The 144,179-nt window shown below is 43.7% G+C and overlaps 2 protein-coding genes and 1 pseudogene across 3 annotated transcripts; all 3 read left to right on the top strand.

The window, feature by feature from the left end:
* Nucleotides 1-39,152: 39,152 nt before the first annotated feature.
* Nucleotides 39,153-116,887, top strand: LOC147423150 (putative protein phosphatase 2C 20; annotated as a pseudogene). The gene is made up of 4 exons (XR_015186692.1): nucleotides 39,153-39,382; nucleotides 101,099-101,329; nucleotides 101,497-101,784; nucleotides 115,485-116,887. The product of XR_015186692.1 is annotated as a putative protein phosphatase 2C 20 (transcript).
* A 741-nt stretch (nucleotides 116,888-117,628) lies between these two features.
* Nucleotides 117,629-117,958, top strand: LOC147423151 (uncharacterized). Its single transcript, XM_086501455.1, has one exon. It carries the CDS (start codon nucleotides 117,629-117,631, stop codon nucleotides 117,956-117,958), a length of 330 nt encoding a protein of 109 aa, XP_086357581.1.
* Nucleotides 117,959-134,087: 16,129 nt separating this feature from the next.
* On the top strand, nucleotides 134,088-135,843 carry LOC147423152 (putative protein phosphatase 2C 20). Its single transcript, XM_086502297.1, has 2 exons — nucleotides 134,088-134,242; nucleotides 134,479-135,843. Exons 1-2 carry the CDS (start codon nucleotides 134,147-134,149, stop codon nucleotides 134,611-134,613), a joined length of 231 nt encoding a protein of 76 aa, XP_086358423.1. The 5' UTR covers nucleotides 134,088-134,146; the 3' UTR covers nucleotides 134,614-135,843.
* The last annotated feature ends 8,336 nt before the right edge of the window (nucleotides 135,844-144,179 follow it).

Here is a 144,179-nt window from a genome sequence, read left to right on the forward strand (position 1 = left end):
ATCCCCACGTCCCATCATCTTGCCCATTCTTGATTACTACCACTCTTTTGATATGAGCATCTTTATTCTATTCTAGCCTTGTGCTCTTCTTAGCTCCTAAAGTTTTCCACCCATGTATAAACCTTTATGAATCACTAAGTCATTCCAAAAAGAAAATTAAGAAAATTTGTAATTGTCTGCTCATTGATTTACTACCATGAAAAGTGTCTCTTTTCTCACATTTAGTGATAAGAAGGGAGAAGACATCACCACTGATTTTCTGGATAACTTTGACATCACTTGTGTGGTTTCCAACAAGGATGATGAATCCTCACAGCTATGAATCCACTGATGAAAATAGAGACCAAGTCTTGGTACAGTGCTTTGCCCCAAGCTACCAAAGATGCATGGGACTTACTACGTGCTGCCTTTGTGAAGAGGTTTGGTGGAGGCACAACCTCAAAAAAGTTATGGCAACTGCTGATAGAGTTAAAGCAGGGAGGTTTGCTAGAGTATGCCACTTATGAATCCAAGTTTGTGAATTTGTGGGAGCGATGGGTTGCCTCACTGGAGGAAGGTGAAGGAGCGCCTAATTTATTAAAGAAGGATTGTTTCATTGCTGGCCTCTGGGTGCCACTTAAAGAGAAGGTGAGGGGGAGATTCCCTGCAACATATGAGTTGGCAGTGGAAGTAGCCCACCTTAAAGACAAGAAGTTGTGTATGCAAGCAAGATTCAATGAGTCAAAGGAATCAAGCTCAATCCGACTAACCCCAATGACTGCAACAGCCGCTCAGAGAACCCAACCACGAGAGGCATCAGAAGAGCAGTAAGACCTGTTGAGTCGCATCACTACTCAGCTTGAGAATCTATCTATGCATTTGGTGCAACAAGGGCATGCACACAACCGCAATCAAGAGGAAAAGAGAGGACAACAAAGGCAAAACCAAAAATACCACTACTACAATTGTGGGGAGGATGGCCATGGCATGTATTACTGCCCACACCCAAGGAGGGCAAGACCACCATCACCAAGGGCACCACAACAAGCACCACCATGCAAATCCTACCACCACTACAACTTCTCATTCCACCCTTACCCCCACCACCAGTTGGCAATCAGACAGTAAGTGTCATCAGTCTTGAAGGTAAGGGAAAGGACAAAGTGGAGAAGGATATCAAGGGAGTGGCGAAAGGTAAGACCAAGTTTAAAGGAGTAGATGCCATGGGGATAAAGCGTGCTAGGCATGGTAAATCTTTCCAAAAGTAAGAAAAGATGAAACACATAGGTATTCATGTTTAAAGTTTGAATGAAAGAGCTTCTAAAATTCATTCAAACTCAAATGAATGGCCAAGAAAGTAAAAGCACAAGATGAAAGTTTAACAAAAGGAATTGTCCCTAGCACTCCACTCCGGCGTGTGCTGCTTGAGACAACTTTATTTTGGTTGATTTTTCAAAACTTTGAATAGAAAGAGAGCGGTGAAAAATTTTCATTCTTCAATGAATTTATCTTGAGAGATGCTACACACTTATTCTTTCCAAAGAGACATATCAAACATTGAAAATATATACATATTACCTTCCAATGCATGTATTTTGTTGCATACATATTCTATACGATTACATTTTGTTGAATCCATATTTTATTCTCACAAGGCAATTGAAGTGAGGGGTCAATTGTTAACAATATGTGTGTGTAGGGTGGGGGGGTTTTGGTGTTGGATGATCTATTAGGAAAGGAAAGAACAAATACCAATGAGAGAGGGTGGGAAGGACCGTTTCAAGTGTTGAAGACTTGGTTTTCTAAACAATAGATACAAAAATTTATATAAAAAGAGAGTGGGGAAGCATTAAAAAATCACTACCTAAAATATAGTTCTTATAGATGTCCACAATAATATTGCCTCCTATGATCCATTCTTTCCTCTGTGTGTGTGTGTGCGTGTGCGTGTGTGTGTGTGTGTGTGTGTGTGAGAGAGAGAGAGAGAGAGAGAGAGAGAGATTTCCTATGATATTGTCAAAATAATTATGAGTCACAATAGCTTTACCTAAGTCGTGTAATTATGATGCTACAATATTATAGTTAGTGTTGCTCAAATTTTTGGTTCGTTCGAGAATTCTTACTCGGTGTTTGGAAATCCTCAACGCTTCTACCTTTCTTTGCTTTTGTGAAGGCTCCCTTTAGTGACCTCATGTGTCATGTTGGTGTGCGAATAGATGCAATGGAACCATTCACTTGATCTAATTCTTCTTTGGCTAGCATCCATGGTGCTTTAGGAAGCAAAATCTTTCCATTGGGGGATCGATGTGGAGTGGCGGAGGCGGGGAGACATTTCAAGGCCCTCAAATCTATTGGAATTAGGGTTGCAGAGAAATGCACACAGCTTGGAGAAGACGAAGGAAGCTCAAGGCACACAATAGAGAGTGTGTTACTTAGTGTACAATGGAAAGATAGATAGCCCTAGAGTGATGGGCGTATATATAACGCTCGGGAGAAAAAACCTCCTAAAGAGGGAAAAAATGCCCCGACGGTCTTAGTGTGTTCACACACATCACTACCACATGTATATGGTAACAAATCCCCCCTGGAGTAATGCGGTGAACGAGATCTGGCACATGAGTAAAGGGAAGTGCCATGCCCTAAGGACATTATCAGTCCACAAAGGGGTGTAAGCCCAAAGCTTTGCGGAAAGCTTCAAGCTTCTCACGAGACAATGCCTTTGTAAAAAGATCTGCAAGGTTGTCCTGTGTTGGCACATAAGCCGAGCTGATCTCTCCTGCTGAGAGCCTCTCCCTGACATAGTGGTAATGCACCTCAATGTGCTTTGTGCGAGCATGAAAAACTGGGTTCCTCGCAACTGCCAATGCGCTCTGACTATCAGTGTAGATAGTGTTGGCAGTGTCCTGTCCAACAACTAAATCAGCCATAAGGCGTCTGAGCCATACACACTCAACCGTAGCTGTGAAGACTGCCTTGTACTCAGCCTCACAACTCGAAGTGGCCACAGTAGGTTGCTTCTTGCTCAACCATGATATACATGAACTGCCAAGCATGAAACAAAAACCACTTGTGGACACTCTCGTGTCAAAACAACCAGCCCAATCTGAGTCCAAAAAAGCATGTAAGTCTGGCGGTAATAATCCCCCCTTGGGATAAAACAAGCCAAGATGTAAAGCGCCACTAAGGTAGCGGAAAATCCTCTTGACAGCCTGCCAATGCTTAGACCCTGGGCTATGCATAAATCTGCTGACCTGTGAGACTGCAAACTGAATATCCGGCCTCGTGTTGCATACATAAATGAGGCAGCCAACAACAGTTTGATAAAGAGTGAATTCAGCAGGATCGCCAGCATCATGTAGACTCAACTTCAAACCTGTTTCCCTGGGAGTGGCAATAGGTTTGCAATCCTCAAGTCCAAACTTACATAGCAATGTCTCTATGTAGCTTTTCTGACACAAGGCAATACCATCATCACACTGCTTAAATTGTATACCCAAGTAATGATGCAACAGCCCCAAATCTTTCATCTTGAAAGTAGCATTAAAATCAGCCTTAAATTCAGCAATATGTATTTCATTTGATCCAGTGATCAGCAAATCATCAACATAAAGAACCACAATGAGAAGTACATCACCCTCACGCTTTACATACAATGTGCTTTCTGTTGGACTGTTACGAAAGCCTTGTTTGACCAAACGAGTGTCAGCTTTCTCAGAGCAAGCACGAGGAGATTGCTTCAACCCATACAAAGCCTTGTTACATTTGCACACTTTGTCCTCTTGTCCTTTTATGACAAAACTGCGAGGCTGCGTTACATAAACTTCCTCAAATATGTCACCATTCAAGAAAGCAGTAACAATGTCTGATTGATGTACATCCCCAACCAAAATGAGCTGCCAATGCACATAGAAAATGCACAGTAGTCATACGACAAGTGGGAGAAAAAGTCTCTTCATAATCTATGCCTTTTTTTTGTGCATAACCCTTTGCAACAAGTCGAGCCTTATGGCGATCGATCTCACCATCCGGCTTGCGTTTCAACTTGTAAACCCACTTCGTACCAATGGCCTTTTTGCCAGGAGGCAAATCACATAAAGTCCATGTGTCATTTTCTATAAGTGCATCATATTTTGATTGCATGGCAGCCATCCAATTTTTTGAATTTTGTGCTTCATCAAACTACAGAGGCTCCTCAACATCATGTAAGCTAGACACAGCCAAAGCATAACAATCTGATGCATAAGATGCATGGTGAGAGCCTGAACGAGTACGACTAGACAAAGGTGCATCCAATTTACTGTCATGCAAAGTGTGCACCAGCCATTTTGGCATACCTCTAGCCTGCTCATTTTCAGCCCTTTCCTCATCAAGTACATCATGTACATTTGCATCAGTAATAGGCTGATCTAGAACATTTTTAGAAACCCGCATAGGCTATACATTTGCCTCATTGGAATTTACGTTCGTATTTCCACCACTTAAAAGAGGCAACAAAGTGTCAAAAATGTCCTGTGAGCTTACATTACTGTCTCTAGTACATGACAGCAAGGGCTGAATAGAATCTTCCACAAACACTACATCCCATGAAACCAGAATACGTTTTTTTTGCGGATGGTACAACCTGTAACCTTTGCTTTCAGCACTATAACCAACAAAAATACATTTGACAGCCTTATCATCCAATTTTCTACGCTGCACTTGTGGCACCAAAGCATATGCCAAACAGCCAAAAACATGCATGTGCGCAATAGAAGGCTTTCTATCATGCGATGCTTCATATGGAGTAATAGACTGCAAAGCTTTCGTAGGACACCTGTTAAGTACATAAGTGGCACACGTGATGGCCTCAAGCCAAAAAGGATGCGGCAAAGCTTGACTTTTGACCATACATCGTGCCATTTCTGTCAGTGACCTGTTTTTCCTCTCAGCAACACCATTTTGCTGAGGTGTATAAGGCACTGTACATTGGTGTTTTATCCCACGACTAGCCAGAAATGCATTAAATTCATGAGACATATACTCCCCCCCTCGATCGGAACGGAGGGTGCCCATAGTACATTTCGAGACATTTTCAGCCATAGCCAGAAATTGTTTGAAGCACATAAAAACTTTGGACTTCGCTTTAAGCGGAAATACCCATGCATGCTTGGAGTAATCATCAATGAAAGTCACGAAGTACAGGTAATTGCCCAAGGACGGAGTTTGCATGGGCCCACAAATATCACTATGCACAAGCTGCAACCTGCATGTGGCCCGAACTGAACCGTCCTTTGGAAACTTAGAATGCTGCATCTTACCCAAAATACAGCCTTCACAAACATGTTTAACAGGTGCTTCAAGAGGCGGCAAAGAAGCAACCATATCAAATTTCTGCAAACGCAGCAAACTGGCAAAATTCAAATGACCAAAACGTGCATGCCAAAGTTTTGCATCTGAAATAGCCCTTGAATCTGCAATAGCATTTGCAAAATTCTGTCCACACTTGTCATACAAAGTGATCTTATACAGCCCACGGCACAAAAGCCCAGATGCAACAATTTCATCACCAAAACTGAGACCATGAACTGTACATCTGTCATCCACAAATTTGACTACAAGTCCAAGTCTAGCAAGTGCGGATACAGACAAGAGATTCTTCTTGATCCCAGGTACATAAAGTGCATCAACAAGTGTGAAGGAACTGCCATTAGCAGCAGTGAGCATAATCTTTCCAACTCCCTGAACTGGATAAGAGGCGTTGTTGGCACAAGTGACTGAATTCCCATAAGGGAGAGACTCAAGAGAGGTAAACAATTCACGATGTGAGGTAATTTGCTTTGTAGCACCACTGTCAAAATACCACACATGTGAATCTGCAGCAATTGACAAGCATGCATCATGGACAACAGGATTGTAAGTGCACTCTGCGCTAAAAGCCCATTCTGCATCAACATCAGCAACACAGTCTCCTTTAACAGAAGACTCAACAATGGCTGCATTTCTAGTGGAACCAGCATTTGCAGTGGAACCACCCTCTTTCTTCTTAGCCTCTTTGGCCTTCAACTTAGGACACGACTTGATCAAGTGATCATTGGCTTTATAATAATGGCAACGCATCTTCTTTTTGCCCTTATCACCAGAATTTCCAGACGAATTGCTGCCAGCAGAAGCATTAGGAACATAATTTTTGCCACTCGCAGCAGAACCATAAGAAGTGGATGCATTACTGTTACCACCCTTTCTTTGAGAAGCAATAAAAGCATGTTCAACTGCACGCTGCCTAGTCCTGTTTTTTCTAGAAAGTGACTCTTGCAACCGTAATGTGCATAATGCATCAAACTTGACAACTTCGGGATTTCCTTGGGTCATCTGTCTCCAAGTACTAGCAAAAGTCTGGTAGGAATCTGGTAAGGCATCAAGAACAGTCTGCACAAGGGAACTGTATGAAATGACTTCACCTCCATAAATAAGCTGCTCATTGATATCCTTGACACTAGCAAGGAAAGTGTCCATATCATCTTCCTCATGCATAATCTTCGACTCCAGCTCTTTACGCAGCAAAGCAATTTTAGCCTCATTGCGGCTTGCATAAAGACATGCTAAAATATCCCAAGCCTGTTTTGCAAATTTTGCAGAACGGATGTGAGGAACAATGGTGCGCTTCACAGACAACGCAATCAATGCATGAGTCTGCGCATCCTTAACATCCCAACGAGCTTGTTCTCCCGTAGGCAAAACAACTCTAACAGCAGCAATCTTTGCAGCAAGACCTGCAACATCCTCAACATCGCCTACATCCTCAGAACCAGGACGTACATCAATGCCCTGCACAATGTTCCAGACACCCTTTGACACAAGAACATGTTGCATCATATAAGCCCACATAGGGTAGTTGTCCCCATCCAACCTGTCCTCAACAACAAACATCTTGAACACATCTGTGTTGTTGTTGTCAGCCATGGTAAATGCTGCACATGATGTGAAAACTGCCCAAAAATAGGAGAAACGGAGCGGGAACAGCTTGTGCTATATAGCACAAACCGTAGAAGACTATAAGGCAATTTATCAATGTCCTACGTCACTGCACTCAGTCATCAACCCATTTCACCACTCGAACGGAGTCCAAATACTACAAAACTTTAGGAGAAGGTCAAGGACACTTAGGGGCACTATTCTACCAAGTATGGTCGTATTTGGAGGAGCTGCCAAAATCACAATCCATCATAATTCAGGTCTCAAAAACTACAACAGAACACATCAGATAGGTCGCCCTATGTTTAGGGACACGCTCTTATAGTCAGATTGTGATGAAACACTCATTAATGCACTCAAATCAACATATTTAGCCTAATAATGCGCATCAAAAATCTTAGCATAATCGACAATGAGCAAACTTGAATGAAAGAGCATTGAACAAGGAACATGCCGCAAATTTTAGAATTGAAATGTCATTACCAAAACTCAAGATATGAGGATTACAAGTTGTAGGGGGAAGTCACTCTTACTTGTATGCTTCTAACTCTTCAAAACTTGTTGATAATAATCTTGTTTTTCTCCCACTTTACAACTTAATCTTTATACCTAGGGGTCTTTTGGCCAGTGGCCGACTTTACAAGACTCAGACTCATTACAGACTGTTATGATTCAATCTTCTCAGAGTTTGTTCATCTTTATTTAAGTTGATCAAAATAATGACAAGGCTTTCGAAAAAGATTAGAAATACATCAAAATTTTAGGCTCTTAGAAGAAAGGGGTCAACTTGAAGGGTGCCTGTCTGGCTTGACTGGTAACATTCCCCCCTTCCTAAGCTTTGCACGCCCTCGTGCAAACTGCATTTGTCTGCTTTGGCGTACTTGGCTTTGCTTGGTTAACTGCTGGAGTTCTTGATGTAGGTTCTTTAGTAGTCCAATGTTTGTTGTTTTTAGTGTCCGTGTGAGTTGCTTGAACTTTTCTGCCCTTGCTTCAATCTCTACCTTGGCTGCCAGCTCCTTGAATGGATTATTTCTTAGAGTGCTTTGGTAGACAATGTGCCAAGTTGGGAGATTTTTTTGTCATGGGGTTGGATATGGATGAGTCGAGTTCAAAACTCGGTCATGAATGCCTCTTCAAAAGTTTGCATATAGTGTGAAGGCAGAAACATGACCTGTGCATACAACCCCATGATGGCATTTCTATTGGAAATCTCTTTCTCTAAGTTCCAGCATAACCCTATGGCTCCTTCTAGGAATACCTGCCAAGGATGTTCTACAACCTCTATGTCTTCAAATGCTGTGATGCAGGTGATTATCATCTTTGAAAATTTTACCAGCATTTGGCAAGCCAGGTCTAAAACATCCTTCATCTGATTGATGGCTCCTTTTATATTGTTGACCATATAATTCTATGTTGGTGGAAAGTTTCCTATGGGCTTCGTGAGGACAGGGTAGTTTAGCACTACCAGTCTTTTACTTTGCCACTTGTAGAAATTATCCCAGGTTTTAAATGGATTTGATCTTTGGTAGAGTACTTGATAAATAGGTGTTTTCTTGAATACATGAGTACACAACACAAAAGGGCAATTGAAATTGAAGTGATAAATGAAATAATAATTGGAAAACAATTGTACAAAAAAGGGAAGGATCAATAGCTAAGATTGCATGCCAACAAAGATGAATATATTCCAATTCTAGAGCAAACACATGTGGGTCTGGAAGAGGGTCATTTTTCTCATGAAACCACGGTAAGAGCATTGTTTATGGTTAGCATTTGGTGGTTGCTCTTGATGTTGTAGAACATTATCTTTACCACCATTGAACATGGTATGACCTGCATTCCAGTTGGCTTGAGCTTCGTTCGCCATGAATTCGTGGGAATCTGCTCTCTCACATCCATGACCCTCCATAACTTCATTTATGCACTGCCAAAAAATAATTTGTGCTTCCATATCTTCCTCTTTTATCTTACAAGCTGCAACAGTGAGGAGATCTTGCATGCTACAACATAAGACATGCACATTAGTAAACATATTGTTGGTTGTTTCTTAAGATATACCAAACTTGAGAAATAAGTTCCTAAAACAAAAAACCTTGGATCATAAACGTGGCATGCCATGGTCACCTAATCCGCCACTCGGTGAGTGTGATCAAGCGTGCCAAAGATCTCTAGGTCCACTTTGTTGGATTCAATTAACAAAATTCAAACAGGACCAACTATAGACATCTTGAACACAAAGAATCGCTCCCTTTTTAGCCACAGCAAGGAGTCCATACCAAAGCTCTCCTTTGTTGGCCCATTTCTTGTTGCAACCACGGACCTTCGAAACATGTTTTTTAGAGTGAAGTTACTTTGAAATAATATGCACAAACAAAAGAAACAAGTAATCATCCTCACCAAGTGTTCTCCACTAAGGGACCCATTGGCTCAATAACATTTAAAAATTCTTGCTCACCAAGTACATGGCTAGAGTCCCCCTCTTGTATCAAAGTTGTTGTCACAATTTTCTTTGTCATACACATTTGTATCTTTCTTGTACTTGCATGTCTATCCACACTAAGAACTCGTGCAACCAAGTTTTTGGTTTTATTGGTGAACCCTTTTGACATACCATCCCTCATTCATGTTGGTGAGTTCCTTGATGTACCATCAATCTGCTCATGCTTCCATCCCTTGGCATGACATAATATACGAAATAATCGCATGTACGCAAACAAATGGGTGGTTGACTGCAATGGTGGCAAGTAAGCTTGCCACCAAGTACGTCGCAAAACTCGCCCATGCAAGGTAATTTTAACATACTACCATTGAAATGCATTGTGTTTGACTTCCCAAAATTAACCAATTTGGGACAACTTTCATCGAGACACTTTAGAGAACCTTCACACTGACTTTTGTGACACACCCTAGGAAATGTAATGTTTGAGGTTTGCGGTTTGGTCCAATGGTGTGAATCATACTTATGCTCCATAGCATCCATTGGATGAACCTTTCCTAAGGTCGGTGGAAACTCAAACACCATGTTCCCATTGTACATCTTTGGTATTTTTGACACTTGTTTGGTTTCCACTAAAGCTTTGAAAGAAACTTTGTCAAGGTGTTGGGCTTTGTCACTACGTTAAAAAATGACAAAACACTATTTGTTCTCCTTACCTAGGTAGAGTTTTTCAATGCTTGCTCTCCAAAGAGTTGTTCCTTGCTTGGACTAGTAAGGTCTATGAAGGGAACATCCACCAAGAGAGCAGCCACGCCACTTGAATTTGAGACTGTGTCCCTTGGACTAGCACCACGAACTTTGTAGAGGGAGATTCGTCCACACCATAAAACCCCTCTCCCAAGTGTTTCCTTGTTCTCTCCATTGGCATTGTCAACTCTTCACTCCCAACCATGACAATTGCATGCAGAGCAATAAATGTTTGTGGTGCAACATGCTCTTGTAGATATTTAAACCCAAAAATAAGCTTTTCCATTGTTGATAAAGCGAAAAGCCCTTTTGAAAGAAGGGAAGACTATAGTGCATGACATGATAGTGGAGTTGAAAAAATATGCACTAGTCCAACAAATTCTCGGTTTTGTGTGGAAACTCAATGAAAAGAAGCTTCCCTTTGGAAGCATGATGACTAGAGAAAAAAGCCTGAAGACCGTTGGGCGAACAAGACTGAGCTTTGCTGCCATTGAAGAGGGGGAAAGGGGAACACACCCAACACACAACACAATGCCTCGCTATAGCCTAGGGTATACACAGTGTCCAATCCACTGCAGTTCACCTTCAAAACTTGACACTATTCGCAAGCAAACCACCACCTACACACATGCTTTGCAATGCACCAAACAGATCCAATCATTCCACTCTGCTCAAATCATAGCCCTCCACATGCACACAACCTCTCTCTATCTCTCTTTGCACGACAAACCTCGGGGGGCACACACATCGATACACGCCCGAAAACACACGCACACAAGCAGAGAAGAGAAGGGGGAAGGGAAATTGACACCAAGAGACAGCAATGATGACTTCCTTGCATACACACACAACCGTTCACAATCAACTCCCTATCGACACAACCCTCGGCATCATATCTTGGCTCCAATCTGCAATCCAAAAAGACGGGCATGCTTTGTAACTCGAGCTCTATACACTAACATCCACTTGGGCAACCGGTCCCCAGCTGCCTTGCCCGGCAAGAATCTGTAATGCATTGAACCTTCAAACTCAAATATCTCAGGCTTCATAGCTCTGTTTGATGAGCCGTCTGGACCTGCTCCTTCAGCACCACAAGCTCTACTTCTATTGATTGGGCAATAAGTCAGATCAATCCGGAGATGTTGCGATGCATTCTATAGTAGGTTTCATTGATTGGTCTCTTCTCAAACCACTTCTTTCTCCACATGTGTTGGTTGTCGATTATTGCTTGGATTTGAGTTGCCGCTATAGACACATCTCTGTAATCCCCCTTGCTGTTAGGCTCAAAACTAGGCAACGTTTTCCTTTTCCATAAAAGAGCCTCTTGTCTCATTAATGGTAGTGCAATCATATTGTGCTCATGGTTCTTGACCACCTCGTCGGGTGTGATTATTAGAAGTGCAGCTGATTAAAGAACTTTGAGTTTGTATTGCATGTATGCTTTGTGATAAGGATCACACACTTCTAAGATCCACCTTTGAATTTCTTATCGGGCATTTGTATGCTCTTCTTTGTCTTCTTCATCATGTAACACTGCCTATGTAGATGTGCTTGGCAGCTCTACAGGGGGAAGATCCATACCTATTTTCTCTTGCCCTATTGTCTGATGACTTTCCACTATAGTTTTTTGAGTCCTTACAACACTTAATTCCAAATATTTTTGTTGCAAAGCGAGGACATGAGATGTGTTTTGAGCATCCAACTCTTCTTTTGCTTTGGCTAACTGTTTTTGTAGCTCTCCAATTTTATCCTCTCTTTGTTTTGGATGGCTTTATGTCCGACTGTCATCACTTGCAAGTCATACTGTTCTTGAGCTAGGGCTGCCTTGCGATCTTTCAACTCTTGGATGGTTGTGATTGGCATTGCTAAAGTAGAAGTAGGGTTTGGGGTGTCTTGCATTGCTATAAGGTGTGTAAGTGTTTTGTTGAACACCCCATAATATTCCCCTAGTCTTGTATTCTTTTGTTGTTCTTTTTCTAGCTCTTCTTCTAGGCGTTGTTGCTCGACTCGTAAATCTGTGTTAGCCTCATTAAAGGCTTGAACCTCTTTGTAGAAATGAGCAACATTTTTATGCTCCTTTTGGAGTTCAACTTGAAGCTTCTGTTGGTTACCTTGTAAATATTCTATCTTCTATTGTAGCTCTTGATTGACTTTAAGAGATTTAGCTACCTCTTGCTTGTTATCTTCTAGTTCTATTCATTTTAGGTTGTGGAGTGCTCTTTGACATTAATACTATAACTTTATTTGTTCCAGATGAGCGTCAATGTCAAAAGAGTCTATCAACTGCCTTCCTTCATCTATTATGGTATGTGAGCACGGCAACCTCGGTCTTGAATGTGTCATTTGAGGTTGACTAGAGGTGCCAACTTCTGTCGTGTTTTTTGTTTCCGTTGTTTTATCCTTATCATTTTGTCCTTCAGTGTAGTTGGAGTTTGTTTAATCTCTTGACCTTCAGCTTCATCCATCTTTTGAGGTTGTAGTTGTCGTTGGCAACACTTAGTTGGGTGCTTGATTTGGCAATTCTATTTTGTGCTCGACCTCTACTTTATCAACATTCTAGTCAGCTGATTCTTGAGTAGGAGGAGGGGTGGTTGGTTGATTTGATGTTGATGGTATATTTTCAGAGTGAATTTCCAAATGATCCACACCACCCTCCTCTTTTATCTCTTTCCCTGCATTATGAGTTTTGTCTAACTCCTTTGGTTTGGTAGATTTGACCAATGATTCCAGATCATCAACGCATTATTGCTTGGACTCTTGCCATTCCCTTTGCTCGGCTTTATGTTTGAGCTCTTCCCTAATCCTTTGCCGCATTTCTCTTGCAGATTCTAAATTTGATTTTGTTGCCCATCTTTTGTATTGTTTTATTTGCTCTAGTCTTTCTGCTTTCCTTTGTTCCATTTGCATATCTTGATCACTTTCTCCCTCATCGTCTGCATCAGATCCCAGCTCCCTCTTTTTTTTAGGTTCTCTTTTTGCGGAGCTCTTCTCTCAGTTGTTGGGCTTCTTCCAGTGATTTGCATGCTTGAGAGATAGGGATCTGGTCTCTATATTTAGATGACCGTTCCTTAAGCTGCCTCGGCGGAGTGTATATTCTTCTTCTTCTTCCTCATACTCTTCCTTCTCTTTCTCCTTTTCATCAGAGGATCTGTATTTAGACGGGGTATCGTCACTCATCTTTACATCCGACTCCATCTCCTCACTGTCAGACTTCTTTCTTCCACAAATCCAAACTCCAGCCGTGTCTCTACAAGTGGTAGCTCTTCTATCATTCCCAGTGCTCGGTAGGCTATCCTTGTCAAGACTGGTCTACCGTTCATGTATGTTTTGTTGCGGTCGCTGTGTTTCAAGTTTGCCTCCATCAGATTTTCCAATATAGTAGGTGCCTAGATCGCACTTTATGGTTCTTCTCTCTGATAACCCTATTGCCATCACCACTGCAATGTGAAGGTTTGGTTTCGTGTATCTTGGTGGCTTTTGAATCTTTAGGTGTTGGGAGATCAGTCGGAGGGGTAGTTCAGTCTCTGAGTATACTAGGTCTTTGTAGGTGAATTTGTGTCCTTGTTGGTTCACAAATGCTTCATTGTTATTAGCGGCCTTTGTCTTCATGAGCAAGTTATGTTTCCAAGTGACAAGTGCAATGCTTGATTGATCACATTCAAAGTGATTTTGACTTTGATCTTTCCTCCATTATTATCAGTCAAGATTGCTTCTCCATTGTATTTGATAGAGGGCATCAGCTCATGGGCCCGCTGAAAGTCCGTCCCCCATGGCTGTAATCTGAAGAATGTATCCATCTAAAGGCACCTTGATCTTGCAATCACTTCCTGCTACTATCGATGAAAATTCTAGAGTTCCTTTGGAAATATGGTGGTCTTTACCTTAGTGCCATCAGCCGTTTCAAATGTTCCAATGAAAATATTTATTGGGATTTGTGTCAGCTACTCATCGGACACATGTGCTCATTTGATGCTATCTCTATGACCTGGTAGGATGGGGCTTCCCACTCCTTCTTGGGTCATCTGCGAGGCATTTTGTGATCAAACATTTGAGAAATTAGTTCTCGAAGTTGGCCAATAAGTTGTTGAGAAAAGTCAAAAAATGCAAATTTTGACCATAAGATAAAAAATCATTATAACTTGATCAAAATAAGCCCAAAGTGATCTCCAAAATTCACCAGTGCATCTAGGGTAGCTATAAGCACTAGGACAAGCTACTACATGTCATATCTGGCTCAAGGGGTCATGGATCGTGATCCATGTTCAGCAACATTTTGGACTTCTGGTGATACCACCTAATTGAGCATGAGTAAGGGATGGTAGGGTTCACTTCTTTTTTGATTTAGATCATTGGTTGCGTTTTGATGCCAAATGAGAGGATAGAGAGAAAGGGAGAGGGATTGAGAGAGGAAGAGAAAGAGAGAGAGAGGGAGAGATCGAGAGAAAGATAGAGGGAGATATATAGAGAAAGGGAGAGGGATAGAGAGAGAGAGAGAGAGAGAGAGAGAGAGAGAGAGAGAGAGAGAGAGAGAGAGAGAGGTGGAGGGAGAGAATAGAGAGAGGGGAGGGAAAGAGAAAGGGCAAAAGAGGAAGATGGAGAGAGAGAGAGAGAGAGAGAGAGAGAGAGAGAGAGAGAGAGAGAGAGAGAGAGAGTAATGGAAATGGCCTATGAACTTTGAGAATAGCGGAATTAGGAGAATTAAAGAGAGCATTTTTGTGAGACTACTTTGAGAACATAAAGGGTGAACCTAATTGATGGTAGCAACATAATCATAGTACTTAATTAACTTGGCATGAACAATACTTTTGCAAGAGAGAGAGTTTAGAGAACTTGACAACAATTGAGTACCGGATTTATGTGGAGCCGGTCCCCCCTCCAATAGGCTTTTGTATAGATTCTCCCATCAAGAGAGACTTGGTACAATACAATTTTTGTGTTCTTTGTGACCTAGGTGATGCAATGAAGATGGAAAGCTTCATGCATCACGAGCATAACATAGACTTTGCAAAAAGAGTTAACTTTTCCAAGCCGCAGTCCCAAGGCCTCAAACACCTTCAAAGGTGGAGAGAGCTAGCAGAGAATGAGGATAGGGAACAGAAAGAAGAAACATTCATAGGAGAAAGAAATAGTTCCTCACTTATCATCACTCTTCTTGCTAGCATACATAATAGCATAGTAATGAAGATAGAGAAGATGACAAGCTTAAGTATTGAAGCATGGCTCTTGGTTGGATTTTCATTCTATAGCCAAGAGTGTTGGTGTAGGCTCTCAACATCTCTACTAGCTTGGAGAAGAAGATGGAGCTCTTGCACTTTGTACTTCACACAATGAGCGTGTGTGTGTGTGGGAGAGTATACCCCCCAAGCCACCCGCCTCCTTGCTTTGGTTGACCCCCTCTTCTAGCACTATCTTGCATATGATTGGGCCTCCTCAAGCTTAGCCAATCACAGGTTTAGTGCATATCAAGCAACAAGGGTAGCCTTGGGACAAGTGTCCCCCTTTCACCTTTGTGTGAGAGAGAGGACTTGATAAATGTAAAAACAATTAATTAAATCAACTAAATTATCATTGGACCCCAAGGGAGGCTAACCAATAGGCTTTAGTCTCACTATGAGGGCAACATGAGGAGGAGCTTGACAAGTGACCTATTTGTCTTCTTGGTACCAAGCTTGCCTTGTGTGAGGGTGTGTGTGTTCTCTCTCTAGTTGAGGTCTCGCCCCCCCTTGTGTAGGGAAATGCATTGACTTTGAACACCTTCCCCTCAAGCACCTTAGTCATGGAGCACATTAGCACCTTCGTCATTAAGCACCTCAAGCACCTCAAGCTTGGGCCGGGTTCCCACCTTAAGCACATCCCTAGCTTACCTAAGGTCAGAGGAATTTTAATACTAACCTTTGAAGGTCTTCAATGAAGCTAGCCCTAAGGTCTTTAAGCTCCATTGGCTAGCCTTGCCGTTTGACAGATCATCTCTCATTTGGACCCCTTTAACATTGGCCCCGTGTTGAGATAGACCCGTAAGCACATGTCTATATTCTAGCCCTTGTTCTCATCTATTCCCCACATTAAATGATCAGTTTATATGAGAAAATGATTTGGATTGGTTAGATATTAGATTTTATGACATTACCTCTCTCTTGAAATCATAGTCGTCCTCGACTATGAGGTAGAAGAGATAAAGCCTTAGTCATTAGTCAATGTTTCTTAGTGGGTAGAGGATCCCTTTTTACCCTACGACATCATTCCAATATGGATGACTAATCCATTTGGTGATTGGGAGACATAGCTGCCGCAAGCATGTCTGCTCTTTAGTCCATTTCATTCTCCCAAGTAGAGTGACAAATTCTACTTGGTGTTTGAGAGACGTAGTCATCACAAACATGATTCTAAGAATGCATACTACTTAAATTTGTGCACATTAAAAGAGTACTAGTATTATAAGACAAAAACATTGATCATTTAAAAGAAACATGTACCTTTGCTTACTCTAACGTAGCATTGTAAGCATTGACAAGGTTCATACTATCCTTAAGTTGTATTCCTTGCATCCATCTAGCATCTTCAAAAGGATAATTTTTTAACTCAATAAGATACTGTCGGATAATCTTACCATGTCATAGTACCTTGTCTTCATGCCGAAGGATAGCTTCGGGTTGTAGCACCTCTTCTCGGTCTTCGATTTCGGGGGGGTCTTCAATAATTGGTTCACTTGGTGGATCTCCTTTGTAGGGCTTAGGTAGGCTCACATGAAAAGCATTGTGTATGAGCCAATGGCTGGGCAAATTGAGTTGATAAGCCATCTCATTGATTGGCTTCAAAATTTAAAAAGGACCATAGTATCTATTTACTAGTTTAGCATAATACTTTTGATGGCCCGTAGGATTTTTGCCTGTCGTTTTTCTCAATTGAGCCTTTGGAAATTTAAGTAAGACCCAATCATTTTATTTACATGTTAAGGTCCTTCTGTGCTTGTCATCATCAACTTTTTGCCTTTGTTGAGAGATGGATATAGCCTCCTTAATCTTTTGAAAATATTATTGTAGGTCATGGCTATACTCATCGACAACAGCGAAGATCTTCGCATGTACTTTATGTAGCAAGAGACTTTCAGGTCTTCCCTCAATGATTTCAAAAGGTGCTTTTCCCGTAGAAGTATGGAAAATATTATTGTACACATACTCTACAAGAGGTAAGTACTTTTCCCATTGTGAGCGTTGATCTATTTCTGTAACATGAGTCTTTAGTAGGTTGAGTATCGTAAGATTGGCTATCTCACTTTGGCCATCCATTTGTGGGTGATAGGCCAAAGAGAAATTCAATCTTGTGCCTAGATTTTCAAAGAGACCTTTCCAAAAATTACTGGTCATTCTAGGATCTCTATCTGACACAATGGATGTCAGCAATCCATGGCATTTTAAAATCTGAGATATGAAGAGAGTTGCCATTTGGTGTGCCTTAATAGTCTTTTCGACAGAAATAAAGTGTGCTTGTTTGCTAAACCTATCGACTATTGTCCATATTCCTTTATTCCCATGGATAGACTTGTGTAATAAAAAGATAGAATCCATGGATATACTCTCCCATGGTGAATTTGGGATAGGCAATGGCTGGAGTAATCCAGGTTGCTTCCCTCTATCATACTTGGTCTTTTGGCATACCACACATTTTGAAACATACTCTTGTATGTCCACTTTCATGGTAGGCCGATGAAAATACATCTCTACTCCTCGAAGAGCAGGTTGAATGCCTCTATGCTCGCATAGGGAGGAGTATGGGATTCATACATGATTTTTTCACGAAGGGAATAGGTAACACATAGCCTATTGCCATGGAGAAGATAACCATGTTGCAAGGTGAATGGTTCCTCTTTCTTCCCCAAAGCAAGGGATGACATTATGTCTTTAACGTCAAGGTCAATAGCATACTCATCTATCATAGAGGATAGATAATTGTGCGTTGCTATAGACACTGCATTAACTTTTGGTCATCGTGAAAGTGCATCAGCCAGCAATGTGAGCAATATGAAAATAAAATAGCGAAAAAAAAATTCCACCTCATTTGTTTCTCAGAAAGCTTGGTTTGCGTCATGAAGTACTTGAGACTTTGGTGGTCTGTTTGTAAAATAAATGGAGTCCCCAATAGATAGTGTTTCCATGTGATAGGGCATGTAGAATAGCTAAAAGGTCTTTCTCATAAATGCCTAAGACCCGTTCATCCGTATTGAGTCTTCAACTTGCATATGCTATGGCATGCCCTTCTTGAAGCAAGACTGCTCCAAGGCAATCACTACAAGCATCACATTGGACCTCAAATGGCTTTGAGAGATCGGGAAGCATAAGGATTGGTTGGAAGATAAGATTCTTTTTTAGCTTGTCAAAAGAATTTTTCTCCTTAACAGTCCATAAGTACTCAATGTTCTTCTTTATTAAGTCATGTAATGGTTCTGCTATTTGAGAGAATTTTACTATGAAGCATCTATAGCTTTTATTACCTCCAACTTTGTTGGATCCATATGGATACCATCTTGAGAGATAATATGACCTAAGTATTAAATCTCTTGAAGGAAAGAATTACTTTTTTTATTATTGATAAAAAGCTTGTTCTCCCTCAATGCTTGAAAAATCACATGGAGATGTTGCTTGTGTTCCTCCAAGGACTTGGAGTAGAAACGTGGTTGGTGCATTAGTCAAGCCAAAAGGCATGACTAGATATTCATAAAGGCCAAACATTGTACGAAACGCGGTCTTTAGGATATCTTCATCCACTATCCTTATTTGATGATAGCCACTTTTAATATCAATCCTACTGAAGTAGGTAGAGCCTTGTAGCTTATCAAACAGATCTTCTATTCGAGGTACGGGAAATCTATTTTTGATAGTGATATGGTTTAGTACTCGATAGTCCACACACATACGGTATGTACCATCTTTCTTTTGCACTAAAAGGACTGGAGAACAAAAGGTAGAGGAGCAAAACCTCACCATCCCTTTGTCTACCAATTCTTATACTTGCCTCATGATCTCCTCTTGTTGAGCTTGGGAAACCTGATAAGGAGGCTTGTTAGGTGGTGAGCTTCATGGACGTAGGAGCTAAATTCGATGGTCATCATCCCCTCATTTTGGAGGTAAGTCCATAAGGATATCATCGATGGACACATCTTGGAATCCTTTTAGAAGATTAGACAAGTCCATCTCTTCTTGATTCCTACCATTTACATCTGATAAAACATTAGGACCTTTTAGGGACTCTTTCACAAAAATCATGTACCCAGAAACTGAGCTCTTCATAAAAAAGCATGAGGATTTACAAGTGGTATAGTACAACCAGACTCACTAGCATCTATATACATGCTCTTTTCCCTGTAGTAGGTGAAGTAGATTCTCCTTTCAGGGAATTTCATGTTGGCAGCCATGTGGTTGAACCATAGTGCCCCTAGGATAACATCCTCATGTTGGAGAGGAGAGATGAAAAAGTCTTCTTTGTCGACATAGCTTTGGACATGAAGCCTCAACTTTCCAATCAAGGAAGTAACAGAGGCTTGCTGTCCCTTGAACGCGGTGTCGGCCGTTACAGTATCTCCCATCTCAAAAGCTTGAATGCCCAACTTGATGGACAACTCCATTGATATGAAGTTGTGAGTAGAGCCAGGGTCAAACAAGATGACGACATCATGTTCCCTTACCTTTCCCCTAGCATAGGAGAGAGGTGATCCTTTGCCATGCATATCCTCTTTTGGAGATTCGATAGTGGAAACTCTAGGAGTCTCATTAAGGGCATTTCTATTGGGACAAGAACGATAGCCGTGTCCTTGCTCCCCACACTTAAAACATTTTAGGTCCTTACGAAAAGCTTCAAGCTGTTCAGGAGAGACTTTATTTTTACTCTATAAACTCGCTGCTCCTTGGACGGATTCTTGTTGTTGTTGTTGTTGTTGTTGTTGTTGGAATTGCCTTGGGAAGAAATTTGGGCATTGGTTCACCCCTTTGCATCACTTTTGTCTTTGCTTTCCATGGGCTTGACATTCTGTCTAGCCCTCATTGGAAATTGATGCGCGAAGCAACCATAGTGTGGTGGATTAATTCGGTGATAGAACCAGGCCGTTGATGTACTCGGCCATCTCTTCAGATAATCCCACATAGAATTGTTGCTTTTGCTTGGTGAAGTCTATCTTTTGAAAAATAGTAGCCTTGAGATGTAAATTCCAAAACTTGTCCTTGTATTTGTGGATAGACTCATGAGAGAGAAGCTTCAAACTTCTCCATTCAATAAGCACTTTGTCCTTTGCATCGCTTGCAAGGAGTTGCTTCATGATGGAAACTCATAGAGTTTTCCATATCTTTGGGGCTTCGCCATTTTCATGAAGGCTAGTCCACAATTGACGAGCCGATTTCTAGAAGTGCATAGCTACATGGTGTAGCTTGGAGGACTCCGTGAAGCCCTCGTCTCCAAAGGTCGCATCAAATTGTTGGATGAAGGCCAATACTTTGTCGGTAGCACCAAACATGCCATCATAGGTGAGAAAAGAGATACTCTTTTCCTCCCTCTTTGAACTTCTTGAGCTTTTGGGACCTTCGCCATGCAGGGTAAGATTTGCAATGTCCTCCCCTCTTGTATTCTCTAGGAGAATAACCACAGCTTTCGTCGGAAGGGGAGGAAGGTGAAGAAGGAGAAGAGGGCAACCTCTTTCTTTTCCTTTTCTTCCTTTGTTTTCTCTCTTCCCTTTTAGAGTGACAAGGAGAAGGGCTGTGGGTTGACCTTTTCCTCTTAGGAGGAGTTGGCGATCATCTAGATTGTCGTCTTCGTGGAGCCACATCTTCAGAGGAACTTAGAGATTCATTACTTTCTTGTTCTTTGGATTCCTCCTCTCATATGGGAAAGAGTCTTCTTTTGGGGGTCTCATCAAGAGGCCTCCTAAGCTCTCTCTCCTCTTGGAGAGAAAGGCAAATCCCATAAGCACGAAAGTTGTTGAGTAACTTCGGCTTGCAAAGCAGGGTTGCCCATAGCTTGCTGCAACCTAGTAACAAGGTAATTAACAAACATGGGGGCATCATCATTAGCACCTTCTTGTGCAAAATCAAAGTCATCAATGTTCATTCTACTCTCTTGGTTATTATCAGCCATGCTAATTAAACTTATGTATAGATTACTTTGTGCTTTGGTACCCTCAAAAACCTTAGTCGCTACTCTTCTTTACCTTTGAAAATCAGTTCTCAAGCAGCCACACCCATGGTTTAGACACTGTTGATTGCAAAGACTAGTGGAGAGGGTGTCTAACGTTGTTCAGTTGATTATTGTTCCTGTTGAGCTTGCTCGTAGCTCAATAATGGTAAAGCCAAAGGCAAGCCCCAAGAGGCTCCATTATTAATACTATAGTTCCCAATGGTGTACCTTGAACTAAGTCCTTCTCAACGTACCAAGATAATAGATCCCTATCCCACTTACTCTATTGCAATAAGCAAGCCCAACCTTTCATGGACAACTTAAGGATCTCTCTTCTTAAGCAAGAAAAGAGAAACCAATAGCTCTAATACCAATGTAATGGAAATGGACTATGCACTTTGAGAATAGCAGAATTATGAAAATTAAAGAGAGCATTTTTGTGAGACTACTTTGAGAATATAAAAGATGACATTAATTGATGGTAGCAACATAATCATAGTAATTAATTAACTTGGCATGAACAATACTTTTGCAAGAGAGAGAGTTTAGAGAACTTGACAAAAATTGAGGAACGGATTTATGTGGAGCCGGGTCCCCCCTCCAATAGGCTTTTGTATTATAGATTCTTCCATCAAGAGAGACTTGGTACAATACAATATTTGTGTTCCTTGTGACCGCAATGAAGAAGGAAATGCATCACTAGCATAACATAGACTTTGCAAAAAGAATTAATTATCCCAAGGCCTCAAACACCTTCAAAGGTGGAGAGAGCTAGCGGGGAATGAGGATAGGAAAGAGGAAGAAGAAACATTCATACGAGAAAGAAATAGTTCCTCACTTATCATCGCTCTTCTTTCTAGCATACATAATAGCATAGTAATGAAGATGGAGAAGTTGGCAAGCTTAAGCATTGAAGCATGGCTCTTGTTTGGATTTGCCTTCTATAGCCAAGAGTGTTGGTGTAGGCTCTCAACGTCTCTACTATCTTGGAGAAGGAGATGGAGCTCTTTCACATTGCACTTCACACAATGAGAGAGAGTGTGTGTGGGAGAGTATACCCCCCAAGAAATCCCTCTCCTTGATTTGGTCGACCCCCTCTTCTAGCGCTATCTTGCATATGATTGGACCTCCTCAAGCCTGGCAAATCACAGGCTTAGTGCATATCAAGGAACAAGGGTAGTCTTGGGACAAGACTACCCTCTTCTAGCACTATCTTGCATATGATTGGACCTCCTCAAGCTTGGCCAATCATAGGCTTAACTAAATTATCATTGGACCCCAAGGGAGGCTAACCAATAGGCTTTAGGCACACTATGAGGGAAACATGAGGAGGAGCTTGATAAGTGTCCTATTTGCCTTCTTGGTACCAAGATTGCCTTGTGTGAGGGTGTGTGTGTTCTCTCTCTAGTCCCTAGAATGAGGGCTCGCCCCCCCTTGTGTAGGGACATGCATTGACTCTAAACACCTACCCCTCAAGTACCTTAGTCATGGAGCACCTTAGCACCTTGGTCATTAAGCACCTCAAGAACCTTAGTCGGCAAGCATGACAAGCACCTCAAGTACCTTAGTCAATAAGCACGACAAGCACCTCAAGCTTGGGCCCGGTTCCCACCTCAAACAAAACCCTAGCTTATCTAAGATCAAAGGACTTTTAACACTTATCTTTGGAGGTCTTCAATGAAGCTAACCCTAAGGTCTTTAAGCTCCATTGACTAGCCTTGCTCTTTGACAAATCATCTCTCATTTGGACCCCTTTACCATTGGCCTCGTGTTGAGATAGACCTATAAGCACATGTCTATATTCTAGCCCTTGTTCTCGTCTATTCTCTCACATTAAGTAATCAGTTTAATATGAGAAAATCATTTGGGTTGGTTAGATATTATATTTTATGATAGGGAGGGAGATTGATTAGTCCAAGAGCCCATATAAATGTGTATATGCTCGTACGTATGTGTGTATATGTTGGTATCTACGTGTAGATAAGATGTCCTAATACTACCCTACCTTTAATGTAGATGTCGGACGAGAGACCATCTACTCAGGAGAAACCCATTCACTCTTTCTTTGGTTGGTTCATGTCCCAGATGGGGCCCCATCCAGGGTGGACGTTGCCCCCAGTGGACCCAACTCTTGAGCGACATGGCCCTCTTACACCTACGGAGGTGTTGGCCAATCTACCCTGGTTCCTCCGCCAGTGGTAGATCTAGACCTCCAGCGTGCATTATCTTTGCGGGACGAGTACCCCCATTTGAGGAGCGATTGTTTGACCACGACACTCCACAACAGCTTGTGGCATACGGTCTTTCTCAGCAGACCACGCCATGGGGGAGCCAAGGAGGGGTTCCCTACGTCCAGAGCCTCGCATTGACAACACCTCATTCTTCGGTCCCTTCTTACCGACTTACTCCCCTTCCATCGTAGTGTCCCACTCCCCTTCCATCACATGGCCCTACACCATTCCGTTCGACTCTTGCTTCACCTGAGCATCATTGATAGTACACAGCTACTCGACGCACTTCTTCTGACAACGTTCACCGACGTTCGTCTCAGGGCAATGAGCGATGTAAGAGGTGGAGTGGCGGGGGATACTGTGGCTTTGCTTGCTCTTGTAGTGGGGGGAACGGAGTCCCCTATTTCACGGCGTGTTCTCCTAGATGTAGAGCATGAGTATACTGACACACCCATGCCAGACACACATGGACACTACTACAGAGTAAAGTATGGCGGCAAAGTAGACTTTGGTACAACACAGGGTAGGGCGTTTCGACGCCATATTCAGATTCTTATACACTCGACGTATAAGAATTGTTTGGTAAAATTTAGAAACCAGTTGCTCGATCATGCATGCTACATCATGAAAGTGTTGCATGCTCAATTCCCAAATGTTCCCAATGAGCATTTTTCATCACAGTGGTAAGAGGGTTACATTATTTTCTTTAAAAAAAACAGGCAATCAAGTGTACGACGCGCAGCGGCCAACGAGGTCGCAAATCCGGGCAGGAGCTATCGCGGAGGCAACATGACAAATGTGGAGTGGGAGTGGACAATGCAGGAAAAGGGAGAACAAGTTACAACAGACTCATCCTATAGACAATACCGTGAAGATCGGGCCAAACAAACTCCCACACACTATGGTTCGAGAAGCAAAGCAGCTTGGAAGGACACATGTGTAAGTTTTCTTAAAGTGGAACGTAAACCGGTTCAAAAAATGTTTTAGTTTATGAATTGCTTTTGCTATTGCTAACTTAGGAAAACATCACTCTAAGTTGCCCGACCAGATAGATGGTCAAGTTTCAAGAGCAACACACATAATTCGATACTTGGCGATGGTTGTTAGAGAACCATCGCATCTCTTGCGAGCAATTCGACTCAGAGGTCGGATCTCCACAGGTGGTAAGTTTAAACAAATCATATTGTATTAATTGTTTTGAGTTGTTACTTTGTTTAATTTGATTTTGGTTAATGTAGAGTCAGGCTGATGAAATATATGAACCTATGGACGAGGAGGAGAAGGAGGACTTGGACAGTTAGAAAATTATTTGTAGTCCTCTTTTAAAGTCCCAATGTGTCACAAAAAGAACTCTATGAACATATGTATATACAACTCAACTAAAATTTTCATTTTAACTGATTTTTTAAAATTATTGCTCTTTTGTCCTTTAAATTGTTAAGCTAACATATATTCAAAGTCTGTTGTTTAATTTTTTTGTATACTTTTTCAAAATGTAATTGACGTTTCATATGCTTTCTGGTGGTTAAAAATAAAGGTTCTCATTTGAGCCACCCAAAATTGGGTGGCCCAAATAAGCACCTTCATTTTTGAATAGCGGTATAACGGTAATAGGTGCGACAATAGACGCAGTAACAGTCGTGGATATATATCTGCGATTAGCACCGCGTCTATAGCTGACAAACCATTGCCGTGCCTATTACTGCCCGTATTACAGCCAACATAAAAAATTTTCTGTAACATTTAACGGACTAGTAACTTGTGTGTAGCGGAAATTGATAACATAGTGAGCATTTCATTAAGAACAAGTTCCTAATGAGCATAGATAGAGAACTTAATTTGAGAAAGCAACATAGCAATTTATACCTAGCTAATTTGGCATTGACAATACTCGAAAAGAGAAAGAAATAGAACAATTGACAACAGTTGAGGACCGGATTTACATGGAGCCAATTCCCCCTCCATAAAGGCTTTGTATTATATCTTCTCCCATCAAAGGAGACTTTTGTACAATACAATCTTTGTGTCCCTTGATAAAACTAGTTGGTGTAATGAAGATGGAAGCTTCATACACCAAATTATGCTTGAAATACACACCTTTTGTCCCTAGCCTCAGTCCCAAGACCTCACACACCTTCAAAAATGGTGAGAGCTAGCAAGGAATGAGGATAGATTGAGAGGAAGAAGAGGTATCTTATGAGAAAGAAGTATTATCCTCACATAATCACTCTAACAGCATAGCTTAGCTTAGTAATTAGCATGGTAGACGAGATGAGCATGCCATTGAAGCTTGTCTCTTGGTTGGATTTGCATTCCATAGCCAAGAGTTGTTGGTATAGACCTCCACTTCTCAATGCATGGAGAAGGGGATGGAGTTCTTCTTGCACACATGAGTTGTGTGTGTGTGTGTGTGTGTAGCAATGAGTTAGAGTAATGTGAAGCCCTCTCTTGCTATTTTCTCATGTTGGCATCCCTCTTGCTATTTTCTCATCTTGGCCCACCCCTCTTGCTATTTTCTCATGTTGGCATCCCATTGGTCCCTATAAAGCTTAGCCAATCACAAATTAGAATCATAATTGCTAGCTTTGCGACATGTGTCCCCCTTTCCCCTTTTGTGAGAGCTTTAGGTAATCAAATAATTCAATTAAACTCTCATTGGACCTCTTAGTCTTCTGGCCAATAGAAATCAGGCAAGCCATTGGGCTGCTGAATGCTCATTGGAACCTTGGTAGACTGTCCAATAGTCTTCTAGGAGGCTTAATTTCTATTGGTTCTTTTATCAAGCATTTTTAAACTGATTAGATTAAATTTACTCTAGCCTAGTTCTCATTGGTCCACCTCTATGGCCATCCAATAGGATTTCAGGGAAGCTTGGGGGCAACCGGCCTAGGAGCCTGATATGTGTCCAATATTCCCTTTGTGTAAAGGGGAAGCTTTGGAGTGTGTGTGTGTGTGTGTGTGTTTCTCTCTCATCCCCTACTCTCATGGATCACCCCCTCCTTGATAGGGATGTGGGAAGAATTTTTAGTCTTCATGAACATCCAATTTCCCCTTACATTGGCCTTTGGACAATTGAATAAAAAATAAGGAACCTTAGCCTATGGAAGTCTTAATGGAGCTGAACCTTAGGTCTTTTAATCCCCATTGAAGCATGTTGCTCTTTTGCAGACTGTCCCCCTTTGGATCCCTATTTTCCCTCCTTTGGATCCTTGCAGCCGGTTTGGCAGCCTTACCAATATTCTAGCTTTTACTCCCCTAGTACATCCCCATATTAAATTATTTGTTTAACATGAGAAAATCATTTGGGAGTATTAGATATTAGTTTTTATGAAATGACCTCTCTCTTGAAATCATAGTCATCCTCGACTACGAGGTAGAGAAGATTAATCCTAGTCATTAGTCCATTTGCTAGCGGGTAGAGAATCCCTATTTCACCCTACAACACCGTTCCAGAATGGATGATTAGTCCATTTGGTGCTTGAGAGCCTTAGCTGTCGCAAGCATGTCTCCACATTAGTCCGTATCAATCTTCCATAGTAGAGTGACAAGCTCTACTTGGTGTTCAGGAGACGTCGTCTCCACAGACATGATCCTAAGCATGCATACTCATTAACATGTGCACACAATAAAGAAAAAGAGAGCCTTATAAGACAAAAAACTTTGTTCATTTATACATGTTTACATTTGCTTACTGTAGGGAGTCATTGTAAGCATTGACCTGGTTTAGATTATCCTTTAATTCTATGCCTTGCATCCATCTAGCATCTTCAAAAGGATAATTTTTAAACTTGGTAAAATATCGTTGGATAGTCTTACCGCCTCTTAATATCTTGTCTTCGTGTCGGAGAATGGACTCAAGTTGCAGCACCTCTTCTTGGTCCTCAATCTCCGGTGGATCTTCAATGATTGCTTCTTGAGGTGGCTCTCCTTTGTAAGGCTTTAATAGGCTCACATGGAGAGCATTGTGCATGAGCCAATGGTCGGGCAACTTGAGTTGATAAGTCATCTCCTTGATTGGCCTAAGTATCTGAAAGGGATTATAGTACCTTTTTGCTAACTTAGCATAGTACTTTTGGTGTCCTGTAGGATTCTTACCCGTTGTGTGCCTTAATCAAGCCTTGGGAAACTTGAGCAAGCCCAATCATTTTTTTAAAAGTCTAGGTCAGCAACAACCTTTTGCCTTTGTTGATGAGTGAAGGATATAGCAGGTCTCAGCTATATTCATCTGTAGCAAAGATCTTCCCATGTACCTTGAGTAGCAAGGGATTTTTTAATCTTGCCTCTATCACCTCAAAAGGTGCTTTTCCCGTGGAGGTATGTACAATGTTATTGTAAGCATACTCCACTAATGGTAAGTGCTTCTCCCATTGGGACTTTTGATCTACTTCTGTGACATAAGCTTTTAGTAGATCAAGAATTGTTAGGTTAGCTATTTCACTTTGGCCATCCGTTTGGGGATGATAGGCTGAAGAGAAGTTTAGCCTTGTACCTAAATTCTCAAAGGGACCCTTCCAAAAATTAATGGTCATTCTAGGATCTCTATCCGACACTATAGACATTGGCAAGCCATGGTATTTGAAGATTTGTGATATAAAGAGGGTTGCCATTTGATGGGCTTTAATAGTCTTTTTGACAGGTATGAAATGTGCTTGCTTGCTAAACCTGTCTACTATCGTCCATATTCTTGTATTCCCATGGATAGACTTGGGCAATCGAAAGATAAAATCCATGGATATGCTCTCCCATGGTGAATTAGGGATTGGCAAAGGTTGAAGCAATCCAGGTTGCTTCCCTCTATCAAACTTCGTCTTTTGGCATACCACACATTTTGAAACATACTCTTGTATGTTTGCTTTCGTGGCAGGCCAATAGAAATATGTTTCTATCCCTTTTAAGGTAGACTGAATCCCTCTATGCCCCGCATAAGGAGGAGCATGAGATTCATACATTACTTTCTCACATAGTAAGTTAGTAACGCATATTCTATTGCCATAGAGAAGAGAACCATCTTGTAGGGTAAATGGTTCTTCCTTCTTCCCTAGTGCAAGGGCTGAAATAACATCTCTGAAATCGAGATCGATAGCGTACTCATCTATCATAGAAGATAGATCATTGTGAGTTGCTATGGATTCCGCATTCACTCTTGGCCGTCTTGAGAGGCATTGGCTATCTGCTTATGCTTGCCAACAATGTGAGCAACATGAAAATGAAATTGCAAAAGGAGATTTGTCTACCTCATTTGTTTGTTGGAGATCTTGGTCTGCGTCATGAAGTACTTAAGGCTTTGGTGATCCGTTCGCAGAATGAAAGGAGTCCCCAGTAGATAGTGCTTCCACGAATCTAGAGCATGTAGAACTGCTAAGAGTTCCTTCTCATATATGACTAGAGCCTGCTCAATAGGGTCTAGCCTTCGACTTTCATAGGCTATGGCGTGCCCTTCTTGGAGCAAAACAGCTCCAAGAGCAATCACCACAAGCGTCGCATTCGACCTCAAATGGCTTTGAGTGATCCGATAGTGTAAGCACAGGTTGAGAGATAAGCTTCTCTTTAAGCTTTTCAAAAGCATTGTTCTCCTTGGTGGACCATATATACCTAACGTTTTTCTTTGTTAGGTCATGTAATGGTCTCGCAATTTGTGAGAACTTTTCCATGAAGCGTCTATAGTATGCACACATACCTATAAAGTTTCTTAGTTCATGCAGATTCCTTGGATCAGGCCATCCTTTTATTACCTCTAGCTTTGATGGATCCATTTGGATGCCATCTTGAGAGATAATGTGACCTAAATATATTGTAAGAAAAATTCACTTTTCTTTTGATTAATATAAAGTTTATTCTCTCATAAAAATTGAAATATTACCTGGAGGTGTTGCTTGTGTTCATCTAATGAATTACAGTTGATGATTATATCATCAAGAAACACTCCAGTAAAGGTTCGATGAGGCCTGAATAGCTTATCCATCAAGCGGTTAAATGTGGTTGGTGCATTGGTCAAGACAAAAGGCATGACAATGTACTCGTAAAGACCAAACGTAGTGCGAAATGCGGTCTTTAAAATGTCTTGATCAACTATCCTTATTTGATGGTAGCCACTTTTTAGGTCAATTCTACGGAAGTGAACCGACCCTTGTAGCTTGTCTTCTACCCATGGGACGGGAAACCTATTCTTGATAGTGATCCTATTTAGTGCTCTATAGTCGACACACATACGATAGGTGTCGTCTTTCTTTTGCACTAATAACACGGGTGAACAAAAAGGAGATGAGTTAGGCCTAACCATTCCTTTCTCAACTAACTCATGCACTTGCCGCATAATCTCCTCTTGTTGAGCTTGGGAAACTCTATAAGGAGGTTTATTAGGCGGTTGAACTTCCAAGAAGAAGTTCAATTGCATGGTCGTCATTACCTCGTTTGGGAGGTTGTTCACATCGTCAATAAAAACGTCTTGGAACCCCTTGAGAAATTTGGATAACTCTAATTACTTTTGATTGTTTATACTTTCTTTTGCTAAAGCATTAGGTTCATTTTGAGAATCTTTAACAAAAATCATGTACACAGAAGTAGGGCTCTTTATTGACTTATTGAAAGCTTGCTTATGTATAAGAGGCATGGTACTACCCAATTCCTTAGCATCTATGTACATATCTTTTTCCCTGAACCTAAAGTATATTTGCCTTTAAGGGAATTTAACATTGGCAGCCATGCGATCAAACCCATGGTGCCCCTAGGATTACATCCTCGTGCTTGAGAGGAGAGATAAAAAAATCCTCCTTGTCCACATAGCTTTGGACATGGAGCCTCAGTTTCCCAATTAAGGGAGTGACTGAGGCTTCTTGCCCCTTGACAACACCATCGGCAGGTAGGACATCTCCCATCTCATAGGCTTGGATGCCTAGCTTGGTGGCCAACTCTGTGAATGTGAAATTGTGAGTAGAACGAGGGTCAAAGAGAATAAAAGCATCATGTTCTCTTACCTTTCCCCAAACATGGCATAGAGGAGATCCTTTTGTGATGAGCATCCTCTTCCATGCGGCATAGGATTTCCTATGACCCCTTCTTTTAGGTGGTTCAAGAGCTGCACTGTCACTTTCTTCAGAAGAGTAAGAGTATGAGGAGGATGGAGAAGAGGGTGTCCTCTTTCTCGCCGTTTTCTTCCCTTGTTCCTCCTTTTCTACTGAAAGGGCGGTGGTAATGCGTGTTCTAGTCTCCACCCAATCGTGCTATCTCATAGCCTCCGCCTAGCGTACACACTGTTTGGCCGGGCCGGTGGCCTTGCCCATAGGACCCATGTCCTTACATTACTCCCCCCTTGGAGAATCGTTTTCGTCCTCGAAAACGAACGTAGGAAAACGTTTCTTAAGTGCGGAGACATTCTCCCATGTAGGACCTTCTTCAGGTCTATCTAGCCATTTTACCAACACTTGTTGTCTAACATGATCTCTGGTGCAAAGCTTATGAGAATCCAAAATCTTTTTGGGCTCATGAGGAATGCTTGGTTGTTCGATAAGGTCAATTAGCACTCCTGGTGTCAATGACATTATCATTCTGTCCTAGCTGTTTTTGTAAACGGCTAACATGAAAAACATAATGAACTTGTGAGTGCTCTGGAAGAGCTAACTTATAGGCCACTTGACCTATACGTTTGAGAATGGTAAACCGTCCACAATAGCGTGGTGAAAGTTTAACAACTTTCTTCATCTTTAGACTTTCTGAATGCTCCGAAACTTTGAGGAAAACCTTGTCTCCTTCTTTGAAAATAGCAAGACGATGATGCTCATCTGCGTACTTCTTATATCGAGCTTGAGCTTGCTTTAACATTTTGTCGAGCAACTCAAAGCATGTCAAAATGGTCTTGGAGAAAATCCTTCGCTTGTTGTATCTTCTCCTTAGCCAACCCCACCGTAACGGGTGATCTAAGTTGAAATCCATACAAAAGCATAAATGGATCAAACCCTGTAGTCACATGCTTTGAACTATTGTAAGAAAATTCCAATATAGGTAAGTAGTCTTCCCAATTGGTTTGCTTCTTGATAATGTACGCTCATAGCATATCCTCTAGCACTTGATTAACTCTTTCTATTTGACCATCCATTTCTGGATGATCAGCCGTACTTCGATTAAATTTAGTTTCCAACTTTTGGAACACAGCTCTCCAGAAGTGATTATCGAACTTTCAATCTCTATCACTAATGATACTAGCTGGAAGACCGTAAAGTTTATATATATGCTCTACAAATAGCCGTGCTAATTTCGGTGTCTTAACCGTAGTCTCAGTGGGAATGAATCGACCCATCTTTGTGAGACGGTCTACAATTACCCATATGGCATCAGGGCCACGATTTGTAGTAGGTAGCCCTACTACAAAATCCATAGAGATACTCTCCCACTTACCTCATGGAATCTCTAAAGGATGTAAAAGGCCACCTCCCTTGAGGCGCTCTGCCTTATTAACTTGGCACTGCTGGCAGTTTAGTACATACTCTTGAACATCATGATGTAAGCTCGGCCAATAAAATTGCTGTCGAACTAAGGCATGCGTCTTATGAATACCTGGATGACCAGCACTTGGACTATCGTGACACTCAAATAAGATTTGGTGCCCAGTCTCTGAGTCCTTTGGCACACATACTCTACCCTTGTGGAGTAAGTAGCCATCATCAATGGAAAAATTCTTCCATCGCTTAAGCTCTTCCTGAGTAGGGGTGGAGCTTTGTGTGTTGGAGTTTTTATCTACGCGTGCAGAGACATGTTGGTCTAGCTGTACAAAGACATGTGAGTGTGAGGGATCTTTTTTGAAAACTGCACTCCACACTTTAGCATATGATTGATCTTTTGCACACTTGCCACGTAATGACTCCAAAAATCCACTCTTTATTTCCGTGAAAGCAAGTGAATTAATATGAGGCATCCGACTTAGTGCATCTGCTACTACATTATATCGCCCCTTGTGATATCGTAGCTTACAATCATGATCTTGAAGGATTTCTGCCCATCTAGCTTTACGGCCCTTCAATTCCGTTTGAGTAGTAAACCATTTGATATTCTCATGGTCAAAAACTACTTCAAACTCGGCACCATATAAATAGCGTCGCCACTTTCGTAAAGCGTGAATTATGGCGTAGAGCTCTCTCTCATAGACAGAATAATTTTGTTGAGCTCTATCTAACTTTTTACTTTCAAAGGCTATAGGTCTTTCTCCTGGAGAAGTACCGCACCAAATGTGTTTCCTAAACCATGCAGCCACTCCCGTCCTAAAACTACATTAGCACGGTCCATGTTCATAACTTGAAAGTCAAGGGTCATCGTACGATCTTGAACAATAAGCTCAACCCCTTGAACTACCGTGTCCCATACTTCTTTATCATTGCCAGACATATGTTTGATCACATTCTTGTGAGAGCAGAGAGTCTATGTAAGCTTCAATTTCTTGACTAGCTTATAGTTCAGGAAGTTATGAGTTGCACCATCATCCACTAAAATACGAACACGCTGTCCGTTAATAGTGCCATGCATGCGAATCAAATCATGGGGGCCAAAGGTGGGCTGCCACATTGAAGCAGGCACACAACACTTGTGCTTTTCTTCCATATGAAGAACCTCTACATCACAATATTTAGGAGACGAATCTAATGTGAGGCATTGCACCATGTGTATGGCCTTTTCTTTGCCTTGCAAAAAGAGGACAATCTTTCTTGTTATGTTGGTCCGAAAGACATCTAAAACACAAAATGTCTTTCTTTGCACGATCAAAATCAGCAGTGCTGAGAGACCCACATGGAGTATCTTGTGCGTGCTTAGGCTTCTTAGCCTCCTGTGGGCGTGGAGAGGTAGATTGTCTCTTATTCCTCTTGGAACGTGTGGGAGATCTACCTCGCCATTGGCTCTTAGCCACATTGCTCTCAACAAAATTATTCTTAGAGTAGGGAACATTTCCTTTCCTCTCTTGATCATCATCATATCTTTGGGCATGACTGATGGCTTCTTCCAAAGTTTTTGGATGTTGGGTCTTGACATGAAGACGATAGTCTTTGTCAAGACCCCTATTAAAACCCCGTATCTTTTGGAATTCATCTAGGCCTTCTAGTTTTAATATGATTTCCCGATACTTCAAAAGGTACTTGTGAGAGAGAGGCCAAACATGCGGCATGCATCCCATGCTAACCAATTCTTATCTTCTTCATTGGAGTCGAAAAACTCTTTGGAGAAAGAAGCTTGAAACACAGCCCAAGACGGAGGACGAGCATCTATTGAAAATGTCATCCACCACTTATAGGCCTTGCTTTTAACACTAGAATGGTAACATGACACTTTTGTGTCCTGTTAAGTGACCATTTTGCTTGAATTATTTGAAGAGTATGAAAATTAATTTCTAGGTGCTATGTATCCACAAAGTTGCCTTATGAGCTGAAAAAAACTTAGAATTTTTTTTGGAGTATCAATCTCACCATTAACCTTACTCTTGCACAACATTTTTGAACCTAATTTGTGTGAAAAAACGGGTCCTTTTTTTGGTTTTTTTTCAATTTTTGGCAACTATACCACTCTAAACTTCATGTTTGTGAGGTTTAGATGGCTAGAGGTTAGGCCTTCATAGTTCTCAACATGTTTTGATGCTTGTAGGGAGAGCTAAGTGTTAAAATTGAAAGTTATGACCAATTTACAAGAATTGCATAATCCTGTTTTTTGGCCAAAATTAGCACTTTTATGATTTTTTTGGTGGCTTTCTTGAAATCCAAATTCAATTTTGATTGTGTAAGTGTAATGTATAACATAGAGCTAATCTTCCTTGAGTTTTGGGGGACCTAATATGCTATATAGCATAGTATATGATGATGGTTGAGTTTTTTGATTGCTGAAGAATACGATACATTTTAGAGTAGCAAGTGTAACTTTCTCCATATTGCTAGTTTCTTAGGCCAATTGTGTGTATTTTGTAGGTAGTAACCATATGTAACCATAGACTACAAACTTGGCTAGATATTGAGTAGTTTCTATGGGTTTCTAGAGGTCATAATGCTAAACCCAGTTTTTTCATGTTTGCTGTATTTAGCACTTTATCATTGCCCCCAAAGTTCCAATTGTAAGAGATCCATTATCCTTTTGACATGCTCCATGGCTCCTTTTGAATCCAAAGGCCCAAAGGGAACTAAGAAAACATGTATATAGTATCTGTATTGAGCGTGACTATAGAAACTTTGATGATAGGTTCGCAAAATGGCAAAAATGCAACTTTTTTGTACCTATTTTTTTTGCCCAAAAAAAAATAGTGAGGTAAAAGCAACCATATGTTTTGGTCACCAACCCACTGAAGTTAACGGAGCATTTTATCTCATGTCCTACAAAAATCCCCACTCTTATTTATATGCAATCAACCGTAAGAAATTGCTGTTTTGGGCAAAATGCACTGGTCCATCAACTTTCGAGGCTTGTAGTGACCAAGGGATGAGAAAAATTACAAGTTTCTCATTTTTTCCATATGTAGTAGTGTTTGAACTATAAGCTCATGAAAGGATTTTTCAAAATGAGTGGATCTACTATGGTTTTGGAAATTTTTTCCCAAAACCCTGAAAGGACACTTTTATGTCCCGTTAGGTTACCATTCTAGTGTTAAGAGATAGACTTATTTCCACAGCCGTCTTTATATCCAAGGTGTGTCTCAATCTATGAATATCACTCCATTTGTGTAAGAACGTATTGACCGCATCCTTGTTGCAATCACGCTCTTCCCCGTGAAACTCAGGGATGCTGATATTCTTAAGTAATGCATTGCTACCTTCTGCATCTTCTGAAACACTTGTCTCTTGGACTCCTTGAGTCGTGCGGGCTTGGTTCCCTTGAACCGTGCCACTTGTGGCTCCTTGAGCCGTCTGTGAATTTTGCATTGAGTGCAGAGAGGTTGCATTCAAATACGCTTTGGCGATTTTCCAAAATCTTGAAAGTAGCCATATCTACAAGGCCATGATCTCCTAGATCATCATCGTCATGCATATTAGTGTCACCAGCACTCGTGGTGTCCTGATTTTGATCTTCGTGCTCAAAATCAAACGTGTGTGTAGGTGGGATATCCTCACTGGCCATGGTAAACACACACTAATGTAAAGAGAGAAAAAAAAACGTCAACTTGTACCTTGTGAAATTGAAGTCTTTGTGTTTTGTATGCTCTGTGATTTGCGTTGCATGCGAACCTCGCCTTGCAGGAATTGTAGCGCTTAATGTGTCGTTCATCGTAAGAACACCTTTGTTGATTCTTCACAAAAACTCGTTGTTTTTGTGAAGGCTTTTATTCACTTTGAAGCTACCTCTTTGAGGAAAAAGAATTTTTGGAGGAAACTTGCCTTCCTCCAATAAGTGAAAAGGAAGGGTGAAACTACTTCTTTGAAGTTTGAAGCTTTCCCTTTCCTTCTAGTTTTCTTTTCAACACAAGTATGCTTTCCTTGTTATAAGTATGCTTTCCTTGTTATACACAATAAGGGTCAATAGCTTGATGGTAAAGTGTTAACCTCTTACCCTCATAGGGTGGGTTCAACCCTCCTTCATGCAAGGGTTAAGCGGGCCTTCCTACGTGCGTAGCCAACGGCACCAGCGGAAGCCCTTGGAGCCTCGGTGTCGTCAAATTTGCCTTGGTCGCCCGTCGTGGAGGACGTAGGTGGGGCGGTCACGGTGCACTGTCTGTCTACGCGCGTTGCACACACGAAATTGTGCATGCCTTCTTTTTGCTGCATAACAGAGACGTCACTATTTGAGGAACGTGGGAGAGAAGCAGCGCATCGTATGCACATGCAACCCGCGTTTCTCCTTTCCCAAAAATAGCACAGATACCGGTGAAAGGGCGATGGTAATGCGTGTGCTAGTCTCCACCCAACCGGCCGTGCCGATGGCCTTGCCCATAGGACCCATGTCCTTACATCTGCACCATCACTTTCTTCAGAAGAGGAAGAGAATGAAGAAGAGGGTGACCTCTTTCTCGCCTTTTTCTTCTCTTGTTTTCTCTCGTCCCTCTTTGAATTATGGTGTAGAGAAGTATGCGATGGTCTTCTCCGTTTAGGGGGTGTTGGAGAGCGTTTTGCCTGTCGTCTTCGTGGAGCCATCTCCGCCGAGGTGGCTGGAGATTCACTTCTTTCTTGTTCTTTCGGTGGGGGCTCTACCGTTGAAACTTGGGTTCTCCTTTGGGAAGGAGATGCGTCATCGAGTAGTAGATTTTTGAGCCCTTCGTACGGATCCTCTTCTTCTTCCCTTATCGGAGAGAGTCCTCTTTTGGAAGTCTCACTAGGAGGCTTCCTAGGTACTCTCTCTTCTTGGTGGAGAGTTTGGAGGATACCATGGGTGCACAATTGCTGTAGCACTTCACCTTGGAGGGATGGGTTTCCCAGGGCTTGTTGAAGCCTAGAAACAAGATAGTTTACAAGCATAGGGACATCATTAGTTGCTCTTTCATTAGAAAAATCAAAGCTATCAACATTCATTTCAATCTCTTTTCCTTTATCAGTCATACTAGTAAATTTTAGGTGTAAAATTTTACTTGTACTTTGGCACTTCAAGCCTAGTTGCTACTCCTCTTTACCTTCAAACATAAGCACTCAAGCATCTATACCCATGGCTCGAATATTATTAATTGCAAGGAATAGAAGAGAGGGGTTCAACAGAGCCAAGATAGCACCGGTTCCTGTCAAGCTTCTAATAGCTCAATAATGGTTAAGCCATAAGCAAGCCCCATAGGACTCCATTATTAAGACCATAGCTCTTGACGGTGTCCCCGTTAACTGCATGAAGCAGGCGTGCTTCAAGGATGAAAAATCCCTATTCTACTTACTCTTTTGCAATTAATAACACCAACAATTTGTAGCAAGTTTGAGGACCTCTCTTCTTAAGCAAGAAAAGAGAAACCAATAGCTTTGATACCAATGTAACATTTAATGGACTAGTAACTTGTGTGTAGCGGAAATTGATAACATAGTGAGCATTTCATTAAGAACAAGTTCCTAATGAGCATAGATAGAGTACTTAATTTGAGACAACAACATAGCAATTTACACCTAGCTAATTTGGCATTGTCAATACTTGAAAAGAGAGAGAAATAGAACAATTGACAACAGTTGAGGACCGGATTTACATGGAGCCAATTCCCCCTCCATAAAGGCTTTGTATTATAGCTTCTCCCATCAAAGGAGACTTTTGTACAATACAATCTTTGTGTCCCTTGATAAAACTAGTTGGTGTAATGAAGATGGAAGCTTCATACACCAAATTATGCTTGAAATACACACCTTTTGTCCCTAGCCTCAGTCCCAAGACCTCACACATACCTTCAAAAATGGTGAGAGCTAGCAAGGAATGAGGATAGATTGAGAGGAAGAAGAGGTATCTTATGAGAAAGAAGTATTATCCTCACATAATCACTCTAACAGCATAGCTTAGCTTAGTAATTAGCATGGTAGACGAGATGAGCATGCCATTGAAGCTTGTCTCTTGGTTGGATTTGCATTCCATAGCCAAGAGTTGTTGGTGTAGGCCTCCGCTTCTCAATGCATGGAGAAGGGGATGCAGTTCTTCTTGTACACATGAGTTTTGTGTGTGTGTAGCGATGAGTTAGAGTAAACTGCAACCCTCTCTCTCTTCTTGGTCGACCGCTCTTGCTATTTGCTCATGCTGACATCCCATTGGCCCCTGTAAAGCTTAGCCAATCACAAATTAGAAGCATAATTGCCTTGCGACATGTGTCCCCCTTTTCCCTTTTGTGAGAGCTTTATGTAATTAAATAATTCAATTAAACTCTCATCGAACCTCTTAGTCCTTTGGCCAATAGGAATCAGGCAAGTCATTGGGCTGCTGAATGCTCATTGGACCCCTTGGTAGACTGTCCAATAGTCTTCTAGGAGGCTTAATTTCTATTGGTTCTTTTATCAAGCATTTTTAAATTGATTAGACTAAATTTACTCTAGCCTAAGTCTCATTGGTCCACCTCTATGGCCATCCAATAGGATTTGAGGGAAGCTTGGGGGCAACTGGCTTAGGAGCCTGACATGTGTCCAGTATTTCCTTTGTGTAAAGGGAAAGCTTTGGAGTGTGTGTGTGTGTGTGTGTGTGTGTTTCTCTCTCATCCCCTACTCTCATGGATCGCCCCCTCCTTGATAGAGATACAAGGAGACTTTTTAGTCTTCCCATGACCATCCAATTTTCCCTTACATTGGTCTTTGGACAATTGAATAAAAAATTAGGAATCTTAACCTATGGAAGTCTTAATGGAACTGAACCTTAGGTCTTTTAAGCCCCATTGAAACACATTGCTCTTTTGCCGACTGTCCCCCTTTGGATCCCTATTTTCCCTCCTTTGAATCCTTGCAAAGACCGGTGTGACAGCCTTACCAATATTCTAGCTTTGACTCCCCTAGTACTTCCCCATATTGAATCCTTGCAAAGACCGGTGTGACAGCCTTACCAATATTCTAGCTTTTACTCCCCTAGTACTTCCCCATATTAAATGATCAGTTTAACATGAGAAAGTCATAGGGAGTATTAGATATTAGTTGTTATGACATTTTCTCTCCATTTTCATTTGTTAATCCACCATAATAGAGACGGCTCCCAATTTTTCCTTTTATAGTGTTATAGGCAAAATGTCATCGTAGCTTACCTCTTCTACGTGGTCTCTCTCACACCATCTAAAGTAATGTCCTTGCAAGCAAAACATAGTAACGACGTTGTCATGTAAAGCGTTTGACTATCCCAGATCTCTTCCAGTAGGATGCAGGCCTGAGACTAATTGCGTTGTAAGAACCTGCTGGAATATGGAGACTTCTTATACGACGGGCGTCTGGAAGACGACCGGCAGCCTGCTCAATCTCTCTTTCACATTCTGTAATCCTGGGTCAGCAACATGGAGGTCAGCAAAGAATCTAGTTGTGCGTGCGAGAGAGAGAGAGAGAGAGAGAGAGAGAGAGAGAGAGAGAGAGAGAGTGGTAGCCGGGTTCTAGGGTACGAACATGGAGTTGCATTTTCACTCTCCATGCTATTTGTTGCCCCCACTAGCTTGGAAGCCGGGGCTTCAGTAGCCCTGCAACACACAATTGATGAGTCTCAAAGTCCCTTTGCATGTGTGCATAAGGGGTTCTCAAGCATGTGTCGATAAGGTTTGAGCTCGGGCTGTTGGATTCAAAGGCGGGAGGCATCTACAGCTAGCTCAATCACACATCAGAGCAAAAGTGGAGTGCTCGTAAATGTACTGTTACATTCCGTTCATTAACGGTGAAAATTTCATACCATTCTTCCAAATGAAGAGCTTATGTAGATATGACAGTCATAGCAATAAGAAAGACACAAAATTTGGAGTGTATAAATTTTGCAATTTTGTTCTCATCGGTTTAGCATTACATTGTAGTGTATAAATTTTGCAATTTTGTTCTCATCAGTTTAGCATTACATTGTAGGTTGGTGTTGCTCCAGGCCTCTCCGCAGCTCCTGCCAGGAGCGGAGCAGACTCACAACAAAACGGTCCTCCAGTCTCTTGCTTAGGCAAACTCTGCGCATCTTTGTGAAAATTCATTTGGTCGAAGGTTTCCAAGGGCCTCTAGCCTGAGGCACTCTAGCTCTAAGCCGCTAAAGCAAAAACTCCTTCCAGGACTCCTCCCCTGGAAGTAGTCGTTTGACAACAAACTTCCCAAGAAGGGCCCTGCTCTGCTGTGCTGGGTCTATGATCCCCAACCCCCCCTAAGAACAAGGTAGAGTGATGACCTACCAAGCCACTTTGGCCAGGGCTATCTGAGTGTTGCGTCCTGACCAAAGGAAATTCCTTATCAGCCTCTTTGCCTGGCTTATACAGGAACTTGAAAAGATCCAACAAGATGTAATTTAGCACATAGTAGCCAACCACTACAACTCTGCCTGCGAGAGAAAGTCGTGTTGAGCTCCAATGTAACTGCTTCCTCCTGATGGACAAGACGAGAGGGGAGCAATTTGCTGCTCAGGAGACAAGTCCAAGCGAACCTGACAACCCAAGTATCGAATTGCAGTCCCTGGGGGGGATCCATCTGAAACCCTCACCTGACAGCCAATCAGGTGTAAAAGCACTGTCAACCGAGAAAGCCACTCTCTTTCTCTAGTTGATCAGTGCACCTGATGCACAACAAAAAGTCTGAAGAGCTTGCTCACACCTGTGTAGGTTGGCCTCCTGGCCCTTCAAGTACAAAGCTGAGTCGTCTGCAAACTCAACATCGAGTAGCTCGTCGCTCCAAATAGAGAGCGCTAAGCCATGTAAACCAACGTGCTGTGAAATCAAAAATCTGCTCATCGCCTCAGCATAGAACAGAAAGAGGAAGGGGGCAAGAGGGTAGCCATGTCTGACTGAACGTGTGAGCATGAAACGATCTCCTCTACCACCTGCCAAAAGCACCTGATTGTGTGCACGTCTGTAAAGAGCTGACACACCTCTGATCCAGACATCTGAGAAGCCAACCTTGCGTAGAGTGCCCTCCAAAAAGTCCGAGTCAACTCTATCGTAGGCCTTCCCAAAATCAAGAAGAAGTATCACCAGATTCTCACCACGGAGGCGCACGAGGGCAGATGCCTCCCAAAAAGTAAAGGTGTTGTAAGGTGCAGTGGAAGTGAATGTTGAACTTTGCTCAAGATGAGTGCTCGGGATTGTGCTCAAGGTTCCTTTTACTTAGGGAAGGGGGAGCCTTCCGTTCTTTAATGAGAGAGTGCAATGGACACAAACAAAGTGAATGGACATTGTGCGTGAAGGTGCATGAGACTGAGAGTTAGAGAGAGAAGAATACGACACGAGAATGTTGTCAAACCCTCCTCCGAAGGCCCCACTCTCTATGGCGAGAGCGGTCTACTTATGATTGCACAAATCTCTACAATGCTTTGGACTTGCCGAGGATGTTGACGATGATGAGAACGATGACGAGACGGACTGAAATCTGAAAATGCTAATGGCTGAAATCTGCAAATCTTTATCTGCTGAATTCTGACTCTATGTCGATGACGACGGTACGACGACGATGCGCTGAAAACGCAGATGCTGAAATCTGCGTTTTCTGGGCTGAATCTGCAAACTACGCTGGATCTGACCGTGCGGCGAGGATCTGCTGCAGGAAGGTGAGATCTCGAGGTTTGGGGGTTCAACTGCGGTTACTGAATGCTGAAAACTGAAAATGCTGATGTTCTTGATGTCCTTGTCGCGAAGGAACTGCAAAAACGTTGAGGCCCAGGCTGATCCAAAAACGGTAGGGGCTGAATTCTGTTGCTGGGGAAAATCCACTAACGCTAGGGCTGATCTGCTGTTGTGAAGGGGTTCTATTGTGTCTGCTAATGCCGAAGCTGCTCTGCAATGCAAAAACGCCAAGGCTTTGTGCTGTTGTTCTTCTACATCAAAAAACGCTAGGTCTTGCAATCTGCAAAACGCTAGGCCTTATGATGGGGTTCTGCTGAGAAGTTGCCTGTTGAGCAACGTGCTCCTACTGCCTCTTCTGCCAGAAAGTGCTAGCTTTGGTTTGCTTATATATCATCTTAGCGAAATTGCCCTACCTAGCTCCCAACAAAAGTCACTAATAAATAAGTGAAAAATGTCAAAAATAGGAAAAATAGGTTCAATGCACTGGAAAATGGATTCTGATGGATTCTAATGGGAATGCTGATGATCATGGTGTGTGCAACCGGAGGATATGCATCTACTCTAAGTGTCTGGGCATGCACGGTCTTCGAATAGACTCACAAAAGTGCCAGATCACTTCCTATTCTAGACTGACTTGACGGAACTGAACCCTGGTCATGCTGTAGCTTGTCCACGGACACATAGGGTTGGATATGTCACGTGACAGATGTTGTCAAGGATACTGCGCTCCTTGACAAAACCTGTCTGCGTCCCATGTATGATGCTCTCTAGAAGTGGCTGAATCCTTAAACTCAGAGCCTTGGCAAGAATTTTATAGGCTGAGTTGAGGATGGTGATGGGCCGTCATTGCCGAATCTCATCCAAGGAGTCTCCCTCCTTGGGAATGAGGTAAATTAGGGCCTCACTCATGCTGTCAGGCATCTCTCCTGTGTGTAGGATGTAGTGAAAAGCACTGTAGAGATCTGAGTCAAGCAAGTCCCAGTACTCTAAGAAAAACTTGGGAGTCAAACTATCCTCACCTAGACAGCTATCACGGGGAAGTGCTCTAAGGGCCGCGTGGAGCTCCTCTAGCTGAAGAGGCAACTCAAGCCTCTGGCGCATCTCCTCAGTCACAAGACAAGGCATCTGTGCCCAAACCTGCTCTCTGCATGCATCTTGACGCTCTGATTGAGGCTTTGCTGACAGCAGGTCACGGTAAAAGTCGGTAGAAGCTGCACGCATGTCCTCTGGCTCTGAAGTAACTGACCTATCAGGCCTCCTCAACTGGCTGACACTGCCTGCGCATGTGGGGGTCCCACCGTCTCAAAGAAATCCCCTGTCACTCTGTCACCCACCTGCGTCCACTGAGATGCTTGTCGATGGAAAGTAAACTCATGGCGTCTCTCCTCTGTACTGGCAAGCTCCTGGCGAGCCTGGTGCAACTGCTCCTCCAACCAGGGATTGTCTAGATACTGCACCTGCATCCTCTACAAGGAAGCAACGCCCCGTCGGAGACGCTGCTTCTCCTCTCTCGTTGCAGCGAGGCGGCGAGCCGTAGACTCCTGAAGAAAGAGCCGACTAAGCTGAGCAAGTCCAGAGGCCAATCTGTCTGTAGGAGAGTCCTGCATGTCTGGGCCCTTAGTCCAAAGAGTCACCACTCGCTCTCTGAGCGCAGAGTCTAGCAAGACCCTCTCAGGGATGGGTAGCATCGTGCTTCCCCTCCTTTGTCTATCTGTCACTGTGAGGATCACTGGTGCATGGTCCGAAAAAGAAGTCCCAGCCAAAATGCCAACTATCCCACCCAAGTCACAGAAGTGGTCACTAGTGTAGAAGCGATCTATCCTAGATAGATTCAATCCTCCCACTTTGCGGTCCGAACGAGAGGATAGGCTGTTTGGGGGACCTCACAAAGCTAGAGTGCTGTCACACATCTGAAACCCGCAGTCATACATAACCTCTCCCAAGCTGCCAACTCAACTCCATGCACAGTAGTATGGCTACCTTCAATCTTGTCAGAGGGGTCCTCCGACATGTTGAAATCAGCTCCAATGCATGCTATGCATGCGGCAGAGACTCTACAATGTGAGACCATAACTTTGCACGTGCAGTCGCCACATTGGGTACATAGATGTTCAGGAAGCCCAAGAGGCAACCCTGAACGTGCATAGTAATCCATTGAGCCCTGCCAGGCACAATAATACCTCTATCCACAATGGCTTGCTGCCAAGAGTCCGCAATAATCATACATACCCCTCCCTGGATGCCACCAAATCCAAATGCAGCTGACGAGAACGTCTCATACCGCCCACGCAAAAGCTGACCACGTCGTCTAATGCGGCTCTCACACATATGATGCTCTTGTAGCATAAGAAGGTCAATCTCCTCCCACAAGGCATCACTGAAGCTCCTGACGTAGTCGGCCCCTTTGGCGCTGAAACAGGGCCCACCTAATCCTTGCACGTTCCATGAGACGATCCTCATGGAGAGTGAGAGAGAACTGATGCTGTAGTAGTAGCTAACCGTGCTATCTTTGAAACTGGCTTGGATGGGGAATAACCTGCATCCGAGCGTCCCTGAGATAGGCGTGACTGAACAGCCCCACGTTTTGCGATGACAGTTGATGACATGGTGTTGCTGTACGGATAGCCCCTGAGGGCGCTAGCTTTTGGGGAACAGATGCTATTAGAAGTTACCGCTTTTCATGTAACTGCATTTGGATGGCCAGGGGCCTTTAAATATGTACCAAGGGCTCACTCTCTAGGATGCTACCCACGGGAGATGCTAACCGGCTATGCCACAAAGGTATATTTGGCTACTAGGTTATATTTACAACATTATTTTGGATTGTACACACATATAAAGGGTAAAGAGTACCACACTTGTGTCCTCTAGCCAAGACCAAAGATCCTCTTCGAATCTTCCAAGTGCTATTGCCGAAGCATGTATGATAGCCACAATCATCTTATGCCCAACGGAAATTAGACTCTTGGTGAGAGTGGGCACGTAGCTCACATCCTTGAGCACAGATGGAGAACCATTGGCAAGGTTCAAATTTATGTCTCTTGCACTAACAATATAACAAGCAAAGCTGTTGTCCAAATGTACGCGTCCACGTGCTCCATAAGTTGGAACAACTTATTAAATTAGTTTAGGCCGCTCTGCTAGGTTCCATAAGTTGGACAATTTTTTCTACTGCTTCTTTCGCTCGGGTTGGCCCTTTAATGTTCGGGCTCTGTCTTTTAGGCCATGCCACGTCATCACTTTGTGACGCGTACTTTGCTCCATGCTCTGCAGAGCTCGGTACTCTCATCCCCTAGTTTGAGGTCACTCCCACAAAATCCAGAACAGTTTCTACCTTTCTTGTCCCTTTCTTTGTCTGCTCCTCTACCGCTTGGAACTCTATGGTTTGTTCTTTGCCTTCTTCTTCGATTCCAACTTCTCCACAACCAAAGCACTTGTATGCTTGGAACTCTCTGGTTTGTGCTCTGCCTTCTTCTTGGATTCTTGCTTTGGACACTTAGCTAGAATGTGCCCAACTTATCCATAGCCAAATCATTTTCCCTCTTTGTAGTATACTTCACACTGCTCTACTGTCAATTTAGGCTTGGTGGATTTCTTCTTCTGCTTCTTGCCTTTCTTCTCCTTAGAAGACTTTCTCAGATGACTTGGACACTTGCTCGTTCTTCGCTGCTCAAGTCAAGGAGCCTAAGTGTATGGAAAAACTGTCCATAACATGTTCCATGAGCTATTGAATGCTCTTGGACTTTTGTTTCAAATAGTATCGCCAGATGTTCGGTGCAGCGGAATGATTGTTTGCGCTTTGCTCAAGATGAGTGCTCTGAACTGTGCTCAAGGTTCCTTTTAGTTCTTATGGAAGGGAGAGCCTTCCGTTCTTAATGGAAAGTGCTATGATCACGAACAAAGTGAATGGACAATGTGCGTGCAAGTGTATGAGACTAAGAGATAGAGAGAGAAGAGAGATATGACACCAGAGACGACGTAAAACCCTCCTCCGAAGCCCCCCCTCTCGTCGGCGAGAGTGGTCTACTTATTAATTGCACAAAGTGGTACAATGACGATGCAATGGACTGATGCAATCTGGGACTATGCCGATGACGACGACGGTGATGATGACGACGACTTTAGGGCTGAAATCTGTGGTCCTCTAACTGCTGAATTTCGGGGCTGTTTCGGTGGCTGAAAATGACTGTTTTGGCTGCGTTTTCGAGGGCTGAAAATGGCTATCTTCTGCGACCAACTAGGGCTGAATCTGTTGCTAATCCTAACTGCTGAAAATGCTGCTCCTCTGCTGCATCAATGGCTGAAAACCAACAACGCTGGCAGATCTGGGAACTTGCTGGCGATCATGGCTGAAAATAGAAAACGCTGAACTGATCTGCTATCGTTGGTGAAAACGCTGACTAGTCTGATGTACTAGCGATGAGAAACTGTAAACGCCAAGGCTTGGGGGATTGTTGGCGGCCAAACAATGTTGAAAACGCCAATGATCTGGTATTGCTGGCGATGCTACAAACTGGAAAACGCTGGGCTGAGTGTGGCGAGGATGGAGACCAAAAACGCCAAGGGTGCTGCGGTTCTTGCTGAGAAGGTGCATGTTGAGCGGGTAGCTCGTGCTGCCTCTTCTGCCAGAAAGTGCTAACTTGGGTTTGCTTATATATTAACTTAGCAAAATTGCCCTACCTACTTTTGTTGGAAAGTCACTTAAAAATAATAAGTGAAAAATACCAAAAATAGGGAAAATAGGCTAAATGCACTGGAAAATTCCCCCGACTGAATTTGATGGATTCTGAAGGGAATACTGATGATCATGTTGTGTGCAACCTGAGGATATGCATCTATGCTAGTGACTCGGCATGCACGGTCTACGAATAGACTCACAAAAGTGCTAGATCACTTCTAATCTAGATTGACTGGACTGACTGAACCCTGATCATGCTGTAGCTTGTCCATGGACACATAGGGTTGGATGTGTCACGTGACACCAGATCTCTTTGGGTAATTCGAAAGACGACTGCTCTATCTGCTCTTGAAAAGAGACCTTGTGAAAAGAAAGAACTGGCAAAAAGGTATCCCAAAAACATAAGGTATCATCTTCCTGCATCCTCAGATGGTTCCAAGGTGTGATCACATCAGCCTTGTAACGTTGTGTCAACCACACTGAAGAAAAAATTTATTGAATTTCACCCACTTCGTTGCTGCTTTGCTATAATGAAGAAGAGTAGACCACCACGTGAGAGTGTTCCCCTTAAGAAAAGATGTCACCTTTTGTACTATAGAGGCATCCGAGAAGTTGCCTCCAACGAAAGCGATGTCGAACTGCTGTATGAAAGAAAGGTTGAGAAGCATCTTTGTAGCCCGAAAAAGTATCAAACTTCACCGCTTGGCCACCATCTTTGAACTCACAAAAGTGCCAGATCACTTCTAATCTAGACTGACTAATCTAGACTGACTGGACCGACTGAACCCTGATCATGCTGTAGCTTGTCCACGGACACATAGGGTTGGATATGTCACGTGACATCCCCTCCTTTTCAAAGTGAGGTACTGGTACCGAACTGTATGGCGTCATGGGAGATCGCCAATAGCATCCGGAATCCTAGAAGGGACTCTTCGTCGGCCCACTCTGATGTGTGGGTCGTATGGTACTTGAACTTCATAAAGGTCTGCAACGCTTGCTTCTTTGGGCCGCGCCGAAAGTGACAAAAAGTCTTCTGTGGCTCCTTCAATGCTTCAACTCCGTCCAGAGTCTTGCTTCTTTCGTCTTCAAGAATCTCCATTGTTGAAAATTCTTGAAACCATTTCCAACACAAAAACCATGAACATACCCATTCCATGTAAAGTGAGTGGAAAAAATCTTGGCTTTCTTAAAGATTGTGCATGCAATGTGGATGAACAAATAGATGGAGTGCCAAACCGTTCACCACATACACGCAAACAATGAGATCGAATCTTTCTCGTATGATTAAAAGCAATCAACTGTGGAAATTCACAACGGAAATGCCCATGCCTGGTGCTCATACTTTCATGTGCTCGTTCTACGAATGTGTCAGGCCAAGGAAGAGACATGGAATGTGACTTCCTTGAATGCTTACTTTTCAGCTTTTCATGAAAGATCCGCATACATTCGTGCTTATCCATGAGAGAAACGTGCTCAACATACAATATGTCATGCCTAGTAAAAGGGATCACATAACGATGTTGACTAAAATACAGGAAACGATAACGAATGAAACATTCGAACAATGCGTGCGTATCAATCATGCGAACACATAATACTTCCTGTGAGGGTTCTTTGGACCTAAGCTCGAGAGCCAAGATCGACTCTTCGTGATTGGTCGAATCGTCCTGTGAGGGTTCTTTGGACCTCGACTCGAAAGTCAAGATCGGTTCTTCGTGATTGATCGAATCTACAACGAGATTAGTTTCGCTAGAAAAAGCATCCACTAATACATCATCCTTGTGAACAATCACATCTTCTTCATGCAACTCATCATGCTTGTGAGAAATCACATCTTGATCATGCAAATCATCGTGCTTGTCTTTATCATCTAAATTATCATGCTTATCATTGTCAATCAAATCATCATGCTTCTCATAATCATGCAAATCCTGTGTGTCATGCTTTGGAGAAGAAGAGACTGAGAGAGTCTCCGTCTCCTGAATCTCTTGCATCTGTGTCGGCACGGTATACAAGAGTCGCAAGAACTCTTGCATGTGTCGGTCGCGTTGTTCTTGTCTTGCCTTTCTTTCTGCTTTTCTTCTGCGTGTCTGCGTTTCATTTCTGCCATTCTTTCTGCATCTCTTGCTTCGCGTTCTAAATTCTGTTTCAGAAACAATTTCTCCAAAGCCTTCATAGGAGTTAGTGCAATCCTTGACGTAGACGGGGAAGGGTTAGAAAAACCTCTTGGTGGGGAAAATTCTTCCTCGCCTCTCTCATGCTCATCACCTCCAAGCGAAGTATCCATTTCGCTTCGAGTGATGACCATTCTGAAGTCGTGGGTTCTTAAGTCCACGAAGAACTTGGGTTCTTGAGGGTCTTGGGTTCTTAAGTTCACGAGAAACTTGGGTTCTTGAGGGTCTTGGTTCTTGGGTTCTTGGGTTCTTGAGGATCTTGAGGTTCTTGAGGTTTTCTTTCGCTTGCAAATTGTGTTTGAGAAGGATCTTCTCTTCACCCGAGTTCTACTCTTTTCCGTGGGCGCACCCCTTGGCGGCCTTGCGCTCACACCAAGGTTGCTTTTTCCCACCTCACGTCGATTGGCCGGCCGCTAAGTGCACGGTCCGTTCTCAATGAGTGAAAAGAGACACAAGGGGAGGTTGGACAAGCCCTTCTTTCTTGGGATTCCTGTCACTCTTCAACAAAACACGATTAGGAATCGACATGCCCAAGTGAACTTGGGTTCGTGCGACCGCAACAAGAAAAAAAAATTCTTGTGATTCTTGTGGTTCTTTCCTTGAGTGATACAGAACATTGCCAAAGCTTTGATACCAATGTTAGGTGCAACGGAATGATTGTTTGCGCTTTGCTCAAGATGAGTGCTCTGAACTGGGCTCAAGGTTCCTTTTAGTTCTTATGGAAGGGAGAGCCTTCTGTTCTTAATGGAAAGTGCTATGATCACGAACAAAGTGAATGGACAATGTGCGTGCAAGTGTATGAGACTGAGAGATAGAGAGAGAAGAGAGATACGACACCAGAGACGACGTAAAACCCTCCTCCGAAGGCCCCACTCTCGTCGGCGAGAGTGGTCTACTTATTAATTGCACAAAGTGGTACAATGACGATGCGATGGACTGATGCAATCTGGGACTATGCCGATGATGACGACGGTGATGATGACGACGACTTTAGGGCTGAAATCTGTGGTCTTCTAACTGCTGAATTTCGGGGCTGTTTCGGTGGCTGAAAATGACTGTTTTGGCTGCGGTTTTGAGGGCTGAAAATGGCTATCTTCTGCAACCAACTAGGGCTAATTCTGCTGCTAATCCTAACTGCTGAAAACGCTGCTTCTCTGCTGCATCGATGGCTGAAAACCAAAAACGCTGGCAGATCTGGGGACTTGCTTGCGATCATGGCTGAAAATAGAAAACGTTGAACTGATTTGCCATTGTTGGTGAAAACGCTGGCTAGTCTGATGTACTAGCGATGAGAAACTGCAAACGCCAGGGCTTGGGGGATTGTTGGCGGCCAAACAATGTTGAAAACGCCAATGATTTGGTACTGCTGGCGATGCTATAAACTGGAAAACATTGGGCTGAGTGTGGCGAGGATGGAGACCAAAAACGCCAAGGGTGCTGCGGTTCTTGCTGAGAAGGTGCCTGTTGAGCGGGGAGCTCCTGCTGCCTCTTCTGCCAGAAAGTGCTAACTTGGGTTTGCTTATATATTAACTTAGCAAAATTGCCCTACCTACTTTTGTTGGAAAGTCACTTAAAGATAATAAGTGAAAAATACCAAAAATAGGGAAAATAGGCTAAATGCATTGGAAAATTCCCCCGAATGAATCTGATGGATTCTGAAGGGAATACTGATGATCATGCTGTGTGCAACCAGAGGATATGCATCTATGCTAAGTGACTGGGCATGTACGGTCTACGAATAGTGTTGCTAATTGGACTATTTTCTTATTTTTAATGATTAATCCTTTTTTAGGATATTTTATTATGTGCACTAAGAACTGTTAAAAGATTGTAGCTACAAGAACTGCCATCAAGAACGGACAAACTCTGATGTGTCATTTGATGGGTGACGGTAAACATCGCGAAGGAGTTTCCGTAAGTTCGGTGGAAAGGGCCCGGTTACGAGTGCCCCTGATGCGTCACATGATGGGTGACGGGTGGATCAGTAAGGGGGCATCCTGTAGGCTAAGGAGGAAATCCGAACTAAGTAAGAAAATACGCGTAAGAACGCAAGCACAAGAATAAAGATGGGTTCAATGAAGCTTTTTACGAAAAGCAGGAACATTCGTGGGAGGGCAGATGTTTTCCCGCGAGGAGTCTGTGTCTGCATTGCATCTGTGCCGTGTCCTGCACCCGGGGATGCCTGGAATGTGTCCGTGTAGCATTGTTTTCATTAACTAAGTGAGTTTTTAAAGTTTGAACAGGTTCACACTTTATTTTATTAAAGTGGCCGGTCACTTTTAAGTGACCAGGCCGTTATTAATAAAATAAAGCAAGGCCCTAAAAAAAAAGGCAGCGCTAAAAAGCTACGCAAGGGGGGGGGGCTGAATTTGTGATCTTTCTCTCTCCTCTCTCTAGGAGCGCCAGGCTCTGCTTTTTGGGCCCCTATTCCCGCCGGGTGCCAGGGCCTATAAAAGGACAGCCAGTGTTCAGTTTCTGGACAAGCCGGGAGCAACAGAAAGTGCTAGCGCTGGGATTCTGGAGCAGAGATTGGCGACGGAAATTGCAAGTGTTCGCGTGATGACTGCGTACGGAGGTCGATTCTCCGAGCAAGGAGCGACAGGTATAAGGTGTTGATACGCATTGAGAATTGTTGCTTTGTGTGGTTTGTTTTGTAGGAATCTCCCGTCTTACGGGAAGGCCCTTCACGGGAAGTACAACTTCACGCCTAAGTCCCTTACGGGAAAGTACGGCTTCGCACCTAAGTCCCTTACGAGAAGGAACGGCCTTGTGCCCAAGCCCTTTTACGGGAAAGCACGACCTTCGGGTCTGAGATTAGAGAACGGAGGGGTTTCCTCGGGTTCTCGTGCTTGTATAAGAATTCTCCGTGAATAAAAGAATACTCTTAACAGGGGGGGGGGGGGACCAGCCCATCTTCTGGTCCCCAATACTGTGTCGATCTTCTCCCTTCTCTCCCTTTTGCAAAGTATTTTATTTTTCAGATTTCTAAGTGCTCGTGTACGCTCCCGTTTTGTGACAGTGGTATCAGAGCTCGGACTCCTCTCTTTCTCTGCAAAGAAGGACGATTCCGGGAAGAACGGGAAGAACCATGTCGAGCCAAGGGAGAAGCGTTGAAGAGGAGCTTCAACAAGTGCAAGCTCAGCTTGCGGAGTTGCAACAAATCTTACTGTTGCCAGACGTCCAAAAGCTCTTGGGCGGAATAAAGAAAACGAATGGAACTGATGCAGCCAAGCATCCAGACAACACTGTTGGCGTGAGACCACAGGAGGAAAGAGAAGAAGAACGTGCCGAGGTGCACAAAGGATCTTCTGATCGGAATGAACGGCCTACTTCACAGAAAGGCCAGGAAAAAGCGCTCTCTTTGCTAGACGAGAGCAAGGACATCTCTATCTCATCTCCATCTTATTCTCCTGATTATACTTCTACTTCTCGATCATCTCGTCAGAAGAAGGAAGCTGCTACTCCTACTACCCTACATCAACCCAAAGATAAGCCTCGATTCAAGAAGCATGGTCGCAAGTCTCAACATCGCATGAGAGTCTTCAAATCGGGCTACAAGGACATCAAGTTCGAAACCTACAACGGACGGAGAGACATCTCCAAAGCACTGTCCTTCATCAGACAGTTTGAAGTCGCCTTTACCAATGGGCACTTCACAGAAAGATCCAAATTACGCCATGTGGGGATGCACCTCAAGGAAACGGCAAGTAATTGGTGGTTAGCCAAGATTCTGGAAGGTTCTCAGGCCAGAACTTGGGAGAGCTTCAAATCTGAATTTTATGAACAATTTCTTCCACCTGACTTCGAGCAGGACATACGGAAGGAATGAGACTGGCTTGCCCAGAAGGAACATGAAAGAGTAACGACGTATGTGGATAAGTATTGGTCGGTTCTTCTGAAGGTCACTCCCTTCATGAAGATTGCCGACGAGGAAAAGAAATGAAAGTTCGAAGCAGGTCTCCAACCTCAGCTTCGAAAGAGTATGAAAGTGTATCCGCATGACACTCTTCAGAGGATGATGGAGTCAGCAATCATTGCTGAGGATTTGCACTCAACTGGGACGCCCAGAAAAATGGAGCATAGCACTTACCGTGTGAGACAAAGAGGGGTCTACGATGACCAAGGGGGCCAAGGAAGAAAACGTCCTCCATCTAGGGACTATGATCATTCTAAGAAGCCAGAGGGCAATGGCAAGCGAACTAAGTATCTTTCTCCTACTCAACTTCAAACCTTCAGAGAGGAAGGAAGATGCTTCTACTATGGCGAGAAAGGACATATGAAACCGGATTGCCCGCTAAAGCAGCAACGACAAGAACAAGCCTCTTCGAGGCAAGAGAAAGCAAGGAAGGAGCCCGCACCGCCAAGCTCGAACTCAATTCCAGATGTTCAAGGAAACACGGAAACGGAAAAAGGGAAGCGTCAACTTCTGAAGGGCTGGGGGTCTTTGAACAACCAACGAGTACTGATTCTTTATGATCCAGGATCCACGGATAACTTCATCTCCCTGGACTGCGGAACGTTTGTGCCTCACACCGGCTCAGCTTGGCACACCGGTTACATCCGGATCGGCATTCTAGGGGTTGACAACCAATGCAACTCCCGTGCAAGGACAGCTCAATCTTCGGATTGGCGAGTACAAGGACCGCGAATCATTTTTGATGGCGCCCATCGAGGGATGTGATATCATCTTGGGTATGCCATGGCACTTCCACATGACACCTATTCCCGATTATGTGGAAAAGACCCTCACTTTTGAACATGGGGGTAAGAAAATAAAGATTCATGCTGATGTAGGAGATTGGCAGTTCCCAATGGTAAGCCATATCTCCATTAAGAAAGAAATGAAGAAGTGTGTTTCTTCTTACTTGATTTTTGCACGTGAGAAGGATAAAACTAGTAGGGACTCTCTCTCTCTAGTCTGGAAATTAAGCGTCTTCAATTTATTGAAAAGTACAAAGATTGTTTCACGGAAACACTTCCTGATGAACTCCCTCCGCTACGCCCGGAAGATCACCGCATAGATCTCATACCGGGTAGCTCGCCTCCCAATCAACCCCCTTATCGGGTGAGTCTTGCTCAGCAAGAGGAAATTTTGAAGCAAGTTAATGAGCTTCTAGAGAAAGGGTTAGTACAGCCCAGTGCTTCACCCTACTGCTCTCCAGTTTTACTGGTGCAGAAGAAAGATGGCACGTTTCGAATGTGCATAGACTATAGGTCTTTTCCGATCCCTCGGATTGATGATATACTTGATAAGTTGCAGGGTGCAAATGTCTTTAGTCGCATAGACTTAAAGAGTGGGTATCATCAGATACGGATCGCCCCTGAGGATGTCCATAAGACTGCTTTCCGCACAACCTTTGGACTACATGAATTTTTGGTAATGCCTTTCGGCTTGACCAATGCTCCTGCGACATTCAATCGCATGATGGACCGCATTTTCAGCCCGTATCGAGCTTTTACGGGAGTATTCTTTGACGACATACTTATCTTCTCTAAGTCAGAAGAGGAACATCGGAAGCACTTGGACTTAGTGTTTCAAGAATTACGAAAGCATGAGTTGCATGTGAATGCAAAGAAGAGCGAGTTCTTTCTCTCAGAGATACACTATCTCGGCCATATAGTCTCTCACAATCAAGTGAGTATGAATCCTGCCAAGATCCGAGTGGTAGAAGATTGGCCTATTCCCACTACGGTACATGATGTACATAGCTTCCTGGGATTATGTTCATATTATCGAAGGTTTGTCCGAGGATTTGCTCATGTAGCAGGACCACTTCATGATTTGACAAAGAAGAAGATTCCTTTCAGATGGGGATCGAGACAACAAGGAGCTTTTGATCGGCTCAAGTACTTGCTAAGCCATGGACCTATTCTGATAGTCCCTGACTTAAGGAAACCATTTGAGGTTCACTGCGATGCTTCAGGCGATTGCATCGGAGCAGTGTTGAACCACGAAGGCCATGCAGTGGCCTACGAAAGTAGACGGCTTAAGGATGCAGAGTTGCATGCATCAATCTACGAAAAGGAACTCACGGTTGTGATTCACGCCTTATCCAACTGGAAGCACTATCTTCTAGGAGCAGATTTTGTGATCAAGACTGATCACCAGAGTTTGCGGTATTTTCTTACGCAAAGGAAACTATCTGAGAAGCAGATGAGATGGGCAAACTTTTTGTCTATGTTTCACTTCCAGATCCTTCACACGGTTGGGAGTAAGAATGTAGTCGCAGACGCATTGTCTAGGCGGCCAAGAGTGAACGCTATCACTTCGGTGTATCACCAAGAACTAGAAGCACTACCAAATTTGTATCCGAATGACCCAGACTTCTCCACCATTTGGGGAAAGCTACATCGTGGAGAGAATGAGTTTCCCTATTCCATCCGGGACGGTTATCTCTACCACCATCAGGCCATATGTGTGGCGGAACCATTAAGAAAGAAGATCATGGATGAAGCACACGCTTCGCCTTATGCGGGTCATCGGGGTATTCTCCCTACGACCTTAGCAATGGAAAGATATTTCTTTTGGCCTAGCCTTAAAGCAGACATTGATAAATATGTCAGGGAATGCTTGGTTTGCCAAAAAGTGAAGTATGATCGGCATAAGACGCCTGGGTTGCTACAACCATTGCCTGTGCCTAATGAACCTTGGGAAAGTATTGCCATGGACTTCATCATGGACCTCCCTAGAACTCAGACTGGAAATGACGCGATCTGGACCATTGTGGACAGGTTTAGCAAGCAAGCACACTTTATACCAGTCAAGAAAACGATAAAAGCAGATCATATGGCTAGGGTCTTTCTGGCACAGATCTTTAAGCATCATGGAATGCCTAAGTCTATTGTGAGTGATCGAGATCCTCGCATGACAGGAAATTTTTGGCCTGCCTTGATGGATAATCTTGGTACGAAGCTGAATTTTTCATTTGCCTACCATCCTCAAACGGACGGGCAAAGTGAGATAGCCAATTCCACAGTATTGGATATGTTAAAAGCTTATGTGTCAGACCGGCAATCTGACTGGGAGAAATATTTGCCTCTTGTCGAGTATGCGTATAACAATACCATACACTCATTGATGGGGAAAGCACCTTTTGAGATTCTCTATGGCAAGCCTTTGCTTCCAGCGATCCTTTTAACTAAGGATAAGATCTTTGCAGCAGATGAATTTGTCCGAGATTTGGACACAGCCTACGAGCAAGTTAGGAGAGCTATTCTACGCTCTCAGGAAAAGCATAAGAAAGCTGCAGACAAGCACAGGAGGAATCTAGACTTAACAGTCGGATAGTTAGTCTTACTCAAGTTTGAGAAGGCAAGACTTAAGAAACAAGCGTCTCATAAGGGGAAAGTGGTAAAACTTTCTACCCGTTATTATGGGCCGTTTAAGATCATTGAGCGAGTGAATGATGTCACTTTCCGATTAGAGCTACCGCCTAATTGGAGGATCCATAATGCTTTCCATGTCAGTTTACTCCGGCCGTATGTGGGACCGCCTCCGAGCCAGCCTAGTGCTGAGGAACCTCCTGAGGTTGAGGAAACAGAAGAAATACTCCAACCAGAGCAGATAGTAAGTCATAAGGAGCGGCCTCTCAAATCCGGAAAGATAACACGGAAGTATTTGGTTAAGTTTAAGAACTATTCGAATCTAGATGCTCAGTGGATGACGCAGGAGGAATTAGCAGCTTATCCCGAGATACTGGAGGTATATGTCCAAGCACTACAGTTGAGGTCAACTGTTTAGAAGCCAGAGGGATGTTGCTAATTGGACTATTTTCTTATTTTTAATGATTAATCTTTTTTTAGGATATTTTATTATGTGCACTAAGAACTGTTAAAAGATTGTAGCTACAAGAACTGCCATCAAGAACGGACAAACTCTGATGTGTCATTTGATCGGTGACGGTAAACATCGCGAAGGAGTTTCTGTAAGTTCGGTGGAAAGGGCCAGGTTACGAGTGCCCCTGATGTGTCACATGATGGGTGACGGGTGCATCAGTAAGGGGGCATCCCGTAGGCTAAGGAGGAAATCCGAACTGAGTAAGAAAATACGCGTAAGAACGCAAGCACAGAATAAAGATGGGTTCAATGAAGCTTTTTACGAAAAGCAGGAACATTTGCGGGAGGGCAGATGTTTTCCCGCGAGGAGTCTGTGTCTGCATTGCATCTGTGCCGTGTCCTGCACCCGGGGACGCCTGGAATGTGTCCGTGTAGCATTGTTTTCATTAACTAAGTGAGTTTTTAAAGTTTGAAGAGGTTCACACTTTATTTTATTAAAGTGGCCGGTCACTTTTAAGTGACCAGGCCGTTGTTAATAAAATAAAGCAAGGCCCTCAAAAAAAAGGCAGCGCTAAAAAGCTACACAAGGGGGGGGGGGGGGGGGGGGCGCTGAATTTGCGATCTCTCTCTCCTCTCTCTAGGAGCGCCAGGCTTTGCTTTTCGGGCCCCTATTTCCGCCGGGTGCCAGGGCCTATAAAAGGACAGCCAGCGTTCAGTTTCTGGACACAAGCCGGGAGTAGCAGAAAGTGCTAGCGCTGGGATTCTGGAGCAGAGACTGGCGACGGAAATTGCAAGTGTTCGCATGACGACTCCGTACGGAGGTCGATTCTCTGAGCAAGGAGCGACAGGTATAAGGTGTTGATACGCATTGAGAATTGTTGCTTTGTGTGGTTTGTTTTGCAGGAATCTCCCGTCTTACGGGAAGGCCCTTCACGGGAAGTACGGCTTCACGCCTAAGTCCCTTACGGGAAAGTACGGCTTCGTGCCTAAGTCCCTTAGGGGAAGGAACGGCCTTGTGCCCAAGCCCTTTTACGGGAAAGCACGACCTTCGGGTCTGAGATTAGAGAACGGAGGGGTTTCCTCGGGTTCTCGTGCTTGTATAAGAATTCTCCCTGAATAAAAGAATACTCTTAACGGGGGGGGGGGGACCAGCCCATCTTCTGGTCCCCAACAGTGTGTCGATCTTCTCCCTTCTCTCCCTTTTGCAAAGTATTTTATTTTTCAGATTTCTAAGTGCTCGTGTATGCTCCCGTTTTGTGACAAATAGACTCACAAAAGTGCCAGATCACTTCTAATCTAGATTGACTGGACTGACTGAACCTTGATCATGGTGTAGCTTGTCCACGGACACATAGGGTTGGATGTGTCACGTGACACCAGATCTCTTTGGGTAATTCGAAAGACGACTGCTCTATCTGCTCTTGAAAAGAGACCTTCTGAAAAGAAAGAACCGGCAAAAAGGTATCCCAAAAACATTTATTGTAGGTGGCCAAGGTATCATCTTCCTGCATCCTCAGATGGTTCCAAGGTGTGATCACATCAGCCTTGTAACGTTGTGTCAACCACATTGAAGAAAAAAATTTATTGAGTTTCACCCACTTCGTTGCTGCTTTGCTATAATGAAGAAGAGTAGACCACCACGTGAAAGTGTTCCCCTTAAGAAAAGATGTCACCTTTTGTACTATAGAGGCATCCGAGAAGTTGCCTCCAACGAAAGCGATGTCGAACTGCTGTATGAAAGAAAGGTTGAGAAGCATCTTTGTAGCCCGAAAAAGTATCAAACTTCACCGCTTGGCCACCATCTTTGAACTCCTTTGTCCTCTTCTTCTTCTTTTCCAAGTTGTCGTACTAGGTAGCTCGTACAAAGTGTGGGTATCACTGTCTGAATTGTCAAAGGTGGAAGAGGTTTCCTTCTTCGAACTGCCTTCTAGGCTTGTTTTTCTTTGATTTGCTTTTCTTGTACTTGCTTCGCTTCCACTATCTTTTCTCATCCTCGTTGAAACTGGAACTAGATTTGGAAGAAGATGAAGAAGAATTGGGATCATCCTCAAAGCAAACACGCTTCTTTGATCCCCTTGTCTCCTCGAAAGTAGATTTCTAATCCAAATAGCTGGTATACTCCTTTGACTTTCTGCCCTTCCAAGAGTGCTTTTTAAATTTCATCAACTTACTTTCATCTCAAAGGCTTCATCTTTAACCGGCCTATACAACGTAGAGGGCGGTACTATTTCAATTAGATGTCAACTTTACATAGAGCACTGAGAAGGGAAGAGAACACAGTTGTGTCAAGCGACTAGAATGTCACTGTGCACACGAGACCGACACCCTGTAGGCCCCAAAGACTGGCGCCCCTTTCGGTATTTCTTTATTCAAATTAAGGTAGATGATCCGACCACTTAGTACAAGCTTTCACAAAGCTGTCCAAACCTGGCGAGGGCTGAAAACGCATGTTTTCGACTTGATTTCAGCAGCATATCGGCGCAAAAACCCCTGTAGGTCAAAAGCACCTATCTAGGACGAATTCCCTCGCTATCTGGAAGCTTTCTGGGGAGCTGTCACAGAAATTCAGCGGGCTGTAATTCTCTGTTTTTCACTGCCGGGTGCCCAAAAGCCTGCACACGCATCCCAAGGCTCTCACGAGGCTCCCCCGGTGTTCCCTTGCAGTTTAGGTACGAAAGCCTAAACCTGCAGAAAAACACAGCAGGCTGTAATTCCCTGTTTTGGATCGTTTTTAGCGGAGCGAACACGCCTACACGTGTCCCAAGGGCTCTCGCACACAATGGGACAGTTCCCCTGTGAACTGGATGAGTTTTCACGCGAGAAAACTCTCCAAACTCGCAATCTTTCGCGATGGAACTGTGCATACCTGTGGGGGATTAGCAATTAGCTAATCCGGTTCCTGTTCAGAAGGCTCTTGCCTTGGCAAACGCGCATAAACCCCGAGAATCGTACATGTTCATCTGAGTAGTCCAATTAGTGGGGCATTACCATATGTGCCAAAGGGGAGAGAGAGATGCACGAGAGCAAATCATCGCGCTACATGAGACAGAGGAGAAGGCAAGCTTTCCATTAAAGCTGTAGACCTGCACCCACTACTCACACACACACACACACTGTAGGTCACTTGTGTGTAAAATCTAGTCCCTCTCTCAAATTGGGCGCCTCCTCTTGCTGAGGTGTCCTGCAGATTGACCTCCTCATGCCAAGTGTCCAATTTGCTCCTTTGAGTTAATTCCCTAGTTCCCACTCACTTATAAAGTTGTAAGTGACTTTCCGAGTGGGCCCAGATTTCGTTTGGCAGGCACAGGCTTCCATACTCATCAGAATTCAGTGCTAACTGGCTCGACCAGTCCCAGACCTACCGACCCAGACTCCCGATGTGAGAAACCTATTCGGTCGCGCCATTTCACACTTGCCATGCAATGTCCACTTGCACCTTTTCAAGGGTCCCGGGGAAACAAGTAAAAGAAAAAATAAATAAAAATATATAGTACTTATTTATTGAAGGCAACAGGAAAAATACACCTCCTGGTGACACACCCCACCCTTGAAATACTGCAAGCGACCTCGCTTGCATGCCAATAATACATGCGGTATCTCTTGATATCACACATACTCTATGATGGGAATCCAAGATATACATGCTTCCGGAAATGTAGCGTTGGACGATTAAACAATGCCACCAACCTGGCTACGACACATATATCAAGCATAGAAGTCTTCTAGTGTACTCTCAAGCACAAACTTCTCTAGCTAAATTCTGTACGGAAAGAGTAGATACCTTTGCTTAACTACTCTTTTGAGCATCATGAACCATGCCCTTGCCTTGCTCCAAGAAGCTACATCAAGTCACTGTGGGTTTCATATGAAAGGCTTCAAGATACAATTGCAATAGCTGAGGTGAATCAACCAATTCAGACTCTTCCATCCATTTGGCATCCAAGGATGGATAGTTCTTGAATTTCACCAAATAGCGTCTTGTAACTTTTCCTCTAACCTTTCTTTCCTTATGTGCCAATATCTGTTCAGGAACAAGGATCTCATCCAATTCTTCCACTTCGGGCTGTTCCTCATCAAGCATATTCTCTGGCACATTACCAACAAAGGGTCTTAGAAGGCTGACATGAAAAGCATTATGTATTTTCGAGCCTTCTGGTAGCTTTAACCTGTAAGCTACATCGTTGATCTTTTCTGAAATCTGAAAAGGACCATAATATCGCATATTGAGCTTAGGAAACAAACGTTCCTTGCCTTTCTTTTTTCTTAACCTGGCCTTTTCAAAGTGCAAAAGCACCCAATCACCAAGTGAAAATACAAGTTCACGACGGTGACGATCAACAGCTTTCTTTTGCTTAGCCTGAGTCTTCTCAAGAGCAATCTTTATCTTCCTGTATGTTTCATCCATATCTTGCACATACTTGTCTGCCTCAAATATCTTGTCCTTAGTCTGCAAAATGGGTGGGACTTTCTTCCCTCCTTCCACTATCTCAAATGGTGCTTTACCTGTTGACGTATGCACAGTGTTATTGTAAGCATATTCGACCAATGGAAGATGGTGTTCCCAAGTTGCCTTGTGCTCTGACACATAACATTTGAGCAGGTCCAAGACAGTAGAATTCGCCTCTTCTGACTGTCCATCAGTTTGCGGATGAAACGAAGAAGAGAACTTTAGCGTAGTGCCCATGTTCTCAAATAATGCCTTCCAGAAAAGACTCGTCATACGTGGATCCTTGTCACTGACAATTGACCGAGGCATCCCGTGATTTAAAGATATTGCTCATGAATATACTTGACCATGTGTTCTGGCTTTATCTTCTTTCTCACAGGAATGAAATGGGCCTGCTTACTGAACCTACAAATGATAGTCCAAATCCCATCATTGCCTGTTTGCGTCCTTGGAAGATCAAAGATAAAGTCCATTGCTATGCTTTCCCATGGCTTATCTGCGATCGGCAATGGGTGCAACAATCCCGGTTGCTTTTGCCTATCAAATTTGACTTTTTGGCAAACTAAGCATGATCTTACAAACGTATCAACATCTTGACGCAAAGCTGGCCAATAGAAGAATGCCTCAATCCCTTTCACTGTCGCATCAATTCCACTATGCCCAGCATAAGGTGGAGCATGACTTTCCATCAAAATCTTTGGCTGTAACTGTTTAGTAACGCATAACTTTCCATGCATCATGAGAAAGTCATTCTTAAGCATATAGTGCTCATGATGTTGCCCATTAACAAGTTGGTCATAGATCCTTGCAAAATCTGAATCTTCAGCATATTGTGTCTTCATTTTGTCTAGTTCACAATGGTACGAAATTGACACTGCTAAAATTTGGGGCTTTCGTGACAACGTATCAGCCACCACGTTCTTTTTCCCTTGCACATGCACAATCTGAAAATGGAACATTGACAAGATGTTTGCCCATCGCATGTGCTTCTCAAACAACTTCGTCTGTGTGAGAAAATATCGCAAGGTTTGATGATCTGTTTGGACAACAAAATCAGCCCCTAGCAGATAGTGTTTCCAACTAGTGAGAGCATGAATTACTGCCAACAATTCTTTCTCATAGACTTGCAAGTTCCTTTCAGTCTTCAAAAGAATTCTGCTCTCATATGCGACTACTCGGCCATTCTGCATTAGAACTGCACCGAGACTATGGCCACACGCATCACATTGAACCACAAAAGGTTTGGAAAGATCTAGCAAAATGATTACCGGTTTTGAAGTCAGCTTCTCTTTCAAGTGTTTGAACGCTAAAATTTCCTTGGCTGTCCACTTGAAAGTAACTCCTTTTCCTTGCAGTGCATGGAGTGGAGAAGCAATCTCAGCGAAATTTCGGATGAACCTCTTGTAGTAGGAACATAAGCCTAGAAAGCTTCGAATGTCATGTACGGACTTCAAGTCTGGCCATGACCTAATTGCTTCCACTTTAGCAGGATCCATGGGTACCCCATCCTTTGAAACAATGTGCCCAAGGAAGTGAATCTCTTGCAAAAAGAATTCACTCTTCTTCGCATTAATGAGTAGCCTATTGTTACGTAACTCATTGAAAACTGCAGTCAAGTGATCCCTATGCTCCTGTTCAGACTTTGAGTAGACAATCATGTCATCAAAGAAGGTACCCACGAAGTTTCTCTGTGGTCTAAAAATTCTGTCCATCATTCTATTAAACGTGGCAGTAGAATTTGTGAGACCATATGGCATAACAAGAAACTCATAGAGACCAAATGTTGTGCTGAACGCAGTCTTATGGACATCTTCTGGCCTAATGCGTATCTAATGGTACCCACTCTTTAGGTCTATTCTTGGCTCCCTCAAACCGATCAAGAATGTCATCTATCCTCGGTATGGGGAACCTGTTCTTGATGGTATTCTTATTCAAGGCGCGATAGTCAATGCACATGCGCCATGAACCATCCTTCTTCTGCACTAAGAGTACAGGCGAACAAAAAGGGGATGAACTGGGCTGAATCAGCCCCTTCTCTAAAAGCTCGTTGACTTGACTTATAATCTCTTTCTGCTGGGCTGCACTAACCTTGTATGGTGGTCTATTCGGTGGACTAGAACCTGGGCTAGAACCTGGCACAAGATCTATAGCATGATCCTCAGGTCTCTCAGGAGGTAACTCCCCTGGCAAAGAGTCCGAAAAACAATCACTGAAACCACTCAAAAAAGTTGACCTGTATTTATCTAAGGTAGACAAATTAGATACAACTTGAGGTACTTCTTTTGCAAAGATCAAGTACGCAGAAAGATGATTCTTTATTAGAGATGAAATAGCAGAAGCAGAAACAACTGGAACAGACTCGCCTTTAAGCTTTACATCAAGGACATGAGTCTTTCCTCTATGTACAAGGGTAATCTTTTTGTTGTAAGTATCCACCATAGCATGCAACCTGTAACACCATGGGATACCGAGTAACACATCAGAGCCCTCAAGTGGCATAATATGAAATTCTTCCGCATCCACATAGCTCTGAATGTGCAGACGAAGCTTTCCGAAAATGGGAGTAACAGGCGACCTGGGCATGCCAAACTTGCTTCCCCTGTCATACCCATCTCCTCTGCATGAATGCCCCACTTTGATGCCAATTCTGGTGACATGAAATTTGCATGGGCTCCTGGATCAAAGAAAACTAGCACTGTCTGGTCTCTAACTTTGCCCCAAGCTCTGCACAGCTCCGTGGCATCTGTGTTTGGCTGGTCTCCAACCAAATCTGGAACAAGTCTAGCACTCGGCTTTGGCATCTTCCCTTTGTGGTCTGACTTGTCATCCTTATCCTGTGACTTCTTCTGTGGGCATTCATTTGCAAAATGTCCTTCTTGTTCACAAATGTAGCATTTCTTAGCCTCCCTAAGAGCTTTCCTTTCTTCAAAAGTTTTGCTAGAAAAATGCCTTTTTTGTCCTTGTCCTCGTCTGGAAGAAGACTTAGACTGCTTCTTGGACGTATCACCTTCTTCAGTGGAGGGCTTCTTTGTGGGAGGCTCAAAAGGCTTTGCTGCAACATTACCCTTAGCTCAAAACTGTTTGCCCTGGGACCCTTTCTTGTGGCTATTAAATCCATTGGAATCTCCCTTCGACAGATTGCTGGCCACTCTTGCATTCTCAATCAACTGAACCATATTCATGACAATAGTCTTTGTGCAGTAGTCCCTGATTTTCTTGGGCAATCCGCAACAGTACTTCTCAATCTGTTCTGACAATGGCACAAACCTGTAAGAGGTAACTGGCAACAGTGCGGCTTAAAACTGTTATTGTACTCTTCCATATTCGCACACTGTTTAGCATTCAACTCGTGCCATTCTGTCATCACATCCACTTCAAAAGTGTTTGTCAGCCATGCAGGCGCAAGAAGCTGTTTGAATTGGACCCACATTGTTGGGGCTTGACCCTCGTTCAACAATGCGGTCCCCCATTGAAGCGCATTCTCTTTCAAGAAAGTGGCAGCCTTGCGTATCTTCGAAGACTCTGTGAATTTTCCTCCAGCATAAGTTGCATCGAACTGTTGTATGAAGGTCAAAGCCTTCAATTCGTCCTCAGTTCCTCTGAAAGTTTCAAACTTCACTTCTTGCCTACCTTCCATGTAATCCTTAGGTTGACTCAAAGGAGCCACATTATCATAAACAGGTGCCTGTAACAGTGGTGCTCCATGATTGTTCATTCCAACACTCGCATCAACTGTTTTCCCTGTCGTATCTGCATTTTGTACGTATGGCTGCGAAAAACCAGCCATACCAAATTGTGTTCCAGGCACTCGAAACTGGCCATAGGCACCCTGAAAACCTAGTTGGACACCCATGTTCGCGTACATAGGGTTACCCATGCCTGTTTGCATTGTCCCAAACACATTCCCTGGCATATAACCTGTGGAAGGTCCAGCCATAGCTTGAAACACTGAACCACCTCCAAAATAACCAGGATAAGTATTAGGTAATGGAAGGGTCTGACGCATAGTCTGTCCATTGCTCCCTTGACCATTCACAAACGGTTCCTGTCCGGCTAAAGCAAGTTGCTTTGGATCATTGGACACCGCTAGTTGCTCAACCACATGGGCTTTCCCTCGAGCATCATGAGTCCTTCGTGCATTGGAAATCTCCTTTTCTTGCAACGGCTCAGTCATGCCTTGTGTAGGAGGTTGAAAACCCTGTGTCGGAGCCTGTAAGAACTCCTCCATCCTTGGGTTGTTAGCCAACTGCCGAAACATGTCCATGCATCAATGCAGTTGAGTTCTAAACAACCTGTCCTCTTCTTGAAGAGTTGAAGGAACTTTCTCTGTGCCATGTGAGGAAGCTCCCTCTTCAGGTACTTGGTCTCTCTTCTCTGCCATAACGACAACTTTGTGTTGCTTTCATCCACAACAGTCCACGCTGCTTTTTTTGAAGAAAAAGTGACTATCCTGTCGATGGAACCATTTAACCGGCCTATACAACGTAGAGGGCGGTACTATTTCAATTACCTGTTAACTTTACACAGAGCACTGAGAAGGGAAGAGAACACAGTTGCATCTAGCGACTAGAATGTCACTGCGCACACGAGACCGACACCCTATAGGCCCCAAAGACTGGCGCCCCTTTCCGTATTTCTTTATTCAAATTAAGGTAGACGATCCGACCACTTAGTACAAGCTTTCACAAAGCTGTCCAAACCTGGAGAGGGCTGAAAACACAGTTTTTCGACTTGATTTCGGCAGCATATCGACGCAAAAACCCCTGTACGTCAAAAGCACCTGTCTAGGACGAATTCCCTCGCTATCTGGAAGCTTTCTGGTGAGCTGTTACAGAAATTCAGCGGGCTGAAATTCTCTGTTTTTCACTGCCGGGTGCTGTACACGCATCCCAAGGCTCTCACGAGGCTCTCCCCGGTGTTCCCTTGCAGTTTAGGTGCGAAATCCTAAACCTGCAGAAAAACACAGCAGGATCGTTTTTAGCGGAGTGAACACGCCTACGCGTGTCCCAAGGGCTCCCGCACACAATGGGACAGTTCCCCTGTGAATTGGACGAGTTTTCACGCGAGAAAACTCTCCAAACTCGCAATCTTTCGCGATGGAACTGTGCGTTCTTGTGGGGGATTAGCAATTAGCTAATCCGGTTCCTGTTTAGAAGGCTCTTGCCTTGGCAAACGTGCATAAACCCCCAGAACTGTACATGTTCATCTGAGTAGCCCAACTAGTGGGGCATTACCATATGTGCCAAAGGGGAGAGAGAGATGCACGGGAGCAAATCATCGCGCTACATGAGACAGAGGAGAAGGCAAGCTTTCCATTAAAGCTGTAGCCTTGCACCCACTACTCACACACACACTGTAGGTCACTTGTGTGTAAAACTAAGCCCCTCAAATTGGGCGCCTCCTCTTGCTGAGGTGTCCTGCAGATTGACCTCCTCCTACCAAGTGTCCAGTTTGCCCCTTTGAGTTAATTCCCTAGTTCCCACTCACTTATAAAGTTGTAAGTGACTTTCCGAGTGGCCCAGATTTCGTTTGGCGTGCACAGGCTTCCATACTCATTAGAATTCAGTGCTAACTAGCCCGACCAGTCCCAGACTGACCGACCCAGACTCCGGATGTGAGAAACCTATTCGGTCGCAACCGTTTCACACTGGCCATGCAATGTCCACTTGCACCTTTTCAAGGGTCCTGGGGAAACAAGTAAAAATAAAAATATATAAAAATATCTAGTACTTATTTATTGAAGGCAACAGGAAAAACTGGTGACATCATCAAACTCTTCTAGGGAATAAAGCTTATGCTTTTTTGCACTTGGCTTGGCGTTTGTCTTCATTATTTATCGGAGTGTTGATGTCCTTTAGCCATCTCTCGTACATATTAGGGACTTTCTGCCCTTCCAAGAGTGCTTTTTAAATTTCATCAACTTATTTTCATCTCAAAGGCTTCATCAAACTCTTCTGAGGAATAAAGCTTTTGCTTTTCTGCACTTGGCTTGGCCTTTTTCTTCATTATTGACTTGATCGGAGTGTTGATGGCCTTTAGCCATCTCTCTTAGATATTAGGGATCAATCAGATACTTCACATAGTTCGGGTCCTTGGAGTAATATGACAAGGCACCTTGCACAAGTGTCCACTTGAAGTTGTTGCTTGTATTTTGATCTGTCAAGATCCTCCGTTGAAGGCCTGCCATGGTCCTCTCCTGACTCATCAAAAGAATCTCTATTGGTTCTCTCTATATCTCTGCTGGGATACGAGTGCTCTTCATCCTCCCACAAAATTGTAGTAGGTGGGATGTGTTCCTCTCTGTCGAATTCATTGTTGGAACCCATGTGTGTTGCAAAAAATCGGAGCGGATCCTTTGTAGGAAAAGGATCATCTGAGCTCTGACACCTTTATAACAGGCTTGGATACCCAAGCAAGAAATCAATAGCAACACATGAACAAAAATTGCAACAAACTGGACGGAATAGAGAGTGAGAGATAGGAGAGTCGATACAAAGCGACGAAGTTCCGATTTTAGATGCACTGGCCTCAAAGTCTGGCGCCCCTTTTTTTCATCAATATTCACAGAGTACAATTGTCGGGAGGTGAGCTCTGCAATCTACAACCATGCATGATTTGCCAAAGACTCGCCCTCTGGGTCTTTTTTATAAGGGTACAAGGGGGCCCTAAACTGGGCGCCCCCAAAAGCAAGGAGCCTCTACAATCAGCCCATGCAAAAAGCTGCCTCAAACTCCCTTGCTAGCTACCTTACGGATGCCACATGGCACTCTCCCAAATCGCGGCACAAAATGTAGAGATCTGCTGCTTACCTAAAAACTCCTCCACTTTATTGTTTGGCCATTTTTCTGTCCGCCGGTCATTTAGGTTCTGTCCATTATGCCTAGCCATTTAGTTTATGCCACATCATCAAAGTTGTGACAAAATTTTGTTCAAAGTTTTGGTAGTAATTAGACATCTCAAATAAAAGCTGCTAGAGAAAACACATAAACCAATAGTCAAAACTATGGCAAGAATTCGTTGGAGTTCACCATTAAGCAGACAATGTGTAAGCTAAAAACTGTGATAGAGAGCCACATAAATGAAGTAGAGGACTATGGCAAAGATCTGACTATTTCCGGCAGAATTACGGCAGTTTTTCGGCATAAATGTTCATCCTCTAATCATGACAGCCACAAATAGTGAGTAGACAATGCATAAAAATCTGCATAAACAAAATCGGAACTAACTGAAAATGAACGTGAAGCCAACTCAGCTATCAGGCACCTAATGTCACCTATACATGTCCTATAACGTGGTTGCAATAGGGGGAGCTCTTGGAACCTAATCCACCTGACATTTGGTAGCCCAGCTCCCTATTGCTTGACTTCAGAAAACCTCACCATGACCCTCACAAAAGGCTATGCAGACATGACTCAAGACAACTGCCGTAAAATGCCAAAATTGGCACCGCACTTGCATACAAGGCAATATCCCCAAACTCCGTATATAAACGTGAGAATATGAATGGAAACATTGCTAACAGTGGCAGATGCACGCAAATAGGTGCAAAATAGAGCAAGCAACTCCCACTTGAATCGAAATCTACCTCAATCATGCATAAGAGGCATCATAAAAGCAAAACACTACCAAAAGAGCGTCAAATCTGCTGTAATATGGTATCAAAGAACCAAAAATTCAGCAAGAGCATCAGACCAAAGACAAAACACTACCAAAAGAGCGTCAAATCTGCTGTAATATGCTATCAAAGCACCAGAAAACTCAGCAAGAGCATCAGATCAAGACAAAATGGCGTCAATCAACATACATGAAAGCCAGGCGAATATCATAAACACGGCATAACAATCTTTAGGATCCCACATCAACCGATCGGCACCACATGCACCAATCACCTCAAAGATGTATAAGCGCCATCAATCTCACATGAGCAGCACCATGTAGATGGGAGTCAGTTTAGTGGCGCGTTGGGGAAGCTGGTTTGGTTAGAGAGATGTGAATCATGGTACCTTCCTGTGGATTTTGTGGTGGACAACAATGCCAAAGTCGACGATACAAAAGCGTAGAGAGAGAGAGAGAGAGAGAGAGAGAGAGAGAGAGAGAGAGAGAGAGAGTCTCCTGAACCAATCAACCTTGGCAATGAATAACTAAGTGTGTAACACAACGGAGTCAAGGGGTTGCACATATAGCAGCCTCAGTAAATTGCCCTACCCGGACTTTGACAAATAAGTAAAATACATACCTAAAAGCCTAAATAAATAATGGGACCACATTGGGCAATTCACTTGAGATGCCAAAAGTCTAACACCTTCTTTGCAGCTCATAGTGGACATCAATAGTGAGACTAAGTCGATGAAGAAGCTACCATGGACACCCCAGTAGAAGGCCTTGGACTATTGGATACACCTCGGTTTTGCTACCCTCAACTTTGTACCTTAGAAGAATGCCATCTTGAGCATCGGTTGCCTTTTTAGAAAATTTGAACTGTAGACCACACTACGTCCAAAAATCCCCATTCGTGAACTGTGCAGTGTGAACACATCACGTCCAAAAGTAATACTCTAAGATAATGAACTGTGGAACACATCTTGTCCATGAGCCGACCAACAACAATAGATTGGTGCACTCATCCACAGTGTTTTAGATATGTCTGATTGGTTCCCCGCTAGATGCATTTGCCTTGAACTTCGACCTATGGGTTCAAACACCGATAACTTGAACTCCAACACAAGGGTCGAAATGAATTATGCGGAGCACTGTTTGCCCTTCTCTGCCACCTCTCTCTGGTTGAAGCTGGTGGCGGCACCAATCTCCATGTGACTAGAAGGCGGGAGGCCGTGCCAGTGTAGTTACCACCTCACTAGCAGCCTCTTTGTTGTCCTGCCTTGAGTCACTACTGCTTTCCTCCTGATGCTTGCTTTTACCTTTGTCCTTAGTAGAATCTCTGGCTTTGCCTTTGGATCTACAATCCTTGGCCAAATGACCACACTTTCCACAATTGTAACAACGGTTCTTGGTCCTCTTTCTGGAATCCGAAGCAGCAAGTGCTTCCCCACGTGTCTCAGAAATCTGAATTTTGCCTTGAGTTATCAACACGGCTTCCTCCTCAATGAGAAAAGACCCAAGATCATCAAATTCCAGCTTTTCCTTCGTGACTTGTAGCCGAAGTGTTCTAGCCACCTTTTCATATGCTTCAGGCAACTTCGTGAGAACCAAAGCAGCTAACTGAGTACTCATCAGTGCACTTTTCATAGCCGATAGTTGATCATGAATAACTTTAGTCTTCATAAGAAATGATTGCATGGAACTTCCTCATGGAAACTGGATGGCAAATAATTGTCCAAGAAGGGTGACTACTTGCATCATAGAATCCTGACCAAACATTCCAACTAGCTTGAACCACATATCGTTGGCAGTCTTCAAAGTCTGAATGGCTGGAGAAAGGTCCTTTGTAAGAGATTCTGCAATGATCGACAGAGCCTTCGCATTAGCCGTATCCCAATTGGCCCACGATTTGAGATATTCGTCATCTTGAAGGCGGGTGTACCTGTTATTGGGATCCCTCGTGGGACGGGGCTCCGATCTGTTGACAATATCCCATAAGCCTTTCTTCGAGAACCAGAGTCGCATGATCAAATTCCAACGAGTGTAGGTATTGTCGTTCAATTTGTCACTGGCGCTCGAGCAAGGGGGGGCCATGTTGAAGTTGCAAGATCTGGAAATCTGGGAAGCCTTCTTGCACTCCAAGGGTGGCCGCACTAATCCCAAGCCGCAAAGTAAACCTCCAAGCCATTCAAGGCCAATCCACTTCTCGGCTGTTGCCAAGCGGCTCTGCAAAATCCGCTATCCCTCTCTTAAGCTCCAAACTCCGCCTCTTCGTCTCCCAAGCTGCTTCAAAGTACTTAAAATTGGCCGCACAGTTAGCACAAATCCGCTCCAATAAACTGATCCAAATTTGCTCAATTTTCCCTTTGCAGGCATCCTTCTCACTTCTCCAAGCCAAGTAATTTCCTCCAATGTCCCTATCTTGAGCTATAATCTCCAAAAGCAAGGCTACATAAGGCGTTTTAAACGTTGCTCAACAGATCGATGATGGAGTCGTCGAGGAGGAAGGGGAGAGTCATCGGCAAGGGAAGGGATAGGAAGGCACAACGTCTTGGGATGCTGCCTGCTGCAAGGAGAGAGAGCCTAGTTGCAGTGTCGTTAACCACTGTCGACGACAACTTTTTAAAACGTTTAGCAACAAAGCGCTAGGAGCAAGGTGGGGAAGTCCGGCGCTGTCTGTGTGAGCAAAAACGTTCTCCCAAAATGCTAGCAACAAAGCTTCAACACCGGCAGGTAGGGGACATGCTACAGCGCCGTAGCATTTTAAAACGATAGAGGCGGGTGGGGGGGGAGAGAGAGCCACGCGGCGCTGGGAGAGAGTAAAGGTTTAGCGTTTTAAAACGCTATCTATAGAGGTGTGGGAAAGTAGAACGCCGGCGACGACTTCTTCTCCGTGCTTCTCCACCAAAGCTCTTCAAGCACAGATCTCCACCAAGGGCTTTGATACAATTTTCAGAGTCGGTGATGCGGAAGCGGAGAGAGAGAGAGAGAGAGAGAGAGAGAGAGAGAGAGAGAGAGAGAGAGAGAGAGAGAGAGAGAGAGAGAGAGAGAGAGAGAGAGTCCTGAACTAATCAACCTTGGCAATGAATAACTGAGTGTGTAATACAGTGGAGACAAGGGGTTTTGCATATATAGCAGCCTCAATAAATTGCCCTACCCAGACTTTGACAAATAAGTAAAGTGAATACTTAAAAGCCAAAATAAATAATAGGACCACATTGGGCAGTTCACTTTAGATGCCAAAACTCTAACAGACAAATGGGTCCCTTTTGCAGATTGGGTTTTACAGTCCCTTTGCTTCTATGAAGCTAATACGAGACTGTGACAAACACTAACCTTATTTGTTGGTTTCCTTCCCTTGATTTTTATTTAATTTTTGGGAACCTCTTTTTGAAATCACAAGTGCCCGGACATTGCATGGCCAGTGTGAAATGACCGATGGCCGAGAGTTTCACCCGCAAAAGTGAAGGCCAGGCAGCCAAGAGATGGTTGGGCCGATCGGCACTGAAATCTAACTAGTAAAAGGGTGGCTAGTCTCATTTAAAGTCATTTAGGCTCCTCTGCGAGACTTCAAAGTTGGTGGGTACTAGGATTTAAACCAAATGGGCAAGGTTAGGGCACCGGCTTGGAGTGAAGTGCCAGATGTTTTTTGCCCATTTTGACGGCTTGGAATTGGAGACCGACACTTGGCAGTCTGTGAGCGATTTGCAAGACACCTCAGCAAGAGGGGGCGTCCAAAACTGATTTGGGAAAAAGAGGAGGTTGATTTGACTCATTAAGTGACTACTATGTGTGTGAGTAGTGGGTGTAGGTGATCACAGCTTTAATGGAAAGCTTGCCTTCTCCTTTGTCTCATGTAGCACGGTGATTCCTCTCTCATGCATCTCTCTCCCCTTTTGAATACATTTTGTGATGCGCAGCTCAAGGGCTTTTCATTGGTATGTACAGAACCCTATGTTCGATTGCCGAGGCAAGAGCCTCTTGCACAGGTACCAGATTAGCTAACTGCTAATCCAAAGCAGGTTCGGGTTGATTTAGAGAGATTTCTTAAAGAGAAATCTCGTTTAAATCAAGGGGCCAGTAGCCCTACAGGTGTAAGAACTCAAGGGCTACCTAGAGGTGCGTTCGGCTCGCAAAATGGAGCTCACAACAGAGAATCAGAGCTTGCTGTAATTTTTTGCAGGTTTAGGGTTTTGATCCCTTTATGATGCTTAAATGTCCTAGGAGCTTCGGGGAAGCTAGGGAACTATGAAACAGGGTGTTTTGGTGCATTTTAAAGGCTAAAAACAGAGAATTCAGCGTGCTGTATTTTTCTCGCTAGGTTTGTAAAAGTGCTCTAATGCACGTGGAAATTCATTTATTACATGGGGATCTTGTTTGTGAAGCCTTGTACTGTGGTTATGTTGCCAAAATTGGGCTAGAGTAGTGAATTTCAACCAAATAAAAGTGGGACAGCTCGTAGAAGAGTACAGGTTTTTCTCCAAGTTCAATTGGAGCAAAGAAATACCGAAAGGGTCACCAACCTTTGGGGCCAACAGGGTGTCATTGTCTACTTGGGAGCACTCTAGCCACCAAGTCCTAAACTGTCGAAGTGGTGAATTCTAGTTACAGGTTAATTCATGAAGTTACTTTGTGTCATAAAGTTCAGGTAAAGTCAAACAACATATAGATAAGGTGAAAGCCGAAGTTTACCGCCCTTTAGTAAGGCTACAAGTCGGTTTCATGGTTCCGTTGCCGAGACAACATCACTTTTTTCTCAAGAAGTGAGCCTTGGTTTGTTTTGGGTGAAGACATTGAGCACAGGAACTTGGAATTCCACTATGGCTAACAGGACAGATGACACCAGAGAAGAGGGTTCCTCTTCTCAGGACAAACACGCTATTCCTACAGTATATGAGGCTGGTGAAAGTCCACGGCAACCATTGTTTGTACCTTTTATTGATGTGAATGCGCCACAACCTCAAGGGATAATGACTGGGCAACTAGATGAGGATGCGTTCAGGACACAGTTGGTAGCTGCTGTGTGCCACGGGACGTGGCCGGTGTTAACTATGTCACGAGGACGTGGCAACTGCTAACTTTAGTTGTTGGTTTCTTTCCAATGGGTTTTGTTTTATTTCTGAAACCCTCTTCTTGAAGTAGCAAACGGTCGGACATTGTATGGCCAATGTGAACGGTAGTTTCACCCGCAGATGGGTAGTGGTCGGCGTATGGTAAGAGGATGTCTAGGCTCAGAGCAAGATCATATAGGTCCCCCCGTCGCACTTAGCAAGTTGGTGGATACTAGGAAGTGAACTCAATAAAGGCCTAAAGTCAAGGTGTGACTACCAACAGAAAGTATCCGACAGTTGGGCCATATTGCACTTTTGGATGCGGTCCCAATGAGGATAGATGGTAAGATGACCAGTGGGAGTCCAACGGAATCATTTCCTAAAATTTAGGGAACTGCTATTTTGGGCCGTGAAATGTGTTCGCGTCATTACCTCCGGTATGACTAGGGGAACATTTTACAACCTGCTGCGAAGTCAACTGAGCAACTAGTCGGGAGATTTTTAGGCAGCAAACCCGAAACGGGAAAATGCTTGTAAATGCGCCAAGTGGCACATTTCTGTGCACTTGCCTCATGCATCAAGAAGTGGCGCTGAATTTATAGCTGGGAGGCTCATTTTTGAGTTTCCTGCCACAGGTTAAGAGCTATGGAGTGCTTCCTTTCCCTCTATGTACAGTGTGGTGCCAGGAATGATGCCCTGCACGCTACACACTGCTCTCTCTCCCCCTTACGTGCAGTTATGTGATGCCCCACAAGAGGGCTTTTCATTTGACTAATGTACAGTTGTGTGGGTTCATGCGCGGTTGTCGAGGCAAGAGCCTTTTGCACATGTATTGGGTTAGCTAGTGGCTAATCCCCCGCAGGTACAGGTGAATTCGGGGAGGTTTCACGTGAGCAATCTCGTCTGATTCAAAGGGCAAGTAGCCCTACAAGTGCGGGAGCTCGAGGTCTTGCTACGGATGCGACCGGCATGCAAAACGGAGCCTAAAAGAGGGAATTACAGGCCTGCTGTGTATTTTTGCAGGTTTAGGGTTTCGGTCCTAAACGGTCCCTAATACCCCAAGGAGGCTCGGGGACGCTGTACAGGTGATCTGGCGCATTTTCGGGGCAGAAAACAGAGAATTCAGCGTGCTGCAGATTCTCGCCAGGTTTTGCAAAGTGTCCGTATGCGTCAGGAAAGTCATCTATTGCGTGGGGATACTGACTGTGAAGCGTCCTAGTACGGTTATGTTGCCGAAATCGGGCTAGAACAGGTGTTTCTTAGCTTGGATTGTGCAGGGCACTCGTAGGAGATCACAGGTTTTATTCCCTCTATTAAAGAATAAAGAAATACCGAAAGGGGCGCCAATTTTGGGGCCTAAAGATTGTCGGCGTCTGCTCGGGGCATTCTAGCTTCCGAGCCGTGTGTATTCATGTGTTAATTCCCGTCATAGGTTTCCTTCGCACGTTCTCAAAAGGCTGGCACTAGGTCACTTATGCCTGAACCACAGACACCTATTCTCTCATATGGCCCATTTGAAAAATGGGGTATCGATGCCATTGGGCCATTACCTAGGGACAACTCAGGAAAATTCTACATTATCATGGGGGTCGACTACATGACTAGATGGGCAGAGGCTACAGCCACCACTAGAATCACAGCGGTAGAGGTAGCTAAATTTATCTACGAGCACATATGCTGTAGGTTTGGCACACCTTTAGAGATCATATCTGATAGAGGGCCAGGTTTCAGAGCAGACTTGGTAGGAGAATTAATGCAGAAACTGGGCATTACAAGGAGGCACTCTTCACCATATTACCCTCAATGTAATGGCCTAGTTGAAAAGGTAAATGGAATGGTTTCTAAAATTATTACCAAGCAGGTAAACAATCATCCTGGAGACTGGGATAAGTATCTACTACCGTGTGTTTCGGGTGAAAGCCAACGCCTACCGCCCTACGGGCCGGTTTCATGGTTCCGTTGCCAGGACATCAATCACTTTTTCCTTAAAGAGTGAGCCTCGATTGTTTTGGGTAAAGACACAGAGTGCAGGAACACAGGATTACACGATGGCCGACAAGGGGAAGGGCATTATGGAAGAGGGTTCCTCTTCAAAGGACAGGCAGGAGATTACTATGGTTTTCGAGATTGGCAAGAGCTCACGGCCACGTCAGTCTGTACCTCCTGTCAGTGTGAATGTCCCTCCAGTAGTACAGGGCTTTATGACTGGGCAACTTGAGGATGATGCGTTTAGGACTCAGTTAGTTACCGCGGTGAATGTCTTTTCGCAACTGGTGTAGAACCCAAGGTTTATGGAGTTCTTGCAAGCGCCACCAGTGCAACAGCAAAATAGGAAACCTACGCCGCGTATGGAGCTTGTCGAGGCTCAAGCCCAAGTACTTAATGCGATTCAGCAGGAAAGGGAACACTCGCATGTTACGGAGTCAGGGGCTCCAAAACGGGTTCCTCCTATGCTTGAAGAGGTGGCTAGAGCGCCTATTCCACAGGTTATGCCAGTTCAGCCCGCCATCTTTCAGAGCCAGCATGCTGTCTTGAATGGACAGGGAACTGGATACCATGCTATGCACCCAGTTTTTCCACCACCCACGGTACATCCTGGGTATTTCGGGGGTGGATCAGCGTTCCAAAGTATGGCTGGTTATGCACCTGGAAGTCAGCCGTACATGCCAGGAACAGTGTTTGGGGGTATGCAAGGCATCATGCCAAACCCCATGTATGGAAGTATCGGCATGCAGCAAGGCTTTCGCTGCAACCAGGGCCAGTTTGGGGTGCCACAAGGTCATTTTAGCATGGCTGGTTTTTCTGGACAGCAGCTAGATATCGCATCTCTGACGCAAAATGTCAATGGCCAAGATGTGCCGATCATGCCTACTACAGTGCCCATGTTGCAGACCATTCCTTATGACAACTTGGGGGCACTAGAGAAGCCGAAGGCTTACAAAGAAGGTGGTGCAGCTGTAAAGTTCAATACCTTCAGTGGCTTCGAGGATAAGACAAAGGCCCTCACTTTCCTCCAGCAGTTTGATACAGCTTATGCGGGAAGGAATTTTACAGAGGCCTCGAAGTTCAGGAAAGCTGCCACTTTCTTAAAGGACAATGCGCTTACATGGTGGACGACATTGTTAATGCAAGGACAGGCACCCGCTACTTGGGTTTACTTCAAGCAAATGTTTGCATTTGCTTGGCTGTTAAATGAATTTGAAGCCGACGTCATGACAGATTGGCACCAACTGTAACAGACTTGGACACTCCAAGCCAAGAATCAACCGCGACAACACCAAATAACCACTTCAAAACAATTCACAGATCACAATAGATTTGCACTGGCCCGGCGGAGTTCCGTGCCTAGAGATATTGGCCCCAAAGACTGGCGCCCCTTTCGGTATTTCTTTTTATATTAATCAGATCAAAGTACAAGAGAGTGGGTAGGGTTTCACTCTCAGGCTCTGCGTCCAGATGCTCTGAGAAGTGAGGCCCTCACCACTAATTTAAAGATTACAAGGGATGCCCAAAAGCAGAGCCCCAAAAGCTTTTAAAATAAAAAGCATCAGTTCTCTCTCTCTCTTAGAGTCTTTTTCTCTTTTTTTTGTAAAAAAAAGCAAAATACGCGTCGCTCATCATTTTATTTTATTATTATTTTTTTAAAATTTATTTTTTAGAGCCTCCGCGATTTTCGGAAATTACGGTTTTTGGCAAAAATTAGGGTTTGCAAGAATTTTAGGGTTTTTGGCAGAAATTAGGGTTTCTGTTGTTCGTAGCCACGTCATCACTTTGCGACATACCCCCCTCTTGAAAGCATTGTAATCGACCGCGATTACGCCTGCAAAACCGACAAAAGCCATAAACCGTCTTAGCAGACACTGACTGTTAGTACCTACGTACTAGGAACACACATCTAGCACATGTACAAAATCGACAGTCACATCACACGACATCACAAGACATCACCAGACATCACATGACATTCAACATTCATTCGGATCTTAGACCATGATTTATCGGCAATGTAGCTAGCAATCACATCTAGGCCCAATAGGGACCTCATCGATGTCCGATTGACTAACCCCTATTGCAACCATGTCTATTCGAGATCAATCAGACCAAAATGCTGCAGTCATTTCGTCTATCAGTTCCTGCACTCACAAGAAGTCAAGAACAAATCATTATCATAATCAGGAATTCCATTTCATAAAGTCATCCAGCACAATACTGTCAGCTCTCAGTATCCCTGAAGCTCAAAGAGACATCGGGGACTTTAGTATCAAAATCAAGGCATCTGTTGACAAGGGAGCGGAGTGACTCCCCTCTTGTGCATCCCATTGCACGAGATCTCCAGCCAAGCTGAATTCTGGGTTCCGTTTGGAGTAGACTATGCTAAACCAAAACATCGAGGTAAAGTTTCACAATCCGAGGAGTATCTGCTAGGTCCTCCTCCTCCTCCATCCACTTCGCATCAAATGCAAGAAAGTTCTTGAACTTAACCAAGAACCGCCTTCGGACTTTACCTTTCTTCGTATCATTATGTGCCAAAATTTGTTCAGGAACAAGGATCTCCTCGTTTTCTTCCACTTCGGGTTGCTCATTAGGCTCCCCATCATCAAGCACATCACCCTTAACAGGGTTCAAGAGACTCACATGCAATGCATTATGAATCCTCCAAGTATCTGGCAGTTTCAATCGGAAGGAGACATCATTTATCTTGTCAGTGATCTGGAAAGGTCCGTAGTATCGCATACTAAGCTTTGGAAAAAGCCTCTCCTTTCCCTTTGTCTTTCGTAGGCGTGCCTTCTCAAAACGTAAGAGCACCCAATCATCCTCCTTCAATTTCAAGTTGCAACGATGGCGATCCTCTGTCTTTTTCTGTCGTTCTTGAGACTCCTGTAAGGTCTCGCGAACCTTGGCAAAAGCCGTATCCAAATCTCACGAATATTCATCCGCTTCAAATATCTAATCTTCGTGCTCAGGAAGGATGGAACCTTCGCAGCACTTTCAACAATCTCACATGGCGTCTTCCCCGTCGAAGAGTGTATCGTGTTATTGTAGGCAAATTCCACCAAAGGTAAGTTCTTTTCCCATTGAGTCTTCTGATCCGAGATACAAGACTTCAATAAATCTAAAACCACTGAATTGGCAATCTCAAATTGCCCGTCAGTCTGCAAGTGGAACGTTGACGAGAACTGCAACCGCGTACCAATGTTCTCCCAAATTTCCTTCCAAAACAAACTCATAAATTTGGGGTCTCTGTCTGAGACAATCGTCTCAGACGTGCCATGTAATCGGAAAATCATCGTGATCATTCTGTGTTCTCGGGAGATCAAAAATGAAATCCATTTCAATACTTTTCCAAGGGTGGGTGGGTATGGGTAAAGGCTTTAACAATCCCTGTGCCTTATGCCTGTCAAACTTGACCTTCTGGCATACTGCGCACAACTCTTCCACGTCCTTTTTGAGTCACGGCCAAAAGAAGTATCTCTCTACCCCTTTCATGGTGGTAGCAATGCTGCGGTGACCCGTAAAAGGTGGACAGTGGCAATCAGTCATAACCTTTTCCCTCAACGGCTGTGTAACGCACAACATAGTCTTTTTCATCAAGTAGCCTTCCCGAAGGGAGTATCCAGCTACTGTCTCCCCATCCCGTATCCGTGTGAAAATATCTGCAAAATCTGTATCTGTGGCACACTGATCGACCATATCCTCGAAGCTCCTATGATGTATCGCGGAAATAGCCAGAACCAACGGTTTCCGAGACAAAGCATCTGCCACCACATTCTTCTGTCCCTGCACATGGACAATCTAGAAGTGGAACTGTGACAAGAGTTCGCCCACCGCATCTGCTTTTCCGAAAGCTGCTTCTGTGACAAGAAGTAGCGCAAACTCTGATGGTCTGTAAAGACAGTAAAATCCGCTCCGAGTAGGTAATGCCGCCACTGAGTAAGAGCATGGATAACTGCCAAAAGCTCTTTCTGATAAATCTGTGCTGTCATCTCCAGCCTAGAGAACAAACGGCTCTCGTAAGCTATGACATGGCCTTCTTGCATCAAGACCGTACCCAGACTACAACCTTAAGCATCACAATATACTTCAAATGACTTCTGCAAGTCCGTCAAAGTCAAAATAGGTCCCGTAGTCAATTTCTCTTTCAATGTCCCAAAGGCAGTCACCTCTGTGGATCCCCACGAAAAAGGTACTCCTTTCTGTGTCAAGGTATGCAAAGGGGAAGCAACCTCTGCAAACTTTCGTATGAACCGCCTGTAGTACGAACACAGTCCCAAGAAACTTCTAACTTCATGGACATTCCTCAAATCGGGCCAATCACGGATAGTCTCTATCTTGGCCGGGTCCATTTGCACTCCTACTACTGACACAATGTGTCCCAAAAAGTGTATCTCTGGTAGGAAGAATTCACTTTTGTTTGCGTTAATCACTAAGTGTGATCTCGTAATGCCTGAAAGACGTGAAGCAGATGATCTCTTTGTTCTGCCTTAGAAAGTGCCAACAAATAGCCTGTACTCTCGAAAAATCCTGTCCATCATCCGGATAAATGTCGCAGGAGCATTGGTTAAGCCAAAAGGCATCACCAAAAACTCAAATAACCCAAAAGTCGTCCGAAAAGCTGTCTTGTAGACATCTTCCGGCGCGATTCGGATCTGATGATATCCACTCTTCAAGTCAATCCTGCTAAAGCACGAGGATCCCTGTAACATGTCGAGTATATCATCGATCCTAGGAATCGGAAATCTATTCTTGATGGTGATTTTGTTGAGAGCTCTATAATCAATGCACATTCTCCAAGATCCGTCTTTCTTCAAAACCAACAACATTGGAGAGCAATACAGTGAAGTACGAGACTGGACAAGACCCTTTTGCAAGAGGTCTTTCACTGGTTCATAATCTTTTCATTCTGTACTCGGCTCACATGGTAAGGTGGCCGATTCGGTGGCGTGCTTCCAGGTATTAGATCAATGGTTTGATCTTTAGGCCCTCTGAAAAGCAATGGGCATGAGTGTGGAGAAAAATCTTGGCGTTCTTTTGATAAGGTCAAAACATATTCAACCTTTATCCATCGTTCAGTTCTCTCCCAAAAGAATGAGTAAGAAATGAAGTTCATCAAGTACAATCTCTAAGCCCTTCATTGATCAAAGTCGCTTTCTCGGCCCGGTAGTCAACCACGGCGTAGTTCTTGTGGTACCAAGGGATCCTGAGTAGAACGTCACTCGCGTGCCCTGAACACCCTGTCATTGCAAACGAAGTTTGCCAATGCTCGGTGTAATGGCAACATCCCATCCGGGTGCCAGTCGAACTACCTCCGCCTGTGGCGTCAGTCTGTCCCGGGAGTAATTCCAAATCGAGCCGCCAATTCCAAGTGAAAAGAAGTTGGCCTTGGCTCCTTCAAAAGAGCTTCCTGATCCTTCACTTTGCCCCAAAAAGCGACAAAGTTTGTACTTTCATTCATTTGATTCGGTGCAAGTCCCACGCCATGTGGTACCAGTTCTGCTTTACTATCTGCCTTTTCTGCCACATTCCTCAGCTGCTCTCGAACTCTCACGCCTGTCGTCGTCTTTATCATTCTGTTCTTTCTGTGCCTTTTTAGGGCACTTCGCGGAGATATGTCCATGTTCCCCGCATCAAAAGCACTTCCCCTCCCTGATGAAGTGAGCTCTCTCCTCAGGAGTAAGCTTGGGTCGTGCATCCTTTCTCTCTGGGTTGCTCTTTCTCTTTCTACTTTCATTCCCAGAAGTCTGTCCGGTTCGTTGTGTCGTGACCTCATCTGTGGGGTAGGTCAGAATGCTAGAGTGAATTGCAAAGCCCCGCTTCGCATGACTCATCAACTCCTGAATAGAAGCTGACTTCTGTTCCAAGCAGTGATCTCGGATCTTTGTAGGTAGACCCAAGGTAAACCGCTCAATCTGTTCTCTGAATGAGATCTTCTTGAATGAAGAGGCGCGTAGAAAAGAGCTCCAAAATCTTTCACAATAAGCATTGATTGTATCTTTCTTGGTCATCCGAAGACGGTTCCAAGCAGCTCGTATATCTCGTTCATATTCTTGCATCAACCAAGAAGAAATAAAAAGCTTCTTAAATTTCAGCCATTTAACTGGCGCACTCTTGTTAAAAGAAGCGTGGACCACCAAGTACGAGCATTCCCCTTAAGGTAAGAGGTAGCTCTCCGAATCTTGGAGTGCTCTGAATAGCGTCCTCCCGCGAAAGCGATGTCAAACTGCTGTATAAAAGACAAAGCCTTCGAAGCGTCTGAGTATCCTGAAAAAGTATCAAACTTGATCGAGTGGCCACCTTCCTTGAACTCTCGGACTTTCTTGCTTTTATCTTCGAGAAAGTCATACTGGTTGGCTTTGTAAAAATTCTTCTTGTTCGCATAAAACTTTCCGTCATCGGAATCTGAGCTGTCTGTAGACGAGTCCTCAGTAGAACTGTCAGTCTCTAGGCGAGATGTAGCCTTCTTTGCCTTTTTTCTTGCCCTTTTCGAAGCTTTGTTTCTTGCTTCGCTTTTTACCTTTTCTGTTTTTTTCGCTCGAATCCGAGGAGCTAGAAGAGCTATCAGAAGAAGAAGAACTGGGTACTCCTTCAAATCGAAACGCTTCTTCTGTTTCTTTGCCTTGTCAAATGTCGACCGACGACCCAAATATCCCGGGAAGTTAGTGTCTTTCTTCTGCTTTTTGCCGTGCTCTTTGCCTTTCTTTTGCACGTCAAAAAGCGGAGCAATCCGTGCATCAACCACGTTCTCCAGTTCCTTCTCCGTATATTTTCTTGGAGGCAGAAGGTTTCTTGAGAGCGGGTTTTGGGAGTGGTGTTGTGGTTCTTTGCCACTCCATCTGTTCATATATTTTGCCATCTTCGGGTCCTTGGCAAAATTGAGCATGATCTTTGTTGCATCGCCAATCAATTGACGACGCTCCATCTCTCGCCACTCCACCTAAGTAGGCCAAGGCGGGCCATACTCTCTACCGGAATCTTCGTTGTGATCCCTGCTCGCATCTCCAGATGCAGAGGGAGTCGATTGATCATTGCCTGAAGCCATAGGTGCCGCGGAAAAAAATTTCGGGGATTGGATTTCCCGTAGAAGAGAAATCGGCCGTGCTCTGATACCACTGTAACAGACTTGGACACTCCAAGCCAAGAATCAACCGCGACAGCACCAAATAACCACTTCAAAACAATTCACAGATCACAATAGATTTGCACTGGCTCGGAGGAGTTCCATGCCTAGAGATATTGGCCCCAAAGACTGGCGCCTCTTTCGGTATTTCTTTTTATATTAATCAGATCAAAGTACAAGAGAGTGGTTAGGGTTTCACTCTGAGACTCTGCGTCCAGATGCTCTGAGAAGCGAGGCCCTCACCACTAATTTAAAGATTACAAGGGATGCCCAAAAGAAGAGCCCCAAAAGCTTTTAAAATAAAAAGCATCAGTTCTCTCTCTCTCTTAGAGTCTTTTCCTCTTTTTTTAATAAAAAAAAGCAAAATTCGCGCCACTCATCATTTTAAATTTTTTATTTTTATTTTTATAGAGCCTCCGCAATTCCCGGAAATTAGGGTTTTTGGCAAAATTAGGGTTTGCAGGAATTTTAGGGTTTCTTGCAGAAATTAGGGTTTTTGCTGTCCGTAGCCACGTCATCACTTTGTGACACCAACTTACTTCAGCTTCGTGCAAGAGCTTGCTGGTGTACAATAGGAGGTTTTGTAAAGCGTTACTCTCAGTGACCTCCTACAGATTTGTGCCATTGACAGCGCAGATAGAGAAGTACTGTTGTGGGTTGCCTAAAGGGCTTCGCGATTACTGTACCGAGAACAGAGTGGCTACCCTCACTCAGCTAATGGAAGTTGCGAACACTGGTATTGCCTTGTTGAAAGGAGAGGGCAGTGGATTTCCGAGCAACGACAAAGGAGGGCAGCAAAAGAAAAATTCAGCGAAGAAGCCCTTTGTGAAAACGGCTCCTGATGCGTCACAGGGGTCAGAAAAGGCACCAAAGACAAGGATTCAGCCGGGACTTCTGGAGCGCAGGCAAAGAAACAGAAAAGGAAGCCTTTTGTGCGCAAGTTGCTCAAGGAAAAGAAGGTCCTAATGGCTGAAAACAAATGCTTTATATGCCAGCAGCGTGGTCACTTTGCTATCAATTGTCCTCAAAGGAAAAGACCAGCTGACTCAGAGGATAAAGAAGACCAGAAAGGCAAGAAGCCTAAACCCACCGTAGGTTTAGTGCTAGACATGGTGGGTGACAGGCCCAGCACAAATGCCAGTGAGTTATGCAGGGCATGGGGTAAAGTTAGGGATCACACGGCACTCATCTTCTTTGATCCAGGTGCCAAAGCCAACTTTATCTCACCAGAGTTAGCTATGAAGCTGGGCATCAGAGTTGAAGAGATGGGGTACACAGTAGAGGCAAGGTTGGCATGTCTTGGCCACTCAGAGTGTGTTACTCCCATCATTGGAAAGCTGCGTCTGCATATCCAGTCATATGTGGACACAGAAGAGTTCTACATCATGCCGTTGGAAGGATGTGATGCCTTGTTGGGGATCCCGTGGATGTTCCGAGTGCATGGAGTCTTGGATGCCTACAACAAAAAGATCACTGTACAGCATAGGGGCAAAACTCACATCTTGGATGTAAAGCTTAAAGGAGAGTCAGTCCCTATTGTATCTGCTTCTGCTATCACTTTTGTAATAAAGAATCATCTTTCTGTGTACTTGATTTTTGCACGTGATGTCTCAGATAGTGATCAGTCAAATTATCTGTGTTAGATAATGAAAGGTCAGCATTTTTGCAAAAGTTTAGTGACCGTTTTTCTGATTCATTACCGTCGCAATTGCCGCCAGAGAGACTTGAGGACCATCGGATAGATTTGGTGCCAGGGTGCAGCCCACCAAATAGACCTCCCTACAGGGTTAGTGCAGCGCAGCAGAAAGAGATTATGGGCCAGGTTGAGGAGTTATTAGAGAAGGGGCTGATTCAGCCTAGTTCTTCACCCTTTTGCTCCCCAATGCTCCTAGTGTAGAAGAAGGATGGCTCATGGCGCACGTGTATTGATTACCGTGCGTTGAATAAGAATACCATCAAGAATAGGTTTCCTATTCCTATAATGGATGATATTCTCTATCGTTTAGAGGGTGCTGCAATTTTCAGCAAGATAGACCTTAAGAGTAGGTACCATCAGATTCGTATAAGGCCAGAGGATGTGCACAAGACTGCGTTTAGAACGACATTTGGTCTCTATGAATTTCTAGTGATGCCGTTTGGGCTAACAAATGCTCCTGCCACGTTCAACAGAATGATGGACCGGATTTTTCGCTCGCATCAACAGTTTGTTGGGATGTTCTTCGATGACATGATAGTGTATTCGAAGAATGAAGAGGAGCATAGGCGTCACTTGACCATTGTGTTTGAAGAACTGCGCAGTCACAGGTTACTTGTCAATCCTAGGAAAAGTGAATTCTTCCTCGAAGAGATCCACTTTCTTGGCCACATAGTCTCAAAGGATGGTGTTAGAATGGATCCTGCAAAGGTCGAAGCTATCAAGACATGGCCAAACTTGAAGGTTGTGCACGATGTCTGGGATTGTGTTCCTACTATAGAAGGTTTATCAGAAATTTTGTAGAGATAGCATTGCCTCTTCACGCTTTGCAAAAGAAAGAGGTCACTTTCAGAGATTTCAGCTTTTAGTCTCTTAAAGGAAAAGTTGACTTCAGATCCAGTAATTGTTTTACCAGATCTCAGGAAGTCCAGTGTGACGCGTGTGGCAGTAGCATCAGAGCAGTGCTAATGCAAGATGGACGGGTAGTAGCTTATGCAAGCTGAATTTTGCAAGGGCCAGAGAGGACTATGCAAGTCTATGGGAAAGAGCTCTTGGCCGTGATTCATGCGGTTTCTAGCTGGAAGCACTACCTCTTAGGTGCTGATTTTGTTGTCCAAACAGATCATCAGACCTTGCGATACTTCTTGACACAGTCAAAGTTATCCGAAAAGCATATGCAATGGGCAAACATTCTTTCCATGTTCCACTTCCAGATTATGCTATGTTCCACTTCTAGATTGTGCATGTGGAAGGCAAGAAGAATGTTGTGGCTGATGCGTTATCAAGAAAGCCACAAATTTCAACTGTGTCAATTCCTTATCATCACGAGTTAGATGACATGAAGGAACAGTATACTGCTGATGAAGATTTTGCAAGGATCTTTGAACAGTTACAAGAGGGGCAACAACACGAGCACTACCTCCTCAGGGATGGTTTTATGATGATGCATGGCAGACTTTGTGTCGCTAGGCCACTGCGACATAAGGTCATGGAAGAGAGTCACGTCCCACCGTATGCAGGGCATCGTGGCATTGATGCAACAGTTATAGCGGTAGAGACATTCTTCTATTGGCCTACCCTAAGGAGAGATGTGGATGCCTTTGTGCGAGCATGCATAGTTTGCCAAAAGGTCAAGTTTGACAGGCAAAAGGCACAGGGTTGTTACAACCACTGCCGATTTCGGATAAGCCATGGGAAAGCATTGCTATGGACTTTATCTTTGATCTTCCAAGAACACCAACAGGGAAAGATGGTATATAGACCATTATCTGCAGGTTTAGCAAGCAGGCCCATTTTATCCCTATCAGGAAGAAGATAAAACCTGATCAGATGGCACGCTTGTTCATGTACAATGTGTTTTAAGTACCATGGTATGCCACAATCGATTATCAGTGATCGTGATCCTCGCATGACCAGTTTGTTCTGGAGAGGATTGTTTGAGAACATGGGCACTACGCTCAAGTTCTCGTCTTCGTTTCATCCACAAACTGATGGACAGTCAGAAGAGGCTAATTCTATTGTCTTAGATTTGCTAAAATGCTATGTGTCAGATAATAAGGGCAAGTGGGAACAATATTTGCCTATGCTTGAGTATGCGTACAATAATACGGTGCATTCGTACCTTTTGAGATTGTTGAAGGCGGCAAAAAGGTTCCTCCCATTTTGCATACAAAGGACAAGATCTTTGAGGCAGATCGATATGTTGAGAACATGGATGAGATGTATAAGAAAATTAAAGTTGCCTTGGAGAAGACTCCGGCAAAATAGAAAAAGGCTGCTGATCGTCACCGTCGTGAATTGCTGTTATCACCTGGTGATTGGGTTTTGTTAAGGTTCGAAAAGGCAAGGTTAAAGAAGATGAAGGGCAAGGAACGGCTGTTCCCTAAGCTCAGCATGCGTTACTATGGGCCTTTTCAAGTGCTTGACAAGATCAACGATGTGGCTTACATGCTGAAATTGCTTGATGCGTGGGCAAGTTTTGGCACATAAGGACAGAAAAGTTACAGGACAGGTTGCAAGACGCTATTTGATGAAGTTCAAGAACTATCCGCCTATGGATGCAAAGTGGATGGAAGAGCATGAACTGTCAGAGTCACCAAATGTATTGCGGCTTTACCTTGAAGCCTTTGGGTTACAGCCTACTTATGCTCCAATCCAACGTGTGCAAAGGAGGGATAATGATAGAGCTAGTACACCAAATGTACATATGAATTCAGTGTAATAGATGGAAATGACAAAAGTATGAAGGTCTCATTAAGTCATTTGTATCTATGTGTTACGACCTTTCTTGCGGATACATACGATGATAAAAGAGTGTTAATAGCACAAGATCATCAGTTGCGTGTATTTATGGTATGCAATTGAGGACGTTTGCGATTTCAAGAGGGGGGTATGTCACGGGGACGTGGCAGCTGTTAACTATGTCACGAGGACGTGGCAACTACTAACTTTAGTTGTTGGTTTCTTTTCAATGGGTTTTGTTTTATTTCTGAGACCCTCTTCTTGAAGTAGCAAGCGATCGGACATTGTATGGCCAATGTGAACGGTAGTTTCACCCGCAGATGGGTAGTGGTCGGCACTGGAATTCGTATGGTAAGAGGATGTCTAGGCTCAGAGCAAGATCATATAGGTCCCCCCGTCGCACTTAGCAAGTTGGTGGATACTAGGAAGTGAACTCAATAAAGGCCTAAAGTCAAGGTGTGACTATCAACAAAAAGTATCCGACAGTTGGGCCACATTGCACTTTTGGATGCGGTCCCAATGAGAATAGATGGTTAGATGACCAGTGGGAGCCCAACGGAATCATTTCCTAAAATTTAGGGAACTGCTATTTTGGGCCGTGAAATGTGTTCGTGTCATTACCTCCGGTATGACTAGGGGAACATTTTACAACTCTGCCGCGAAGTCAACTGAGCAACCAGTCGGGAGATTTTTAGGCGGCAAACCCGAAACGGGAAAATGCTTGTAAATGTGCCAAGTGGCACATTTCTGTGCACTTGCCTCATGCATCAAGAAGTAGCGCTGAATTTATAGCTGGGGGGCTCATTTTTGAGTTTCCTGCCACAGGTTAAGAGCTATGGAGTGCTTCCTTTCCCTCTATGTACAGTGTGGTGCCAGGAGTGATGCCCTGCACGCTACACACTGCTCTCTCTCTCTCCCTTACGTGCAGTTATGTGATGCCCCACAAGAGGGCTTTTCATTTGACTGATGTACAGTTGTGTGGGTTCATACGCGATTGCCGAGGCAAGAGCCTTTTGCACAAGTATTGGGTTAGCTAGTGGCTAATCCTCCGTAGGTACAGGTGAATTCGGGGAGGTTTCACGTGAGAAATCTCGTCCGATTCAAAGGGCAAGTAGCCCTACAAGTGCGGGAGCTCGAGGTCTTGCTACAGATGTGACCGGCACGCGAAATGGAGTCTAAAACAGGGAATTACAGCCTGCTGTGTATTTTTGCAGGTTTACGGTTTCGGCCCTAAACGGTCCCTAATACCCCAAGGAGGTTCGGGGACGCGAGGGGACCGCTGTACAGCTGATCTGGCGCATTTTCGGGGCAGAAAACAGAGAATTCAGATTGCTGCAGATTCTCGCCAGGTTTTGGAAAGTGTCCGTATGCGTCGGGAAAGTCATCTATTGCGTGGGGATACTGACTGTGAAGCGTCCTAGCACGGTTATGCTGCCGAAATTGGGCCATAACAAGTGTTTCTTAGCCTGGATTATGCGGGCCAGATCACAGGTTTTATTCCCTCTGTTAAAGAATAAAGAAATACCGAAAGGGGCGCCAATTTTGGGGCCTACAGGTTGTCGGCGTCTGCTCGGGGCATTCTAGCTTCCGAGCCGTGTGTGTATTCAAGTGTTAATTCCCGTCACAGGTTTCCTTCGCACGTTCTCTCTGTGTGTGTTTTAAGTAAAGAATTTTGGGTGAAAGCCAACGCCTACCGCTCTACGGGCCGGTTTCACTGTGAATGTGTTTACCTGATTGGTGCAAAATCCCAGGTTTATGGAGTTTTTGCAAGTTCCACCAGCGTCATAACAGACAAGGCAGCATCCTCATCCAATTGCGCCCGTTGAGGCTGAAGGGCAAGTCCCAAATGTGACCCAGCAGGACAGGGAGTATTTGCATGTGGCGAAGTGATAGGAGGCTCCAAGGCAAACCCTTTCTGTCTATGAACAGGTTGTCAGGACGCCAATTCCTTAGGCCATACCAGTTTAACCAGCCACCTTTGAGCATCCAAGTGTTGGTTTAAATGGACGGGGAACTACTTTCCAGGCTATGCATCAGGTGTTTCCACCACCTACGGTACATCCTGGGTATTCCGGAGGTGGATCTGTGTTTCAAAGCATGGCTGGTTATGTGCCTGGAAATCAGCAGTACATACCAGGAACAATGTTTGGGGGGTATGCAAGGCATGATGCCAAACTCCATGTATGGTAATATTCGCTTACAGTCAGGGTTTCAGAGTAGTTGGGGCCAATTTGGAGCGCCAGAGGGCATTTTTGGCATGACTGTTTTTTCCAATCAGTAAGCAAATATGGCACCAAGAAGCCAAAATGCTAATGGTCAAGGAGCACAAATAATCCCAACCAGTGTACCCATGTTGCAGACACTTCCCTATGACAACTTGACAGTGCTTGACAAGCCGAAACCATACAAAGAAGGTGGTGCAGCTGTGAAGTTTGACACTTTCAATGGTTTTGAAGACAAGACGAAGTCTCTTACTATCAATAGTTTGATATTGCTTATGCAGGGGGGAATTTTATTGAGGCTTCGATCGGTTTTTTTGATTCATTACTATCTCAGCTGCCGCCGGAGAGGTGTGAGGATCATGCGATAGATTTGGTGCTAGGTTGTAGCCCTCCAAATAGACCTCTCTGCAGGGTTAGTGTGGCCCAACAGAAAGAGATTATGAGCCAAGTAGAGGAGGTGTTAGAAAAAGGGTCGATTCAACCTAATTCTTCATCCTTTTGCTCCCGTGCAGAAGAAAGATGGCTCTTGGCACATGTGTATTGATTACCGTGTATTGAATAAGAATACCATCAAGAATAGGTTTCCTATTCCAAGGATTGATGATATTCTTGATTGCTTAGAGGGTGCGGCAATTTTCAGTAGGATAGATCTTAAGAGTGGATACGATCAGATTCGTATCAGGCCAGAGGATGTGCACAAGACTACGTTTAGAACGACATTTGGTCTATGTGAGTTCTTCGTGATGCCATTTGGTATTACAAATGCTCTTGCTACGTTCAATAGGATAATGGATAGGATCTTCCGTCCACATCAAAAGTTTGTTGGCACATTCTTTGATGACATGATAGTCTATGCGAAGAATGAAGAGGAGCATAGGCGTCACTTGACCATTGTGTTCGAAGAGTTACGCAGTAACAGGTTGCTCTTCAACAACAAGAAAAGTGAATTCTTCTTGAAAGAGATCCACTTTCTAAGGCACATAGTGTGAAAGGATGGTGTTTGAATGGATCCTGCCAAGGTTGAAGCAATCAAGACATGGCTAGCTTTGAAAACTGTGCATGATGTCCGTAGCTTCTCGGGATTATGTTCCTATTACAGAAGGTTCATTCAAAATTTTGCCGAGATTGCTTCACCCCGACATGCTTTACAAAAGAAAGAGGTCACTTTCAAATGGGCACAAAAAGGAATTTCAGCTTTTAATCTCTCGAAGCAAAAGACGACTTCAAATCTAGTAATCGTTTTGCTGGATCTCAGGAAGTTGTTTGTGGTCCAGTGTGGTGCCTGTGGCAATAGTATTGGTGCACTAAAAATGCAAGATGGTCGGGTAGTAGCTTATGAAAGTAGATTCTTGCAAGGTCCAGAAAAGACTATGCAAATTGTAACAAACTTGGACACGTCAGGTCTAGATTCTGTCGTGACACAAAAGAGATTCCCTTCAAAACACTTCACAATTCAAGAGTCGATACGGCGTGGATTAGTTCCGTGCCAAGAGAGATTGGCCCCAAAGATTGGCGCCCCTTTTGGTATTTCTTTTATATTAATCTTTGAGCAAAGTACAACTTCCGCGGGTGCTCGCTCTCAGACTTTGCGTCCAGATGCTCTGAGAAGTGAGTGACCCTAGGGTCATTACAAGGGATGCTAAAAACAGAGCCCCAAAAGCGTTAAACTCAAAAGCAATTGAGTCCCAAAAGCTTCAATTGCAAAATCTGCCAGCAAAAAGCAGCAGCGCAATTTGCGGAATTTCCGTACAGCTACCACGTCAGCATGTCTGCGCAAAAAGCGGGTGTCTGTATAGTGCCACGTCAGCAAGTTTGTACGCTGTCCATGTTAGCAATCCGTACAGTCTCTGTCTGTACGCTGTCCACGTCAGCAGCGAGCTGTCTGCAGGGTCATGCCACTTCATCAATTTGTGACACAAATCTATGAGAAAGAGCTACCGGTTGTGATTCATGCGCTTTCTAGTTGGAAACACTACCTACTAGGTTCTGATTTTGTTGTCCAAATAGATCATCAGACCTTGCGATACTTATTGATACAATCAAGGTTAAAGGCATATGCGATGGGCAAACATTTTGTCTATGTTCCACTTCTAGATTGTACATGTGGAAGGCAAACAGAATGTTGTGGCTGATGCATTGTTAAGAAAGCTACAAATTTCAGCTGTGTCACTTACCATCATGAGCTTGATGATATGAAGGAACAATATGCTAATGGTGAAGATTTTGCAAGGATCTTTGAACAATTGTTAGATGGACAACGCCATGAACATTATCTCCTCAGGAATGGTTTTATGATGATGCATGGAAGACTATGTGTCACGAGTCCATTGCGACATACGCTTATGGTAGAAAGTCATGTCCCCCCGTATGCAAGGCCTGATGGCATAGATGTGAGAGTGAAAGTGGTCGAGACATTCTTTTATTGACCCACTTTGAGGAGAGAGAGGATGCCTTTGTGCGAGCATGTGCATTTGCCAAAAGGTCAAGTTTGACAGGCAAAAGATACCAGGGTTGTTACAACCATTGCCTATTCCAGATAACCCATGGGAAAGTATTGCTATGGATTGTATCTTTGCTCTTTCGAGAACACAGACAAGGAATGATGGTTTATGGACCATTATTTGCAGGTTCAGCAAACAGGCCCATTTTATTCATGTCAGGAAGAAGATAAAATCTGATCAGATGGCACGATTGTTCATGTGCAATGTATTTAAGTATCAAGGTATGCCACAGTCAATCGTGATCGTGGCATGACAAGTTTGTTCTGGAGAGGTTTGTTTGAAAACATGGACACTACACTTAAGTTTTCATCCTCATTTGGTCCACAAACTGATGGATAGTCAGAGGAGGTTAATTCTACAGTCTTAGATTTGCTTAAAAGCTAAATGTTAGACAATAAAAGTAAGTAGGAATAGTATTTACCCATGCTTGAGTATGCACACAACAATACGGTGCATTCGTCAATAGGCAAGGCACCCTTTGAAATTGTTGAGGGTGGCAAAAAGGTTCCTCCCATTTTGCACACAAAAGATAAGATTTTTGAAGCAGATCGATATGTAGAAAATATGGATGAAATGTATAAGAAAATTAAGCTTGCCTTAGAGAAGACTCAGGCAATGCAGAAAAGGGCTGCTGATCATCACCGACGTGAACTCTTGTTCTCATCTGGTGATTGGGTTCTTTTGCGATATGAAAAGGCAAGATCAAAGAAGATGAAGGGTAAGGAAAGGTTGTCTCCAAAGCTCAACACGTGTTACTATGGGCCTTTTCAAGTACTGACAAGATCAACGATGTTGCTTTAGGCTGAAATTGCGTGACAATTGGAAGATCCATAACGCGTTTCATGTGAGTCTCCTAAGACCTTTTGTGGGGGATGTGCCGGAAGATATGGCAGATGAAGATCAACGTGAAGTTGAGGAACTTGACGAGATCTTGACACTTGAGTAGATTTTGGCACATAAGGAAAGAAAAATAAAGGAAAAAGTTGCAAGACATTATTTGGTGAAGTTCAAAAACTATCCACCTATGGATGCAAAGTGGATGGAAGAGAGTGAATTGTCAGAGTCACCAAATGTATTGCAGCTTTACCTTGAAGCTTTTGGTTACAACCCACATATTCCCCAACTCAATGTGCTCAATAGGGGGTGACGCTGGAGCTAGCACTTCACATGTACATACGGATTCGAGGCAATTGATGTGTACATTGCTTGACAAGTGTTAAAGGTATAATGCTTACTTCTCTGATAAACAGAACTGACAAAAATATGAAGGTTTCATTAAGTCATTTGTATCTATGTTTCATAATTTTTCTTGCGGATACAGCAGTGAAATATAAGGGTGCTAATCACACTAAATAATTTGTGCCATGTACATCATGCATGCAATCGAGGACGTTTGCTATCTCAAGAGGGGGTATGCCACGAGACTGTGACAAACACTAACCTTATTTGTTAGTTTCCTTCCCTTGATTTTTATTTAATTTTTGGGACTCTCTTTTTGAAATCACAAATGCCTGGCCATTGTGAAACAACCGATGACCGAGAGTTTCACCCGCAGAAGTGAAGGCTAGGCAGCCACAAGATGGTTGGACCGATTGGCACTGAAATTTGACTAGTAAAAGGGTGGCTAGGCTGTTAAAGTAATTTAGACTCCTCGGCGAGACTTCATAAGTTGGTGGGTACTAGGAAATTGAACCAAATGGGCAAAATAGACACTTGGCATTTTGTGAGCATTTGCAGGACACTTGAGCAAGAGGGGACGCCCAAAATCGATTTGGGGCAGAGAGGAGGCTGATTTGACTCATTAAGTGACTACTGTGTGTGTGAGTAGTGGGTGCAGGTGATCACAGCTTTAATGAAAAGCTTGCCTTCTCCTCTGTCTTATGTAGCACGATGATTCCTCTCTCATGCATCTCTCTCCCCTTTTGAATACATAACCGTGATGCTCAGCTAAAGGGCTTTTTATCTATTTGTACACTTGTGGGGAAATCTATGCTCGATTACCAAGGTAAGAGTCTCTTGCACAGGTACCGGATTAGCTAAATGCTAATCCAAAGCAGGTACTGGTTGATTTAGAGAGATTTCTTGCGAGAAATTTCGTCTAAATCAAAAGGCAAGTAGCCCTTTAGGTGCAGGAACTCAAAACAAAGCTACCTACAGGTGCGTTCGGCAGGCAAAACGGAGCTCAAAACATAGAATTACAGCTTACTGTAATCTTTTTCAGTTTAAGGTTTTGACTCTTTTTGATGCCTAAAAGTCCCAGGAGCTTCGGGGAAGCTAGGGAACTGTCAAACAAGTGTTTTGGTGCATTTTAGAGGCTAAGAACAGAGAATTCAGCGTGTTGTATTTTTTTGCCAGGTTTGTAAAAGTGCTTTAATGCGCGTGGAAAGTCACCTATTACATGGGGACTTTGTTTGTGAAGCCTTCTACTGTCGTTATGTTACCGAAATTGGGCTAGAGTAGGGAATTTTCAGCCCAATAAAAGGACAGCTCGTAGAAGATTACAGGTTTTTCCCCAAGTTCAATGGGAATAAAGAAATATTGAAAGGGACGCCAACCTTTGGGGCCTACAGGGTGTCACTGTCTACTTGGGAGCACTCTAGCCATGAAGTGGTAAATTGTTGTGAAGTGGTGAATTCCAGTTATAGGTTTATTCACGAAGTTACTTTGTGTCATAAAGTTCAGGTAAAACAACGTATAGATCAAGTGAAAGCTTAAGTTTACCGCCCTTTAGTAAGGCTATGGGCCGGTTTTAGAAGCTGATGTAGGAGGCTTCTTATAGTGAATACATTATCAATCAAGTAGCTACCACTGGACATGTTGGTTTCGCTACATCGCCAGAGGTGGATAGAGCTTTTGGCAAATCTGTGTAGACCTCCCACAGCCAAAGAGCTTCATCATGACTTTCTGATTAGAGTATCTAATCCCTTCTACCGTTTGTATGGGATTTTTCCCTATGAATCTCATTGCATATCTTAAGAGCTTTCCCCATATTTCTGATATATGGATGTGTGGTTAATTTTATGTAATGCTAAGGGTCGTGTGAGAGAGAGAGAGAGAGAGAGAGAGAGAGAGAGAGAGAGAGAGAGAGAGAGAGAGATTAACGTCTTCAAAAGGCCAAAATGACCTATGATACCAATCTGTTACAAAATGGTGAATCTAATACCATGTCTAGGTACAAAAGAACTAGATACTACTACTAGAATCCATCCTCATCTGCACTCTGGATATTGAGAGAGTATGGCTCGAATCCTCTGCTGTAGTCTCCGTTGATGCTGTGTAGCCCCTCTCCTCAATTGTGGCCATCTGGATCTCCGTAGCTCCAGTGCTCGGTCGATGAGAGTGCCGGTACTGGCCGAATGAGTGTGGGCTGAGCTCTGCAATAAAGACTGCTCCTCTGGCTGTCCCATATCTAGTGAAAAGAAATCTGTAATCTGTCTCTGGGACTGTCTCTCTCTATCTCTCCCCAGAAAGTGTCTCTACATCTCTGTAACTCAAGTAGATATAGCCCAAGACATCTCTGATCCTCATAACTCATGACCCAAGAGAAAGGACCGAAACCCTCTTTGAATAAGCAATGGAAACGGCCCCGTATCTCATAGTACACTGCGCAATGATATATGTAATGTAGCTTTGTCTTTGGCTCTAACTGGCATAAGTGGCATATCCTGCTGTCTGCTGGTATCCCTCTAAATCTACCAGTCTCAATCTCCAGCTGATGTGAGGATGTGCGTATCTGACCATGGCACACTGCAAACCATGAGACATATGTGTGTCCATATAGCTGGGTCGAATCACAAACCCATCTCCTGTGAGGTGGAGAAGATGCTCTCTATAGAAAGCCATCTTCGTGCCCAACTCTTGTGGCGGCTCTATCCATGTCCTCCTGGTATCCAGCTGGATCAGGTCCTGATGAATGAGTCTAGTAATCTTCACCCGTGTAAGAGACATCGAGGGTGCCTGAAGAGAGTACTGGAAAGGGGGCAGCCTATCCATGGTGAAACCATGCGTTTGAAACCATGATGTCATCTGTGCATACCAGCATGAAGTGTCCCCCTGAAGAGCTAACTGTCTGGAAGACTCAAGGGCCAGTCTAGCATATCTATCTCTAGTAGTATCCCACAAGCTGTGCACAAAGGAGACTGATCTGGTAAGCGCCTCAATCTCCATAGGAGGGGCAGCTAGCTCTGCTCGAATGATAGCATGGGGTATGGAGGCCTTGGCTTTGATCAATCGAGAGATCATAGATACCAAGGGCCTCTCCATACGTCTCCAACCATCCTGGTCTACAGAAGGTCCCCATGTCTGCACCCCATACAACATAGTTGAGGCTACTAAGGTATCAAAGAGCCATAACTTTGTCCGAGGTTCCTGGAACTGAACCTGCGAACACATCCTCTCTAAGCCTCCCAAGGCCGCAAAAGCTCTAGTCAGTCTAGTCTCTGCTGCTCTCCCCAAAGAAAACCTCGGCCCAGTGAAGACAATCCCAAGGTAAGTGTATACATTTGTATACTCTACAATCTCTTGACCATATGTGAAAGTCGGTGCTGATCTCCTGATCCACTGTGGTGTGGTGTTAAATACCATAACCTTGGTTTTACCAAGGTTTACAGACAATCCACTATCCTTTGCAAATTTGTGTAATACATCCAACTGCCGCTGCATACCCTTTGGTGAGTCAGAGAGCAACACAATATCATCAGCATATAACAACAATGGGATCCACGTCCCTGCCAGCTGGGCACCTCTATCACCGTCTCTGTCAATGTAATCAGACACCTCATCAACATACGTACCAAATAGAGCAGGAGACAATGGGCAACCCTGTTTCACCCCAATGGTGGAGTAAACTAAATCAGATATCCCCTCCGGAGTGCGTACATGTCCCATCACTGATCTGTATAGAGCCGTAATCCCCCAAATCAACACTATGGGCACCCCCATCTCCTGCAGTCTGCGCATCAATTGAGGTCTCGGTACCATGTCAAATGCTTTGCGGAAATCCACAAAGCTACAATAAATCCGTCTCCCATGTGACCTGCCCTCCTCAATGATGGCCCTGAGTGTCAGAATATGATCAAGAGTCGAGAAACCCCTCCTGAAACCGGCCTGGCGCTTTGCTCGTACACCCTCACCCTCTGCCCAATTACTCAACTGCTGCTCAAGAATGGATGCATACAACCGTGCCAATGTGTGCCCAACCATAATAGTGCGGTAATTCCCAGGCTCTGTAGGATCACCTGCTTTGAAGATAGGCACAATAGTAGACAATCTCCAAGTCTCAGGTAAGCCCTCACACATGGCACGATTGAACAACACTGCAAGAACCTCTATCAACATATCTCTAGCATGTGTAAAGTGCTCTGTTGCTAGACCATCATGATCACATGCCCTGCGGGTCCTCATCTTGACAATGGCTCTCTTTACCCTCTCAATGGTAAAGAAGGTGCTGGTGGGTGGGCATGGCTCTGTAGATTCTGGAAGGGCTCCTGTCCAGGAACCGTATATAACGATGAGGCATACTCGCCCCACACATCAGGAGAAGTAATCATTGGGGGATGGGAGTGCTCATGAAAGAATCGTCATGCCTCTCCTAAGTCTCTACTCAAGAACATTTGATACAAGTCTCGCTCCATTTGGGCCAAGTAAGCTCGTTTCTTCCGTTGCACAAGGCGTCGGGAAGCAATCCGAAATTGTCTGTAAGTGATGAATCTTAATAGAAGATCCCTCTGAAGCTGGGCTCTCATCTCTTTGCATTCCTCATCATACCAACTATCTTGGGGCATGCTTCCAGAATATCGCCTCCGACCTGGCTGAGTGTGTGGGTATGCCTCTGATGCTGCACCATGGAGTGTCTCAGTCAGTAAAGTGGTGCACTCCTCCACTGAGAGGCCAGGACCAGCTGTGCTTAGACGGCTATAGATCTCCTCTGTATAAATCGAGTCAGTTTCTGGTGTAAATGTATAACGGGTATGTGACCTACCTCTTGATGTGTGGGCTGTACTCTATTGAAATGAAACAGAAAATGTCAAAAGTGCATGATCCACTGCTATGTCCACTGGTCTGGCTCCCACTATGAAATCTTGAATACAAGGAATAAAGCTTGGCTGTGCCATAACATAGTCCACTGTACTGGCCCCGTGTCTGTGTGGAAAGCATGTGAAACTGGCTGCTCCAGGAAATCGCTGTAAGCCACTAAGTATGGCTAACCCATGTGCAGTCGTCATCTTCGTGAGGTATCTCCCATACTCCGTCTGCTCCTTGTCATGTGAGCATCTGTCAAGCCCCAACTCACCCACATCTAGCTCTCTAAGCATCTCATCTAAAGTGTCGTAGACGATAGTCTGAGAGTTGCCCGTTCGGGCATTGAAGTCCCCTAGAAGAATGATATCACCATCCCTAGAGAACTCCCATATATCATCATCTAGTGTAGAGAAAGGCGACTGTCCTTTGGATGCAGCATATACTGACGTATTGGGGGGGAAGTAACATATGGCAATGTATAGAGATCGGCCTGTGTCAGCTCTCAGCCTCACCCACATGTATCTAGCATGATCATCTCTCCGTACAATATGTAGTAGTGGCTGTAACTCCTCCCTAAATAGGACTGCTACTCCTTCTGAACCTCTACTCCCATGCTCAGATCTCGCAACTGTCCTGTGGGGTGTCTCCATCTGTATCCCACCACATGTGGCATAAGCTGTCCGGGGGCCTGAAGAGTCTCTGAGAAGAAAACAATGTCCCTCTCTCTGAAACTGTCCTCAAAGGCACCAACGTCCAACCTCATAGATCCATTACAATTCCAAGTAGCCCTCTTCAGTGTGGTCCCATAGGTCTCACACCGTCATGTAGAGCGCCACTCTACAATCACCACCCGACCATCTCTGTAAAAGGCCATCTTTCTCTTCTCCTTTGGCGCCGTAATCTCTGGCATTACCTCTCTCATATGCGCAAGCTATGAGAGAGTGAGATCATCACCGAGAAAAATACCTGTCTTCTTGAGAGTAGGCCTCTTTCTCAAGAATTCCTTCTTCTCTTCCAAGGAGGGGAAGCGTAGTATGAGAGCTCTCCCTTTCGAAGATTCTCCCGGGCCATCACTCTTCTTGCCCACTCTCCATGCCTTGGTGTGTGAAGGCTTGTCCACCCTCATCATGGATGTGAGGCTTGTGACCTTTTTTTCCACATTGTTTATGTCCTTGAGGCCGGTTACCCTCACATGTAGAGCCCGCATCCTCCTTTTTTCCTCTTCGAGGGTCATGCTAATAAGAGTGGGTGTACAAGGAGCTTCTTTACCTTTCCCTTTCTTGGCAACCTTAATCCATTTTTCGGCCTCCTCCACTTTCTTTTGTGTTGCGGAAATGACCGCGGCCCATGACTTCTTCTCCTCATCTTCCTTGATAACCCGTATTTCTTCTCTCATGGTATTTAATTCTTCCATCATGGATGATTGAATTTCGCCTTCTTCGAGCTGCCCATTTTTTGCTTGTAAATTTTGGATGATGGAATCTTGGATGACCACTTTCTCCTCGAGCGAAGCGATCCTCCTACACATGCCAGCTCTTTCTTCGGTCCATCTTTGAAGAATAGTGCTCCTCTCCTTCCTCCACTCTTCAACTTCGTTTCTCCATTCTCATTTCCTTCTCTATTGCCGACATCCTTTTCCCTGTCCGCATGAAAGAGGCTTTGTGGGCGGCCGGCGAGGGATACATCTTCTTACACGTGGGGAAGCCGTTGGCACTTCTTCGATGCTTCCCATGATTGAGAGAGAGAGAGAAGAGGAAGAAGAAGAGAGTTTAAAACAACAAAAAAATGTAAGAAACCATAAAAAACAGCAAGAAACGCCTGCGAAACCTTTAAAGACAGCAAAACACAGATTTGAAACCCTAAAAAACAGCAAGAAACGGTGACAAAACCCTTTAAAAAGCAAAAATCAGTGTTGAAACCCTAAAAAACAGCAAAAAAATAGTGACAAAACCATAAAAATAGCCAAAAGGCAATTTCAAAACCCTAAAAACAGCAAAGAAGAAGTGGCGAAATCCTAAAAACCGTGAGAGACCCATGTGTGAGAGAGAGAGAGAGAGAGAGAGAGAGAGAGATTTTGGAGGCACAATCCCTTGGACTTTTGAGCTGCTACAGAAGGTTTTTACAGCGGATGCTATATATTAGTCAGATACATAGCACTAGACTTCGTGGTTTTCGCTACAATGTGGACAGAGCTTTGAACAGATTTGTGTAGGCTTATAACAAGCTAGATGAGTGGCTTTCACTACTTGATTAGAGTATCTTTATCCTTAGATGTATCTTGTGGTTTGTTTTGGGATTTTCCCCCATGATCTCATTGTATATCTTTTAGGGTTTTTCCCATATCGTTTGTATATGGACCTATGGCCGATTTTATGTAATGCAAAAGGTCAAAAGCCCTTCTTTTATTTTGAGAGAGAGAGAGAGAGAGGAGGGGGGTGGGGGCAAGAAACATTCACAACGTAGAAGGAACCAGGTAGTGGTGGTTGTGTTTGTATGATAGTTGATCATGTCATGTGTTAATGGCTGGCAACATCTAACAGCTGATGGCGTAGCTATTGTTCAAGCTACACCTTATTAAGATGACGATCTTTCACATCTTGTTTGCACCAATAGTGAAGTGCAAGTTGCATTTTTTCAAGTTTTGAAAATTGTAGTTAAATTTTGTCGTAGAAAGCTTCATTTGTTGATTTCATATGTTTACATTGTAAAATCTTAGTAGGCTTAAATCTTATTTTAGGAATAAAAAATTTGCACCATGCCTTTGTGTCTGTGGTGTTTTAAGAGTTTGAAGTTAAGTGTTTCCTTTTGTTCAAGTACTTATTGTGAATGGTTATAAAGCGGAGTTAAAAAGGATGGATTTTGATCAATACACACTTCTATCATCTAATATTTTTATTGCCTTTATTTCTTTTGTTTTCGTTTACTTTTTGAGGTAGCTATGGTTTTAATCTTTAGTGAATATTTAGACATTGTTTTACTGATTCGATTGTGATTCTTCTCCATTCAATTTGCAGGTGTGTCTCTTAATTGTGTGATTTGTGCAAGTAGTCCTTCTTACCCCCTGTATGTTGTAAAGTGTTTGACCTCTTATGAAGGCATATCTACGTTCTGAACATGGGTGCAAGCGTGGGGGTGGCAGTAAGGAGCACTCTAGGGTGAGTACCGTATGGGGGAAAGCAAGGGTTGGGGATATCATTCAACACTTGATACACAACAACGCTTTCTTTAGATACAAAAACCTGGATGTTTGTACATGCAAACCTTTTCGGTACTTGTACTCTATTTTGAAAACAAGGGTTGACAATTGTGGTTAATTCAAAATCTCAACATTGTCTTTTCAAATCTTGTGCGTTGTTTGATGTGGCTCAATTTAGGCTGATGCAAGTAACTGTTATTTCCTGAACGAGCTGGTTCTGTGATTACTGTCTGATATCTACATTTTTTGGTGTTTTTTGCGGTGAATAGCAGCCTAAACCTATTGGAAGAGGAAGTGGGAAGAGTCAGATTTGGGGGCATTTACGGCATGGGTACAGCTTGGTGCGCGGAGCAAGGCACAAGATGGAAGATTTTCATGTTGCAGAGTTTCGACAAGTAGCATCCCATGAGGTGGGCCTTTTTGCAATATTTGATGGCCATCCAGGTTGCAATGTCGCACGATACCTCCAGTGCAACCTTTTTGACAACATTCTTAATGAGGTATTTTCTTCACGGTCATTTTTATTATATGCCATGCGCTTGGCACTCAACGGTACTGTACAAACAGGCTTTACATACTGTGTATATTTTTCTTGAGGCTCAATGCAAGACCACTGTAGCCTTGGTTTTGAGTGCTTCTTAACATATTACTTGCAAGATGTGAACAGCCAGGTTTCTGGGAGGATCCAGTAAACGCTATATGAAATGCTTACCAAAGCACTGATGAGACAATCTTGGATGAGGGAACTATACTTGGTGGTGGCGGGTCAACAGCTGTTACAGTTATAATAATTGATGGCGTACGTCTACTGGTGGCTAACATAGGGGATTCACGGGCTTTGCTGTGTAGAGAAGGTGGTGCCACACAGTTATCTGTGGACCATGATCCTGTGCAAGAACAAGACATTATTAAAGACTCAATGAAGAGAGAGGAGGCTATGTCAGCCGGAAAAGAGGTTACTTGTTTTCCCATTTATTACATGTTTTTTTTCAATGGTGCACGTGTGTCCGTGCTCACAAACACACAGATGTAATGAAATGAAATGCTTATTTACATATGTTAAAGGCCAAAAAAACTATGAGACCAGAAAATTACAATCATATAATCAAATGTCCCAATGCCTGATCTCTAAGTGTGCTGCCACTGTAAGTACAATTATATAAACTCTCTCATGGGCCACTACAGCGTAGCTTGGCGTTACTCCTCTATGAAGAACCTCAAAGGAGCTGCTCTATGCCTCTCAATAATGGCCTAGATAATGGTGAATATAGCGGTGGCATGATTGCGAGAGGGACAAAGGCGTGGAGTTCTTCTAAACTCATTATCCTATCCAAGAGATTCCCATGAGCTGGAAAGCTACATGTCCTGGGTTCTGTTGAGAGCTGCTTCTCTTGAAGAAATCAATCACCTGCCTTTGAATGGGTCCTTTGCGAGAGCTTGTTAAACTCCATAATAAAGCAGACTTGTGCCCGCGTAACTCCAACAAGAAAAGCCCAACGCATCTCTGATCAATGTTATCCATCACCCTTGACAAAGGCTTGAAGCAGCAGCCCTCTCTAGAGAGAGAGAGAGAGAGAGAGAGAGAGAGAGAGAGAGAGAGAGAGAGAGAGAGAGGAAGTGGAAAGGCATCTCTGATCACTGTCTGCCATCAACCTCGACAGAGGCCCGAAGCCCTCTCTAGATAGATAGATTTCATTGTTGTCTTTGGAGGTCAAATATGACCTACGGTACCAAAAGAAGCATATCCTGTGCTGTATATGGAGTTGATAAGTGACTCTGGATGCTCAAGAAGTGTGGAAATGATTGTCATAATTGAGAGTCCAATCGTGGTTGGGAGAGGAATGTGTGTGGAGAGCTCATGGCTGAAAATGTGGGGAAAGAAAGCTCTATTGCAATGAAAAGTTGAGCATTCAAGTAGGGGGTGAAAAGTGAGACTTGCGATCTTACTGGGGGCATAAAGTGCATGTAGACGAGACTCCTCGCCAATGCTCCTACGCTCTGTCTCGCATTATAGAGAATGAGGGCTGAGACGGATGAGGCAATGGTGTAGATTGCATTCAAGGGGATGGGCTCAAACATATAAGGGTGGGTGCACTTCCCTTGTTTGCAGAAGAAGATGGCTTTCTAGTTGGGACCCACATATGTGGTGTAATGTATAAAGCGTGTACCTATGGATTTCTCCCAAGTGTGATACGTTGGCCCTGTAAAACCGCCTCATTCACTTTGGAGTCTATCATGAAGCAAGTGTAATGCATCCCATCTTCCAAACTACTGCATCCATCTAGAACTTAATATCTTGATTTTTTGCATCTTTTTGACTTTTTGCCTTGCTTCCCATGCAATTGTAGAAAGTTGACGTGAAGGGTTTTACAACATCTTAATCATGTATTCCATGACTCTCTCCATACCCAAGTGTGTGTGTGTGTGAGAGAGAGAGAGAGAGAGAGAGAGAGAGAGAGAGAGAGAGAGAGAGATGAAATGATATATTAACATCTTCAAAAGGCCAAAATGACCTATGACAGGCTATGAGACCAATCCGTTCAAACTTGTGAATCTGCAACCGTGTCTGAGTACCAAAAAAGAGATACTAAAATGAATCTAGAGCTGCTACTAGCTGGAACTGTGTGAGGTATGTGTGATGTCTGATACAATGGATGCCCAATACAAGAGAAAGATACAATGGGTGATGAATCCATCCTCATCTGTACTTTGGATGTCGAGATAGTATGTCTCGAATTCTCTGCTGTAGTCTCCGTCGATGCTGTGAAGCTCCTCTCCTAAGTCGTGGGCGTCTCGATCTCCCTAGCTCCAATGCTCGGTCAATGAGAGTACCACGAGTGTGAGTATGAGCTGAGCTTTGCAATGGTGGTTGCTCCTCTATCTATCCAGTGTTTGGTGTAAAGAAATCAATAATTTGTCTCTCGGATTGTCTCTCTCCAGATCTTCTCAGTAAACTATCTGTGTGTTTGTGTAACTCAAGTAGATACAAAAACACATCTCTGGTCCTGATAGCTCATGACTCTCGAGAAGGGTCCGAAACCTTCTCTGAATAGACAATGGAAGCGACCTTGTATCTCATAATACACTGTGCATTGACATATATAATGTGTCTCCGTCTCCGGTTTTGTATGGCATAGATGACAATATCCTGCTAGTAGTTGGTGTCCCTCTGAATCTACCAGTCTCAATTTCAAGCTGATGTAAAGATGTCCGTATCTGGCCAATGACACACCGTAACCCATGAGATAGATGTGTATCCATATAGCTGGGTCGAATCACAAACCCACCCCCTGTGAGTTGGAGAAGATACTTTCTATAGAAAGTCATCTTCGTACCCAACTCCTTGATGGGAATGGGATCATGCTAGTGAGGGAGTTCGGGGCGGACAACAAGAGAGGTGACCTCTAAACACCTCTCAAGGCTCCCGTGCTGTTGAATTGGGACTGGGGCAACCACAAGCAAGAAACAACAACAAACCCACAACCAAAAAATTGAAGGGGCACCACCTAGTTATGGGATGTGAACTAAGACGCAAGAGAGATTTTGTCATGACCAAGAGGAGACGCAATAAAACACACACAAACAATCTCACACCAAGACACACACCAAATGGAGCAAGAGACAGCTAGAGCAGAGGGAGGGAGGGAGAGGAATGGAACTTACGTAATACCTCGTTTATGAATTACAATTGGAGATGATTTGTAATGACACTATCGTAGAGCTTACACAAAACTAACCCAATGCTTAGTGAATGCTAAACATCGCCATTGCACACTTACTATCTTAGGATTGTGGGACACCTCTCACCACCATACCTTTTTACAATGAGTAAGAACTTGGCAATGAAAACATACTAATCACTTTCTCAAACAAGCTCATATGATAGAACTTAAAAGATACAAGTCACTTTGCATTTGCCAACAAAGAACTTTACACAAGTGAAATGACGAAGATTCTGAAGCAAAGCATGCCTTTGAAGCACCAAAACCTCAATTGCTGATAGTGGAAGAGCATGTATAATAGTGGTTTAAATTATGGCACTCACATTCTCTCACTTAGCAATCTGTAGCATCAAAGCTTCTCTCACACCAAGGGTGAAACTCACAAGGTGATAACTACACTTAAATTCTCGCATATAGAGTGTTGGGTGCTACGTGAGATGTTAGAGATCGTTTACAAAAAGGAGAGGGGCCTATTTATAGGTTGGAGACCCCTCATTAAGGTTATTGATAACCTTATTTACAAGCTAATCAAATGAAGATTATGATTTCTTTTGAATATCAAAACATTACGAACTTTCTTTGTCTGTTTGAGTCATGGATGTGGGTGTGGATTCAAGAGAAAGGCATTATTGATGGTAGATAGGGTGAAATTAAAGAGTTAATGAAGGAGAGAGAGAGAGAGAGAGAGAGAGAGAGAGAGAGAGAGAGAGAGAGAGAGATTTTACTATGTACATGTATTGAGATGATTTGCCTTTTAAGGTTAGGTCAATGGATGTTTTGTGTTAGTAGGCTAGTAGTTATTGTTAGTAATCACTAAATGTTAATGATACATTTACAATGGATAAAATGAGTTGAAGAGTTGAGGAGGATAGGTAAATGAAGTGAGGGAATCCTTTTCATGGTAAAGCTTTGAAGAGATTGGACTCACCTTTGTGTAGATTCTTAGGAATGATCGTCGACCTTCTTCTTCTTCTTCTCTTCTTGCGTCGTCACCGCAAAGGTTGAACACCATGATGAAAGTGACAATGTTGGTTGAAAAGAATCACTTAGTTTACAGAGATTAATCATGGTTTTATAAGAGGTAAGAAGGAATTGTGATGTAGAGGTGATATAGAGAGACATAGAGATAGAGTGTGTACATATAGAGTTTATATGAGAGCTAATGGAGGTGAGAGGAGAGGTTAATGGTGAAGAGAGTGAGAGAAACCATGGAAGGTGCATGTTTGAGTGCGAGATGGCGAGGAATGAGTGTGTGTGTAGAAGTGTGAAAAGAGGTGAGAGAAAATTAGAGTGACTTGCGAGGAAAAGTGAGCAAATTGGGGTCCACCAAAAAAATCTTATCTCACCCGTGGTAACTCCAAAACTTTTGAAAAAATTTGAAGAGATCATTCAGCTCGTGGGCTACATTTTGTCTTTTGATGATTTCTTGAAATTCGGATCGGAGGTGGACGCCAAAAATCTCACCAAAACGCGTATTTTTCTCACTGCAAAAGTCTTCAGAAACTCCCTTTTTGTTGAATTTACATAATCCTCCAAGAGTGAACCCTTACTTGTAAGAGAGCATGATCTAATAGATTCCTAGGGGTTTGAAAATATGCATCACTTAAGATTATTTATAAATATGATATATGGATATGATTAAAAAAAAAAAAGGTTAGTATATAAACAATTCAAGGAATTTGGAATAGTGTCAATTAACTGTATATAAATATAAAATGGAAAGAATAAATATATAAAAATATAAAAAATCAAATAAAGAGGCTCTCATTTGTTTTTATTGGTTTTATGACTATTTATAAAAAATAAGGAAGAATGCATGTAGAAAACTGATAATTTAGTAAAAGGGAATGACTAAGTAAAATGTATTTTTGTGATATTTTCTCGGAGTGGATTCACACTAAGATTTACAAAGTACATAACATACTTAGGTAAATAACGTCTAAGTAAAAATATTCAAATAAATACCAAAATAACTATAATAAAAAATCCCTATATTTAAGTCCTATATACAATAAAATATTTATACACAAATAGATCATAATATATGTTTATTTTTTCTTATTAGTGTATATACACTTTATTATATAAATAAATATTCTCATACAAGCCTCTCCAAATCTTCGTGTGAATCTCCTTCGAGCTTTTCATCGAATCATTCCCTTTTACTAAATTATCATTTTTCTACATGGATTTTTTTTAATTTCTTGTAAATAGTTTTATATTAATGAAAACAAATGAGAGCCCTCATTTGATTCTCTATATTTTTATTTATTTCTTTTTTACATTTTATATTTATACAGCTGACACTATTCAACATTCTATGAATTGTTTATACACTAACGTGTTTTTTTTCATCATATTCATATATCATATTTGTAAATAATTTACATCCATGCATGTTTTCAAACCCTTAGGAATCTATTAGATCACGTTCTCATAGAAGGAGGGACTCACTCTTGGAGCATTATGCAAATTCAACAAACGAGAGGACCATTGAAGACTTTTGTAAGGAAGAAATACAAGCATTTTGGTGGAACTTATGGCATCTATCTCCACTCCGAATTTGACAAAATCATCAATTGACTAAATGTAACCCACGAGTTGAATAATTATCTCAATTTTTTTCATAATTTTTGTAGCTATCACCGGTGAGATATGATTTTTTTGGTAGATCCCATTTTGCCCACTTTTTCTTACAAGTCACCCTAATCTTCTCTCATCTTCCTTCACACTTCCACACACACACACACACACACTCATTCTTCTTCACCCTTCACTCAAACGTGTATCTTTAATGGTTTCTCTCACCTTCTTCATCATTGCCATCCCCTCTTATCTCCATAGCTCTCATAGACGCTTCTATATGTATATATATTCTCTTTATGTCTCTCTCTATCATCTCTAAATTACATTCCTTGTCACCTCTTCTCTATGTAGATAAAATTCAGCATGTAGACTGTGTTTTATCTCTACAAAGGATTCTTATCAACCAACATTGGCAATTTCTTCGTGGTGATCAATTTTGACTACGGCGGCATAAAGAAGAGAAGAAGACCGCCGACCATTTTTGAAGATCTACACAAGGGTGAGTCAAAACTTCTTTAAAGCTTCACCATCGCAATAATTTCCTCACTTCATTTATCCATCTTCCTTTAATCATCCATCTCGTTCTACCCATTGTAAATATATCATTAATTTTTTAGTGATTGCTAACACTAACCATTAATCTACTAACGCAAAATATCCATTAATCTGACTTTATAAAACACCTCACCTCAAGACATGTACATAGTAAAAAATCTCTCTCTCTCTCTCTCTCTCTCTCTCTCTTTCTCTCTGCTTGCTTAACTCTTTAGTTTCATCTTATCTACCATTAATAATTTTTTTCTCTTGAGTCCACATCCATGACGCAAGCATACAAAGAAGACTCACTATAATTTGATATTAAAAAAAACCATGATTTCAATTTCATTTTAACTTGTAAATTAGGATTTCCAATATTTTTAATGAGAGGTCTCCAACCTATAAATAGATCCATCTCCTTCTTGTAAACCATCTTCAACATCTCACGTACCACCCCAACACTCTATTCACGAGGAGAGATTTAGGTGTAGTCATCACCTTGTGAGTTTTGCCTTTGGTGTAAGAAACTTTGATGCTATACATTGCAAAGTGAGAGTGAATTCCCTATCTTAAACCACTATTGTACATGCTCTTCTCCTATCAACAATTGAGGTTTTGGTGCTTCAAAGACATGTTTGACTTTAGAATCTTTGTCATTTCACTTGTGTAAAGTTCTTTGATAAATGCGATATGATTTGTATCTTTTAAGTTCTATTATTTTAGTTTATTTGAAAAAGTGATTAGTGTGTTTTTATTGTAAAGTTCTTATTCATTGTAAGAGGGTATGGTTGTAAGAGGTGTCCCACAATCCTAAGACAGGGAGTGTGTGATGACGATGTTTATCATTCACTAAGCATTGGGTTAGTTTTGTGCAAGCTCTACGATAGCGTCATAATAAATCATCTTCATTTGTAAGTCACAAACGAGGTATTATACAAGTTCTATTCCTCTTTGTCCTTCCTCTGCTCTAGTTCTCTCCTGCTCCATTTGGTGTGTATCTCGGTGTAAGATTGTTTGTGTGTGTTTTGTTGCGTCTCTTTTAGGTCGTGACAAAATCTCTCTTGTACCCTAGTTTACATCTCATAACTAGGTGATGCTCCTTCATTTTTTTTGCTGTGTGTTTGTTGTTGTTGTTTCTTGCTTGTGGTTGCCTCAACCCCAATTGAGGAGCACGAGAGTCTTGAAGGGTGTTTAGAGGTCGCCTCTCTTGTTGCCCGCTCCGGACCGCCTCACTAGCTAGGGTGGATGAAATAGAAACATCGTGCACACAAGTGAGTGTGTGCTGGTTAGATTATCAGTCAAGCAAATTAGGTTCCAAGATCAATTAACTTGGACTCATAAACACGAGCTTGAGTATTTGCTAAGCCATCACAAGCTTACCATAAACAAGAGAGATGTAATACAAAATAGACTTGGTTTATTCATTCATGAAATGAGCTTTAGGTAGCTCTACAGCCTTGCATCAGTGCATGTGGGATAATTTCACATTTTCTCTCCTTGACTCATACTCTAGTGACTCTAGGACAAAACTCGCACCTTACAATCCTCCCTTGGAGGTTTGGACTAGGAAGATAGAATGAAGGTTTTTTATCCACTAAGGATGACACATGGTATCCACTAAGGATGCCAATAAAAGTGGAATTCTCTCCTTGAACTTTGGGTTACAACTTGATGAAGAGAGACAACACTCCAATCCAGGAGCACAAACAACATACATCTCCAATCCAATAGACAAACAACACCATACACTTCAATCCAGGAGCAAAAGTAACGTTCTAATCCAAGAGCAAAAATTCTAAAAAATGTTTGTTTTGCTCTTATCCAAGAACACTTTCGTCTTCTTCAATGCTTTGTCTTCAACTGCTTCATGGTCTCGATCGTCGTATCCTCCTCTCGAACAAGTGCTTCTTTTCCCCTTTTTTTGTGCAATCAAGATTTATTAAAAAAACAAGTGTAATGCAAAAAAGAACTGTTAATGCGGATGCTAATGATGCTGTTGCCGATTTTCCCTCCTCTCGAAGTGAGTTTTGAAATTTTACCATGGTGCCTTGGAGCGGTCTTTGCACTTGGGGATGCTCCAAGGCCAGTGTCTGGACTCCGTACAATAGCACAATGACGTTATCCCCCTTAATGATGGATGTAGTGACATACATTGCAAAAGTTGTGCTTGGTTGCAAAGTTTTGGAGTTACATGAGAGAGAAAATTCTTTGAAGCTCAAGAGAGACTGGGAGTCCAAGGGAAACTTGCTTCTTTTGAAGCTTGAGCTAAAATTTGCCCCAAATTTGAAGCTGTGGATCTTTTTTGAAGGCCTTTGAGCAATCCTCAATGAATCCTTTCGAAGCTTTTGCCTTGATGCTCGAAGGATAAACTTGAAGCTTGAGGTTGCCTTGGAGTCCCTGTTTGCTTGTAGCTGCTGATTTTCGGGCAGAGGTTTTGATGTGGGTGTGATTGGCCACCAAGATATGGTTTTAGCTCATTCTCTGGCCCGTGGAAATGCGCCTCTATGAGGGGAGTAAGCTTACAAATTTGAAGGCTTTTGAGCCTCGTGGGATAGGTCGCTACAAGAAGCGTGGGCAAGGAGAGGTGATGAGGTTCCATGCGGTGGTCAGGCAAGCGGGCAAAACGGCAGGGCACGGGATCTGAGGCCGCGAGCTGAGTTGGTGGGTATGCGCATATCAGTGCGACTCTGAGCTGTCCCCAACCCCCCCGATCATTCTGCTCCACGTGTGCTTGAAGTGTGGACGCTTGGATTAGGCGCTTGTTCTCTTGTGAAAGACTCCTAGAATTGGTGTTTTTCCCACAAGGAAATTGACCTTCCAAAACGAAAGAAGGGTTAGCATTAAATGCTTCCCACACACACACACACACACACTTAGAAATCTGATTGAAGTCTGGAATTCAAGCTTGCAAAATAGTGGGTTAAAGGTTACAAAGCTCGATTTTGGCAAGATTAATTGAGAAGCCAACTGAGGTGCGACTTGAGCAATTGATGGCTCTTTGGAAAGGCATCGGAAAGCCCTCGCACACACACAGGTTGCACTAGCCAATAGTGGCTTGAACGAGAGTTATGAGGCGATTAATAAAGCTAAAAATGAGCACAATAGCACACTAAAATGATGCACACACGAAATGCTAAATGCGAATTTCTTCTCACTTAATCACCAAAGGATACTGGAGCATGCTCGTGTCCGACTGGTGATTAGGGATTTGGGTTATTAAGTTAATGCAAATAGAAATTAGTGAACGCTAACTGAAGAATGTAATCACTAACACAAAAGCATAACAACAAACCTAGCTAGCATAACCTTGTGCTTTGATACCACTTGATGGGAACGAGATCATGCTAGCTAGGTGGATGAAATAGAAACATCGTGCACACAAGTGAGTGTGTGTTGGCTAGATTATCACTCAAGCGAATCAGGTTCCAAGATCAATTAACTTGGACTCATAAACACGATCTTGAGTATTTGCTAAGCCATGACAAGCTCACTATAAACAAGAGAGATGTAATGCAAAAATAAACTTGGTTTATTCATTCATGAAATGAGCTTTAAGTAGCTCTACAGCCTTGTACCATTGCATATGGGATAATTCCACCTTTCCTCTCCTTGACTCACACTCTAGTGACTCTAGGACAAAGCTCACACCTTACACTCCCGTGTCGGCTCTATCCATGTCCTCATGGTGTCCAACTGATCAAGTCCTAGCGAATGAGTCTAGCAATCTCTACCCATGTAAGAGACAACGATAGTGCATCGAGGGAGTATTGGAAGGGAGACAAGCTGTTCATTGTGAAGCCATGTATTTGGAACCATGATGACATCTGTGCATACCAATATGATGTGTCCCCACATTAAGGAGACTGATTTGGTAAGTGCCTCTATTTCTATTGGGGGGGGAGGGGAGGGGAGGTGCTAACTCCGCTCTAATGATCTCGTGCGGCACGGAGGCCTTGGCTCTAATCAGCCGAGAGATCATAGATACCATGGGCCTCTCCATATCTCTCCACCCATCCTGACCCACAGAGGGTCCCCAAACTTGAACCCCATAGAGCATAGCTGAAGCTACCATGGTATCAAAGAGCCAGAGCTTTGTTCGGGGTTCTTGGAACTGAACTTGCGAACTCATCCTCTCCAATCCTCCCAAGGTGGCATAGGCTCTGGTCAATCTAGTCTCTGCTGCTCTCTTCAAAGAAAACTTTGGCCCAATGAAGAGTACCCTAAGATAAGTGTATGCATCTGTGTACTCCACTCTCCTCACCATAAGTGAATGTGGGTGCTGATCTTTTGATCCATTGCAGTGTGGTGTTAAACACCATAACCTTGGTTTTACCAAGTTTTACACACAATCCACTATCCTTCGCAAAGCTATGTAATGCATCCAAGTGTCGCTACATACCCTCCGATGAGTCAGAGATCAACACGATATCATCAGCATATAACAACAATGAATCCGGCAAGTCCATACCTAAACTTGCAGATCCTGGTTCATTGAGGGAGCCTCTGGGCGTACGACAACAACAATCTTGTTGTCATAACTATGGCTCTCCTCTTTCTTGCATCCCACCATCATTTCCGCAATTCGGATCCTCTCAGTTGAGGGGGAGAATTGTACCAGACCAACTTCGAGTGTCCGATGCTCACACACGAAGACGATTTCATCGACCAAGATGCAAAATAAAGGTAGCAGAACTCCACTTGCAGCAGATACAATAAAACCACAAAGCCAAGCATATTGTAATGCATTGAGCATACTCCATCACAAAGTATTTCAATGTCACTGTATGTCTCTGTCATCCCGCATGTCAAAGCCATTAGACTTAAGGGGGAGTGTTGAAATGTGTAAGCCGTAAAGGCTTTGCCAGGTCAGCATACACCGTGTTCGTTTGTATCTAGGCAAGGACCTCTATTTATAGACAGTTTGATTAGATGAAATGTGAGCGGTTCTCTCCTCTCTCCTTGTGTAACTGTCTCCTATACCTCTGTGTGTGTCCGCTGCAGACATGCAAGTTGCAACCCTTCTCAAATTACAAAAGGAGGCAGGCACCCACTCTTGTTGAAGAGTAGGGACAAGGCTCGGTTGTAATTGCCGCAATCGCTTCAAGTAGTAATAATCTTTGTCTTCATGTCCGGACTTCTCACAGAAGTTGCAATAAGCCCGAAGTGGGCATTCTTGTATGCCCTGGAAAGTGACATGAGCTACACTAGACCATAAGGCTTAGACTTCTGCTGAGCCGTGAGCTCTTCTAGCTCTCTCTTGATCTGGTCTAAAGCTTCTTTATGTGGAGACTTCTCCTGTCGAAGAGATAAGGACCTCTCCTCTTGAAGAGCTTGTTGTAATTTCAATGCTTCCAGCTCCCTGCAATTAAAAATCAAGGGGTCAGAGGCTTTTTCCATGAGAATTGAGGTGGTCTCTACCTAAGGGGGGTCTTTGAATAGCCTCCTTGCCCCCTCTATCCTAGTAGCGGCAGCGAAAAACTCTTCCAGAGTTGCACCAGGTCGGAGAGTCTCCTGTAGCTTTTTTTGAGAAGTCTTGGGGAGAGCCTTCTCCACCCACTTCTTGACCATGAATTCTCTTGGTTGCTGGAGGAGCTTGGCAACTAGAGACTTTGTCCTTGTCATGAGTTTCGCAGAAGGGTCTTCTAGTTTTTCCAACTCATCTAAAACCTTCTCTTGAAAGCCACCTGGCTTGAAAGCTTCACAGAATTGTTGCCTTAGTGCTGCCAATTTTGTAAAGTGCTTCTCAGTAAACTAACTACACCATTTTTCTACTAAGCCATCCAAGGTTGGCAGAAAGAGCACTAGGTAGGCATCTTGTCTGTTTAGGCGGCGACCTCTATAGAGGTATATAAACCTCCTAGTGTGGTCGTCTACATCCTCTGTGGAGAGTTCCTTGAAAGTAGGAAACTTTATGTTCACCTTGGCCAGAATGCTTGTCAGCTCCTCCATTGCTACCTGCTCAGGAACCTGTTGTGACACAGTTGGTGGAAAGTGTACTGGGGGAGGGACAGGGGTAGTGAGGAGCTGGTTGAGGGAGATGCCAAAGAGGGGAGAGGGAGCGGGGGTGGAGGACTTTTACTCGGCAAAAAAGGCTAATGCTTTCTGTGGTAATACTGCAAAGGACTTCGTAGTGGTCTTGATTGATTTTTAGACTGCCTTGTATGTGTCATGTAGATCCTTGAACTTGCTAGACAATCCAGACCCACTGAACAAGACTCGACTAGACCAGGCTAGACTCGACTCGAGACTTGGAAGAGGGCGAGTATGGACTAGACCAGCTAGACCAAGTTGGACGGGGGCGAAGACCAACTAGACTCGACTCGACTAGACTTGTACAAGGGCGAGAGTGGACTAGAACAGCTAGACTAAGCTGGATGAGGGCGAAGACAAGCTAGACCAAGTTGGACGAAGGTGAAAGTGGACCAGACCTGACCAGCAGACTAGGCTAGGCAAGATATTAATCCACCTAGCTTCTCGACCATGCTCAGCCAAGTGAGACTTCAGTTGAGGTCCTACTAGGCCTGCCAAAAAAGTGTGTCGTGCTCTCTATTATGGTGCTCCTCAGTGCATTGTGCAAAACATAGAAATGAACACCGTAGAGAAATATAGAACAAACAAGACCAGCTCAAATGACACAGCAATTGAACTAGACTGACTTATGAACCAATATGGACTCTAGCTGGCAGCACACTCAATTCCAAGCCCAGGACTCATAGGTACATTGGGGTGTCGAGGCTTCGACTGTGCAAGGAGATACAGATGTGCAAGTGCTAGACTGAACACAAGACTCGAGCCTCTAGTACTAAAAACCAACTGAGCATATATACAACCATAAAGAGATCAGCCAATGGCTAACACAAATATCCATGACAGTCCAACTACGTCTATCTCCGACGTCTATCTCCGAACTGTAAAGTGTGAGCTTTGTCCTAGAATATGAGTCAAGGAGAGAAGAAAAGGAATTATCCCACATGCAGTGGTGCAAGGCTGTGGAGCTACTTAAAGCTCATTTTATGAATGAATAAACATAAGTCTATTTTGCATGACATCTCCCTTGTTTATGGTGAGCTTGTGATGGCTTAGAAAATACTCAAGATCGTGTTTATGAGTCCAAGTTAATTGATCTTGGAACCTAGTGATAACCTAGCCAACATACTCACTTGTGTGCAGTATGTTTCTCTTTCATCCATCCTAGCTAGCACGATCCCAAGTGGTATTAGAGCTCCATGGTTTTCTAGCTAGGTTTATTAGTATGCGTTTGTGTGATTAGTATTCTTCAATTAGCTTAATAATCCCAAATCCTAATCATCACTTGGGCACGAGCATGCTCCACTACCCTCTAGTGATTAGCTGAGGAGGAACTCGCAATTAGCATTGTTTTTTTTTCTTACGTTTCGATTGCATTGTAAGTGTGTTCAATTTTTAGCTTTTATTGTGCTTATTTTCAGTCTATTCCATCGCATCATAACTCTCATTGAAGCCACCATTGGCTAGTGCAACTTGTGTGTGGGCATAGCTCTCATCAAGAGCTTTCCGTAGCACTTCTCTGAGTCTAAATCGGCCAAGGATTGTCATTTGAATTGATCAGTTAAGTTGACATCTTTTTTGAAGCTCACTAGTTTTCTGCAGATCCAAAGCAACTTTGTGTGTGTGTGCGCGAGCGCGCGCTATTTGTGTGAGAGCTAATAATAGGTGTGTGTGTGTGCATTATTTGTGTTGGAGCTACTCGGAGTCATCTGTTACACTTTTTTTTAAATGGTGGTTGTTTTAAAAGTCGAAGGGCAATAACTATTGGTCCTTTCACATACAGAAGAGCCACAGACGGCACGCTTCATCTTGTGGCAAGCGCCGACCAGCCACTTACTCTGCCTTGAAGATTGCGCTATCACAAGGCCACACAATTTAGACTAGTTGCCTTGCTCTACTTTGCACCATCCTCGCCCGCTGCATTACCAAGCTCTGCAATATAGCACTGCAAACGCTCTCCCACTCAAGCCCAGTCTCGGCTCGCACTTGGTTGCCCCCACACTATTCATTCTACACTTGCAGCTCGTGCCACATCATTCAGTTTCCTACGAACCGACGTGTTCCAGCCTGTCAACACCTGCTTGCAGTTTCATTCTCGTCCTCATCAGTGAATCCCGCGACCTGCCCACTGAGCCCCACTCCAAATCTCCTCAATCAGCCCGTAACCTGCCGCGACATCATCATCAGCATCGCTTCAGCCCGCTGATCTACTGTCTGCAGCCCATCGACCCTGCATGTAGCCCCGTACCCGCTACCCACTTGCTTACTAACTGCAGCCGAGCTGAGTGCAGCGCATCGCATTACGGGCCCCACCGCCTGCAGTCAGTATTTTTGGAGGAGAATTGAAACTCAGTTTTTGAGCTCTCATTCACATAGAGGCCCGAATTGAAACTCAATTTTTGAGCTCTCATTCATCAGAATGTGTTCCCACGCAATGTGCTAACCTTAAAGGGGATTGTTTAATTTTTTGACCTTAGCAAGGCTTTAATTTGCCCAGGGCTGGTTTAAGAATCTCTTAGCTCACTTAAAAGCCCAATCTCTTCAAAGGGCATTCAAGAACCACGGATCAAAGATCAAGCCGAGTTTAGAAGGCTTTCCAAAAGCTATTGAGCTTCAAGAGAGTTTCTTCAAGCAGAAATTTAATCAAAAGAAGACTTTGGACCTCTAGATAGAATCATGCAATACCAAGATCAAAGATGCTTAGGCTTGTACCTACTGGAACTACATCGGCACAGGGATAATCTAATGAGAAGACAAAGAGCACTACAGCCTCAGAGGCAGATCACAGATTTCTTCGGATCGAGTGAAGCAAGAGTGGAAGGGGAAGCAGGAGGCTAACAGCCAACACAAAGGAGTACCCACATTCATACCAAAGGCACCCTAATTGACAGAGCGATAGAGCTTAGGAAATCGAGACGACCAAGACCAAGAGGCAGAAGCACACTTCACCGGAGGAGACTACAACAAAGGATTAAAAGCATTCTAGCCAGACACCCAGAATGCTCTTAAGAAGTTTATTTAATACTTTGTATTTAGTTTTTCACATTCACTTTCACACTTTTCACACCTAGTACTTTAGTACTAAGGTACCCAGACATTGTAACAGATTCACCACTTTGTATCAGTCTGGTCTCATAGGTCATTCTGGCCTTTTGAAGACGTTAATATAACATTTCATTTCATTTCTCTCTCTCTCTCTCTCTCTCTCTCTCTCTCTCTCTCTCTCTCTCTCTTTTTTTCTGTAGTAGTAGTAGTATCTTTGTTCTAGTTCTTTTGTACCCAGACATGGTATTAGATTCACCATTTTGTAATAGATTGGTCTCATAGGTCATTTTGGGCTTTTGAAGACGTTAATATAACATTTTATTTCATTTCATTTTTTTATTTAAAAATTTCAAAATCTCGTAGCCAAGCACAATAACTTGCAAATAAATTTCCTATCATCTCGTAAAGAGTATTTTTGCTCGTGTAAAGAGGTAGACACTAGAGACTCTCATAAGCTAAGACCTCTCTATTAGCGCAATGGAAGAGAAAGGGCTTGGAAAATTTAACGGGGAGGGCTTTTATACTTGGTAAATCAAGTTGAAAGGCTACTTAATGAAAAAGAAAGCAATTGTGGGGAATAGTCAAGCCAACGCTCATTGATCCGACATCCATTGCTGGTGCACAAGTACTGACACGAGCTATGAGTGTGCACAAAATCAAGCCAAGGACGAGTAGGCATTAGAAATCATAGTCACTACAGTACAGGGCAATTATGTACACTTTATTGATGATTGTGATACCTTATCAGCTGCACGGAAAACACTAGAAAAAAACTTTGGAGCTAGGAAAAAGAAAAGCAAAGTGAGCTTAAAGAAAGATCTATACAAATTGCAAATGGAACATAACGAAGATATTGCAAGCTTGGTCAATCGCCTCAAAAGCATGACCACGCAACTAGCTTATGTAAACAGTGCAGTACCAGAGGAGGACAAAATCGCGGTTCTTCTAGCAGCCTTACCGCTTAGTTTTGACCAGATCATGACCATCATTGATGAGATGGATCCAACACCAGATTTTCAAAATGTCATCAACTCTTTAATGTCCGAAGAGAAGAAGCAAGGGAGGAATGCTACTTCAGTGGGAGCAGCTTTTGTAGTTAGCTCTAGCAACAAAACTTGTTTCAAGTGTGGCAAAGAAGGGCACATAGCGAAGGACTTTCTAGCATCGAAGACTTGCAGCATTTGTGGGAAGAAGGGTCCCCTTCCTTCCTAATGTTTTAAAAGGGACAGAGGCAGCACCAACAGAAATCTAAGGCCCAAAGTGTATTTGGCAGAAGAAGACAAAGATGAAGATGAAGAAGAAGGTGGCAATAGCCTTCTAGTCTATGACGACATTCTCTAGCTTTTGTTTTGGTATTTTCCCTTCAGTTGTATTTTGTATGGAGATGGCTTGGACTAGCTTGGTCTCAGTTTTATACATCTGTTTGAGGGGAGGTGTTGAGTGTCTCTTGGATTAGAGATAGTTTGTTCCCTGGATTGGGGATGGTCTCCTAGATTGGAGATGTTCCTTTTTTTGCTCCCTGGTTGGAGTATGCCAGAGTTGTCAGTTTCTTCAGTTTCTTCCTATCCAAACCTCAAGGGGAGCATTGTCAAGTGTGAGCTTTGTCCTAGAATTTGAGTCAAGGAGAGAAGAGAAGAAATTATCCCACATGCAGTGGTGCAAGGCTGTAGAGCTAATTATAGCTCATTTCATTTCATGAATAAATATATTTGCATTACATCTCCCTTGTTTATGGTGAGCTTGTGATGGCTTAGCAAATTCTCAAGATCGTGTTTATGAGTCCAAGTTAATTGATCTTGGAATCTAATTCGCTTGAGTGATAACCTAGCCAACACACTCACTTGTGTGCATGATGTTTGTCTTTCATCCACCCTAGCTAGCACGATTCCACTCCCGTCACGAACTGTGGTGGTGGCCACAGTGTCCACTAGACCACCATTCCCTGTGTATCCCAAGAGACCTTAAAAATCTATTCAACTAGGAGAGTTGAACTCAAGACCCCTTATTCAAGAGGGAAATGGCATAACCAATCTACCACACTTGGTGATAGAAAGGTTATACCGTTTTCCTCTTCTTATTAGCACACACCCACACATACACCCGAGAAGAAGAGAATTTTAACGTCGTAGGACGCCCCCGTAGACGTGGGCGTCCAGCTCTTCTGAGCTCAGTGGCTCTGTCTGCTAATATACCTCTGGTAGAAGTGGGCTTTGAAGTCTGCTGTGAAGCATGCTCATCCGGCTGTTGAGTCCCTGCTCTAAAGAAGTCAATGATTTCCCTCTGTGAATGTCTCTCACTACCTGGTCTTCTCAAGAGACTTTCCTTGTGTCTGGGCAGCTCTAGCAAAGACAACTTGAGGCATCTCTGATCCTGATATCTCATGACTCTAGTCATTGGTCCAAAGCCCTCTCTGAATAGACACTGAAAGCGCCCTCGAATCTCATAGGATACCGGACAATGACAGATGTGATGTAACTCTGTTTCTGGCTCTATATGACATAGCTGGCATATCCTGGCTTCTGGTGGTACTCTCCTAAATCTGCCAGTCTCAATCTCTAGCTGATTGGATGATGTGCTCATCTGACCAATAGCACATCGTATCCCATAGGATTAAATGAGTGTCCATATAGGCCGGTCTAATCACATATCCATCCTCTGTTAGTTGGAGGAGATGCTCTCTATAGAAAGCCATCTTCGTGCCCAACTCTTATGGCTGTATCCATGTGCTTTTGGTATCTAGTTGAATCAAATCCTGACGTATAAGTCTAGTGGTCTCTGTCCGTGTGAGACAAAGGGAGGGTGCCTCCAAGGAGTACCGGAATGGAGGCAGTCTATCCATGTTGAACCCATGTGACTGAAACGATGATGTGATTTGCTCATACCAACATGCTACGTCCCCTTGTAGTGCTAGCTATGGGGATGACTCAAGTGCTAGCCGAGCATATCTGTCTCTGGGAAGGTCCCATAAATTATGCCTGAAGGAGACTGATTTAGTAAGGGCCTCAACTACGAGAGGAGGGGCAGCTAGCTCAGCCCGAATAATCTCATGTGGCACTGAGGCCTTAGCCTGAATCATCCTAGAGATCATCGAGACTAGAGGCCTCTCCATATATCTCCATCCATCAGTGTTACCAGATTTGCCCTGGTGGTCCACTGAGGGCCCTCAAATTTGAACCTAGAGCATACTTGAAGCCACTAGAGTGTCAAAAAGCCACATCCTTGTTCGAGGTTCTTGAAACTGAACCTACGAACACATCTTCTCCAAACCTCCCAAGGCTGCATAAGCTCTTGACAATCTAGTCTCTGCTGCTCTCATCAATGAAAATGATGGTCCACTGAAGACTACTCCAGATAGGTGTATGCATCTGTATACTCCACAGTCTCTTGGCCATATGTAAAAGTAGGTGTTGACCTCCTCACCCACTGTGGTGTGGTGTCAAACATCATAACCTTGGTTTTCCCCAGGTTAACAGGCAATCCACTATCGTGGGCAAATGTTTACAAAGCATCTAAATGAAGTTGCATCCCCTCCGGGGACTCAGAAATCAGCACAATATCAGCAATATATAACAGTAGTGGGATCCATGTCCCTGCAAACTATGCTCCTCTCACCATCCCTCTCAATGTAGTCAGCAACCTCATCCACATACATGCCGAATAGTGTAGGAGATAGCGGGCAGCCCTGTTTCACTCCAATAGTGGAGTGAACCGAATCAGAAATCCCCTCTGGAGTGCGTACATGCCCCACTACTGACTTGTACAGAGCCATGATCCCCCAAATCAACTCTTTTGGAACCCCCATCTCTTGTAGTCTGCACATCAATCTAGTTTTGGGCACTATATCGGAGGCTTTGCGGAAGTCCACAAAGCAACAATAGAGCCATCTCCCATGTGATCTCCCCTCCTCAATAATGGCTCTAAGTGTCAGAATATGATCAAGAGTAAAGAAACCTCTCCTGAAACCCGCCTGTCCTGCTACCCGTACACCTTCTCTCTCTGCCCATCTACTCAGCTGTTGCTCAAGGATGGATGCGTACAACCGTGCCAATGTGTGTCCAATCATGATAGTGCGCCAGTTCCAAGGCTCCATAGGGTCCCCTTACTTGAAGATGGGTAGAATCGTGGACGAACTTCGAGTATCAGGCAGGCCATCGCACGTGGCATGGTTGAACATCACTTCTAGAAGCTCTGCGAGCAAATCTTTGGCATGTATAAAATGCTCTACTACCAGGCCATCGTGATCATATGCTCTTCTAGTCTTCATCTTGTCAATGGCTTTCTTTACCATCTCGACGGTAGAGCACAAGTGTGTGGGCATGGCTCTGGCGGATCTGGAAGAGGTGGCTGCCCTGAGATGGTGTAGCGAGATGATGCATACTGACCCCATACCTTCGTAGAAGTGATGCCCGGTGGGGGGAGTGCTCATGGAAGAGTCGCCATGCCTCGCTTGAACCTTGGCTCAAAAACAATTGATATAAATCTTGCTCTAGTCGAGCTAGAAACGCCCTCTTCTTTCGTTGTACCCAACGTCGAGAAGCAATCGGTGATTGCTTGTGAGTAATGACACACACACACACACACACACACACACACACACACACACACACACACACACACAGAGAGAGAGAGAGAGAGAGAGAGAGAGAGAGAGAGAGAGAGAGAGAGATGAAAGGAAATGTTAAATGTCTTCAAATGGCCAAGATGACCTATGAGACTAAAGCTACATCCCAATAGAATCTGATACTTTGTGTGGAAAGCTATGAAAATAGAAAATGAACAGCAAATTTAAAATCTAGGTCTATCATACATCAGTAGGTAGGTGGGAGGGGTAATAGAGTAAACATGAACGGGTAGGGGAGATGAGAGCTAGAGACTATCATATATACATTAGAGACTATCATATGCACATTAGAGACTATCATACGTACATCAATACACGGGAGGAGTGGGGTAATAGGGGGTAGAGGCTCAAGTTGTACAACAACTCATCTGGGAGGGAGGGGGGAGAGAGAGATTTTATTATCGTCCTTAGAGGTCAAATATGACCTATGGGACCAAAGTTACATGTGATGTAGTATGCGTGTGGCTGATGAGTGAGTCGATGTTCCAAAATTGCGGTGATGAGAGTCGCAATGGAGAGCCCACACTGTGGCCGGGAGAGGAAAGTGTGTAGGTCTAAGTCATGGCTAAAAATGTGAGGGAAGCAAGTTCGGATGTGGCCAAAAGCTGAGCACTCTAGTAGTGTGTGGTACTAAGACTCTCGAACTTGCATTGAACATAATGTGCACCAATCGATTTGGCTCTTCTCCATTGTGCCAACGCCTTGTCTCACATTGAAGGGGGTGGGAGCTAAGCCGAATGGCTACCATAGTGCGTATCGCTAACAAGGGGATAGGCTCAAGCATGTAAGGGTAAGTACGGTTTCCTCTTTCAACGAAGAACGTGGTTTTGTAGTTGAAGGCAATATGGGTGGTGTAACGTATGTAGCGTGACCCACCGGATTGCTCCTAAGCCGTAATACATTGGCGTTGTAGAAAAGCTTCATTCACTTGGAAGTCAATGGAGGCATCATGTAGCAAGTGTAATGCATCCCATCTCCCAAACCACTTCTTTATGTCTTGTATCCATCCCATGCTCAAGATCTTGCTTTTATGCGTCTTTTGAACTTTTTTGCTTTGCTTCCCATGCAATCGTAGGAAGTCGATGTGAGGGGTTTTGACCATAGTTACACACGGAACGCGACGAGCCTCCCGGAGGTTAAAAAAACACCCAAATAATGCAATTTTTAGGGTTATGTGTTTGAATACAAGTAGTACTAGAGTCCTTTGACTCTTATACCCACAAAAAACACGATTTGAAGACCATTCAACCTTATTATGACTTGATTGTCATGTGCGGCGTCGTGGTCATGGTACATACACAACAGACACAATGCCCATGCACAATAACACATGCAATTATAGATTAGAGCTCTCAAATAATTGCAAGAGTAGAAGTCAGAGATGAGACTTGAAAGTTGAGCCATAACATTGAGCAAAAATACACTTTTCGCTTACTTTTGGCTAACAAGGCCCGCCAAGGTGCTACAAAAAAATCAAAGGTGACATATACCATATGCCTTAATGAGACTATAAGTGGGGCAAACCACAATACAAAAGGACCAAAGGTGACAAATACCATACGGCATAAAGAATCAAGATGCTACAAAGAGGGCAAGCCGCAATACAAAAAGGTAAGTACTAAGGATAATGGAAGTCCTAGAGTCTAACTCTCGAGTCTCAAGACTCAAGACTCAAGAGCCACTAGCCTGAGAAGCCTCCCAATTCATAGTAGCCGGCTGTACGTCATGTACATCCTCCCATTCCTCATCATCTAGCTCTGGGATCGGCTTGAGCTCAACCTCAGCCATGGATGAAGTACCTGGTGTCGGTGTCTCTGTATCTCCACCTGCCTGAGGAGCCTCTTGCTCCATCTCCCACTTTGTAAAAGGATCTGTCTGTTTACCTCCTTTTTTGCAAAGCATTTTCAAATTTGTGCCGACAAAGACAAGATCATTTGCCTTCTCCACTCCAAGACGATTCCTGTTCTTGGAAGCAATGTGGCTAAAGGTACTCCACAATTGCTCCAAGCATGAGGTACTAACTGACTAGCTGAGAATACGGATCGCCAATCTCTGAAGCTCAGGGCCATCATAGCCATAGTTCTCCCACCATAGCACTGAACCTATCTTCCTGTGATCAATCTGAGCATCTGGACTGCCAAATGACCCCCGCATCTCTCTATATTGTCTCAACCGATCTCTGACAATGCGTTGCCTGTCTCTGTCTAGAACCATCTTGTTTAAGATCTTTGTAAATTGGTTCATGACTTCTCTATCTGTCTCTTGCCGTGCACCTTGGAACTCTGGATCCACCATGTACGTTGCCACGTGTAAAGGAGAGGCATATGAATTTGTAACAAACTTGGACACTCCAAGTCAAGAATCAACCGCGACAGCACCAAATAACCACTTCAAAACAATTCACAGATCACAATAGATTTGCACTGGCCCGGCGGAGTTCCGTGCCTAGAGATATTGGCCCCAAAGACTGGCGCCCCTTTCGGTATTTCTTTTTGTATTAATCAATCATCAAAGTACAAGAGAGCGGTTAGGGTTTCACTCTCAGACTCTGCGTCCAGATGCTCTGAGAAGTGAGGCCCTCACCACTAATTTAAAGGTTACAAGGGATGCCCAAAAGCAGAGCCCCAAAAGCTTTTAAAATCAAAAGCATCAGTTCTCTCTCTCTCTTAGAGAGTCTTTTCTCTTTTTTTAATAAAAAAAAGCAAAAGCAAAATTCGCGTAGCTCATCATTTTCCAAAAAAAAAATAATTTTTTTTTTTTTTTTTGTTCAAATAATCCGTCTCCGCGATTTCCGGAATTTAGGGTTTTTGGCAAAAATTAGGGTTTGCAGGAATTTTAGGGTTTCTAGCAGAAATTAGGGTTTCTGCTGTCCGCCACGTCATCACTTTGTGACATACCCCCCTCTTGAAAGCATTGTAATCGACCGCGATTACGCCTGCAAAACCGACAAAAGCCATAAACCGTCTTAGCAGACACTGACTGTTAGTACCTACGTACTAGGAACACACATCTAGCACAAGTACAAAATCGACAGTCACATCAAACGACATCACAGGACATCACCAGACATCACAGGACATCACATGACATTCAACATTCATTCGGATCTTAGACCATGATTTATCGGCAATGTAGCTAGCAATCACATCTAGGTCCAATCGGGACCTCATCGATGTCCGATTGACTAACCCCTATTGCAACCATGTCTATTCGAGATCAATCAGACCAAAATGCTGCAGTCATTTCGGCTATCAGTTCCTGCACTCACAAGAAGTCAAGAACAAATCAATATCATAATCAGGAATTCCATTTCATAAAGTCATCCAGCAGAATACTGTCAGCTCTCAGTATCCCTGAAGCTCAAAGAGACATCAGTGACTTTAGTATCAAAATCGAGGCATCTGTTGACAAAGGAGTGGAGTAACTCCCCTCTTGTGCATCCCACTGCACCAGATCTTCGGCCAAGCTGAATTCTGGGTTCCATTTGGAGTAGACTATGCTAAACCAAAAGCATCGAGGTAAAGTTTCACAATCTGAGGAGTATCTGCTAGGTCCTCCTCCTCCATCCACTTCGCATCAAGTGCAGGATAATTCTTGAACTTAACCAAGAACCGCCTTCGAACTTTACCCTTATTCTTCGTATCCTTATGTGCCAAAATCTGTTCAGGAACAAGGATCTCCTCGTTTTCTTCCACTTCGGGTTGCTCATCAGGCTCCCCATCATCAGGCACATCACCCTTAACAGGGTTCAAGAGACTCACATGCAATGCATTATGAATCCTCCAAGTATCTGGCAGGTCCAATCGGAAGGAGACATCATTTATCTTGTCAGTAATCTGGAAAGGTCCGTAGTATCACATACTAAGCTTTGGAAAAAGCCTCTCCTTTCCCTTTTTTTTTTCTTAGGCGTGCCTTCTCAAAAGTAAGAGCACCCAATCATCCTCCTTCAGTTTCCAGTCGCGACGATGGCGATCCGCTGCCTTTTTCTGTCGTTCTTGAGACTTCTGTAAAGTCTCGTGAACCTTGGCAAAAGCCGTATCCAAATCTCGCGAATATTCATCCGCTTCAAATTTCTAATCTTTCGTGCTCAGGAAGGATGGAACCTTCGCAGCAGTTTCAACAATCTCTCATGGCGTCTTCCCCGTCGAAGAGTGTATCGTGTTATTGTAGGCAAATTCCACCAAAGGTAAGTTCTTTTCCCATTGAGTCTTCTGATGCGAGATACAAGACTTCAATAAATCTAAAATCACTGAATTGGCAATCTCAAATTGCCCGTCAGTCTGCAAGTGGAACGATGACGAGAACTGCAACCGCGTCCCAATGTTCTCCCAAATTGCCTTCCAAAACAAACTCATAAATCTGGGGTCTCTGTCGGAGACAATCGTCTCAGGCGTGCCATGTAATCGGAAAATCATCGTGATCATTCTGTATTCTCGGGAGATAAAAAAAAATGAAATCCATTTCAATATTTTCCCAGGGGCGGGTGGGTGGGTATGGGTAAAGGCTGTAACAATCCCTGTGCCTTATGCCTGTCAAACTTGACCTTCTAGCATACCAAGCAACTGCGCACAAACTCTTCCACATCCTTCTTCAGTCTCCGCCAAAAGAAATCTCTCTCTACCCCTTTCATGGTGGTAGCAATGCTGCGGTGACCCGTAAAAGGTGGACAGTGGCAATCAGTCATAACCTTTTCCCTCAACGGCTGTGTAACGCACAACATAGTCTTTTTCATCAAGTAGCCTTCCCGAAGGGAGTATCCAGCTACTGTCTCCCCATCCCGTATCCGTGTGAAAATATCTGCAAAATCTGTATCTGTGGCACACTGATCGACCATATCCTCGAAGCTCCTATGATGTATCGCGGAAATAGCCAGAACCAACGGTTTCCGAGACAAAGCATCTGCCACCACATTCTTCTGTCCCTGCACATGGACAATCTGGAAGTGAAACTGTGACAAGATGTTCGCCCACCGCATCTGCTTTTCCGAAAGCTGCTTCTGTGACAAGAAGTAGCGCAAACTCTGATGGTCTGTAAAGACAATAAAATCCGCTCCGAGTAGGTAATGCCGCCACTGAGTAAGAGCATGGATAACCGCCAAAAGCTCTTTCTCATAAATCTGTGCTGTCATCTCCGGCCTAGAGAACAAACGGCTCTCGTAAGCTATGACATGGCCTTCTTGCATCAAGACCGCACCCAGACTACGACCACAAGCATCACAATATACTTCGAATGACTTCTGCAAGTCCGGCAAAGTCAAAATAGGTCCCGTAGTCAATTTCTCTTTCAATGTCTGAAAGGCAGTCACCTCTGTGGGTCCCCACGAAAAAGGTACTCCTTTCTGTGTCAAGATATGCAAAGGGGAAGCAACCTCTGCAAACTTTCGTATGAACCGCCTGTAGTATGAACATAGTCCCAAGAAGCTTCTAACTTCATGGACATTCCTCAAATCGGGCCAATCACGGATAGTCTCTATCTTGGCCGGGTCCATTTGCACTCCTGTTGTGTTGCTGACACAATGTGTCCCAAAAAGTGTATCCTTGGTAGGAAAAAATTCACTTTTCTTTGCATTAATCACTAGCGTGTGATCTCGTAATGCCTAAAAGACTTGAAGCAGATGATCTCTGTGTTCTGCCTCATTCTTCGAGAAAACAATGATGTCGTCAAAAAAAGTGCCAACAAATAGCCTGTACTCTCGAAAAATCCTGTCCATCATCCGGTTAAATGTCGCAGGAGCATTGGTTAAGCCAAAAGGCATCACCAAAAACTCAAATAACCCAAAAGTCGTCCGAAAAGCTGTCTTGTAGACATCTCCTGGCGCTATCCTGATCTGATGATATCCACTCTTCAAGTCAATCCTGCTAAAGCACGAGGATCCCTGTAACCTGTCGAGTATATCATCGATCCTAGGAATCGGAAATCTGTTCTTGATGGTGATTTCGTTGAGAGTGCTATAATCGATGCACATTCTCCAAGATCCGTCTTTCTTCAAAACCAACAACACTGGAGAGCAATACGGTGAAGTACTAGGCTGGACAAGACTCTTTTCCAAGAGGTCTTTCACTGAGTTCATAATCTTTTCATTCTGTACTCGGCTCACACGATAAGGTGGCCGATTCGGTGGCGTGCTTCCAGATATCAGATCAATGGTATGATCTTCAGGCCCTCTCAAAAGCAATCGGCATGAGCGTGGAGAAAAAAAAATCTTGGCGTTCTTTTCTTCAGGTCAAAACATATTCAATCTTTATCCATCGTTCAGTTCTCCCAAAAGAATGAGTAAGAAAACTGAAGTTCATCAAGTACAATCTCTAAGCCCTTCATTTATCAAAGTCGCTTTCTCGGCCCGGTAGTCAACCACGGCGTAGTTCTTGTGGTACCAAGGGATCCCGAGTAGAACGTCACTCACGTGCCCTGAACACCCCTGTCATTGCAAACGAAGTTTGCCAATGCTCGGTGTAATGGCAACATCCCATCCGGGTGCCAGTCGAACTACCACCGCCAGTGGCGTCAGTCTGTCGGGCGCAGTTCCAAATCGAGCCGCCAATTCCAAGTGAAAAGAAGTTGGCCTTGGCTCCTTCAAAAGAGCTTCTTGATCCTTCACTTTGCCCCAAAAAAAAACGGCAAAGTTTGTACTTTCATTCATTTGATTCGGTGCAAGTCCCACGCCATGTGGTACCAGTTCTGCTTTTCTATCTGCCTTTTCTGCCACATTCCTCAGCTGCTCTCGAACTCTCAGACCTGTCGTCGTCTTTATCATTCTGTTCTTTCTGTGCCTTATCAGGGCACTTTGCGGAAATATGTCCATGTTTCCCGCATCCAAAGCACTTCCCCTCTCTGATGAAGCGAGCTCTCTCCTCAGGAGTAAGCTTGGGTCGTGCATCCTTTTTTTTTCTCTGGGTTGCTCTTTTTCATTCTACTTTCATTCCCAGAAGTCTGTTTGGCTCGTTGTGTCATGGCCTCATCTGTGGGGTAGGTCAGACTGCCAGAGTGAATGGCAAAGCCCCGCTTCGCATGACTCATCAACTCCTGAATAGAAGCTGACTTCTGTTCCAAGCAGTGATCTCGGATCTCTGTAGGTAGACCCAAGGTAAACCGCTCAATTTGTTCTCTGAACGAGATCTTCTTGAATGAAGAGGCGGGTAGAAAAGAGCTCCATAATCTTTCACAATAAGAATTCACTGTATCGCTCTTGGTCATCCGGAGATGGTTCCAAGCAGCTCGTATATCTCGCTCAAACTCTTGAGTCAACCAAGAAGAAATAAAAAGCCTCTTGAATTTCAGCCATGTAACTGGCACAGTCTTGCTTAATAGAAGCGTGGACCACCAAGTACGAGCATTCCCCTTAAAGTAAGAGGCAGCTCTCCGAATCTTGGAGTGCTCTGAATAGCGTCCTCCCGCGAAAGCGATGTCAAACTGCTGTATAAGAGACAAAGCCTTCGAAGCATCTGAGTATCCTGAAAAGTATCAAACTTGATCGAGTGGCCACCTTCCTTAAACTCTCGGACTTTCTTGCTGTTATCTTCGAGAAAGTCATACTGGTTGGCTTTGTAAAAATTCTTCTTGTTCGCATAAAACTTTCCGTCATCGGAATCTGAGCTGTCTGTAGACGAGTCCTCAGTAGAACTGTCACTCACTGGGCGAGATTTAGCCTTCTTTGCCTTTTTCTTGCCCGTTCCGAAGTTTTGTGTCTTGCTTCGCTTTTTGCTTTTTTTCTGTCTTCTTCGCTCTAATCCGAGGAGCTAGAAGAACTGTCAGAAGAAGAAGAAGAAGAACTGGGTACTCCTTCAAATCGAACACGCTTCTTCCGTTTCTTTGCCTTGTCAAATGTCAACCGACGACCCAAATATCCCGGGAAGTCAGTGCCTTTCTTCTGCTTTTTGCTGTGCTTTTTGTCTTTCTTTTGCACGTCGAAAAGCTGAGCAATCCGTGCATCAACCACGTTCTCCAGTTCCTGCTCCGTATATTTTCTTGGAGGCAGAAGGTTTCTTGAGAGCGGGTTTCGGGAGTGGTGTTGTGGTTCTCTGCCACTTCATCTGTACCTCTTCCAAAGAGGTCTGGTTCATATATTTTGCCATCTTCGGGTCCTTGGCAAAATTGAGCATCATCTTTGTTGCATCGCCGATCAACTGGCGACGCTCTATCTCTCGCCGCTCCGCCTAAGTAGGCCAAGGCGGGCCATACTCTTTGTCTGAATCTTCGTTGTGATCCCAGCCCGCATCTCCAGATGCAGAGGGAGTCGACTGATCATTGCCTGAAGCCATAGGTGCCGCGGAAAAAAATTTCGGGGATCGGATTTCCCGTAGAAGAGGAATCGGCCGTGCTCTGATACCACTGTAACAAACTTGGACACTCCAAGTCAAGAATCAACCGCGACAGCACCAAATAACCACTTCAAAACAATTCACAGATCACAATAGATTTGCACTGGCCCGGCGGAGTTCCGTGCCTAGAGATATTGGCCCCAAAGACTGGCGCCCCTTTCGGTATTTCTTTTTGTATTAATCAATCATCAAAGTACAAGAGAGCGGTTAGGGTTTCACTCTCAGACTCTGCGTCCAGATGCTCTGAGAAGTGAGGCCCTCACCACTAATTTAAAGGTTACAAGGGATGCCCAAAAGCAGAGCCCCAAAAGCTTTTAAAATCAAAAGCATCAGTTCTCTCTCTCTCTTAGAGAGTCTTTTCTCTTTTTTTAATAAAAAAAAGCAAAAGCAAAATTCGCGTAGCTCATCATTTTCCAAAAAAAAAATAAATTTTTTTTTTTTTTTTGTTCAAATAATCCGTCTCCGCGATTTCCGGAATTTAGGGTTTTTGGCAAAAATTAGGGTTTGCAGGAATTTTAGGGTTTCTAGCAGAAATTAGGGTTTCTGCTGTCCGCCACGTCATCACTTTGTGACAGAATTCCACCTCAAGTTGCAAAGCGCATGGATCTCCTCATATTGCTCTGCATTCGGCTCAAGCTCCTCGATCATGCGGTCCATTGCCCCATAAACCTTGCCAATGCAAGGATCCATGCCATCCACAACTCGAAGCAAATAAACCACCAGTTTTACCTGTGCGTCTAGACTCTTTAGCTCCTTCCAAAACTCAAGATCCTTTGCCTTCTCCTTGCACAAAATCCTTGCAATTGTCTTTGCATAGGGAGAGGTGTGGTGAACGCATCACTGATGAAGACCTGTCGGACCGCATTTTGACATTCAGACAGTCTGCGCACAAGAAGAAAGTTGAATGCGAAGCGGGTGTTTGAAGCCCGACCTCTTGAGGTACTCGCTCCGAACCAAGTTGTAAGTTGATGAAAGTAACAATCTTCACTGCATCAGCAATGACTGGAGCGATCCATTCTAGCTTGCCGATGTCTTTTAGAAGGTTGTTCAAGTAGTGTGTCATGCAAAAGCACACTATCACATGTGGATAGTGGCCCTCTACAATAGCTGATGCTGCTCTATTTGATGCCTCCCTATGTGTGACAAAGGCCACCACGTGTTGCTCACGGATTGTTTCTATGGCCGCTGTATACTCTGCTGAGAGGACATCGGCGGACTTGCCACTCTCGGTGGCATCATGAGAGTGCACAAAGTACATCTCTCTACTCGAGTATGCGACGAGGCCATGAATAGATCTCTTCCTTGTATCGCTCCACCCGTCGGCAATGAGGGAAACGCCATGTTTTGCCCAAAGTCGTTGAATATTGAGTGCTGCTTGCTCCACGATCGCCTTCTCTCGATCGAGCAAAGTGGTTCGGAGAGTTTCTAAAGATGGTGGCACATAGCCGGTGCCGTACTCTCCTATCCGTTGCACCATAACTTTGCAATACTCTAGAAGAGGTTAGTATGATGATTGATTATTCATAGTTTAAACTTTAGGGATCATAGTGGCGGAAACGACAATAACGGAAGAAATGAGAGAGAAGATCGATAAAGCATACCTCGCCGCGACAAATGGGTTATGGTCGCGATAGAAGAATCGGGCCACGGCGGCATCCACCTCTTCCTTCTTCTTTGGGTCCCAAGAGGTGGCAAGGGTCCTTTGGCAACGGATCGGACCCAATGAAGATCCCCAATGAAGATCCACTGGCACCGGCACCGGCACCGGCACCGGCACCGGATAGAGAAGAAGAAGGGAAAAGGAGGGTCTTTGGGTCCATACCTTTGCAACTTGGTTCGGGGAGAGAGAGAGAGAGAGAAATGAAATGAAATGAAATGTTATATTAACGTCTTCAAAAGGCCAGAGTGACCTATGAGACCAAACTGATACAAAAGTGGTGAATCTATTACAATGTCTGAAAAGTGTGAAAGTGTGAAAATAAATGCGAAAACTAAATACAAAGTATTAGATAAACTTCGTAGGAGCATTCTGGGTGTCTGGCTAGAATGCGTCTAATCCTTTGTTGTAGTCTCCTCCGGTGAAGTGTGCTTCTACATCTCGGTCGTGGTCGTCTCGATTTCCTAAGCTCAATCGCCCTGTCAATGAGGGTGCCTTTGGTCTGAACGTGGGTACTCCTTTGTGCTCGCTGCTGGCCTCTTGCTTCTCCTTCCATTCCTGCTTCTCTCGATCCGAAGAAATTTGTGATCTGCCTCTTAGGCTGTACTGCTCTTTGTCTTCTCATCAGATTATCCCTGTGCCGATGTAGTTCCAGTAGGTACAGGCCTAAGCACCTTTGATCCTGGTATTGCATGACTCTATCTAGAGGTCCAAAGCCTTCTTTAAATAGGCAATGGAAACGCCCGCGTATCTCATAGTATACGGTGCAATGACATATGTAGTGTAATTCTGTCTCCGGCTCCATTCCGCATAACTTGCAAATTCTGCTCTCATGTGGGATTCCCCTAAATTTGCCAAATTCAATTTCCAGCTAGTGTGAGGATGTACGAATCTGACCAATAGCACATCTCAAACCATGAGACAGGTGGGTATCCATGTAGCTCGGGCGAATCACAAAACCATCTTCAGATATCTGTAGGAAGTTTTCTTTGTAGTCGGCCATCTTCGTGCCCAATTCTTGTGTAGGGTCTACCCATGTCCTCTTAGTGTCCAACTGTATAAGATCCTGGCGGATGATTTTATTAATCTCCGTTCGTGTGATTGCCAGTGATGGAGCCTCAAGAGAGTATTGGAAGGGGGGTAATCTTTCCATACTGAACCCGTGTCTCTGAAACCACGAGGACAGTTGCGCATACCAGCATGATGTATCTCCCTTCGTTGCTAATTGTCGAAGAGGATTCGATGGCCAATCTAGTATATCGGCAATTATTTGTATCCCATAAACCGTGTATAAAGGACACTGATCTGGTGAGAGAGAGAGAGAGAGAGAGAGAGAGAGAGAGAGAGAGAGAGAGAGAGAGAGAGAGAGAGAGTTCTATTATCGTCCTCGGAGGTCAAATATGACCTATGGGACCAAATGAGCATGTCATGTGGTGTGAGTGGAGGTCATAAGTAACTCTTGATGCTCAAAAATGGTTGAAATGAGCGTCGCAATAGAGAGTCCAATCGTGGTTGGGAGAGAAAGGTATGTAGAGAGAGCTCATGGCTGAATATATGGGGAAAAGAGGACCTAATGTGGTCAAAAGCTGAGCACTCAAGTAGTCTGTGGTACTCACTCTCTCGCACTTGACGAGGGTATAAGGTGCAAAGTCGATTAGACTCCTCGGCAGTGCCCCAACGTCCTGTCTCGCAACGAAGAGAATAGGAGCTAAGACAAATGGAGGCAATGGTGCGGATCGCACTCAACGGGATGGACTCAAGGATATAGGGATGGGTTCGGTTACCTCGTTCGGAGAAGAAGAGAGATTTGTAGTTTGGGGCAAGGTGTGTGGTGTAATGGTTGAAGCGAGAACCTCCGGATTTCTCCCAAGCCGTGATACATTGGTGTTGTAAGAAGGCCTCATTGACTTGGGAGTCGATCGACGCATCTTTGACCAAGTGACATGCATCCCATCTTCCAAACCATTTCTTGATGTTAAGCATCCACTCCAAACTTAGTATTTTGCTCTTGCATGTCTTTTGGACCTTTTGACTTGCTTCATATGTGATTCTAGGAAGTCGATACAAAGGGCTACGTTGTGTCTTAAGCATGTACTCCACAACCCTTTGCATGCCGAAGACCTCAATGGGAAGCGATCCGGACTCAAGAAGTAAGAGCATGTAGGGTGTTTGTGTCTTGACTTGGAGAAAGTTGGTGAGAAAACGCTTTTGGACATTCTCAAACTCTTTCCAAGTAGACTTCCCGATGCTACCACCCCACACCTCCACTCCATAAAGAAGCACCTGTGTCACCAACGTGTCAAAGAGGTACTTTTTGAGAGCCCAACACTGGAGCTCTCTAGCATTGCACATGTTCTCAAATGCATAATAAGCCCTCTTTCCGGCTTCCAAGCGACGCATTGCGCAATCCTTCCATTTATGAGTGGATGGAACCTCAAGGCCAATATCTACCACTTCAAGTTGCTCATTGTTGTATACAATGCATGGATTTTCGTCATTGAGGGTCTTTACAAGCATAACCTTGGTTTTGAATCCATTCACGATCAGCCCGCCATGTAGGCAAAAGTGTTCCAAGACACTCATAAGCTTTTGTGCATCTTCTAAAGTATGTGCCAAGAGCACTACATCATCGGCATAAAGCAAAAGCATGATCACCGCATTTCCGATCTTAACCCCTTCTATGCCTTCTTGCTGAGAGAGAGAGAGAGAGAGAGAGAGAGAGAGAGAGAGAGATTTCTTTGACAGGATCTGTTCCTCGAGTGGACGGGAGGCTTGCTGTATCCCATGCCTTCGGTGATGTAACTATGAAAGAGCACTCGTCAGCTGAATCAGATATACATGAAGAAAGCATCTCTGAAGGGGATGAGTTTATCATGCTTGAAAGCGATGGGATATCTCACGTATGTGCTCTATTATTGTGTCTCCTTGCTCTAAGATGAGGTCTTGAATCATTTTAATTTTAGTTTTTTTAAATGTTTATTTGTTTTTAAACAAACAAGAAGAAGATTGAGTCATTCTTGCTTCATTATCCTTTTCTGGGGGCTTTATCATGTGCTATGTTTTGTGGAATCTATCAACAAATTTCATGTCCTTTGGCTTGAGCTTTAATTCTACTGATTGCTTTGCTGATGGAAAGGTGATGGATAACCAAGAAGCTGTAGACCTTGTGAGGAGTTTTGACGATCCTGAAGCTGCAGCTAAAGCGTTGGCGCGAGAGGCTGTAGCAAGAGGAAGCATAGATGATATATCTGCCATTGTTGTTGTCTTATGATTTTGTCCTTAAATGTCAGTTACACTGATGACCGCATCAAATATGCACTTGAGAAAGTTTCTTTGGAGGTGTCTACCAGGTGGTCATACTGATGAAGGCCTTTGAAGCTTTTGTCAATTGAATCTGCCAAAGCAAATTGTGGCTGTGCCAGAACTTTTGTTACTCTTTTAATGGAGCTTAGCAGAGCCAAGTATAGAGGAGGAGCGTCTTACAGGTCATTTCCTGTAGATAAAAGAGAGTTTCCATGGAGAGATAGCCACTAGAACTGATTGTATGTAGGAAAAGAGCCATTTTATTGCCATATAGAGACGGCCACAAGAATTTCTGCTGTAGGAACAAAGACAAGCTTTCCTGAGCCCCTTGGGAGTCTTAACATACTGACCGCATCAAATATGCACTTGAGAAAGTTTCTTTGGAGGTGTCTACCAGGTGGTCATACTGATTAAGGCCTTTGAATCTTTTGTCAATTGAATCTGCCAAAGCAAATTGTGGCTGTGCCACAACTTTCGTTACTCTTTTACTGGAGCTTAGAAGAGCCAAGTATAGAGGAGGAGCTTCTTACAGGTCATTTCCTGTAGATAAAAGAGTATTTCCATGGAGAGGTGGCCACTAGAACTGATTGTATGTAGGAAAAGAGCCATTTTATTGCCATATAGAGACGGCCACAAGAATTTCTTCTGTAGGAACAAAGGCAAGCTTTCCTGAGCCCCTTGGGAGTCTTAACATACTAGGTAAACTTTAGCTAGAAATCTAACATGTGTACTGGAGAAGGTGCTCTTATGTTAAGAAATTGTCCTATTGAATGACCTTCCCACTCAACTCACGTTGTCGGGTTGCCTGAAATAGGGATCATCTATGGGAGCTCTTGTAATCAACAGATTTAAATGGGACCAGTGTGCACCATGTGAACTCCTTGAAAATCTACCGAGTCTTATGGAAGAGAGACCACAAGCATGCCCAATTGTAACTGCTCTATTTACAAGAAGCCTTTGAAGGTGTGTGAACAGCGGTTTTTGCAACAGACTAACATTCTATTTTCTGAGTTTGAGATCAATGGACATTGTCGTTAACATAAAATTGGGGCTTTGTTTATTTTTTCTTGTAGCATTTGATAATAGTTTTCAAGACATTTCATATTGTAAAGCAATTGGACTGAAAGTGATGTATTTTTGGGAGCCAGAAATGAGCAAAATGAAAGCATGTCAGATGTCATACAATAAAAGCATACAATCTGCTTTGGCCTTGTATTGTTGCTCAAGTGCATTGCATACATAAAACAGATAAATTTGTGGATGCTTAGTCGTAGCCTCTTTTTCTCTCTCAAGCTCTTCTGTGTTGGGAGATTTTGCCAAAGGTTAAGACCTGCACCCAGAAAATGCACAAGCCCTTTACACTTCTATGGACATATTGTAAGTTTGATCTTTCAGCAAACGCCGGATCGTGGATCTGATGAGCTCACAAGGAAAGTATGCACACTTCAAATCTCAAGATGCATTTTACAATTCTTGCATATTCACAATTTTCAAAATTCCTTAAGCAGTTTTGCTCTTTTAACATGCGCTCCCATAGCAGTTACCTGCCCTCACAGACTTGGTTGTCTATTTATGGGCACTGATTTTCAACAGAGAGGTAGTGACTGTGGAGCTTTCTAATTAATATACTCACATGATGTGCACGCATACGAGGCAACAGTTTTCACCACGTGTCGTAGGTACCATCCATGTTCTACATGTCTATTTGACAAAAGGAAAACATCATCTTGAATTGATCTATATTAGAGTTCATGTTAGAATCATGCAGAAACAATCATTCTCTACATACTGCTGGGTTGCTCTTCCATTTGAATCTTTCTTTCTTTCTTTTTGCATATAACTGTCCCATTTAGATTGGAAAGGCTTGATAAGACTATTCTCTTTCGATCTCAGCTTCAGCTCCAATGTTGCAAGGGATGGTCACCTTTGGACTGGAAATAGAGCTCTCACATTGTTGTCTCTCTTCCTTCACTCACCCTCCTTTTGCTTGTCTTGTGTTTGCCCTACTAGCTTTCAATGCTGATCTTCTGGCTCCCTCTTGCAGCGGTGCTTGTTAGCGGCTACATGGTGGTTGAACCGCAGTTCCTCGATCTCCGCCATGGCACTTCACTAGTGGTTTTTCTTCTTCATCCTAGATGGGCACCTGTCGTATTAACCTTTGAACTTATATCATTTTGCCCTTGCATAAGAATTGATTCCATCGTGCTGTGTTGGATGTTTTGCTACCACATCTTCTAATCGTTGTGTGGCATTCTTCAACAGCATAAGTGGTGCATTACTGGGCAATTGGGCTTCATCAATCTACCCCTTCAGCACAAGTTGAGCTAGAGATGGTCTTGGTAAATTCTAGGTTTAAAATTAAGTCTACACACTAATTTTTATGCATGATGTGGCATTGCCAATCTAGATCTATCATTAGATTCTTGGCCCTCTTCTCTGGTGGCTCATATTCAATGTGGGCTTATTCTATTAGAACCTTCATCCTTTACTCTGTCATCCCAATTGATATCGAGTCTTTTTGTAAGGCTGCCTTCTAGCTCCTCCTCCTTATCTCTCATACATAATTCAATAAACAAATTGCTACATCATTTTATCTTTGCTATTAGAATGCTAAATAGGTTCTTTGAAATGTAGAACAAGTTATTGTTTAAACTTATAGCCTTGATGGAAAAATTATATGTAATTTTATCTGCGAGTTAGCTTAGTGTAACACCTTGTTCAACCTTCCTCCTCTTTTGTTTTTCTATAGTTGCTTGTCTAGCACCAGCGCCACTTGCTAGGTCTTCAATGCCATATATTTATCTGAGTATGGCAACTTAAAGGTGTGCTTCAAAGCACATCTTAGCCTCCTTGCTATTGATTATGGTTGATTCCTTTGTTGATTCATAAGTCAATAGAGCTTACATTGTTGTCTATAGCCACTTTGGAAACATTTTGGAAACCTCATACAATTATTACTGATGATGGCCGGCTTTCAAAAGCCACGACCGCGAGAACCAACCCCACTGGGGGGGGGGGGGGAACCTAATAATAATAAACGAAAGAAAAAAAGAAGTTTTTAGAGCTTGCCACCCCGCCACCCTCTTCCCTCCCATGCTTGCATGCAATGGGCCGCCTCTCAGCTTGGCCACACTCTCTCCATCTTTCCTCCATTATCACCAGAGGACAAGCTCTCTCTCTCTCTCTCTCTCTCTCTCTCTCTCTCTCTGCCCATAGGGCGCATAAAATAAGTTTTCTCCCTCTCATTTGTCAACCCACGAGGGGCCGCCATGCATGGGACAAGAGTCTCCCTCTGTCTCTTTCATTACACACACACACACACACACACACACACACACACACACACACACACACACACACACACACACTCATAGCCCCCCCCCACTTTTTCCTCTCTCGTCCTCATCATAATATATATATATATATATATATATATATATCTCCCTCTTGTTTGTCAACCAAGGCGGGCCGCCATGCATGCTCACTCTCTCCCTCACCCACTCCCTCTCTCCCCATCAACCACTCTCCTTGGCCCGCTACAACCCCTCTCTCTTTCTCCCGTTGACTCTCTCTCCCTCTCTTCCCCCCTCATCTCCCACTCTCGGACTCTCTCTCTCTCTCTCTCTCTCTCTCTCTCTCTCTCTCTCAACACCCGCCACACACACACACCCTCTCTCTCTCTCTCTCTCGTTCACTTGTGCAGGCCGCCATGCAGGGCAAAAGACTCCCTCTCAGTACAAGTTGCCGACACACACACACACACACACCCACCTATACACACACCTACACACACACAAACACAAACACACGCACACACCCACACACACCCCAACCCGCTCTCTCTCCTCACTCACGTCCTCTCCCTCGTTCTCTGTAGTCGGACAACCAGATATAAAAAATAAACTTATTTCTCTCTCCCTCGTTTCCACACACACACACACTCTCGTTACTTACACACACAACCCCATATACATACGCACACATACTCACAAGCACCTACACCCTCACACAATTACATACACATACACACTTACGAGCACATGCACATACATACACATTCACTACACGCATGAGCACACACACCCATTCACACAAGTATACGTACATCATACGCACACACAAGAAGTAAAAGCAAAAGAACTTGACATCGATGCCTAAAATGATAGAAGAAGACAACCAAAATTATCTGAAGGCAACCAGCAATCAAGAAATGACGTCGAAGGCATGCCTCGTTCGGTCCTGAAGCTGGCGAACGTGCTGCATCGATGTACCAGCAAAGCTCGCGATTCACCCACATCTCGTCCACGACGCATCTTCACAGTAAATATCCATAGGGTAATCTATTTTCTCCGTTTTCAAACCAAAAATCTTGTATAAAAACCAATTGTATATTGTCATCTCTCTCTAGATGATGGTCACAAATGCCCACTTAAGAGATATCATTTTAAAAATTCTCCTAAAACAAAGCAAGGGTCAACCATCTGGAACTCAACTCCTTGCTTTGTCTCTCCTGATTAGGGCTCTAACCTAATCAGATTATCCTAAACTAATGCATGTTGCACCTATAAAAGGGCACTAAGAGGTCACTATCAACGGAGGCACTTGGGAGTTAACACTTGAGAAGGAAGCCATGCACAAACCCTGACTCTAAGGATCACCACACACAAGATTAGAATCTCCGTGTATATGGAATTTTCTCTAGAGAATGCACTATAGGCTCTCTATCTCTTACTATCTCTCTCTATCACCGTAGTCGCCATTTTGCCGAAACTAAAGTTTTTGTAAATATCGCTTTGAAACAAGTTTTCCTGACATTCCCAGGGGTTTTTATCACCTACGTCTCTCTCTCTCTCTCTCTCTCTCTCTCTCTCTCTCTCTCTCTCTCCCCGGTGTGCAGTATTTGTGCTATTTTAAATCACCGTTGTCCGTGTCCTAACTGCTCAAAGCTAGGTGGTGTCCGCCGTTCATTTCCTGTGACGAGCTCGATGTGCACGATCCTGGCGTAGAGGCCGTCGGGGTCCATTTTGCGCTTTGCGCTTGTCATTTGGTGCCTCCATAGAGGAGGGCTTTTCGAAAACCTTCAGTTTACAAAACTGAAACGATGCGCGTCATCAATCGTGGACGAAGGACTGCAAGAGGTAAGTTCTCCATCTCACATCTCTCGCTCTAACCGCAAATCAAGAGCCACCTAAGGGGGGGCTGCAGGCTGCTCCCATGTCGTCGCCCACCGCACTCTATGAATGAGTGCCGTCAACGGGGGTAAAGAAGAAGCGAAAATTCTCTATATCGACATCCACCACGAAGAGGTCATCCATATCAAGGAAGGAAAAAGGTTGGTGAGGCCTCTCTTCCCCAAGGAATCTGCAAACAAAGGTATAGCCTCTACTCCTAAGTGGCCAAAAGGGGCTGCTCGTGCCAAAGGAAAGGAAGGGCTCGGTCAGTCCTGAATCACATGACCCCAAAGGAAGAAACACCTGGCTACACGAGTGCTTCAAGTTCAGGAAGCAGAATCGTGTTTAGTTTATAAAAAAGAAGGTCATCCGAGGCGAGGCGACAGAAAGTCGCCTATCAATTTGCGAGGCACATGCGAGTGCTGCCAGTCCACTTCGACAAACCCGAAGCAGAAGTGATAAGAAGGTTCTGATGCCCTAAAGAGAAGTGGTTTGGCTAATATCCTCGCTGCTTTAGAGGACGAGTAGAGGATCTTCTTTCTCTCCCCGTACAACTCATCCTGAAAAAACTGTCCACCTCGGGTGAAACTCAGTGGGCCGGAGACGAGTTATAACTAAATGGAGTGGAGTTCATGCAACGAGCCAACTACGGTAATTACTTGCAGCTGCTACTAGCTAAAAGGTTAGAGTAGTCAAACGCGTCGCCGTCACACAATACGTGCTAAGTGACGAAGGGAAGGTGAAGCGTATGAAGGGCGATGACCTCCTGTGGATGTGTCGACTTATCAACACCGGCATGGTAAGGGTGTAAGTAAGTACTCTACACTCTGTGCATCATGTATAACGGACCAACCACCTTTCCGTTTAGGTTTCTGCAACACATTCATGTGAATATATATGTAGATAGAAAAATCTTCTATCAATAGAAGATTGTGTATCTGTTTGGTGCTGCGGTGCTAGGAGAAATCCTTAGCTCCCCAGACCCTATTATCCTCCCCGTGTTGGATTACCACCACTCTTTCAATGTTTACATTTTTATCCTGTTTTGATCTATCCACCCAACCCTGTAAGAAAGCCGCTACAAGCCGCTGAGTCATTTGTGTTGTATATATATATATATATATATATATATATATATATATATATATATATATATATATATATATATATATGTAATTTCTTGCTCATTGATTTACTACCATGGCAAGTGTCTCTTTTTTCACATTCAGTAGGAAAAAGGGAGAAGACATCACCACCACCTTTCTGGATGACTTTGACATCGCTTGTGTGGTTTCCAACAAGGATGACGATGTCTCACGGCTATGAATCCTTCCTCTACTAATGAAAGTAAAGGCCAAGTCTTGGTACAATGCTTTGCCCCAAGCTACCAAGAATGCATGGGACATACTACGTACTGTATTTGTGAAGAGGTTTGGTGGAGGCACAACCTTAGAAAAGTTATGGCAACTGCTGACAAAGTTAAAGCAGGAAGGTCTGCTAGTGTATGCCACTTACAATCCAAGTTTGTGGATTTGTGGGAGCGATGGGTCACTGGAGGAAGGTGAAGGAGCGCCTAATTTCTTGAAAAAGGACCATTTCATTGCTGGCCTGTGGTGGTTGCCGCTTAAAGAGAAGGTGAAGGGGAGATTCCCTGCAACATATGAGTTGGCAGTGGAAGTAGCTTACCTTAAACACAAGAAGCTGCCCATGCAAGCAAGAGTCAACGAGTCAGAGGAATTGATCCCAGTCTGACTAACCCCAGTGATCGCAACAGCTACTCAGAGAACCCAAACACAAGAGACATGAGAAGAGCAACAAGACCTGTTGAGTTGCATCACTACTCAGCTTGAAAGTCTATCCATGCATCGGGTGTAACAAGGACATGTACCCGTAAAAAATCCAGAGCAAGGGAGAGGACAACGTAGGCAAAACTAAGAATACCACTGCTACAAATATGGAGAGGATGGCCATGGCATGTATTACTGTCCACATCCAAGAAGATAGAACTTCAATAGAGGAGGAAGACAGAATCAGATCTCTCCACCAAGGGCAAGACCACCACCGTCCAGGCAATCAGGGCCGATTCCACCGGTCCAAATCCTTTGACCACCCGTACAACCACCACAACCTCTCATTCCACCGCTACCTCCACCACCTGCTGGAAACCAAGCAGTGAGTGTCATTAGCCAGGAAGCTAAAGGGAAGGCAAAGGTAGAAGAGCCGGTCAAACAGAAGAACAAAGGAAAAGGAAAAGTAGAGGAGGTGGATGCCATGGGAGTGAATCGTGCCAGATATGAAGAAGCCTCTTAAAGGGAGGAGAAGATGAAAGGAAAAGGCGAGTCTAGCAAGCAGGCATCTAAGCTTCGGCGGAAGATCGACATTGTGGATTTTTCACTGGGTGAGTATGCTAAACCATATCACCTAGCTCAGGATGTATTAATGCAAGGTCCAAAGATAACCCGGACCCAATTACTCCATCTTACACCAAGGATGAGGGGACAATGGACGAAGATGGTAAGTACAAGAAAATCAAGACCAAGGATAGATGGGGCTATCTTTGGGAGGAATTTTGACAATATCCTACCTATCATGGATGCCCACATCAAGAGGCAACATATCTCAAACGTCTACATAGATGGTGGTGCACATATATGTGTCATGAGTGAGAAAACGATGCACCATATAGGCCTAGAGGTACGTAGGCCGGCACCCTGCCGAGCTAAAATGACAAATAACGTCAAAGTGAAGTGCGTAGGCATTGTGAATACAGTCAAAGTGAAGGCATTCAACACAGAAGTGGAGGTAGACATTTTCTTCATGCCGCACAAAGGGAAGGGCTACTTATCATCCTTGGAAGACCATGGCTCATGGCTATGGAGGCTAAGCAAGATTGGAGTACCAGAATGATCTAGATGAAGGATGCTAAAGGGAAGTCCATATTCTACGATATGAAGACTGGAAAGCAACACAACATGATCTTGGAGGCATTGGAAGATGAGTTCACCACTGACTCTTTGACCACCTCAGGAGAAGAGACGACAACAACTGAAGAGAGAGACAGTAGCATCGAAGTGATGGGAGTCATCCTCAAAGACCCAAAAGATTGACACAATCTGAAACATCACCGGAGAACCAAGAGGAACCATCAGGTACGCAACCCTTGGTGGATACAAGTAAGTTACATCGGATGCTCTCCAATAAGTTAACTAGTGAAGAGAGAGAAGAATATATCTCTATGCTAGGTAACTTCACCACACTGTTCATTGATGGTTATGACAAGATCATAGGCATTGCAGTGATACAACACCACATAAGACTCAAGGAAGGAAGTAAGCCTGTAGTGAAAAAGCTCAAAAGGTTTGGGGTAATTCAACAAGAGGCATTGCTCAAAGAGGTAGGAATTTGCTATAGGCAGATTTCATTTACCCCATCGAAGACTCAGAGTGGGTATCTTCAGTGGTAGTCACACCAAAGAAGAACGATAAGTGGAGAGTTTGTGTAGACTATAAACCTCTCAACAAAGCAACAAAGAGGGATCATTTTTCCCTTCCATTCCAAGACGAGATCCTCAATGAGGTAGCAGGTCATGAGCGCTACAAAATATGTGATGGCTACTCAGGCTACTTTCAGATTAGCATTACAGAAGAAGACCAGAAAAAGAAAACTTTCATAACACCATGGGGATGTTTTGCCTACAGGGTGATGCCTTTTGGCCTCACCAACGCTCCGGCCACATTCCAACGCTATGTAACTTTTGTCTTCCAGCCATACTTCGGTAAGTCACTACGAGTTTTCATATATGATTTTTGAATCTACAGTTCTCGCTCCCTCCATTTGAGCAAGGTCTATGATGGCATGGCTAGGCTGCAAACCTTGGGTGGCCAGCTTAACGTAGATAAGTGTCACATTGGTGAAAGCAAGGTCACTCTTCTCCGCCATGTAATTTCAGCAAAGGGAATTGAAGCTGACCCTAGCAAGATTTAATCTTTGGTATCTTTGTCATCACCCACCATAGCTAAGCAATTGGTCTCTTTCCTTCGGAAGGTAAGGTATTTGAGCAGGTTCATTCACTTGCTCTCTAAGGTGATTCTCCCTCTACAACAAGTCACCCATAAAGATGTCTTCCTATGGAGTGAAGAAAATAAGCAACAGTTTACCGAAGTGAAACAGATCCTGGCTACACTTCCCACCATTGCACCCCTTAGATGGGACGAGCTATTTTAAGTTAACCCTAGTGTAGGAAGTGATACACTTGGAGCCGTACTAATGCAAAAGGACCCCCAAACCTTTTTCATGCGTCCTATCTACTTCTCTAGTCGCGTCATGACCCCATCAAAAAAAGGATTCACCGCGGTATTTGCAT

Source organism: Adiantum capillus-veneris, chromosome 26 (assembly GCF_014529385.1).
Source record: "Adiantum capillus-veneris isolate H3 chromosome 26, ASM1452938v2, whole genome shotgun sequence".
In the NCBI taxonomy this organism is placed as follows: Eukaryota; Viridiplantae; Streptophyta; class Polypodiopsida; order Polypodiales; family Pteridaceae; genus Adiantum; species Adiantum capillus-veneris.

Coding starts and splice junctions, on each gene's coding strand:
- LOC147423151 (XM_086501455.1), top strand. CDS start 117,629: ATGACCACGCAACTAGCTTATGTAAACAGTGCAGTACCAGAGGAGGAC.
- LOC147423152 (XM_086502297.1), top strand. CDS start 134,147: ATGAAAGAGCACTCGTCAGCTGAATCAGATATACATGAAGAAAGCATC. Junction 134,243..134,478: donor AAAGCGATGGGATATCTCAC/GTATGTGCTCTA, acceptor GCTGATGGAAAG/GTGATGGATAACCAAGAAGC.